This window comes from Notechis scutatus, chromosome 2, assembly GCF_049901735.1.
Source record: "Notechis scutatus isolate UNSWTSFEM ecotype Mainland chromosome 2, rNotScu1.2, whole genome shotgun sequence".
Classification (NCBI taxonomy): Eukaryota; Metazoa; Chordata; class Lepidosauria; order Squamata; family Elapidae; genus Notechis; species Notechis scutatus.
The window spans coordinates 157836470-157951816 of record NC_142010.1 but is presented as its reverse complement, the minus strand read 5'-3'; the positions used below and the strand labels follow the sequence as shown (position 1 = coordinate 157951816).

Below are 115347 nucleotides of genomic sequence, written 5' to 3'. Positions count from 1 at the left end.
ATGCAACAAATCCAAAAGCTTAAAAGTTCAGAGCTTTTTCTAGTATAAAGTTTACTGGGTGAAATTAAGCTACAGTTTTTTGACCTTGAGATATCGCAAAGTTAATTAGTTTTGCAAATTTTATGCATTAGACTTAATATAGTTGATTTACCTATCCTTTAGTTTGATCACATCTAATTTTTAACAGTACGCTACTACACATTGGGCTAGTTTTCACATTTTGTGCCATTTAGGGTGGGGCTATTTGGTGAGGAACATGAGTTGCTACTTTACAATCAGATTTCCAGTATTGTATTTGGAAGAATACATCCTCTATTGATTACATATTCATTATGGAGGAAACAAGGACCTTAAGTATTATGGGAGGAACTATTCACTCCTTAAAAAAGAATAACATGCTACATTCTACATTAGATAGGAAATGAGTTTGGAAACAAAAAGTCATATTCTCAACTGGTGGTAGATGGATACAGCACAACTTGTCTACTAATTTACCCAAAGGTGAGAGATAGAGAAAGAGTTGCTTGTTTATTTTCCAAATTTCTAGGCTGCCCAACTTCCATGAAAATTCCTTTGCATTCATATCCACAGAGCTTTGGCAACAGTTCTCACTGACTAAACATTTCCACATGTCCTCTCCTATGCTCTAGAATGCGCAGTATATTTTGGAACATCAAAAGGTAAGTGTTCTGTCTACGTCCCCTTTAAGAATTCGGCACATTTGGCTAAAATGCATTGGAAGGATGAGTGAGTAAGTCCATGGGGTTCAAGGCTCTGCGGGGGACCTGATACTGATATGGTACAGAATTTGAGGTATCTATCTTTTCTTTGCTTGTTAGAAATGAGGGCATAGTCTTTACCTTTTCTTCTAGACTGGGCAAAATAACCTAGCTTATAAGGAAGAAAGCCATGATATAGCAAACTGTTAGAAAATGCCCTGGATGAATCAGATTATTTGGACCCTTTTCGGTCTGGGTTCAGGCCATGGCACAGCACTAAAACAGTGACTGTGACTGAAACAATGACTGAATGGTCACAGTTGTTGATGACTTTTGTAAGACTTTGGAGGTTTGGTGATGCTACCATTTTGTTCCTCCTGGACTTCTCATCCGTTTTCAATACCTTTGACCACTGTATCATTCTCTGAGGGCTGGGAATGGGAGGCACTGTGTTATAGTGATTCTCCTTTCTCCTCTTCAATATCTTCATAAATGACTTAGAAGAGGGAATAGAAGATGCAAATGATACTAAGCTGGCAGGAATAGCCAATACCCTAGATAAGGGGTCCCCAAACTTGGCAACTTTAAGACTTGTGGACTTCAACTCTCAGAAGTCTCCAGCCAGCATAGATGGGAGTTGAAGTCCACAAGTCTTAAAGTTGCCAACTTGGAGACCTCTGGCCTAGATGATAGGCTCTGTCAAGATGGATCCTGACAGACTTGAACACTGTGCACTATCTAACAAATTGAAATTCAACATAGAGAAAAGTAAAGTCTTACACTTAGGCAAGAAAAACCAAAAGTAGACATATAGACTGGGTGAAACAAGGCTTAAACGGTGACAGGGATCTTGGAGTCTTAGTGGACAACCAATTAAATATGAGGCAATAGTGTGTGGTGGCAGCCAAAAAAGCCAATGCAATCCTAAGTTGCATTAACAGTCAATCAAAATCAAGTGAGGAAGTAATACCACTCTATAAAGTCTTAGTAAAAGCACACCTAGAATACTGCATCCAGTTTTCGTCACCACACTATAAAAAAGATGTTGAGACTCTGGAAAAAGTGCAGAGAAGAGCAACCAGGATTATTAGGGGGCTGGAGGCTAAAACATATGAAGAATGCATGGCCAGTCCAGTGAAGAGAATGATGAGGGGAGACATGATAGCAGTCTTCCAATACTTGAGGGGCTGCCACAGAGAGGAAGGGGTCAACCTGTTTTCCAAGGTACCTGTAGGCCAGACAAGGAATAATGGGTGAAAACTGATCAAGGAGAGATTCAACCTAGAAATAAGGAGAAATTTTCTGACACTGAGGGCAATCAACTAATGCAACAGCTTTGCCTTCAGAAGCTGTGGGAGCTTCATCACTGGAAGCTTTCAAGAAGAGATTGGACTGCCATCTATCAAAAATGGTGTAGGTGAGTCTCCTGCTTGGGAGGGGGTTGGACTAGATGACTTACAAGGTCCCTTCTACCATTGTTAATCTGTTAAATGATACAATCCTCCTCCTTCCTCCATGGCTGGTTCCAGTCAATGTTGGTGGGAGGGGAGAGGATAGATTCTAGGACTCTGCAGTATGGGATGCCCAGGGCTTGAACCTTGCCTCTTTTTTTAACATCTACATAAAAGCACTGATGAAGATCATCCAATGGTATGGGCTTATGGTACCCAATTATATATCTCCACCCTTAATTGGACAGGTGATGCTATGAAGGTTCTGGCTGAGTGCCTGGAGGCCATAAGAGTGTGGATGAGGAGGAATTTGGCTCAACTCAACCACAGGAAAACAGAGTAGCTGTTGGCTTTTGCTTCCCGGGGCACAAATGATATTTCACCTCTGTCTCTGTATGGAGTGGCATTTCCCTGGACTAATTTGGTGCACAATTTGGGGATCCTCCTAGACTCAGCTTGAGGAGCAGGGGGCATCTGAGGCTAGGGAGGCCTTTGCACAAATGCATCTACTGTGCCAATTGCACTCTCCCCTGAACCAGGAGGCCTTGCTTATAGTCACTCATAGCTTGATCACCTCCTGTTTGGATTACTGCAATGCAGTGTACAAGGGTCTGCCCTTGAAGACCACTGGAAGCTACAACTAATTTAGAGTATGGCAGTGAGCTCAGTAATGGAAGGTTTACTCAAAGAAAACCTCTGTTATGCAAGCTACACTGGCTCCCAGTTACTTTCCAGATGCAATTCAAGATGCTATTATTACCTTCAAAGCCCTACAGGGCAGGCTATCTGCAAGCCTGGATCTTCCTAAAGATATATACCTATCCTACCAGGGTGGGCAGACTCTTAGTCCCTTCCCTTAAACGTTGCCATCTTAGGGAATCTAGGAAGCACATGCCTTTTCCCTGGCAGCCCCTGCCTTATAGATTACTCTTCCTTCTGAGTTCTGCAGGCCTCCACCCTCCTAGCCTTCTGAAAAGCACTGAAGACATGGCTTCTCCTCCCAGTGCCAGAATGGTGAGGCAGGTGAGAGGACTTAGTAAAGTTGCTGGAAATATAACTTTGGTTTTTAACGTTTATGGTTTTAATAGATATATGTATTGTGCTGTTGTTGTTTTTTCCATTGGGAGCTGCCCAGAGTGTGATACAAAATGAGAGAGATATAAATATTTTAAATGAATAATTTTAAATAAATTTTAAATAAATAAACAATTATTATCTTTTTCTCACGCATCAAATATTCAACAAGACCCCAGCCCCAGCTCCGTCCAAGAGAGTATGCTATGTACCTCCGCTGCCCTGGCTCTCTCTCTCTCTCTCTCTCGTTTCACAGCCCTTGCTGTTCAGCCACGTGGCAGGCAGTCTAGTTGTTCACACAGCAGCAGATGCTTGTCACTGCCAAGTCCCACATCCCACTGCTGTTTCTACAGTCACTGCAGCCCTGCCGGCTTCCCATTCCTTTATTTATTTAGCTCTTTGCTGCTGTTACAAATCTTTTGGGGAGGATGCTTTATCTTTAATTCAAGCCTCCCACTGCCGGTAGAGCCACAAGGAACTTATTCTAAGCTGCTCCCATCCATCTGTCACCACAGGATTGAAGGAAATGGCATGGAAAAAAGATAAGCGCTAAAAAGGACGGGACTTGAATCTGTTTAGGCAATGCATCTCCAAAATGCGTTCACTCCAAGATCACTAGTGGGACAAAAAGATCTCTCTCTGAATTCTTCATTCTTTCTGTGAATAGTTGCTCTACAGATATTGGAGTCTTATCAAGTCTGCTGCGTCTGGAATCCATCTCCAAAGAAAAGTAAGATCATGTAAGGGTGAAGGTCATCTTTAATAGAGAAGGAGAGGGAAATTAAATGAATACAAATTCCAAGTCTTCAAAATAACAAATGAATTTTGTTCATCAAAATGACATTTTTAAAAAGCTGTGGTAAACATCCAATTAAACAGAGCTGGTGTTTGGCATATTCATGTTCACCCTTTATGTTCCACAAGCCCTTCTACTTGGCAATTTTTTTTCTGAAGAAGGTGTACTTCAACTCCACTAATCAGGTTACCAGAAAAGGTCTATAATATCAAAATAATATGGAACCAAGCCTTGGATGTAATTCCAGCCAAAGAGCAGTACATGGACTTCCAGAATTATTCATAAGCCCAACCACTTGTATGCAATATATCTGGGAGATGTCTAATAAAGGAAGGGTTGATCTCTCAAAACAGTCTCTCTGCCAAAGCATTAATTTGTTTTATACTAAAGAAAATTCAAAGATTAATAAGAAACAAACTCATATTCGCATTAAAAATACGGTTGTAGATAATCCTCTGATCACGGTACCTGAAGGATACACTGAATGCAAGCACACACTTGTTACATTCATGTTTTCACCTTACACTACCAATTATTAAGATTTCTACTAAAATAAATAGGGCCAATTCTTACCAAAAGGATGGATTTCTGTGTTGTTTTATATGAAACTGCAGTTGGAGTTCACCATATTGAACATTTCCTTAAAATAGTTTTAATTCTGCTCTGATTTTCAGTGAAATCAAGGCATCAAATAGCTATTAAAATACTGCAAAAACCTGTCTGTATGTGGGATGGACTCAGCTGAATTGGATTTGGGCATAAATACTAAAATAAATATATAATTAAGCATTCCTAATTTAGGGTAAATCATAAGGTATCTTCCGCTACTGTCTCATTGTCCCTCAAACACCTTAGAATTCAAACTAGAAAGATAACATGTCAGGTTGCTTGAGACAAAAGGTTAAACCACGTAGCTACTCAAAATACTGCAAAGATCAAGTCATAATCATCTTCCCTAATTTGCACTCTTCGGATGTGCTGTGCCTACAATTCCCCAAATTCCCAGACAGCAGGTTTTGCAGGCTCAAGTCACCTGGATGGCACTATGTTGGCCTAAGGTCTCCTGAGGAATCAATCCATTTTTTTCTGAAGACCACAGAAACACGTAATTGGCCACAGACTACCCTGCATTCCCTTGCCAGGTTGACAGCGGCCTCAATTTCATCCCTACACAACTGTTTTCCACTCCATTATTGGGAGCCATCAATCACAGACAAATATAATGCAGACCCCTGCCAGGGCACAATTCCAAGCTGGTCTATGAAATATACAGCCACCTATTCAAATTATCCTAGATATCTCCTCTCCATTCCCCTCCAAATGGACTACAAACAATCCTTGCCTGTCCCCTCCCCACACCTTGCTATGAGATGATCCAGTGAATAACTACTCAAGGATTTGCTGCCAAAAAGAGGCAGAGTAGGCCATTTTACCTCTCTGAGCAATAGACTGCTACCAGAATAGTCTCTCTCTCCCTCTCTCCAACACACACATCTTAGTGATTGTCGGTGATAAGCTTGGTTGAGGCATAAGTAAGCAGATCCCAGAATTGGATCCATGAAGCATAAATTCAAATCCCATTACTATCAGTGACTTTCTCCTTGACTATATACAATATCTATGCTTCACAGAGATGCCTGCTCTTCCTGTTACCCTACAGGATTTTAATTCACTGGGAGGATGGCAATGGCAAATCCAGGAAAAAAGATTCAACACTTTGAGAGTGATATAAATGTGCTAATGAACTGTTATCAGGTGTGGCTACTGTATCAGAAGAGCTAGTCTTTATTAGTATAACATAAGTCATAGGCAAAGTATAGACTGATAAGTAGAGAAATAAAATTAAGATATAGACAGCCTTGTCCTCAAAGACACAACCTTATAAATTGCATGTTTTTCCATCCTAATGTCCTCCAGAAGTGTTGAATTTCAAGTTGTCAGGACATATGCTAGTTTAAGCAATATTGCTTTTCATAAAGACAGAATTGCTTGCAAGACCCTAGTTTATTTTTGTCCCCCTCACAACCACAGAAACTAGAACTGAATTCTGGGCAAATAAGCAGGAGACAATGGATAGAAATAGCCACAGGTAACCCAAGTGTTCTTCCAGAAAGGATCTTAGGGTATACTTGTCAGATTGCAGTGCCCTTCCCTGGAATACCTAATAATATTGCTGCCCAAACAGTATTTGTGTTGTTGCTCATGTCATTGCTGTCTTTCCGCTAAAAAAGAACAAGCTTTCTACACACATCAGAAGAAAGCGTCAAATAAAGTAGAACAAAATGAAAGCTCAGCTTATTCAGCTTTGGTACATGAATACCTGTCAGTGTAGCTGTAGCCCTGCTGCTATATTCAATAGGACATTATACCCATATCTTAATATAGCAATGCTCTTTTTTTGAATGGTATGTCACAAGCATAGTTCTGCCCATCATCTGGGATATCAGGTACCAAACACAAAGCTGAACTGTATGTCTTTTGCTATCAGCCGTTACGATTATCATCCTAGATCAAGTCTTTGGGTTATCAGACTAGGACTATTCTGGCAGTGGTATTTGACAGACAACATCAGCCCTATTATCTGAGACCATTTTCGTTAATAAATTATTGCCATTGGTTATCTTTATATTTCATTTTCACTCCAACAGCCTAAGATTGTGCATCCTGTTTTTCCTTGGCCCATTTTAATGTCCCCACAACCCTGTGAGGCAGATCAGTGGTTGGGTTCACCCCAACTTGCTTCATGAATCAATTAGATCCATTACCTATATTTATGCAGTATGCTAGTTTGAATACAATATGGTGGGTTTTGATCTTGGTTAGGTTTCTTTAACTCTTTGGCATGCATCACACCTATGGAAGATGCTGAAAAGAAATGAATGATTAAAAAAGGAGAAAGAAATTCAAGTATAAACATTTATAACCTATGCCATGATATCTAACAAGGACTTGTGCCTGGTTTCTGCTGCCAGCCTGCCATAGCCAAGACTTGGCAAAGGTTCAGCAATAAAGAACCCATCGTTTAAAGGAGCCCTTTCTAACCAGTTCCCCCAGGTGTGCTGGATTACAAAGCCCATCCTCCATAGCCAACAGAAATTACAATCAATGCCAGTAGTGGAGAGAAAAAGGCTCAGTGCTCCACTTCACCCACCTGATCTTGCCATTTGGAAGAAGTCTTGCCTTAGCTGGCAAATAGAAAGAAACTGCAGATGGGCAGCTTGCATTTTCCTCCCTCTGGTACTCCGTAATATCCAGCGGCTGCTTATTAAAGAGGAAATGGGACTTATTTAGCTCTGCCTAGCTGGAGCGGCAACTCTATGTCACCTGCGCAAGAGACAAGCAAATAAGGGGGGGGGGGCAGATGCCACTGGGAAAGGAAGGGAAGGGGAAGGACATAACATTTGAATCCAGTGATGGGATCTATACCTGGAAATCTAACTTACCAAAACCTTTTTCTAAATGCCTTCTCCCTCCTAAAACTGTTTTCTGAAATGTCATTCTGATGTCAAGGGAAGGGAAAGGAAGTGCACTTTAGTATCAAGACTCTACAAACCAACCTTCTTGCTCCCCACAACTGGTTGGCTCTTTTAAACAGAGCCGTTGTTTCCAGAGCCCATGAATTCTGACATTCAGTCATGCCAGGCAGGCGGGGCTCTTGAACCCAGTATCACCAAATGCTGGAGGTAGGATGACGCTCCCCCTCAATTCTTCCTAGGCTAGGCATCTAATCATTCAAACACCTTGGCCTCCAAATAAAAGGTCAGTCAGAACTCCCACACACAACTGTGTGGGGTGCATCTGGAGCCTGAAAATGCCTTTCCAAGTCCCCCCCATATCTTCTTTTCCTTTGGGGTGAAATAAAGGCAAGACCATCTGTGCAGCCCCCCTTCTTCCCCACCCAAGCTCATTTCTCTGCCAAACCTCTGATGCCAAGGTCTGCTTCATTGTCCCTGGACCTGCCAGCTTCAAGCTGCACTCTCAGACACCACTGGAGCCGTATCTCCGCCCCATTCCCTGAACACAGTTTTGCTGCAGCAGGAGGGGCCTTGGTCCTTTTATTTATTTAATCTTTTTTTCAGTGTGGTGAAAGCCCGCGTGAAAGCAAATTTGGCAAGGCCTGGAGTCAGTATAGTCAGACCAACATGTCTTTGCCAATTCTCTTCAATCCTGGGCCGTAATTCTCTGTAGCCCCCACCCTGCTTCCACACTGTTTCAGCCCTTGACCCTTTCTCTTGTCTCTATCACTCACAACACAAAATAAGCCTCATTAAGGAGGAAGCCATTTTAGTGAAGGCTGGCCACATATGAAGCAGGAGAGAGCCGGAGCCAAAGTGGGGCTCTTGCCATAGCAAAATTTCTGGCAAACATTTAGGGGTGTGGGAAGAGATGGCTCTGGCACTGCAGTTCCAGCAGAACTGCTTAGTACACAGAACATGGCTGCTGCTCCTCACCACATGACAGAGCAAGACAGCAGTGGCCATACTTCCAGGTATAGGGGATTTTAAATCCAAAATATGGCAACCTGGCCAGCCAGAGAAAGTGAAGGCTGTCCCTGATGAGCCATGGAAAATTTCCTATGTGGAACCAGCAGGGAGAGGGAAGAAACCCTCCCCCCCCACCCACACACATCTTTTGCATGCAGGTAATGGAGGAACTGGCTGAGAGTATTACAGAGGGACAGAAGGCAATAGTATTGAACCAATTTCAACCATTTGTGATCAACAAACAGACAAAATGCCGAGTTGTGATATTTTTAGGTTCAGTAGCTATGGAGCATCCTTGCATCATTTCCACAAAACAGAAAAATGCATCTCTTTGTTAAAGTGATCTGGCTTTGAAGGAGGTATATTTCCTTGAGCTACACAAAGCAGCCAACTGAGGTGATAAAGGCCACAAGACAACTGTATTCACCCCCTGAGAAACTCAAGGAATGATTGAGTGTTTGCTAGGCCCATGACAACCCATCATTTGAAGGCAGCAGATCAATAGTGAACTAGTTACAACCTGTTCACCATGAATCTCCAGACTATCCAATACCTATGGTTTTACCCTAAATTAGGTTATGCAGAGTTATTTAGAACCTAAGGATAGGCGTCTTTTATCAAGGATAATTTAATAATTTTGCCGTTGTGTCAAACTCATATGTTCAGCAGCAACATTCAGAAGAGCTCTGGAAACTCAGAAGGCTGTACATAACTCTGGGCAGAATTTAAAGTATTTGTTTCTGCACTAGAAGGGAAAATTGCAGTCTGGGTGGCTTTACCTGAAAGGTGGAGTCATTGGGAAAGAAGTGAATTTCCTCTGTAATAGGGAATATAGTCTACAAAGAAATGAGGATTGAGATTGGATAATCTTCATGAGACACAGTTGAGGAGGAGAAAGGGAAAGAACTGGGTATGCTTGGACAAGCCATTCTCAACATCCTTTTGGATGAGAACAGTTTTTCAGTCTTCAGCTCCTGCAGGTCATCTGGTGCAAAAGAGAGGAGAATTTGAACTTTTAATAATTTTACAGCCTGGTTCTAACTCTGAATTCAGAAGTAAAACTGCACTGAAATAAATGACATATTTCATTCCTTATTTATAAGTAGTTTAAAGAGTTGAGTAAAGAAGCTTCTAATCTGCTATACACACCAGCAATTTGTTTGTTTGTTGATGCTTGTTGCATCAAGGCCTCACTAGAAAATACCTCCAACTTTCATCCAAAGTGAGATCAGCTCTGTAACAGTCAAGAAATGAGTGAAACAGTGTTGATGAGTCACTATTACTTATAAAGATGGTTCAACTTGTCCAAGGCATCTTATTCCCAAGTACTACAGTTGGATATGGAATACATGTTTTTTAGTTGGAAACTCATTAGAGAAGAATAATATATTAACTAGTAGCAGTGATCTTGGGAGATACATGTTGAGGCTTCAGGGTTCTCAGGATTTTGTGGTTTCCCTGGCAATTACTTTCTCAAATGATCACATAATGTGATTTTGTTTATTGCTTTGATCAAGAAATTGGTTGGTTGGTATTGAAATGCCCATGCTGTCATAGACCTGAGGACGCAAATTGCCATTCCTTCCCCATTTTTTGCTTCTATCAAGGGTAATAGTCCAACAATGATAAAATGTCTGCTGGAATTGAGGCTTTAAGATTGCTATGTGTGAATCTTGCCTTTTTCTTATTTTACCATTTATTAATAATGTTCCCCTATGTTTTTCCCCCTATGCATCCTTATCTTTTCTATCTTAGATTCAACTTAAGGTTAGGGTTCCCCTTTAAATGTGAGAGACTACAATTTACAAAATTTTCTCTTCAAACTCTCTTCCAATGCCCATATTAGTAGATGAGAACAGAAAGTGTAATTTAAATTTCTTGAAAGTACCTACTGTAGTTAAGGAAGCTGCTTCTGCTTCCGTGTGGTGACTTCCACTATAGTTTCTTTTCTAATTATGTTTTCCTGCCCCAACCTCTCAATTTCATGCTTGCTCTGTTTTTTTCTTGACTATTGTACTATTAAACCAAATTCTAGTAAAGCAGCACTTCTCTGCTTCACATTTTCTATCTTTCTTTTTCTTCTTTCACACACTCTCTATGTCCATGTGTGTGTGATTTATCATAAATCTACTTCATTAATTCAACCTCTTAATATCAGAGATTGGGGATAATTTTTAACCCAGTTGTTAAATCTTACCACTTTGGCCTTTATAAAATCTATAAAATTGTACATTCTGTCTCTTTTCATACAATTGAAAATTTGTGTGCTGATTCATGATTTCCCACGTGCTCCTGCAGATTTCTGCTGCTTCATGTTCATTTTTTTCTCTTTCATTTTTTCCCCCCTTGATTTTTCAACCATTCCCACATGCCGTAATTAGGATTACCATCATATTTTTTCTTGCGTTCTGTGTTGCCTCATCCTTGTATTCTGCTTGAAAATCCTGGAGCATCGGGGAACTACCAGAGGACTGGGAAAAAACTAATGTGGTTCCCATCTTTTTAAAAAAAAAGGGGGGGGGACAAACCGAGGAAACTATAGACCAATCAACCTAACATCAACACCCAGGAAGATACCGGAAAAGATAATTAAAAACAGATCTGCCAACATCTAGAAACGAGTAAAGTAATAACTAGCAGTCAGCATGAGTTTGTTAAAAACAGATCATGCCAAACCAATCTTATTTCATTCTTCAACATAGTGACTAAATTAATAGACCAGTGAAATACTGTGGATATAATATACTTAGACTTCAGCAAGGCATTCGACAAAGTAGACCACAACCCACTTCTTGGTAAGCTAAAACAAAGTGGGATAGATAGCATCACCACCAGATGGATTCACAACTGGCCGACAAACTGTACGCAATGAGTAGTCCTTAATGGCTCTACATGGAGGGAAGTAAACAGTGGGATGCCACAAGGTTCCATCTTAGGCCCAGTACTCTTCAATATCTTCATTAATGACTTAGATGAGGGAATAGAAGGGGAACTTATCAAATATGCAGATGATACTAAGCTGGCAGGAATAGCCAACACCCCAGAAGATAAGCTCAAGATCCAGATGGATCTTGACAGACTTGAACACTGGGCCCTATCTAATGAAATGAAATTCAACATAGAGAAAAGTAAAGTCCTACATTTAGGCAAGAAAAACCAAAAGTTCACATATAGACTGGGTGAAACAAGGCTTAATAGCAGTAACAGTGAGAGGGTCTTGGAGTTTTAGTGGACAACCAGCTAAACATGAACCAGCAGTGTGCAGCAGCAGCTGCAAAAGCCAATGCAATCCTAAATTGCATTAACAGAGGGATACAATCAAGATCAAGTGAGGTACTAATACCACTCTATAAAGTCTTAGTAAGACTACACCTAGAATACTGCATCCAGTTTTCATCACCACACTATAAAAAAAGATGTTGAGACGCTAGAAAAAGTGCAGAGAAGAGCAACCAGGATGATTAGGGGACTGGAGGCTAAAACATATGAAGAACGCATGGCTAGTCTAGTGAAGAGAATGATGAGGGGAGACATGATAGCAGTGTTCCAATATTGAGGGGCTGCCAGCGACGAAGGCGTCAACCTGTTTTCCAAGGCACCTGAAGGCTAGACAAGGAGTAATGGGTGGAAACTGATCAAGAAGAGATTCAATCTAGAAATAAGGATAATTTTTCTGACAGTGAGAACAATTAACCAATGGAACAGCTTGCCTTCAGAAGTTGTGGGAGCACCATCACTGGAGCCTTTCAAGAAGAGACTGGACTGCCATTTGTCAGAAATGGTGTAGGGTCTCCTGTTTGGGCAGGGGTTGGACTAGATGACCTACAAGGTCCCTTCCAACCCTGTTAATCTGCTATTCATCTATTAGCTATTGAATGTATTTAATTCTCTTTTCTTGTTCTAAGCCTCCTCCCTTTCTTTTTGTTCTGCTGATATTTATGTCAATCATATATCTAGGATTCCATTTCTGACTATATACATTCTCTTTTAGTGTCTTTGTATCTCTATTGACTTTGAATCATATCTAGAGATTTTATTTTCCCACTTAATATATGTGAAACATGCTTTCTATTCCTGTTTATCTCTCCTTGTGTCTTTTTTGTAATTAGGTTGTAGGCAGAACTTATGTCTTATCTTTGTCATATATGTGCTGTATCTTTGTAATAATGTCTAGAAATAAATATGAGGCAGAGTTGGTGAGCTACAGATCCTCCAGTTAAACAATGCCAATTGTTAGGACCCCAGGAGGTTGCCTCTCTATCACAACTCCTCTCCCCTGACAGAGTGTCCCCAAAGATCCTTATGGTTTCCACCCTAGCAACTTTTAAGAAATCCCTGAAAAATTAACTGTTCCCCAGTCCTTGGGCTAGAGAAAGTACTTATAGGACTTTGTTTTCCACATATACAGATAATATTTTTTTTCTGTTAATATTGTATGCTGCCCAGAATATATGGAGATGAGCAAACTTCCTCATCTAATAAATACAGCAAATATTATTTATAAAATCAGGATAGCAGAAGTATAGCAATGACAGAGGACTCCAAAAATGCAAAGAAAAGTGCTCTTGAAGATCTGTGATTGAAAAGGCTTCACATGCCATACAGTGAATTATTGTATAAACCACTATTCTTGCTAAGAATGTACATAAAAATAAAAGTTCAGAGCAAAAAAAGCTCTATTTTTATTTTCTGAGGCTATTTGGGAATTTAGAATCTAGAAATTTTCACTCCTGATATTTATTTAATGACCATCTTTTGACACTTGGTTGGCAAGGGGGAACAGAAGTTAAGCTGGACACGTTGTGTTCAAACCTGCTTCTTCCATTAAAGAGTCTAGGTCTCTCACACTTTCTTAAAAACTCAAGAACAATGATATATTCCAACTTTCTAGCTTCATAAATGTTATTGCTGTTTCTATTATCAAACTGGACTTTAAAATATCCTTTCTAAAGATCCAAATGATTTTAATTTACTCTCAACCTTGTAAGGAAATAATTTTAATGTTAACTACCACTGGCACCTCTCCAAAAGGTTTTGGCCGAGTCTTAGCATACCTGGGGCAATTCTGTTAAATGGACACTTCAATTATAAAACCAACAATAAAATGAACGTAAGTTCGCTGTGTTAATAAGACACCCACAGTCCGTGTGATCATGGAGCGGTTAGTTCCCTTCATATAATTTTCTTTCCAGCTTGAGGTTTACCATACAATCTCCCAGTTTGTGAAAAGCCATATGTAAATCATCTCAGTAATAAGAGTGAGGTAGAGAAGCTGGAAGTATGGACCTATCCTAGATGTTTTTTTTTTCTTGTTGCACAATCTGCAGCAACACAAGGCAAAATTGTACAGAAATAGCTTTTACTTCTTTTTTCTCCTGTTACAACTGAAGATAACATTAAACAGTTTCAAACTACTTCTCCATTGGGGAATGGAAACAATGGTGTTGTGAAAGCCTGTGAACTACAGCAACTGCGTAGAAGGGTACAGTTCCAATTACTCCTGACATGTCAGAAGCAACATGTGAGTCCATTCCCCTGTATTTCTTCAAGTGATACTGACTTCCTTCCATTAAATGAAAATGCCTCTAGCATGCTTGCACACTTCATGGTTCACACTGGAACACTCTGCTGTCCCACTGAAAGCAATCCTTTTTTTTTTTTAAACAAATTTTATTAATTTTAAAGACAAACAAAGCATCATTAGACATTAAAGACATTAAACCTCTTTCCATTATAAATTTTTACAAGGCAGATAAAACATTGTTTTAAATATTTTTTAACAGATTTCTTATTATTTCTCTTTGCTCTTATTCAATTACATTTCTTCTATTTTTATCCATTTTATACTCATCATATTCATATTTCCCTCTGCCTTGTTTACAATTATTCTTCTCGCTTTCTCCCAAGGTTTTATTAAATCTCAATCAAACATACACACACAAAACACAAAAACATAAAACTTCTTTTTAAAAAGTAGCTTGGCCCCGGATTACCTCTCTTTGTATGGACTTCAATTAAATTCATGTTCAACTTATATGCCATTACCTATCTTATTTACCCTTCTATATCTTCATTATAACTTCTCCCCGCTTTCCACTCTTCTTAATTCTATTTTATTTATTTCATCTTAATTTAGATCATTATATTTGTATCTTTTGTCCATTCTTTTCCAATTATCCATTTATCTCATTCATATTAGAAAAAAAAGATTTCTCCTGAAATCACTAATCGAAGTATGATGCCTTTCCATCGCTCCCCTAAATTAACATTTAAGGTAACACCTAGTTCCCTATCTAATTCTGCTTAGTACGTTCTACTTACTAAAATAGTAAATCCATAAAGTAATTAAATATATAATTAAACATTAAATCTCATAACATTCCAATTATCTATTTCAAAAACAAATACCATAATAATAAGTTACAAACATCCACACAATAGTCAATTAAACTCTATACTTAAACTAAATATTTTAAACATTCCTTTTAAACCTTTAATGTTTTAATCTTTACTTAAGTCTTATAAAATTCTATTTTTCTATTTCTAATACAAATACTACAATACTATCTTATGTACCTTGCAGAAACATTTTAAAACAAAGTTATGCATTACCCATTATCCCTAAAAAAAGATTTCTTTTTCACATCTTGTTTCATACCTTTGTGGCTTTTTTCCCCCTTCTTCCTTCCTATCTTATCCCATCTAGTCTTTTTACCCCCTTAGCCTCCCCTCTCTGTTGTATTTCTCTTTTCTTTTGCTTTCTAACATTGTATTGATTTTGCATCTTATTTTTCTCTTTCTTGGATGTTTTTTAAGTCTTATGTCCTTTTTCCTTCCTCTCTTTCTCCTTCCTTTCTTAATCAACTTTGTAGACTCGTTAAAGATGGCTTCTTCTTCTTCTTCTTCTTCTTCTTCTTCTTCTTCTTCTTCTTCTTCTTCTTCTTCCTCCTCCATTAATTGTTGTGTTTGTTGATAAGTGGCAAGCGCCATTTCTAAAAAGCGAAAAATTTCTCTCCCACCGTCTTTACCTTCTTTTTTTATTTTACCATATTCCTCTCTCAGTTCATCAACAGATAAAGCCATTATAAACCTTTTCTTCTTCTTTTTTCTTTTCTTCTTCTTCTTAAAACAACCAAGATAATTCAAAGCTTGAAACAATTCCCCAAAATGCCAAAGTCATCAAACAATCCAAACAGAGCACAAAGTTCTTCACACTTTTTCTTCCTGGGGTAATATCAATTGGCAAGGGAAAAAAAAACCCAATCTGTATTTTAAAGTCTTATTGCAATTAACTTCCAATCTCAAAATCTTCCAGGCATCTCCTCCAATAAAATCTTAATAAAAATTTTCCTTTTGTCCTCTCCCTTCCCACTTATAACAGAAAGCTTTAAATTTTTACCTTCTGTAAAATAGCAGGATTTTCAATATTGATTTGTTAAATCCATGTGGAAGGAGAGTAAGCTTTCTCTTTAAGCACTTTCACTCACCGCTTGTAAATCTCTTTTGGAAACAAAATATCTTTCAAAAAATCAGGATTTTCAGGATATTACTTGTATCTTATAGTCCCAGTTCAGCCAAAAAACTTTCGCTTCAGAACTTTCTCCTTCTTCCTCCAGCACAATCTTATCCAGCTGTCAGCTTCTTTGTGGCGGCCATTGCTGACCGCCGCTCCACCGCCTTGAGAAAAGAGGGTTAAGCTGGGTGGGGAAGGGGTCTGCGAAAACCCCAACCCCCTGTCCAGATCCCTCCTATCTTTGGCTGTCTCTACGGGGCAACCTTAGCCTCCAGACCCGTCCGGATCGGAGGCACCAAGACGGCTAGCACAACAGGGATCGCGCAGGATCGTGAATCCCTGCCGCTGCCGAAACCGACAAACCGGAAGTTCCTGAAAGCAATACAAATCCTTGAGCTTCACCCAGATACTAGAATAGGCACATCAAAATTGCAAAATATTGTTTTCAAAGTGCATCTAATTTAATCATTTCCTTTATTTGGCCCTTGGTCTAAAAGCTGATATTTCCAAAATAGTTGGAAATATTTCAAAAGTTTAAGTTGATTTTCTCCAATCTAGGCACCCTACAGATGTGTGGATTTCAATGCTTAGAATTCTAAACAATGCCCATGCTGAGTGGGGGATTCTGGGGATAGAAGTTTGTACATCTGGGAATGCCTTGGGAACAATCTGATTCAGTGATACACATTTTCTAAGCAAGTACGCCTACTGAGGGACTTCTCCATGTTTTGCTTAGTTTTTTTTTCATTCAGAAGAATCATTTTCAATAATCATTAATTTGCATTTTTTGAATGATTTTTAAAATCATCTAGATTGCTATTCAGTGTTTGTTTCACTAGGGTTCAGGTCCTTCACAAAGGGTTCCAGGACAAGTCCTAAAACTTGCACTGCCATTGAAAGAAAAATAAAACAAGAACAAATGAGAGCATATTATCATTTAGTGAAGTTAGCATATAAAAGAACAGCAATAAAGAAGGACACTGTATGATTTATCGCCAGGACAAAGCAGACTCGAAGACTGGAGTTGAATTCAGCTCTTTATTAGCAACCAGTAACTTCAACTGAAGTCGAGCTACGGCAGCCCTTTTTATAGCGGCTGCTCGCAGCTCGCAACCAATGGCATTTATTTAAACTTCCCGCCGCTTAGGCGGCCAATCCGAAACTGTCGTTATTAACCAATCGTTAAGCTATGTGGACTAACCAATAGAAATGCGGTATTAGAAGTATGTATGTGAATACACTACACCCCTCCCCTCTTGGTTTGCTCCAACGTTACATGACGTAGTCGCGCAAGTAGGCGGGGCTTTTGTGAGTTCTTGTTGACCTGCGCAGTTCAGTCTCTGTGTTGGTCTCCACCGGTTCGGACAGGCCTGCTGTCCTTTCCGCTCTTCTCTTTGGAACCTCCTGGAAGGGTGCCTCAGCCATGCCGCTCCCGCCGTGCCTTGTTGGGTTGACTGGACTGTCTCCGTTGTTCCTCTGCATTGTGTGCTGGCAGGTAGAGTCGACTTGGCTGCTTCTTTCCTGGTTCTCCTTCAGCTCTCTTTTTTCGAAATCGTCTAATTGTAAGTAATTTTTATTTTTTCCTGGGTTTTCGGCTTCTGGTTGGTGGTTTGTAACTGGAGGGTTTTCATTTCCTTTATTATTTAAAGGTTCCCCCCCACTCTAGTTTTTTTATTACTTTCTGGTGGTGTTTGTGGAAGTGTTTGTTCCATATTTCGGGAAGTGTCGGTGTTGCGTTCGATGTGTCGTGACCGTAATTGATCAATGTGTCTTTTCCACGATCTGCCGTCAGTTGTTACTAGTCGGTATGATCGGGGACCTGTGATTTGTGTGATTGTTGCCGGTAACCACAACGGTTCTCCGGTAAGATTTTTTGCATATACCAGGTCGCCTGGCAAAAAGGAACGGTACTTACTGGAAGAGTCTGGTGGTTTTTCGGGGTTGTAAGTGGGGTGTACTCTGTCCAAATAGGAGCGCAACTTTCTTCCCATTAACAGTTCAGCTGGGCTCTTGTTTGTTGCTGTTCATGGCATTATATGTTGGATGGTGAGCATAGTGTTGATTTTTTCTTGCATGTCATTTCCTTCAAGTTTTTCTAATGCTTCTTTTGTGTAATGAACCATGAGTTCTGCCCTTCCGTTCACTGCTGGATGAGCTGGCGCTGTCAGAGCATGTTTTATTCCTTGTTCTGTGAAGAATTGTTCAAAAGCCAAAGCTGTAAACTGTGGCCCATTGTCCAATACTACTACATCTGGTAGACCGTGGGTGGCGAAGAGTTTCTTTAGTTGTTTGGTGACGGCTTCCGTTGTTGTTGAACTCATGATGCTGACTTCTAACCAGTTGGAGTAGGCATCCACAGTGATTAGATAAGTATATCCCTTTGTGGGTCCGGCAAAGTCTATGTGGATCCTTGACCAGAGGCCTCTGGGTGTCTCCCAGTCAAGGACCGGTGCCAAAGGGGGAGTGGGTCTGGATGACTGGCATTTGTTACATGTTTTGACCCAGGTTTCAATGTCTTTATCTATTCCTGGCCACCAGATGTAGCTTCTGGCCAGGGACTTCATCTTTACCATCCCTGGGTGTCCTTCATGTAACATGTTTAGCACGTCTTCTTGTAATTTTTTTTGGAACAACCACCCGATCTCCCCACAATATGCATCCTTTCTCAATTGACAATTCAGTTTGCCGGTTTTTAAAAGGTTTAAAAGTCTCGGTTTTTTCGTTTTCCGGCCAGCCCCGTCCTACCCAGTTCAGTATTTGGGCCATCAGTGCATCTTTTGCTGTTTCTCTTGCGATATCCGATGCGGTGATGGGCCAATTCGGAACCGTTTCAATTTGCACGGTATGCGTGGTGGGAGCTGGGTTGTCGTCGTGACCTGGTAGTGGTGAATGGCTTAATGCGTCTGCGTGGCGTATGCCTTTTCCTGGTCGATAAATGAGCTTGTAATTGTAGGCTGCGAGAAATTCCGACCATCTTGTCATTCTTGGAGACAGGATGTTGGGGGGTGGCCCTGTCTCCGGCCAGGATTCCTAGCAGTGGTTTGTGGTCGGTAATTAAGGAAAATGTCCTACCGTATAGGTATTCGTGGAAGCGTTTTACCCCCGGGATGGCGGCCAAGGCTTCCCTGTCCAGTTGGCTGTAGTTCCTTTCGGTCTTGGACGTTTTGAAATAAAAGGCGATCGGTGCTTCTATGCCATCTGGTAGTGTGTGGCTAAGTATTGCGCCTATACCGAAAGGTGAAGCATCGCAGGTGACAGTCAGGGGAAGTGTGTCACTGTATTGGATCAATACAGATTTAGATGTGATTAAGTCTTTGATTCTTTGGAATGCAGTTTCTTCTTGGTGGCTCCATTTCCAGATAGCTTTTTTATCGAGGAGTCTATGCAGTGGTTCCGCTATTGTTGCCTTCTGCGGCAGAAAGACATGATAAAAATTAATGAGTCTCAAAAATGCCTGCAAATCCGTTTTGTTTTTGGGTCTGGGAGCTTCTTTTATTGCTCGTATTTTTTTTGGTGGGGGGGTGGGGTGGATTCCTGCTTCATCAATAAGGTATCCTAGGAACTCGACCTGATTTGTGACAAGTTGGCATTTTTCTTTTTTAACTTTTAGTCCTACTTCTCTAAATTTTAACAAGACTGCCCTTAATCGGTCTTTTAGTTGTTTTTTATTTTCGGCTGATATTAGTACATCATCGAAGTAGGGAACCACCCCTTTTAATCCTTGGAGGAGGCGTTCCATCAGGCTCTGGAAAACGCCAGGGGCCACGCTGACACCGAATTGTAATCTGTTGCATTTAAAGGCTCCTCTATGTGTTACGATAGTTTGTGCCTCTGCCGTCTCAGAATCAACTGGTAACTGTTGATATGCCTGTGCAAGATCGAGCTTCGCAAAGATCCTTCCTCTCCCTAATGAGTGCAGCAGGTGTTGGACTACTGGGACGGGATATGCGCTCTGTTGCAATGCATGGTTCAGAGTGGCCTTATAGTCACCACAGATGCGCACAGACCCGTCTGGTTTTATGGGGGTCACAATCGGGGTTTCCCATCTCGCATGGTCGGTTGGCTCTAACACCCCTTGTGCGATGAGCTTGTTCAGTTGCTCATCAATTTTTGGCCTTAATGCAAATGGTACGCGTCTGGCTTTAAGCCTGATAGGGGCTACGTTCGGGTTTAGGCTAAATGATATAGGGGTCCCACGGTACTTGCCTAAAGTCCCGTCGAATACGTCATGGAACTCCTCCATCGGGTCTTTTTCCCAGTCCGTCATGGCGACGCTGTTGATTCCTGTCACTTCGATTCCTAGAGGTTCGAACCATTCTAAACCAAGCAGGCTGGGGTGATCTCGGTCAACAATGGTCAATGGAAGAATTTCGGTGTTTTTTTAAAACTTTACCTTGAAATGTCCCAATCCTGCCACTGGTATCTTGTTACCCTGGTAGTCTTTGATGATCAGGCATTGCTCTTCGAATTCTTTTTGTTGTATGTCTGGTATTTTTTATCGTGTTCCATGATACCATTGATAAGTACGAACCGGAGTCTACTTCCATCTCACATGGCTCCCCTTCTATCAGGACGTTGATTCAAACCTTCTTAGTGTTTGTTGTTCTCGCCGTCCCAATAGTGATTGTCTGATGTGTCTCTTCCTTCCCGTTGAGTCATTGACTCCTATGTTCCCGGCTCCAGTGACTTCCGGTTGGCTTCTCCTTAGTTCTGGGGGGGGGGGGGTACTGCCTCGTCTTTTTGGACTATAGCTCTTTTTGTTTCGGCAGACCCTTACAATGTGCCCCCGTTTTTCACAATGCCTGCAGATGGCATCCAAAAAACAACACTCAGAACGCGGGTGATTTCCCCCACATCCCGCACACTGAAATTCAGGTTTTATCCCTCGTCTCTCTCTCCTGTTCCTTTCTGCATGGAGTTTGTTTATCTCCTCGTCTTCTTCTTCAGAGTTGGTTGATGATTCAATATCTTCATGGTGAGAGGTTGTGGTAGTATGTTTCTGGGCTCCCTCTGTTTTCTTTTCTCTATTCTGGCTCGGGCTGTTGGTTGTATTCATTTGCTTCATTTTTGCCGCAGACTTCTTTGCTGCTTCGGTTGCAGTTGCTTCAGCGATGGCCTCATTTGCGGTGATGTTGGGTCGGTTTGGCAGTTTGCTCTGTAGGGTAGCGTCTCTCAATCCAAGGACTATGCGATCCCTCATGGCTTCATCCATGTTGAGGAACTCGCATGCCCCCCCCAATGCCCCTCAGCACTGCTACGAAGTCTCCAATACTTTCGCCTTCTTGTTGGTCGCGCTTGTAGAATTCATGTCTTCTAATGAGATTGGACATGACTGGTGCGTAATGGTTTCTCAGCATTCGATTCAGGTCTGGCCATGCCATCTGTTTAACATCAAATGGCCTTTGCCATTTTAAAAATTGTCGGGCTGCAATGCGTCAGGAATACAGCTCTCTTTCTCTGGACAGCGATTCCTTGCAGTTCGTTGCTTTCTAAAAACATCAGGAACCTGTCAATATATGATTCCCAGTCTTCTTCGGCTGGGTTGAATGGTGCGGGTGGCGAATTGTTGCCAGCCATCTCGTTGGTCTTTCAGCTGTCGTTGCCACGTGCTTACGGTCTTTGTTCCTCCGATCCCACCTTCGTCGCCAGTGTTCTATCACCAGGACAAAGCAGACTCAAAGACCGGAGTTGAATTCAGCTCTTTATTAGCAACCAGTAACTTCAACTGAAGTCGAGCCGCAGCAGCCATTTTTATAGCGGCTGCTCGCGGCTCGCAACCAATGGCATTTATTTAAACTTCCTGCCGCTTAGGCGGCCAATCCGAAACTGTCATTAGTAACCAATCGTTAAGCTATGTGGACTAACCAATAGAAATGCGGTATTAGAAGTATGTACATGAATACACTACACTGTATACATATGACAGGTAAGCAATACCTTTAGGACTTTAGTTCACATAATACATTATTCATGGTTTCTTCCTTTCATTTTAATAATGGCATCCATAAGATCAATGCTGTAAATTATCAGTCTTTTCCTCAAACCAGTAAAGCTATCTTCTCTGTAAAAGGTTACTGTATTAGCATTTTTAAAAGCTAAAAATATGACAACCAAGAAGGTCCTTGACTATCTACTTTAAACTTGTTTTACATGTAAAATACAGAAGAAGGCATAATATTCAAATAACACAATCCATATCACTTAGGGTTCCCGTGGGAGCTTCTGTCCTCCAGACATTGTTGAGTTCCAACTCCATATGTGACTAGCCAGTGCTGGTCCAGTGATATGAGAAGGCCACAGATTCCCCATCTTCAATTTGTCATATTTAATATTTGAATTATGATCAGAAATTATTAGTCACATGGTTTCTCAACCTAATCTTGTTTTTATTGGCATTCTGGAAAAGTTGCCATTCAATGGGATCCACTATCAAGGGCTCATGGCATTAACCCCATGCTAGCTTTATATACATATGAATTGAAATGGCCAATCTCTCTTTTTAAGAAGGCAGCTGCTCTTGACAATGAGTGATCCAGGAATGCTTTATCCTTGTTGTTCAGTGCATTTAGCATTGACCCATGAAACAGTTGACTCCCAACAATCCATTTCGGCATTTGCCTCCCGCTTCAATGGTATCAAAATCCCCCAAAGAACCAGGAAAAGTGAGAGTTTCATACTCCACACATGCATTTCCTCCAAGCTCCAGCACAGAAATAGTATAAGAGCAGGACAAAAATTATACTCTTTTAAAGCACTAGGGACTGAAAGGAATGGAATCAAAATATCTGGGAATTTCAAAAATAAGTACAGTTGGTTTTCATGCTCTTTGGGAAGTGTAAAGTATAAAGCCATCTAAACACTTATACATTTTTCCAAGGTTCCAGTCTTGTTAAAATTGCTAATCTGGTTGTGTTTCAGCATCGAAGTCCTCAGAGTTCTAAAACTAGACTACAACTGATCTGCGGGTTACTCATCTCTGCCTAATATAAGGAAGCCAGTCTCTATCCCAGAAGCTATTTGAGAAGCCACATTAAAAACTGCTTTCTATAATCAACCAAGAGAGCTTGGGTGGCTTACTGGCCATCAATTCTAATACCTCATCAGAAAGATATATCTCTATATTATCTCTATATTATAATATATATCTATATTATATATATAATATATCTCTATATTATCTAAATATTTACTATCAAGGAAAAAATATTGGAGCCTTAAATTAAAAGTGTCAGATCACCATGTAGAAGGAAAATTTCCTTGATACCCATAATTGAAGGATTGAAAATAAAATGCCAATATTATACATAAACTATGGCACCACTATCCTTTGAAATACAGCCTATAGCTCAAACCATCTAGTATCAAAAAGAATGTTGGCAAAATTGTAAGAAGTAGCAACTAAAATTATTAGTGGGCTCAATCTATTTCTTTTTAGCTTAAAAAACACAGTTCTACACAATGGTAGAAAGTTGTAGCAAAAATGGAAAGAAAAGAAAACTCACTTAGTATGGGACACTTACTTGAGACATCACTTTAAAAGAGTTGAATAAAACCAGAAATTGGCGCATCCAGCAAGACACTTAAAATATTCATTTCTCAGGGCTAAGATGGGCTTTGCTTCAAGCAGAAAAATAATCTCGAAAATATCATTTTTGGTTAAATTTTCGCTAAATTTGGTTTATATTGGCAGAAAAAAAAGAAAAAGTATTTACATCACATGAAATTCAGTATAGGCTCTTCATAGGAACATACTAACTCCTTACTACCACATATTTCTTGCTCGTTTAAATAAATATAAGATTGAATCTAATTCTTTTAATCATTCAGCACACTGCCTGAACCAGCAGAATGATTCAGATAATTCAAACTGCTCTTACCAACTTATTTCTGTAACTCCCAAGTCCCCACTTTTACCTAAATCCACTTCTTCAACTCTCTGATCATTTTGATGAAACATCAAAAAATCCCAACACTTGAAAGACCCCCCAAAGGGGCCTGGCAGAAAACGGTTAAGGAACCCAATTCAGAGTATCTTGAACCCTTCTGAAATTCTGCCACATTTTTAAATACTGGGTAAAATTAGACTTTTTCTTAAGCTGGTCTAAATTTATTATTTCCAGAAGTGGTATTCAGCAGGTTCTGACCGTGGTATTCAGCAGGTTCTGACTAGAGAACCGGTAGCGGAAATTTTGAGTAGTTCAGAGAACCAGCAAATACCACCTCTGACTGGAGATTTTACAGTATCCTTCCCCTGTCATGCCCACCAAGCCACGCCTACCAAGCCACGCCACGCCACGCCACGCAGCTATGCCCACAGAACCAGTCGTAAAAATTTTTGAATCCCACCACTGCTCTAAGCCATTCTAAGAAGCCTCCGCTAGATCCATATAAAAAACCATCAGATTTACTTTACTGAAAGAACCCCAAATTGGTAGCAAGGTTTCTGTTGATTATTTAGATTTTCTAAGCATCTAGAGCAAATCTGGTCACATAACAGGACAAATAACTCAAACTGAGAAGATGGAGAACCATAAAAATCACCAAAGAAATTGGGAAAAATGCACATTCTGACAGAACATGTCACACTAAATGAAATGACAAAACTCAGCACACAAAAAGTGTTCTGCTTGCTGAGATGAGAGGTTATTTTACTCAACATCCTGTCTTCCATATATCATTGGCTCATAAGAAGCTCTGAGAATGTTTAAAGCAGAGTTGGAAGAAAAATAAATTGCTGAACTATTATTGTGATAAATGGCCACCAATACATTTCACATTTGGCCTTTGCACCAAATAAAGTGTGCATGTGCACATATACATAAACACACACTCACACACTTATTGTAAACTTTCATGCTACACGTTATTCCACTGAATATGCCTAGAAATAAGCTTCCAATTTCCCTTACTTCCCCAAAAACCCAAAACAGCCATCCAGGAGTAAAAGAACTTCTCATATTAGGGAACTATAAAGGAAGAGATGGATCGATGGGATTTTGTTATATTTATTTTGTCATCACAGGATATGTTTATTACAATGAATCTTGGAGAGCAGCATGTTTACCTCTAGGAGGTCAGCAAGTGCTCCAGGACAGGGGTCTTCAACCTTGGCAACTTTAAGACTTGTGGACTTCAACTCCCAGAATTCCTCAACCAGCAAAACTGGCGGAGGAATTCTGGAAGTTGAAGTCCACAAGTCTTAAAGTTGCCAAGGTTGAAGACCCCTGCTCCAGGAGATAGGTAACAAGGCTTTTCCAAAGAAAACATCCTTCTAGGCACATGAACATCTGCATAGTCCAGCAGGCCACTCCCTGTCCCAGAATAGCATTGTAGCAGTAATACCCCTTTCAATGTATGCCCCTGAAGGGGCAAGCTTAGCCAGTTGCTAACCTAGACAAATGACTTCCTTAACTTTTTAACAAATATTTAAGTGAAATAGATATGCCTTTCTTCATGACTGACCAACACGGTAGGTCCCTGTCCTATTGTTTCTTTTTATTTTTCTTATATGTATCCATTTAATGTATTCATAACTGTGTTATACTTATACCTGTTATCTTATAATCACTTGACAAAATAAATAAATATCTAGAGAGCAGTAAAAGGATATTATGTATACAGTAGAAAGTGTAAGTGCTTTAAATACATCTAATGAATGTAAACAGGAAAACAAAAATACAAGAGAAAGCATAAAGATTTATTTATGTAAAAGTTGAATGATATTTTTGATAGAAAAATAGCAACTATTTAATTGTTTATAATTTATTTAGAAGACTGTGTAGCTTACTTAGTTTATTGGATTTAGAAACCTCACCACCAATTCCATAAGACTCTGGGTGACATATAGTTTTAAAGGCTAATACTTAAAGCAGTAAAATTGAGTGACTTGCCTTAAAAGCCCAGAATTGCCCTGGCTTTTTGGTGAATATAGTATCTTTGACTGTCAACAATCAGCTGTCTATCTGGTTTAAGAAGCATCTGCAAGAATTCTCCTAGCTGGAAAGAATAATGAGAAAGCACTTCTACTTAGAATAGAATAGAATTCTTTATTGGCCAAGTGTGATTGGACACACAAATAATTTGTCTTGGTGCAAATACTCTCAGTGTACATAAAAGAAAAGATACATTCATCAAGAGTCAAGAAACATAACGTACAACACTTAATAATAGTCAAAGGGTACAATAAGCAATCAAATCATACTAGGAAACAGTCAGTATAAATCATAATGATACAAGCGACAAAGTTACAGTCATACAGTCACAAGTGGGAGGGGATGGGTGATAAGGAGTGATGAGAAGATTAATAGTAACAGTAATGCAGACTTTGTAAATTCTTTGGACAGTGTTGAGGGAATTATTTGTTTAGCAGAGTGATGGCATTCGGGGAAAAACTTCTGAGAACGATCTTTTTTGAGGTTCCCAGGAAATATCTCCATGCAGGAATTTTTATGGTCTCTTCATCCTGTGGCTGTCTCTTTTCAAAGGTGACAGGGTTCCGGGCATCTGGTCTCTGTCCCTCCATGGATATCATGGGTTATCCAAATTCAATATAAGATTTAATATATCCAGGTTACATCAAAAAGGATTTCTTATACCAACTCCCCCCCCCCTTCTGAAGAATGGCAGATACATGGATCTTGACAGTAGGCTTCCTCTTTGCAACAACGTAGCTGCTTAAGTTTAACTGTGAACCAAGGTTTATTGTTACTATATATTTGCAGGTTCCTTGTTGGTACACATAGGTCTTTACAGAAGCTGACATATGATGTTGCAGTATCTGTGATCTCGCCTAGGTCTGCAGAGGTATCTTCAAAAACATTCCAATCAGTGCAATCAAGGCAAGCCTGAAGCTTCAGCTTTGCCTCATCAGTCCCTCACTGATTTAATTGTTGGTTTCATGTTTTTAAGTCTTTGTCTGTAGGCAGGTACAAGGTGAATCATGCAGTGATCCGAGTATCCCACAGCTGCTCATGATAAAGACCTATAAGCATCTTTTACTGTTGTGTAGCAGTGATCTGAAGTATTTTTTGCCTCTGGTGGGACAATTGAACTTTGTAGTGCATGTATCACTTCCTAAAATTTTGAGGCTCATCTAATGCAAATTGGTTTCAAAGTAAAAGGCCACTACAAACTATGAAACAAAAAAAAATCATTGGATAGCAACCACTTTTAATAGGCATCCATGCCTCACAAGACTGCTCTCTTTCACTACCAAGAATATCCGATGCCCTGGCAGGGAAGTCTTTCCCAAATTTGCCATGGTCAAGTTCAGTTACATTCTTTCATGCCTTCAGGTGTTTGGTTAGTCTACCTGAAGGGGGAGGAGTTCCATTGTCTTGGCTATGATGTCACAGGAACAATACTTCACTCCAGGGGTGGGATTCTACTGGTTCTGTCCTGTTCTATAGAACCCCTTGTTAACTTTCTAAGCAGTTCTGAGAACTGGTAGTTAGAAGCAATCTCCTTTTTTCCCACCCTTATTACATTCTTGCCAGTAGCCTAGACTTCCTGTCTCCAGAGCTTTGAGGCTTGGCTTTCTTAAAAGGGAAGGGTTGTTTTAAGATTTTTACACTGCTATTGGGAGGAAATTTGAAGAAATAATTGAATAATGAAGCAAAGCTTTTAGTGACAGGGAACCAAGATGAGTGACATTCAGCAAGGCTTCTTGGCTAGCTAGATTGACATTCAAACGTGAGTTTACATACCCTTTCTGAGTTTTGGTCTAAAACTGGTTTTTAGTGAAGGTTGATTCTGTGCTTGGTGATGGTTAATCCTGTGTTTATTCATGGGATAATTTTCCCTATTCAGCTTCAACAAGCAACAGCTACTGTTGTGCTTTAATTATTTGTATTGTGTTTGAATTTTTTCCTGCCTCATGGTTTTTTTTTCTATCTGGGGAGGGGGTCTTCCTCACTGCTTTAGGACTATCTGGCACTGTCCTTTTGGGGTGTACTTCCAAGAGGCAGGATGCAAGCTTGGCACTGATTTTTTTTACTGCCTTTCTGGGGGGCATGTTACCTTTCCTTAAATCTGGATGATTTCCTCATCTTGTGAGATGAGTGAGACCAGCTGGTATCTTTAAATGGTGCAAATCAATCTAAGGATTGCTTCTCCTGGGTGTGCTCTTTTTGGAGAGCTTAAATGACCTCTCTGCTAAAGGGTTTCACTTTATGAGCAAGAGTTGGCTGCTTGATAGTTATCACTGCATTTTAACTATTTTCATTCCTCAAGGTGCTCTGGAACCCTGCCTGATTTGTAACTCTGGCTTGCAGGCATTTTTAATCTAATCATTGGTATTTAGGGCAGTTTTTTGCAAGCAAAGAAGCTTTTTGTATTTTTGTACAGATAATCTTTGACTTACAACAGTTCATTTAGTGACCATTCAAAGTTACAATGGCACTGAAAAAAGTGACTTATGACCATTTTTCACATTTATGACCGTTGCAGCATCCCCACCGTCATGAGAGGCCAGGCAAGGAGAAGCGCACCTTGACATGAGTGATGTTGAGTTGGCCATGCCCACCCAGTCATATGACCAAGCCACACCCACCAACTAAGCCACACCCACTGAACAGGTTGTTTAAAAAACTGAATCCCACGCCTGTTTCACTCCCAAAGCCTTGTGGAAGGTTTGAAAGTTGCTTTTACAATGTGCTGAGATAATTACTGTTTTGTTTCTGTTGCAGACTATTCTAGGGGAACAAACAAACAAGTTCCACAGTTTTAATGTGGAAGTAGTTTGTGAGACCTTACTGTTGATTTGTGGAAACTTTTGCTGATATAAGAGGTTGGAGAGCCATTGAGAGGTTATTGGAGTTTTCATGTGGGGCAATCTGGATATCATGCTTATTGGTTCCAAATTTCTGTACCATATAGTCCTTTCAGTCTGTTGGGTATAAGGCCCTGAAAAGAACTGATAATGCAGTTCTAAATCTTCCTCTCCATTCAGATTCCATGTTAGCAATTTGAGAGAGCTGAGAGTCACTGTATCAGCCGTTATTCAATATGAATAGTTAGAGCTAAGCAGGAGAACACTGGCTATAGCAGATAGACATTAAGAGAGAACTTCTAGAACATGAAAAAGGCAACAACATAATTGATTGGTTCATTGAAACGGGAAGAAAAACTTTTTGCTGTGACTGTTTTTTATACAATGGAGGAAAAAAAGAAGTGAGAAGAATGAAAAAAATGTAAAACCAGCTCCTTAATAACAGAATAACATAGTTAGGAGTCCTTGGACATCTTTTAGTCCAATTTCCTGCTCATACAGGATATCCCTCTGTAAATGTTAATACTTTGTACATTCATAATGAAAAGTTCCCAATTATGCATTGATTATAGAAATCAAAAAGCAATTAAAATACTGAGATGTAAAAGATTCCAGTGGCACTGTGGTACCTTACAGGTACAAAACTCAGAAACCACAGTTCAAGAATTATGTCATCAGTTAGTAATATTGGTTCAAGCACCTCTGAAATAACACTTTGCAAATGATTAAAATGCATCAGCATTTTGGAGGCCACATTTAATTTAAATACTATTAAAACTGATTGCTGTCAAATTTTATAAAGATTTTATGACATAAAATTTATCATAAAACAATTTATGACATAATACAAAATGTCATAAAACATTTCGTGTGCTGATGTTTGATTCTGCTATAGAGTTCAGCATGGGCTAATTTCAAGGCAGATACATCTCGGAATGTATCCCAGTTCTTCCAGTAAAGGCAGCACATTAGAACCTCTGTCATTGTTGAAGGCATTGAGGAATCCAATAAGGAAATATCTCTGAAAGGATGACCCAGGGGGCTAATGGGCGTAGAGCTTTTTTGGTCATTAACATTTTATTGAGTTATAAAGTATTATAAAATACAAAGTAAATAGAAAAGCAGTGGGGGGGAGGGGAAAGAGAAGTGAGGAAAGATAAGAAAGAAAAAGAAGCATTGACTTCCGACTCTCTCTGTTACAGTAAAATTAGGCATTAACATCAAATCACAGCTTTTTCATAATAATATGAACAAGCCATTTTTATAAAGACCTATCAGTCTAACTGGTAAAACCCAAAGTCAGAGTTTCATTCTTCTCCACATCAAGCATGAAATTCAGAAGTAGTCTCCATGTGGAAACAAAAGTACTTATAGTCTTTTCTTTAATCAAAGTGGTCAGTTTTGCCATTTCAGCCAGCTGCATCAACTTCTGCAACCATTCATCCATAGTATGAATCGAAGTGTCCTTCCATTTTTGTATGGGCTGTTCTAGCTTTTTTAAAATGTGAAATTACCTCCAAATGCAAGATAGAATTAATTTTGTTTTGGGACACATCAAGTAACTATTCTGTTCCCTTTCATTCCATACCATCAAATTTCCATAATTAAATATGCCTTTATCTGTTCCTTCGGTCTGTTAATTTGTTGCTGAAAATGCTTGAACAAGGTAAATCACTTCAGCCCCAAAATCTACCTTGCTATGGCTTCCTATACTGTTATTCCAATTCTCTAGGGCCTTGTGCAGCACAAAAGAAATCTCAGAACATTCACGTGCAACCAAGATAGAAGAGAAACATTATTTGGCCAAGATGAATAACCAGATCTCCAATAATGGAACACAGCTCTGGTGCTGTCAAGGGCAATAGACTTTGGGGGTAAATTTAAAATAGTCACAACAAGGCTGAATTAGGAAACTCCATAGAGCTGCCACATCTCATATCACTGATATGGTGGTTCAGCTCAAAAAATCCCAAGGTGTTCACCCTATATACCCCAGTCAAAACTCTAACGAGAGACTGCTTTATTCTGACAGCAATGTCTCCATCTTTTCAAGACTTTGCACAAGCAAATCAGATTACCACAGATGAATGTTGTATGATATTACAGACAGCCCTTAACATACAACTGTAATGAAATTGCCCCTTACAATTGTAAAATGGGTCAGTCATAGGACTCACTTAAATTGATTAACGATTTTGCAACAGTCATTAAGTGAATGTGGCAGCCATTAAGTAAACATGGTAGTTGTTATGTGAACCAATGGTTCATTATGGGTGCAGCTTTGTCCCAAACCAGAAGACAGCAGAACCATCATAAAACCCAAAATAATATTTTCAGTGAGAGGGACAGCACATAAATTTAATAAATAAATAACATATGGTCATATGACCATGGGATGTTGCATGAAAATGAAGCCATATTGCAGAGTGCTTGAAATTTGGTCATGTGACTGCAGCAGAGTAACTGGTTGTAAGTTGAGGACTACCTGTTGTCAAGATCATCTAAACAGGAAAAGAGATGCCCATAAAGTAATTAGGTTTAGCATCTACTATTACTAACCTGCATGCTCACAAAACTGATCAATATTCAACAACAGCTATAATAATATTCAGAGGATAGTGAATTAAAATTTTAATAAAAATTACGTAGAACTTTAGAACAGCAAATTTGTTTCTGCTCAAGTATCAGAACAGAGAGCTTGCATTTTGGCTATAGTAAGTATCAGCATCTTCTCTACTTTATTAATCTGCTGTCTAAATCTGCAAAACAATAACCCACTCAAAATGCTAATAACATTTTCATTCTGCTTGCCTTTTCCCCTTTGCTTGAATGATCCTAAAGGTTCTGGACCCATGACAAATACTCCCCCAAAAAACAATTAAAACAGGCAATCAGGTTGAAATATAATCACAACACATAGCACCGTCACATTAACATAATAACTTAGCTGCTGCCACCAGAAAAGCCAGCTCAAACGCAACCCTTTTATTCTGGAAAATGTTCAGGATCAGACCTTCTGAACCTTTCAAAGGAAGAATATAATCTTGCCAATGCAAACTCCTTCTTTCTGATCACAGGCCCAGCCCTAGACGTGTTATTGTTTCAAATATTTGTTGCTTCATGGCTCCTTGAATGAAGGATGCAACTTTACAACTGTGGGGTGCAAGAGAACAGATTTCAGTTGTTTTAGATTGCTCCTCAAAAGATAGAGAATGGAGAAAAGGGTTCATAAAAATCAATTCCACTGAAGAGACTCAATTTCAACATGCATTAACGGCCACCTGCTGTACCTATCCCAGCACACATATGCTTTGCACAACTTTCTCAGCAAGACAGTTAATGGGAAGAATGTAATGGGTAAATCTAAGAATTCTTTGTGTGAGAAGTGACACCACAAACTATGGATCTGCTAATATTCTATTTATGAAAAAGAATGCCCTTCTGCATTACATCACTGCTGTTTCGAATGTTAAAAGACAGCATTGATTCACAACTTTACAGTCTATCACTTGGCGGCACAAAAATAATAATAATGTGTGTGAGCCAGATTCTATACTGGAGCGAAAAGGGAACCTGAAATCAGCCTCATCCCACAGTCCGACATATGGAAAATACTCCAGCCCTCCTCTCTCCTCCTGCCTTCTTTTCCCAATGTTATTTTTAGAAAACCTTTCATGAGCAAGACAGAGGAGTAAGGGAACAATATCAAAATATAACAAGAAATAGCCAAAGGAAGCAAGACTGTACAAGATTTTTAAATTATCCCTTATCCAGTACCTCAATGGAAAGATGGAAGTCTGATTCTACTATGCTTCTAGATGGAGGAGCCCGTAATATCTAAGAAGCGGCTCAATGGGCAGATGGGAGCTCAAAAGACACACTTTGAGGAACATCCTATGTAGCAGAAAATTGAGACAGGAGTCCCTGCATTCTTTACAAAGTGCAGCATTGCTGAGGACTAGGGAAGTGTGTTAAGCATCCTTGACCCCAGGGCCAGGAAGCCGATGATGGGCAACTCACTTGTCATAGAATAAGCCACTGGTGCATCTAAGGAAATCTGTGAACTGGTTTTGGACAGGTACAACTGCCTGCTGCCAATTTGTTTTGAGAACTGAGATTATTTTTCTTCCCTGATGGGCTACCTTGTAGTTCATTTCATAATGGAGTCAAGCAGGCCTTTCTATTCTTTTGACAAATTGGAAACTTTGTTCAATCTGTATGTGGCCTGGATCCCCTTATCTATGAACTCTTTCTTCATCCTGCCACCAACTTCCTGATGAGAAGGCCTTTTAAAGGGAAAGATGCTTGACAGCTTTGCAGCTCCTCTTCATAAGATTTTTTTTTTTTTTGGTTTGACAGATGAACAAAGCATGGAATAAGGATCTGCTGAAGAACAAGAATAACTTTACAGTATTTCCCTTTTGTAGGAGGTATGAAGGAATTTTTGTTTCTCCAAGGTCTACAACTACTGAGGAAAGGTCAGCATTGTGATTCTTTATTTTGTACTATCTCTGCCTCAAGATTATAAGCAATACAAACAATCACAAATCACCTTCGAACTATTTTTAAGATTGGGAAATGGAAATAGCGGTGTTCTACAAGTGACTCTTAAAATTAGTTACTTGTACATTTAACACCAGTTGAGAGAGAGAACAAGGTTCCTCCCTTAACCTTAAATACTGTTCCCTTAACTTGGAATAATATTTCTCAAAAAAAAAAAATCATACAAAACCCAAACATAAATGTGTCCTGAAAGCTGTGTAATCGTATGCTCAAATACTGGAGATGTATCAAATACTCAAAATGCAGGGATGAGAAGGGATTTTTTCAGTGATCAATTTTTCATAACATCGAGTTTAAGAATGGATGACTATCTAGTCTTATAGAAACAGGACGCCTGTCAGCTTTTCTCCCATAAATCTAGTTTTGACTCTTCTCTAAATTTTAAGTATTGTAGTTTGTTTAAGTGATCAAAAGTTTACAAAAACTTTTTTTTTTATTTCTTCATATAAGAATAATCTTTGGCACACATTTCACATGTCATAATTCTATACATGCAAATTTGGCATGGGAATTAAAACCGAATTTGGATTCTTAGATCCAAATTTGACCACTTTTCAAAAATTTGTCAAAAAGACAAAGGTCTAACTTTTGTGGCTGTAAATACACTACCTGTTGAAAGCAATGATGTACACTGAGTAAAGCCAACGGTTTTTACATCTCTCTCCAATCTTCCTAACATGTATAATTAGGAATTATCCCCTTAACTCTCTTTGTCATCCAACTACATTATTTTTTTCCAAAGACAATACATCCAATCTCTACCTCCAAAGTAACAAAACACACACACACACACACACACATACACACTAAGGATGCAAACTGCAAATGTCAGGTTAAAATCAAGAATATAAGTCAGACTTATGCCCACACTTCATCATAGTTTGATTTGCTGATTTTATTGAGGAAGGTCTTGACTTTACAGTGAATATTCTAGATGAATTATTAGGGATGTCTCCACTATGGCTAAGGCAAACATAGAGATTGCAAATTGATGGTTGCAGGTTTTATTTCCTTCATTTGGTTATTTTCTAGATTGTACAGGATTTCATTTATATGCATAAAATGGAGTTATATTGTAATGTTCTATGTGAACAGTACATCCTTAAGAGGACTCTTGAAACAATATTTCCCTAAAAGTATTATCTTTGTTGTTTATTGTCCTAGCTTGGGGGGGGGGGGAATAGAGAAAAAGACATTTTTCTTTTAACTAAATAACAAAATAATTTTCATTAGCTGGTCTCTGTGTGTGTGAGATGAACACACACACACAAACACACACACATATATGACATACAAATTTGTAGCATAGCTCAGCTGCTATAAATTTATTCGAGTAGGCTCAATTACAATTCATAAAATTCAGGTTTTGGAAAAAAAATGAAGATAGGTATTATCCATCCAGTTAAATATCTTCATATGGCGAGTAGGTCACCACTTCTTTAAACCTCCCCTGTAGAAGTTAAAAGATTCAAAACATTTGAGTTGCCAGAATTGTGATCAATGCAGTTTTTGTAAGGTCAGTTTTGAATCTAATTGCTGGACACCTTGCTTGAGTTTAAAATAAATGTTCTTCGTACTGTTTTTAAAAAGTACATTTAAATTTCATTTTTGTTAATAAGGCTGCAAGTGTTTTCAGAATTTAATTTTATAATCAATTTATAATTAAATTATAATTAGTTAGCATGCTGGCAACTAAAACACCTCTGCTCAAATGTTAGCTTACTACGTGAGAATCAGAACGTTGAGCTCAGTAAAAGCACCAGGATAGAAAAGTGCCAGAACTGACCCATAGTACTTTGTTTAGCACAGGCCCATGATTACAAGTCCACCCTTCATTTTTGAAAGACTAGCTGAAAATCATGCAATTTCATTTCTTCTTCCTTCCATACATTTCAGCATTTCAGGTTGATATTTACACTACTCACTCACTTGCTTTTCGCTTGCAACAGAGAACAGAAACAACCATTTAACCATGAAGTAAAAGTATGGCACTCAAGAAGAAATGGGCCCATCTCTATTATTATGAGCTTCAGTTGAAATATGGCAGTTGGCCTAATATGTTATAAGACCTCGTTATCCAAATACTTTTTGAACAATACTTGCTGATTATGTTTAAAAGATTGGGTTTGCTGAAATCATTATTCTTTCTTTCATTATCCACCCATCACCCACACACACCCCAATCTCTGGCTGAGCATTAGACCAACAGATCCTATTTAGTGAATCCAAAAATATTTTAAAAGAATAGCATTCATTAGTTTTTTATTTAAATTCAGGGTTTTTTTTTAAATCACTTGACTAGTAATAGATGTTTCCATTCTCCAAAAGTAAGACTTTTAAAAATAAACCAAATAATATGTTTATTACTAGATCTCCATACCCGTAGTTTTTGTTCTTACGTTCGCCCAAAACATAATTTTTGCCCTAATGAAAAATCTCATGGTCAATGGCGGTCATACCCTATCTATATTCATGCAAATGTTTCCAAGATTTTTCATATCAATAAACTTTCTGGGGCTTTTTTCAGAATAATTGTTCATTTCCTTGCCATACAAATTACTAACTGGATAATTTTGTAAGCATTAAAAACTTCAGTATTCACATTCCAGCAAGCTTGATGTCTCCCCTGTGCTCTAAACTGCAACTGTGATGAAATATGGCTAAGGTATCTAATTTATAATGACTTTTCAATATTTCAACCCATGACTTGTGCTAGCATCAATATTTGCTATTAGTAGACTCTCTCTTGCCTAAAATGAGCAAATTGCTTTTCTAAGTTACAACCCTTAAAAGTCTTACAAGTTCTTCCATGTCTGCTATGAAATGTAATAAGCTCTTTCGAATTGCTCCTTTATTTTCTCATAGCTGGCAGAAGAAAATTTCTTGGTGGATTGTGCCCTTCAGTGTTGGGTTTTCTAGGCTTTTGTGTATTCTTAATGCTATGATTCTTTCTCTCTCTTTTTTTTTTATAAAACTTTTGTTTCCAAAGTAGTAGAGAGAATAATTCTAAACCAAAATACTTGGTAAGAAAGAGTTATGCATGCAAGTCAGAGAAGATAAAAGAGACGTTTGGAAACAGAATACAGTATACTACAGCTAGAATAAATCTAGAATGCTATCAGTAAAAAACAGTCTTCCACATAAAACCAGAATTTCCACTATGAGATGAACAAATTAGTTACTTTGTAAAAATCTGTTTGCAGTTCTTCAAATATTCAAATTAAAAAAGGAGAAATGGTAATGAAAACATGACAAGTAAACTATACAAATATATAACCCTAAGGTTAAGATATTTTATTAATATACTCTTGCATATACACAAACACACACACTCTCACTTTATTCACATTTTTAAAATAGGGACTATTTCTTATTTAAAATCATGCATTTTCTCTCCTATAAAGTGGAACTAATACTTTTTGCTGCCATGAATCAATTCCAAAATTCATAATGTTGGTTTACTTTAAAAAACAAAAACAAATGGAAAATCAACTACCTTCTCTTACCAGAGCCAATATTTCTTTTTTTCACCCCAAAGCGGATTCTACCACCACCAGTAGCAGCAGCAGCAGCAGCAGCAGCAGTAGCAGCAGCAGCACACTCTTACGGTTAAAAAACAAAGACTGGGTTTGCTAGAAGCTCTTTCTGTCTAGAAGCTGCTACGCAAAAAGTCGCTGGTATTCTCCAAACTGCTGGTTGCTAAAATATTGCCAAGAGATGTGGGAGGGGGTGAGGTTTTCTACTGTGTTAAATATCCAGGTCTCTGCAAGTCTTTTGCAGAGTCTTATGCACAGCAAGTAAAAGTGCTTTCAAAAAATTCACTTCTGAACATGAATAGCAAACAAGCATGCTAGATTGTTTCACAGGAACCAAGCTGACTTTGAGCTAATTGTTTTCACGATTATTTCCATTTTAGAACAACTATTTTCTTTCCTTGAATTCTCCCCACCATCTTAGCACCTTGAGCCCAGTCTTCTGTTGCCTCTACCTATGTCTGCTCCCTAGCTCTCACTCTCTCTCTCCCAGGAAAAGAAAAAGCTCTGTGACTTAATATTTCTCTGTGTTAACAAAATCAAATACACAAATATAAAATCAATCACACTGAAAAATGAATCCCCATGTAAAAAATATTAAACAGTCAGGTGACAAAAACACAACCCAATTCTGCAGCTACAGTACTTTATTTTAAAACCATTCAAAAGTATGCTAATAAAGCAACGTTTGCTAGCAAGTTACTCAAAATGGCATGCAACTTCTATCAGAGGAAATAATGTTTAATAATTATTATTTGTACCATGACAAATTAGTAGACTTGGTAGGCATCTGCCTTACCAAGCAATTTATTCTTGAGTATTGTCAATGTCTTTCTCTTCTCTATAGACACATATTCCATAGGCCCAAAATAAGTAGTGGTAACGAGACAAGGACAATGGTCATGGAAAGGAGCCATGGTGAACACTGGGCCCAGAAAACAGTCCTGCTGATCCGCCAGCACAAAAGAACTAAATAGAGCTACACGCAATCCGTTAGCCTGGACGGACTGCCACACAACATGCAGAAACTACCTAGTATGGCAGCTATAGAAGTAAAACTGCAGTCGAGTTTCAGCATTAGACATTCTGGCTCAAAAAAGTGGGAGGCAACGTACTATATTATTAAAGTGGGCCTACGTAACACTGAGTGTGGAAGCATAGAGAGCAACACGATCAGAAATCTTGAAAAGGTTGAAAATTGACATGCTTGAATCAGGAATTCAGGTTCACTGCATTGCACATATCTGCATTTAGATCAAAAAGTGGGCCTAGATAAGAACCATCAGGTTAGGCACTCGTGGAAGTAGATCTGTTAAAGAGTTTTAAAACTAGCCTTGTTTTAGTTTAGGAATTTAATTGTACTAATGGTCAACCACTTTTAGGATTCTTCTGTGGGTGTACCTCCCATTGGCAAAAGAATTCCCATCAGCAATGGTGAGGAAGGGGGTAGGGTAACTGGGTGGTGCAAACTATTCACTCCATAGGGTTTGGGTGAACTACACCCAGTACAGTCTTCCTAACTACTGAAGCATGAGCTTTGATGGGTAATAGTGAGTTTGCATGTAATTTTTTAAATGTAACCTCCACGAATCCTCTACTTTGTGAGATATAACCTACACATTTTTTTTTTAATGTGAAAGTGTCCCAGGGCTAGGAGTGCTTAGTAACCTTCTTTTGACTCTGGTCCATTTGAAACCATTAATACATAAGACCACATCCATCAATTCTTCTGTTCTTTGGTCTCTATTATGTAGTCACTAATTGTTCTGGTTATCTTTCTGTAAAGGATAAAAAGAAAATGACAACCTTACCTTATTTCTTAAACCCAATCTATTTCCAACTTATCTACACCATTTTTGGAGTCTGTTTCATACTTTTGAATTGGATTGTGCACAAAAAACTATTTTTTTGCCAAAGGGGAGTGGACTCAAAAATAAACTTTTGTGATTTACAGAGGTGGGGGGCTTCCTTCTTGACCTGGAACTGGCAACAGTTTGCATGTCTGTTAGGAAGGCAAAGCTTTTCCTTCTTTAGAACCAGCCCCTAACTGCATACATATATAAGCAGAAGATGAATTCAGATGTTCCAGTTTTTAAATGTAAAAAATTGGCTTTAAAGAAACTGTTTACTCAGACTTTTCCCCCCCAGCATTCACCATGAGATCTACACTGACTTAGAAATAAGTCCATTAAACCTGATGAATCTTAATTATGACTTTGTGTAAAACAAGACTGAGTAACTGCAGTGCTTTGCATGCTTCCTCAGGACCAGAGCAGCTGCTGTTGCAGCTGGCAAAACCTTCTAGCCCCTTCTTGAAGAGAGATTCTGAACTCTGCCAGGCCTCTGAACAATCTGCATCTCTAACCCCTTTTCTTCTGGTCTTTTCTTGTAAAGAAGCATGCAGCTAATCTATAGAAATAAACATTCATTTGCAGGTTTCAATTCAAAGTACTGTCTTTTTCCCAGGCCATTCTGGCTGTCTTACTTACCAGCAGGTTGAAATGAAAAGTGTACACTAAGATGTTGCTAGTTAGACATCAGGCAATGATTATTCCTGGACTTCAAGTAAGTCTTGCATGTGCGTGAACTGCAGAACACTGCACTAACAGTAACAAATTAAAACAACAGCACCAAAGAGCTCATAAACCTCAAAAGTAGGTCCAACTAAGTCTGTGGAATAGCTGCAGGTAGTCTCATTTTTAATGAAACCCAAAAACTGAAGGCCACAACACGACTAGAAGCAGGATGGGGCTATTCAAATCTTCTCCCCGTCATTGTTTTTTCTGCTCAAAATCATCCCCAATTACTTTCTATCAGCACAAGAAGAGCATATAACTTCCATGAGAAGGTGAGCATTTTTGGATGTGAAAAGTCTATTTTCCAGTTAAAACGATAAAAAAACTATGTGAGCCTTTTATTACTCTGCAGGTAGTGTATACAAAATTAAGTGACTATCAACATACCAATGAATAATGGGTGAGGGGTCAGTCTGTTACCCCATGTTGCATGAGTTTAATTCCATAAACCCATAAGCCCCAGCAGTAAACAAAAGTAATTAGACTATCAGAACACCAACTTGCTTATCCCTATCATATCTTATTCAACACAATCATCCATAGATAACCTATCACTCTTTTCTTCCAAAGAGATAGCACTATACTATCCAAACTCTTTAAAGCTCCCAGAATGATGTGCATGCAAATTCTCATCACAACAGTGTTTACTTAAGTTCACAATACAGGCCATAATTAAAACTGAGCATATTATACTATCCCCTGTCCCACTAATTTTAGATGAGAAAAAACCAAAAGTTAATATTCCATCTAGAATCAGTCTGAAAATTCCATCTAACCCCCAATGAATAAATAAATGGTGGCTTCCTCTTTTGGTATTGACTTAGTGTTATTCTTTTTTCTTTAAAAAAAACAAAAACATCCAACTATGCTCAGGTTTAAAAGGTTGCAGGACAAATCAAATTTCACACAGATGGTTTATTCCACAAACGTAAATCAAATTCTATAGCAAGTCTGCTGTCATTTCACATTTACTGACATTCATCATCAAAATGAGTAAATGTCTTCTATTTTTGCACCAACTGCTGTAGAACAAGTCCTTCTGCAATTCACACATTATATTTGAACTGCATTTTGTTGGTAGTATTTTTACTAGCAAATACTGTTTAATTACCAACAATCATTAATTGATCTGAATGTTGATATTAATAATGGAAATGATGCTATACTAGGTGAATGCAAAAGTTCTGTTTTCAGTCAGTACCCAAGTCTACAACCATGGGATATGATTAACAATAATAAAATAATTTGCCCATTCAACTGCTCTAACTTACAAGGGCATTTCATACAGCAATGAGATTCACTTTACTGTTATTTTGCAGGCTTCACTGAGTGCTCAGGTAGCCGAAAAGCAGCAAGTCTGTTTTCCTACTCAAATTGTAAAGATTTTTACAATCTTGTTCCACTGGTAAGTTCAGGTGCTGCATTTACTCACTCATTCAAACAAGCACCATTTCTCTCCCAGGATATTTAGTTTCCTCCTGTATAATCTTTTAATCCACTACCAAAAATGCTAACTATGCATAGTGGAAAAGGCTATGGCTTCCTCACTGCCACATGCTTTCCATTTTTAAGGTGAAGGTGAGCTCATCCTGCCTGTGTCATTTTTTCACAGAACGGAAAGCCACCATTTAGAGCATGGCCCCCATTGTTCTTCATCCCATGAAAGTGACTTCCTGGACAGTACAAGCCAGAGAGAACATTTTCTCTGAAATAAGATGAGAAAGGCAAACAAATCTATTTTGAAATCTGAATTTCAACACAATGAGTCCCAATACAAAAGCTGACCAATGTTCTTGCCTTCTCTGTTTGTAGGCCTGAGCTCCTGGGCAAAAGCTGCTCTCTCCAGCTTGCCTGGCCCATAGACTTCATGGAGTGGGGCAGCAAAGGAGAAAGAGACCTTTAGCAGAAGATAGGCTGGTGTTTTTCATTTGGGGGAATGTTTTGACTGCTTTTAATTGACCTAGAATACCACAAAATACCCAGGAGCATTTCCTAGAAGCATTCTGTCGACGTCCATGAAATATCCCTCCACCCACACTTTTGCAGGCGCAACCTCTCTCCCCACGAGCCGGCCTGTAGCAGCCTGACTCAGTCAGAATCCGGGAGAAGCGCAATTGACTTTTCCGCTTTCAAAGAGGGAATAAGGAAGACTTTAATTCAGCTGTGCTCGCGGCCCTCTTTTTTCCCCAGGAAGCAGAGCCAGTATGGAGCCACCTCTTTCCCCAGCTTGCGTCTTTGGATGGAATAGAATCGTTATGGGAAAAGAAGCTACAAAAAGATCCCCACAAGGCGGCTTTAAGACGCACCTTTCTCAAGCTCCCCTCAAAACCAGCCACAACCAAACCAGCTCTCAGGTTGTCTTCTGCAGATTAAAAGGAACCAGCCGCCGTCTGGAGAACCAAGAAAAGCCTCTTCGTAATGAGAAGTGTGGCACTCGGTTCTCCAGCACCAGCGTTGGCGCTTTCGGCTTTCCATTCATCGCTTGGAGCGCAAGAAATTCTCCCAGCCTGTAGTGCGTCTCATTAGGGAACCCCTTCCTTTTTTCGAGATGCCTCGAGCCTTGGCGGATCTCGTTAAATACAAAACACACACACACACACATTTTCGCCTTAAAAGCTCCAAGGTGCAGCGCGCAAACAAACGCCCGTCTGTTTTCTCTCCCCGCCCACTCCGCTTCCATTTTATTTAAAGACCTCTTTACTTTTCATTCGGCGCAGAGAGTCGCGCAAATGATAAGAAGTCAAACCTTCGATTCGCCAAAGGAGACAGTTCCGGCATTGACTATCGCCCCGTTCCTGAGGCTGCCTCATTTTCTGGCAGAGCCGGACCAAGATCGCAAGATCTTCTGGCCGCTGCTGTGCCCACTTCCAAAGCGGCGCCTGTTCAAGAAAGTTAATGGTCGCCTCTGCCTCACTTAAATCTATTGTTAGTGGCTCAGAAATCCTACAGCGTTGCAGGGGAGACATTCTGGTCAAGGGGGCCCTTCGTACCTTTTCTTACAGACACACCCTCCCCGGGGAGGCCCCAGTCCGTCCCTTGGGCCGGCTGGAGAGGAACTGTAAGCTCCTTCAGGCAGGGACTTTGGTTTTTCAATTGCTGTGTGGTGTTGCATATACAATAAATACTAACGGGAGGTTCGATGCCTTCCCCCCTCTCCCCCGCACAGCCTAAATCCCGGGCAGCCTCTACTCTGAGTAAGGAAACTTCTAGGAACACTGAGGGACGGATTCGTTTCGCAAAGTTGGGGTTCAGCTGCCGCGGAACACTGAACCAAAGCGAAATGTGGGGGGGGGGGGAGATAACAGAAAGCGCATTCTCAAAGTCAGATTGAGGAAGAAGTCGGAAAAGGAAACGGGGAAGGGCAAAGCAGACAGGACCCCTAAGGAGTGCTTAAACGGATCCGGTCTCTGGCGGGCGAGAGGCATGTGGGGTGGCGAAACCTTTACGCTTAGCCCGCTGGTGTGCTTGGCGCCGGTCGGAATCGTGGCTGTGCGAAGCGGGGGCTCTCCGGGATCCAACCTATTCCCTTTTCCCGCTCGATGGCAGAGCAGCGCCCAACCCGGCCGCGCGACTCTCGCACCTTTCCACGACTACCTCCTCCTCCTCTCTGTCACCACCACAAATAAGACATTAATTAAAGCCCACGCCCTCATCTTAGAGGCTACCCCGAATGAGCTTCTCGTTTTGCTTATTACTTTTCAAAGTCGAAACCGCGCTGGAGTAGGAGGCGGCGGCGGCAGCTCTGGCGGGCCGAGCACAAAGGCGTGATTGTCCGTTGCTGCTTTGGAGGGAAAGTATTAATAAGAGAGGAAATTATTGATTTCCACGGCACGTACCGTGACGGTGAAGAGATTTTGGGCTATCGTCAGAATCCCATATATACACACACGTACATATGTATTTTTCCCCTCGGGGTTAAAAAATAAAAATAATAAAAGCGAAAAGCAAAGCACCGCCGGGGGTGGAGGACAGCGAAATCCTCTCTCCGCAAACCCTTCAGCTTCTTGCTGCGGCAGCAATGGAGCAGGAGGAGGCGGATGAGACAGCGGCGAAAGAGGCACCACGTGGAGCTCCGCAAAGGCCCGACGCCGAAGAGGGCGGCAGAATCCGTGGAGGTGCAAGCGGGAGCAACTTGGGCAAAGCGCGACCCCCAAAGACCCCAGAACTTCGCCCGGCGCTGAAGGGGCAGGCGGGAAGGCAGGCACCGCGGCACCGAGCTGGCCGTGTCTAGGCTTGCCGAGCTTCCCTCCCCGCTTGGATCGTGTTTTACTGGAGCGGCTGCTTGATTTGGAAGGAGATTGGCCTCCCAAGACTGGAGAAATGCCACCTTCTGTGCCGCCGGATTTGCAACACTTCCAAACTGGAGCAGTGCACTTTAGCGGAGGGGAGGGGGCAGAGCGAGGGAGGAGGGGGGAGAGCGAGAGAGGCAAGCAGGAGGTGGGGGGAGAGATGTGGAAACCGAGCCTTGTTGGGAGTTTGGGGGCTCCCTAGTTTCCTATCCTTTGGGGCCTGCGCTACGCTATTTCATTCGCATTCGCTTCTACCCTCGACCCTCTTTTCCTCCCGGCCGATCCATAATATCAGGGGTCGGTTTCGGAGTGCCCAACGCTGGCCTGTGGTGGCGTGGCGGGCTGAGAAGGGCGGGCATGAACCGTGCTCCGCGCTCTGATGGAGTTTGCTAATCCTGTTCGTGCCGCCTTCGAAATTCGGTGGAAGCGGCGCCTGCCTTGTGCAGACGAGGGGGTGGGCTGGAATACGGGTCTTGGGAAGTGGCTGCAGATGGAGTGTTCGTAGACCGGAGGCGTCCATTGGATAGGGTCTATTAAAAGGGGGGGGGGTGGGGGGAGAGAAAGAACCGGGGAAAATCGAATTGAAAGGGGGAAGGCGCAATAGAAAGCGGGAAAGGGCGCCGAAGATCCGGCTGCCGCTTCCCTGAATATCAGCGGGAGGACCGTGAGGATCTGCAGGAGTCGGAGAAAAGGAGGTTTCCCCACCCCCACTCCGGTTTTGCCTTGTGCACTCCTGAAACAATAAAAGACAGGCACCCAAACTTCACTTGCGGTTTGCGTTTCTCCCCCTTCCCCCTTTGGGGTGATGTGAGCAGGAGGGTGGGATTTCATAATTAGGTCGCCTGTCAGAAAGTTTGAGCCAAACCAAACCAGGCGCAAGAGAGACGAGTCAGCCCCTTCCTCCGGCGCCATCCGCCTCCTCCGTAAAGCTAGGCCGGCCCCGCTTTGACTCGCCGCTGACACTGCCGCCTGATCCCCCATTTGGCACCTTCGCGAAGAAATGGACGGGAGGTGGCTGGAGCGGGAATACTTCTGCGACCCCGGATAATCTGGCTTATTTTTGGTTTAATGAGGCACCCCGTTTTTTCTCTGAGCCTGCCCCTATCTGGGGGCGGGGGCTTCTCCGCGCAGATTCCGTACGAGCCCCCTCCCAGCGAACAATGGAGAGAAACTCCCTTCGCAGCGCAAGAGAGGCCGGGAAAAGGGGGCGCGCGCTGGACCCCGGGGAGACGAAGCCTCTCCTCCGCTCCTCCTTTGCTCTTCAGCCATTTCAAACGAAATTCGGTGGGCTCTTCCTCGCATCCCAGTGTCACTGCACATGGCCCTAAGGCAAGCGCGGAGCAAAAAACTGGGGCCAAGGAGAATTTCCAGCGGGTGGTGGCGAGGCTAATAGCAACCCTTGCGCCTTGCTTAGCTCCTCTGGATGGCGGAGCAAAGCGCTGCTCTGCTCGCTCTGTCCCATCAGAGGGACAGGCAACTGTGGTGGAGGGCTGAGGCGCAAGGATTACAGGCAGAGAACGGAAGAATCCCCACTGATGGCGGGTGGCATAGCATTTTGCAATGGGGCCGACAGGCGGAACGAGGAGATGCCTAACGCATCCGTCGGTGCCCGCCACTACCGACGTTCTCCCTCACTCCAAAAAGGCGCACCGCCGCTAGCTGAAGCGAGCGTGAAGTCATCACGTGGACACTATGCTAATCGAGGCAGGTGACTCATAGGTGGTGGTGGTGGAAATGTGCTCGGCTTCGCTCGCCGCAACAGCCCTCCCTCTCCGTCTCGTGAGAATGCGCGCTTAGAAAGGTCTTTTGCGCCTCCGGATTGCAGAGGCAGGGAAAGGCGATTCGAGCAGGAGAGCCTCAATCTTCCGCGCGCTTCCTGGGAAGTAAGCCACGTTGAATTTAGTGGGACTTATTTTCCCAGTAAAGATCCTGGGGATCGGCTCTTGCCTTCCATAGAGAAAACATTAAGGCGTGGATGTGTCAGGAGAGAAGGGGAGGGCTTCTCCAACTGAGTAACTTTCACGGTTTATGGAAAGAGAAAGCAAAGAAAGAAAAAAGTACCTCGCATTTGGGAAGGTCTCGAAATCTTCGTGGTGAAAGAGACCAGGAAGGTTTATTTTAGGCTTGCAAATACACACACAGAGAGAGAGACGCAAACATAATTTCCCTTTCATTGTTCTGGCCTTGCTTAACTTTGCGAAATAGAACAGTGGAATTTAGAAGGCACTCGTAACTTGCTGATGTACTAAGTAGTGAACAGACTGAATTCTGCCGACTGTTGACAGGATCCCTATTTCCTTCTCGTTTTCATGCTCCAGCCCTTATGAAGGAAGACGGACATTTTTGCCGAGTAAAGACAAAAGTATTATTCATGACCTTTTCCCAGGGGAAAAGTGTCCTCAAGTCAAAGGCACGATTTTACGGCCAGCCACTTCATTTTCTCTCTCCTTGATTTGAATTTCTAAGCACATGGTCGTTTGCCCATGCTAGTTCCTGAAATGCAGACTTCAAGCACCTACCATCAGTAGTACTATCAATACTAACCCTAGTTAGTCTTACTGTCGCCATCAGTATCACAATTTAGGTCTTTCAGATTTTCCTCAAAGGTAGGCTGAAGATGGCGCCTGCTTCAAGCCAAGGCAAACGAACGGGGGAGAGAGATCAGTGCCTCGAACAAGCAGAATCTGCGTGGATGGATGAGCCTCTTTTCTTCCCCCGCGACCACGACTCCTCTTGAGCCCCGAAACTTGGATGGAGCGGTTTGCAGGCTCTGAAGCGCTCTAGTCTGGATTAAAGGCAAAGATCTCGCAAATCTTGCCTGTCGCCTTGCCAGTCTCCTCACCTTCCCTCGGGCAAGGAGAAGGCAAGGCTTTACTTCGGGCTGTTTTACCTATTTAAGATAATGCTACACCGATATTCTTACAAAAACTGGCAGGCAGAAAACTTCAAGAGACCAACCAAATAGTCAAAGCTAACTTTATGCAACTCCTTTCCCGCCGCGTCTTCGCGAGATCGGGAGCAGCGCAGGATGGGGAGGGGCGGAGGGAAACTCAGCCTGTTGATTTCGGATCTCCCGCCGACTTTTCTACTGATCGGGCCGGGGCGGCCCAGGAAAGCAGCAAAGGGGCTTCTCGCACCTTCTTAAGAATTAATACATTGTGGGGACAATCCAAGCATAGTTCAGCAAATTTAAGCTTGAATACTCCGGAGTAAAGCCCCGAGGCTCCCGAGGATTTAGTCCCGCCTAGAGGCTGCAGCTTTCAGATTGCAAGTGCAGTTAATGTCAGAGGAGATGTCTAAGCAGCTCTACTTCTCCCATCGAAATCAATGACGCTATAAAGAGGTTCCGCTTGGCCCGTTCCTGCCCTCGGTGTAATTCTATTCACCAGTGATCGGGCCAACCGAGGATTTTAATTCCCATTTCAAAAACGGTTGGTGATTGAGGCCATTCCCAAAAGCCAGTGACTTGCGGGAGATGCTCTACTACGGAACCTCGCCTGGATTTTGCCCGGTTGTGTTTTTAACCAGGCAAGATCACATTGCAGTCCTTGTGTGTTTCAGTATATTAGCTCTAAATAATTTCCGTTAGGACAAAGCAGAAATTTTGCACAAGCAACGTTTGAAGTGAAAATCCCAAACCCAGCCTTTGAAAAATCCAGGGCGATCTAGCCACCAACACTCTTCCTTCCTATTTAAAATAGGATTGTCTATTTCACAATAGGATTGTGAAAAGACACCGGATCGATTAATTCCACACTTGTTAAAATAACTTAATTGTTAAACTTATGCGAAATGGATACAAAGATACCTTTGCTGATTCCTCAAACTCCAAACAAATCTAATTCCATAAATAAATAAATAAATAAATAAATAAATGCTATCAGTTGTCCCTCCCATCTCTTTTTAAATTGATTTTTTAATGTCTTTAAATATTTCACGTTCGCGTGAGAAGAGTTTATATGTTATTGGGTCTTCGGTGGGACGAGACTTTTGTGATCCCTTTTCAGGAAGAAAATACACCAAAGAAATCGGACTGCCCCTTGTTAACAGAATGAATCTCTGAGCCCCGCGTTTAGGAATTCCAAACCACCGGAAGTCACCAATTCAAGAGAAAATACTTATCTTTTCCCACCCCTCTCAAAGCAAAAGCAATGTTCACAAAACTATGATAACTAGAATTAAATGAAAATTAAGCAATGTTTTAGCAGAGCCTTTGCTTTTCGACCCAAATATGTGTACTGTATGCCTTTTTTCAAATGGTGCATCCCGTTCCTTAGACGCTACCATTTCTTTTAAAACGAAATCCTCCTTTGTCTATTTTTTCCAATGAACTTTAAACACTTAAACGAAAGGAGGAAGTGGGGTGGCTGGCTGGATGCTTACAGGGAGATGAAGCGGCATTGCCTTGCTCCACTTATTTTCAAGTAAACCTCCGCTGGTTCCCGCTGGCAAAACAACTTTATTTATTGTGAAGGTGTTCCGATTCCCCTCAACGAGGCGAAAGGGCATTTGGGTTTTAGCTGCTCCGAATGGGTTGAACTGGGGTCTCTCGGTTCTAAGAAGAAAACCCCGAAACTTCCACAGGCAGATGAGGCGCGGGAGGGTTGGGTGAGAAAGAGAGAGGCGGCAAAGGAGCTTCCTTAACTTATTTTCAAGAAGCGAGTAGAAGGAAAGGCTGAGGGCAGGTAACGTCTCCGGAGAACTGACAATTAGGAAAGGAAAAGAAAGGAGGAGGGGGCGGGCGCTACTTGGAAAGAAAGTTAGGAGAGGCTCTTTCTCTGCCTGGTTTCTGCACACCCGATGGACTTGGAAACCTTTCCGGCCTCTCTGCCTACCGAGAAAGAAAATTCAGCCCAGCTAAGATCCAGCTAAGCCTCTCCGGCGGCAAGGCCACCCGTTAACCACTGTTGGACGGCGCTGCGGAAGCTGAGACTTCAAAGGCGCAGGACGCGGGAAACGCGAGTCAACACCCCTCACTTGAGCCGGGAACCTTCGGCGCGGGCCGTCAGCCAGAGGCTAGGATGATTCCCGGGAGCTGCGGGCCAAGCTGGACAGTCCTCCGGGGCCACGTGCCCAGCAGCAATTCCAGGGCTGCTTTCGCCCTCTCGCTTGGGGCCTCAGGAGCAATCCTTCCACCCTGGCCAGATCTAGCAGGCGTCCCCGAAGCCAGAATGCTGGGCAACCCACCTGCCGCGACCCGTAAACAGAGGCAGTTGCTTTGAATCACTTTCTCCGAAGGGCCTCTGCCCTGGGAGGGAAAGCGTCTCTCTCCCCTTGGCCAGTTGGGCTTCTTCAATCAGGAAAGAAAGGGCCATCATTCGGGCAGCCTTGACCATGGGGAGGAGGGCTTGCTGGGCGCTAGAAGCGATAGGGGAAGGGGGTTGCACGGAGAGTGGAACCAACCAGCCTTGGGGGAGAGGGCATAGCGAGCCACGCTGAACCAAAATCCTCATTGCCCCAAAGGCTGCAATGCAAAGGAGACCTGGAAGATATCTGAATCGTTGTTTTATCAATTGAGAGAGGGGACCGAAAGGAAGTCAGGCAGTCATTCAATATAAAGTCCTGAGCTGTCAAGAACCTGTATCAGTCACAGTTTTCCTGCAATACCTTTCCTCCAATTAGGACATTTAATCTCACGAGATCCTTCAGGATAGGTTGCATTTAAGTATTCCTGGACTGAAACTATCCCTTTTTTCATAAATAGAAGGACCATCTGTTTTGGGCTGCTAAAGTTTGGAGGATCCCTAAAGAAAAGTGGTGGTTCAAATATATTCTTCTTCCTGCCATCTAGTGGTCATCAGGATTTTTGGTGTTCAGATCAAGTAGCTCTATGCATAACTAGACCAATTAAAGGCCAACAAGTTGCATTTGTACAATAGTTTAAGCTTGTTTGGGGCTAAGCAGCATTTGTGTGTGTGTGTGTTCTGCAAATACAGGTTACTGAGTTTTTTAATGGTTCAATGTGTAGCTTGTGTAAATGAGTTAACTTAGTTTCAATGTTAAACATTTTTTTTGGGAGGGGGAGGGAGGAATTAAAATTCAGGTGTAAATCTAGGCTAGAGGAGACCCTGAATGCCATTTGTGTCATGGTATGACTGAAAATGCGTAATTCATATAATTTGCACACTGATAACATAGCACACATGGTGCAGATTTTAGCAGATGCCTATGCCTTCAGTTTTTAACTGTAATATAACTAGGCTAGAGGAAAAATGTCTAACAGGTTTCAGGAAGCCAATTAGATTTATGGAAGACATAGCCCAATATTCTTAGGCCAGACAATGGCAATCACTGTTGCAGAAGACTTCAGAGACCTTAGCATTTAAGAAGTGGGGCACTCGTACAAATGGGAAGTTCCTGCACGAAAATAAGTCCTACTGGCCACCATTATAGGTAGTCCTCACCTTACAATGGTTCATTTAGTGACCATTCAAAGTTACAATGGGACTGAAAGAAGTGACTTATGGCCAGTTTCCACAGTTACAACCATTGCAGCAACCTCATGATTATGTGATCGAAATTCAGGTGCTTGGCAGCTGCTTCATACTAATGACTCTTCCAGTGTCCTGGCTTCATGTGGTCCCCTTTTGCAACCTTCTGACAAGCAAAGTCAATGGGGAAACCAGATTCACTTAACAACCATGTTACTAACTTATCAACTGCAGTGATTCACTTAACAACTGTGTCAAGAAAGGTCGTCAAAGGGGGGGGGAAACTCACTTAGGAAATGTCTCCCTTAACAACAGAATTTTGGGGCTCAATTGTGGTCGTAAGTTGAGGACTACCTGTACTAGTAAACACAGTAGTTCTTGACTACTGACTATATACATAGGCACAGACAATGGATTTGGTTCCTCATTGGGAACCTGAATCCAGGTTAGTGGCTGAGAATAAATGGTAGTCTGTATCCCTAGTCCAAAAGTTAGTATGAATTGTGGCTGAACCAGAGTGCCTATTTCTTTAATCTGGCCTTTCTCCATCTCTACCTGTATTAAATGAGATATTGAATTAGATCTATAAGTAACAAATTGAGAAGTAGATTTAGTGGTTTTCCTCATAATTCAGTTCTGAGGTACATAAGCAAGCTATGCTTGATGGTTGGAAATGACACTGTGTTTTATTTCATTGCTTATTCTTCAGTTCCACTGGTCAGTTTCTAGTCTGACTGATCAGGTCTTAGAGCTGGGGAGAGCCCAGTTTGGGGATGGGGGAACTGGGCTCCCCCTCTGCCCCAAACAGAATAACCCTACAAAATTTTATCCGAGACCTCCGAAGGTCTCAGGAAGTACAAGGGCAATCTCTCCTCCTAATTGTCACATGTCTGACTGAAAGAGCAGTTAAAGAGGTGAAGAAATTCTGGTCAGTTCAAGTTCAACTTACAGAGAGAAGAACAACACTAAATAAATAGTTCTTCCTGTTGCACTAGATTGGTTTTTGGGCGGACAATCTATAGGTGCTAAAATAAGGACATTAAAAAAAGAAAACAGCTAACTTTTACCTAGAACCTGAAGTAATATTTTTAGAAATTCTTTCATCACACACTGTATACCTGATTGCCAGATAACAATATACATAAAATCCATGTAAAAAGCATAACTTGGCTTTCACTGGAGGGGCGGGATGTCCCATGACATAGTCTGAAATTATTTGCACCGTGTGAGCCCAGAGATTTTCTTAGCCAAGGAGCCAGCATTGTCCAAAGACAATTTCTGTGATCATGTGGCCAGCATGGCTATATGCTGAGGCGCATGGAACACTGTTACCTTCCTACTTTTCTACTTGCATTTTGTATGCTTTCAAATTGCTAGGTGGGCAGGAGCTGGGGCAAGAATGGGAGCACAGCGGTCAAGTCTCGAACCCGGGCTATTAGCTTTCCAGCCGACAAGCTCAGTGTCTTTAACTAATGAGCCATTGCAACCCACCCCCCACATACGCATCTATATATTAATAAACTAATTCAGGTTCAGTCTTGATTCTCATCAAAGCTACAGAGCTCCTTTAGTAGAAGCAGCCACTGCAGAGTTGTATGTGTGGGTAGTTGCGTAGCCTACTGGAGTTATGACTTCAACAAATCATTATGCATGGAATTGGGCTGGTGCTGGTCACATACCTAGAAGAACTGATGGCAGGTGGACCATAGAATAGTCATAGAATGGATCCCACTTGAGAAATAGCATCAAAGAAAGAGACCTAAAACAAGATGGATCTATGACATCAGCAAGTATTGTGGACCCCATTGGCAAAAGAAAGCTCAGGACCGCATTGGTTGGAAACATGCAAAAGGCGCCTTCATCCTGCAGTTGGATAGACAATGGCTAAGATGATGATGAGTCATTACTTCTTCCCACCTGAAGAGAGTTTTTTGCTCTGACAAGTGGTTCATGTCTCCTGCCATGCTAAGTTTTCCAACTGGTGGTAGCTAACTAATAAGCCAGCCTCTGGTGCTTCTGAGAGGACTGCAAAGGCGGGGAAGACCCCAGTTTTCTCTCATAGTTTATGCATCTTGCAGGCTATTATTCGTTCAAATACATAGCTGTCATTGTTAACAACTGTCAATATATGTACTTACATTTAAAGATACCCCCATTCTGTCTTTTTTAATTTATATAATTTTGAGACATTATCTTGAAGCAGCCAATTCCAGAAAAGATGTCCTGTTGTTCAGGAGATGGCGTGAATTCTGCAATTAGAAATGGTGAGGCATTTTCTCCTGCCATAATGACCACAATTACAAGAGTTTTACTATCAATAGTCATCCTTTATCAGATAAGGTATATATTAAGTGTAACTCCCAAAGGCTTTCCTCACAGAGATCCTTCACCTTCCAGGGGTTTTTATCAGTACAAGTTAATCTGAATTTATCTGCAGTGACCTTTGGAGCTTTAACACTTATGCTATTTCAATGGACTTTCTTCTGGATTTATTATATGACATTATATGACATTTTCAGTTAGGACTGAAAATTTGAAACTATCCACAGATCCAATGATTCTAATCTCACATTAGCATTACTATAATGAATTATTATATTGGGAGAGTGTTTGTGCATGCATGTGTGTCTTATAGAACACGTCAACAAGGCAAGGTATTAAGAAATTCAAAACAGTGTTGCAATGCCTGGAATCTGTGTGGGACTGTGCTCTTGTGCATCCTGTAGTCATTCTTTAATTTCATGTTGACATTACTAAACCAGCACTCTCCTGCATACATTTTGTAATTAAAAATTGCAATCAGGTAGCAAGGCATTTAGCCAAATCAAACTTCACAAATATCTTTTGTTTTCCCAGAAAGAAAAATGTGAGCAGACATTTTTTGAGCAGACATCTTTTTATGACTGTCTTCTGAAATAATGCACAACAGATAGAAAATATGTGATAAATCCTGAGTATTCACTGTATCTCTTTCTTCGTTTTCTTCTGTGATAACTTTTTCCAGCATGAATGGCTAGGGAAGTCAGCCAGCTTCCTTCCAGTCTGGGCAACCATGTTGGCAAAGGTAAATCTTTGTTGCTCTTGTTAGGACCTATCCAATGAAAACCCTGCAGGATATTATTGTATGCCCAAGAGGTACTGTACATAGAGAATTTGACATGTTTGATTTGCCCTTTGTCAAAAAGGAAAGCAACATGATTGGCAGTTGTTGATGCTAGTTGAATGGCAAGACTAGATGAGTGTAATATGCACTACACTCCAAACTGTCCATGAAGACAGTTCAGTCCACACTAATATTAATAGCTTGGCTAACTTTCAGGAAGTAGCAGAATTTCTGGAACTAGCTCTGATTTGATCCGGCAGGAAGAAATACTGAGTTTTTGTACTGTGGATCTGTGATCCACCTTCAAATTTGGAAGACCTACCCTTTTGATTTTTATTGCCATGAAGTCAAAACATAGTTTTTGGGAAGCCAGTCTTCTTACCCCACTGTTTACAATATTGAAAAGCCAGCAACACAACCATTCATCATACGATTTAGCCTCTAGACCACCTGAAGTTCTCTGCATTCTTTCTTAGGTCTCGGCACCATTTTTCTATTATGGAAACCAGAACTGGACCCAGTATTCCAAGTGTGGCCTCACTAGTACAGTATAAAGCAGTACCATCAATTCTTGTGATCTTGATGCTACCCCTCTGTTGATGCAGCCTAAGACTGCATTGACTGTTTTGGCAGATGCAGTACACTAGTGCCTCATACTTAAGTGGTTGTCTTCTAAGACACCTAGATCCATCTGATGTCTACTGCCTATATTATACCTGTACATGTGGTTTGTCCTGCCTAAGTGCAGGACCTGACTTTTCTCAGCACTGAATTGTATTTTGTTGGATTGGGGCTCAGTGTTCAAATCTGTCAAGGCCTTTCTGAATCTTGAGTCTATTTTCCAAAGAGTTAACAAATCCCCCCAGCTTGGTGTCATCTGTAAAGCTGAACAGTTCTCTTTCTATCTGCTCGTCTAGGTCATTTGCAAAGATGTTGAAGAGTGCTGGTCCCAGACAGAACTTTGAGGTATTCCACTGCATGCTTCCCTCCACATAGATATAGTTTCATTGAGGACCACAAGCTAAGTGCACTTGGTCAGCCAACTGCAAATCCATCTGGTGGTGGTACTGCCTATCCCACATTGTTCTATCTTTCTAAGAAGTAGGCTGTGGTCTGTTTTGTCAAGTGCTGTCCTGGAATCTAAGTATACTATATCCACAGCATTTCCTTGATCTACTAATTTAGTCTTTTTGTTGAAGAAAGTAATAAGCTTTGTCTGATAATGACCTACTGGCTTCTAATAGGAGTAGCATTTAGACTTATATACCACTTCACAGTGCTTTACAGCCCTTTCTAAGTGGTTTATAAAGTCAGCATATTGTTCCCAACCATCTGGGTCCTCATTTTACCCACCTTGGAAGGATGGAAGGCTGAGTCAGCCTTGAGCCTGTGGCATTTGAACTACTAAATTGAAGGCAGCTGGCAGGCAGCAGAAGTAGCCCACAGTACTGCACTCTAACCACTGTGCCATCGTGGCTCATAATTACCTTGTTCAATTCTAGTGTTCACAAATCTGCTTACATTTACAATTTGATTACATTTCCAGGATTTTCCCAGGTATTGATGTCAAGCTGATTGATCTTGAACCTAGTTTCCTGGTTCCATTTTCCCCCCTTTTTTGAAAGTTGGAACCATGCCAACTCTTTCCCAGTCTTGTAGCACTTCCTCAATGCTCAAGAAGCTCTGAAATGCTTTCAGTGGTTCCAGGATTACATCTGCCACCTCCTTCAGTACACTGGGATGTAATCCATCAGATCCTGGTAATTTCAATTAATTTAAAGTAGATAGGTGTCCTTTTACCAATTTCTTACCTATTTTATATGTCGCCATAGTTGTTTTTGATTCCGTGATTCAGAAACAGGGTGATGGAAAACTCTGAAGGTTTTCTTTTGTTTTTACTACAGTACATGCAGAAAAGAAAATAAGGTAAGTGTGAAATTCATTTGACTCATTACAGTTTGTCTGTTGGAATAACTGCTCTGTATAGATGGTGCTCTTTCCTGTGTGCTTCATCTTAGCTTGGAGGAGGAGAATACTCATGTACGAATGTTGTTTGTTGATTTTAGTTCAGTGTTCAACACAATCATTCCTCAGCATTTGGTGAACGAACTGGGCCTATTAGGTTTTAATATTCTTTATGTAATTGGATACTGGATTTCCTTATTGATAAGCCCCAGTTTGTGCGAGTTGGAAGAAAAGTTTTCAACTTCATCTCCCTGAATACAGGTTCCCCACAGGGCTGTGTCTTGAGTCTATTACTGTTCACCTTGATGACCCACAACTGCTGTGCCAAATCTGCTACAAATCATATTGTGAAGTTTGCAGATGACAGACACAGTAGTGATGGGTCTTATCTGGGACAACTATGAAGATGCTTATAGGGAAGAGGTGAAGGCTCGGTGGTCTGGTGCAATAAAAGTAACCTGGTTCTAAATGTTAATAAAACAAAGGAGATCACTGTAGATTTTAGAAAGAGCTGGCATCAGAGGTGTGGAATTCAGCAGGTTCTGACCAGTTCTGGAGAACCGGTAGCGAAAATTTTGAGTAGTTCAGAGAACTGGCAAATCCCACCTCTGACTGGAGATTTTACAGTATCCTTCCCCTGCCACGCCCATCAAGCCACCCCCACAGAACCGGTAGTAAAAAAATTTGAATACTCCACCAAAATCGATGCAGCTGTAGAGATGGTCAACAGTATTAAGTATCTGGGGGTGCAGATAAGTAATCTGAATTGGTTGTCGTTAGTGAAGCGTGCAAACCAGCATCTGCATTTCCTGCATTGAATGAGGAGAGCGCATTTTTCTCCTTCTGTCCTGGCCACTTTTTACAGAGGCACGATTGAGAGCATTTTAACACACTACATCAATATTTGGTTTGCTGGCAGCAGTGCCTCAGAGAAAGTCCATACAGAGAGTGGTAAGGACAGCTGAGAAGATTATAGTAAGCTCGCTTCCTGTTATTTGGGATTCTGCTTATAAGCGCTATGTGCTTAGGGCTCAAAGCATTGTTAAAGACTGTACACACCCACTTTATGGTCTGTTTCTGTTGCTCCCCTCTGGAAGGACGTTTTGAAGTATTTCTAGCAGGACTACCAGATTTTGTAACAGCTTTGTTCTCTATGCCATCCACCTGGCAAACTCACAAGATTCATTTTTCTGGCCATGTATATATATACATCCGAATTAGACTGTGTTGTTTCCCTGTATATTCCCTGTATGTGGCTATATGCATAATTTTGTTATTTATTTATTTATTTATTTTGTGATGTTTATGTAGTGTATTTTGGAGGTGGCTACCCTTTGAGAGTTGTATGCAACGAAATTTCATTTTAATGTATGCCGATTTGTGTACATTCAAAGTGACAATAAAGTTATTGTTCTATATATTCTATTCTAAATTTGTAACAGGGCATGACCTAGTTACTTACAAAATGGTTAGACACTTGTTATAAAACATTTCTCCTATCTTATTTGGTTGCAATCCTGGAATGATACCCAGTTTCTGAGTACTTATTTGTTCAGTTGAAAGTCCTAAGTGTGTATTTTAATGTCTAAATAATAAACATTCCACCCCTAAAATTCCAATATGAGTAGGGCCTAGAAATAATCATTGGTGTCTAGGTGTGGTTTTTTTTACCATCATGGGAGGTTTATGATTTCACCACCACAAGGACTAGAAATTATTAAAAGTTTGAAAGGTTAATTTTATTCCTTTAGCATGAATCTTATGATTCACAATTCCAGGGAACTCAGAAAATGATGAAATGTAGTGTCTTAATCACAAAAATATTAGAATATAATGGGTTACTTGAAACTAGTTTTCAATGTCAAGGAGAACAAGGCACAAAGATCTGTAATTCCAGCCGTGGCTTTTGGCTTTTTTGCCTTCATATGTTTCTGTTCTATAATGCAAGTATTATGTATCTACTATAACTAAAACCAAAATGACAAGTGGGCGGGGGAGGGAAGAACCCATCAGTTTCAGCTGCAAAGGGTTAATTTAATTCAGTCAGAATTAACTATAGAGTTAACTATGGAATCTCACATCTGCAGCAGAAAATAGATCCGTTTGCAGAAATGTGGCCTCTCTCCCCACCCTTTCAAATTATCTGTGGTCATGGAAATGTCTAACACTCTCCTCCCAGCTGCCTAACCATGAAATTCATATTAAACTTTGGGTTTGTATACATGCATGTCCCTCATTTGTGGATTGCAAAAATCAAGTGATGGATTGTTTGTGCATGCAAATCTTCACGGAAATAACACAACAGAGACCATTTTCATGGTATTTCAAACATTATCCCTGGAATCAACTGGTGGTCATCATCATCATCTAATTAAGAGAAATATAATTATGCATATTTTGCTCCATTTAATCTACTTTTGCAAACACACTGAAACTTCATGCTTCAGATGATGCACAGCCTGATTGTTTCTGGTATCTGAAATTTCATTACATATTCCCTTTGCAGTTTCCACCCCCACTCTGCAACTATGAAGGCTAGAAACATACTTTTTTTAAAATGCCAACGTTCTTATAAAATGACTTTTGAAGTCATAGGATGCACCTAGGCCTGCTGAAGGTTTGGGGCTTTAAAATCCGTCCTCTGTCATTTTAGACTTTTTCATAGCAAACAAATCATGGTTATGTCAATTTCCTTCATTATAAGTGCATTATAATTAACGCACTTAGTCATGAGATCTCTTATAGCTTCTGCCTTAGGATAAAAGAAACTCCAGAATGGCAAAGAAGAGAAAGGATTCCAGCAGTTCATGCAGCTTCTTAAGGAAATGTTGAAAATCAAATTCCTATTGGAGGGAAGCTTGCCCCGTCGCCTCTTCCAAGGATTCCTTTGAATTACAGGGTAAGAGGGGGCATGTAAGAACACACTGCACAGAGGCTCTGCTTCTGGCTGCAAGAGAGAGTGGCTTCTCTCTGCCTCGTGGCATCCAATAAGCTCTTAAAGAAAAAGTCCTGGGCTGATTTCCAGAGCTTCCATGTTACTCTGCTGGGGCAACCAATTGTTTTCCACTAACCACACACCTTGGGGCAGCTGTAAGTGGGTGCTTTGCTCCTTTCTTCCTGGAGGGAAGGCCATGGAATCTGAACCTTTTCTGCTGAGCAAAAATAAATAAATAGCCCCATCCCTTGGAAATGTGGGTGTTGAAACAAGCAGCTGAGGCTGGGTCATTCTTGCGGAAGCATTTGCAGGAGTGAATCCTTGCTATGACTGGGTAGTTTGGAGTCCAGTAAAAGGAAAAGGGGAATGATGTAGCAGAGGATAATGTTTGTGGTTAGGAGCACCAGGAGGAAATAACCACACTAAAATTAAAAGGCTATAGTTAAGTATTTCCAAGAAAGAATAAATGGAGGAAAGTCATCAAACCAGATAGTACTTCCTTATTACCGTAATTAAGGTCAGTGGTGGTTTGTGCTTAGTTTACTGCAAAGCCTGTAGTAAAGAATTATTGATCCTGACCTGCTCAAGATTGACTCAGCCTTCCATCCATTTGAGGTCAGTAAAATGAGGACCCAGATTGTTGGGAGCAATATGCTGACTCTGTATGTTGTGAACGAAAGAAATGTAATTAATAAAGATTCATTTGCCTAGCAGGATCGTAATCCTGCACGTCGTATTGGCCCATATAATGGCAAGTTATGATTGGTTCATTCCGAGCAATCTGACTGGCTGTTGGCGGGCCGCGCCAAGATTCAAACGCTATAACACTATCCATTGGTTATCCGGATAGCAGCTTACGCTATAAAAGAGTGACTGCTAGCCGGGGGTTTTTGTCTCTGTTATGCTCGTGAATAAAGAGCTGAAGTTCATGGTTTACAGTCTGGTCTCCGTTCATTAAACCCATGCCTCAAACTTAACACTGGCGACGAAGGTGGGATACGGAGACAATAGAGCTGAATAAACCCTACAGAGCACCAACCGAAGCACGTGGCTGAGAGCGCATCTACATCGGCAGGATGTCAGGTGGCGCTATACCACCCGCTCCTTTTGACCCGGAAAAGGAAGACTGGGAGTCGTATATGGATCGGTTCCAAATGTTTCTAGAAACCAACAATTTGAAAGACGCAACAGCCGGAAAGAAGCGGGCGGTGTTCTTGACCCATTGTGGACCAGCCGTTTTTAGAATGGTGAAGGCGCTCGCGAAACCGGCTGAAGTGACAGCAATGGATTGGGACAACCTCGAGCCTATCCTACGGGCTCACTATGCCCCCGCCATAGCAACGTTGGTTCGGAGACACGAATTTTATCAACGGGATCAGCGGAAAGGTAAAAGTATTGCAGACTTCATCGCTGACCTAAGAAACCTGGGAGGCCTCTGTGGGTTTTCAGACCTAGAAGAAGCTATGCGAGACCGCATAGTTCTGGGATTAGATGACCACGCAGTACAGAGCAAGATCATGGCAAAGGGGGACATCGATCTTGCAGATGCCATTGCTGACGCTACTGCAGCAGAGGCAACCAAGAAGTCGGCCGCTCGAATGCGCTGCACCAAGGCACCGCTCCGTCAGTTCGCCCGTGAAGCCTCGCCTCAACTAGAAAGACACTCAGCGACAGCGCACCATGAGGACCTCGAGTCCCAATCCGAGAGTGATGAAGAAGAGGTTAACAGACTTCGGGCCGAACGAGATCAACAAACTCTAAAACTTCAGCGCCCATGTGCGGGTTGTGGGGGAAACCACCCGCAATCCGGTTGCAAATTCCTCGACGCAATCTGCTGTTCCTGTGGGAAGAGAGGCCACATCGCACGGGTCTGCAGAAGTAAGAGGGAATTCAACACAAACAGAAAGGAGAACAACCTCCGCCAAACCACAGGGAACCTCCCTGCAAATCGGGATCGTTTGAATAATCAATGGAACAACCATGCCTACAGCAGCAAAACATCTGCTCTTCCAGCAAGACGAGAAGAGGCACACCAGACTATTATTATCGGCCACGCTTCGTCATTAGACAAACAAAAGATCCGAGTGGAAGTGGCCATCGAGAACAAACCTTGCCAGATGGAAGTCGACTCCGGATCGTCCCTCTCAATGGTTTCCTGGAAGACCCTTAAACAGCTGATCCCTACCATCCGTCGGCAAGACCTCAGGACACAGAAAATCATCCTCAGAGATTATCAGGGGAACTCGATCCCAGTCGTCGGAGTGAGTCAAGTCCATGTATCTTTTAAAGATCGTGCCGTGTCTCTCCCATTAACTGTCGTCGATGGTGACCGGCCCAGCTTACTAGGCCTACAATGGTTCGCCCCACTCGGGATCAAGGTGGCCGGCATTCACCAGGCCGGAAGCGACGATTGGGAAGAGAGCATCGTCCAGGAATTCCACGACGTGTTTTCGGACAACTTAGGCAAGTACAAGGGGACCCCTATATCATTTAGCCTCAATCCAGAAGTAGCCCCTATCCGCCTTAAGCCTCATCGGGTGCCGTTCACCCTTAAACCCAAGATTGACGAGCAACTTGATAAATTAATAGCCCAAGGGGTGTTGGAGCCTATTGACCACGCCCGTTGGGAAACCCCAATCGTAACCCCCATCAAACCGGATGGGTCGATCAGAATTGTGGAGACTACCGCGCCACTCTGAACCACGCACTCCAACAGAGCGCTTATCCAGTGCCGGTGGTTCAACATCTTCTCCACTCCCTGGGCGGCGGGAAGATCTTCGCAAAGTTAGACTTAGCACAAGCGTATCAACAACTACCCGTTGATGCGGAAACCGCAGAGGCACAGACTATCGTTACACACCGAGGTGCCTTCAAATGCAACAGACTCCAGTTCGGAGTGAGTGTAGCCCCAGGGATATTTCAGAGTCTAATGGAGAGACTTTTACAGGGAATAAAAGGGGTTGTACCATATTTCGATGACGTGTTAATTGCTGCCCCAAATAGAGTAGAGCTTGAAAGGCGTCTCAGATTGGTTTTACATAAATTTAAGGACGCCGGCCTCAAGGTTAAAAAAAATAAATGTCAACTATGCACTGAAAGGGTAGAGTTTCTCGGATACCTCCTCGATAAACACGGTATTCACCCTACCGAAAACAAACTCAGGGCAATCAAGAACGCCCCAAGACCTAAAAATAAGACTGATCTCCAGGCTTTCCTGGGACTTATTAACTTTTACAACATCTTCTTGTCCCAGAAGGTGACCGTAGCTGAGCCCCTACATAGACTTCTCGACAAGAGAGCCACCTGGGTCTGGGGACATCGAGAAGAACGCTCTTTTCAAAAAGTGAAAGATTTATTAACATCCGATACTGTTCTAATGCAGTACAATGAGACTTTGCCACTAAATATTACGTGTGACGCATCACCATTTGGGGTTGGAGCCATTTTGAGTCACGTGTTACCAAACGGGCATGAAGCTCCCATTGCGTACTTTTCGTGGACATTAGCGAAGGCTGAACGAAACTATAGCCAACTTGACAAAGAGGCTCTTGCTATTGTATCGGCCGTGAAGCGATTCCACGAATATGTTTACGGGCGGTCCTTTACTCTAATTACAGACCACAAGCCTTTACTTGGCATTTTAGCAGGTGATAAACCAACCCCATACATATTATCGCCTAGAATGACTCGCTGGTCAGAATTCCTAGCAGCCTACATCTACGTACTGCAGCATCGCCCGGGGAAAGCCATTCCCCACGCTGACGCTTTGAGCCGTTCCCCACTTCCGGAAACCGTCAGCGACCCAGCTCCAACCCTCACCACGCTGCAAATTGAAACCCTCAATTCGCCGCCACTAACGGCAAGAGATATCGCTGCCGGCACAAAACGAGACTCTATCCTCGCAAAAGTTCTCAGTTGGGTCGAACGCGGGTGGCCGGTCGAAGAAACCCCCGCCATTTTCACGCCGTTCAAACACTGGCAAACGGAACTATTCTCCCAGAAGGGCTGCATCCTATGGGGAGATAGAGTCGTCGTGCCAGAGAAACTACAGCGACTTGTGTTGAAAACCCTACATGAAGGACATCCGGGCATCGTCCGCATGAAGGCTCTCGCTCGAAGCTACGCGTGGTGGCCAGGCATCGATAAACAAATTGAAGCCTGGGTTACCACATGTACAAACTGCCAAGAAGTCAGCAACTACTGACTCGGTCATTAAAAAACTAGATAGATTATTTGCAACACACAGTTTCCCGGACGTTCTAGTTTCGACAACGGACCCCAGTTTACGGCCCTCACCTTCAAACAATACTTGGCGGACCGGGGCATCCGCCACGCCTTAACTTCACCGGCTCACCCTGCGGCAAACGGTAGGGCTGAACGGATGGTCCAATTCCTTAAAAAGACACTCCAAAAAATGGATCCGGGGAACATCGACGCTAGATTGAACAAAATACTCTTACTACAACACATTACCCCCCACAGTGTCACCAACAAGACCCCAGCCGAACTTTTAATGGGGCGGAAGCTTCGCTCCTACCTCGACCGACTACACCCGTCTTACTCGCCAGAGAAACCCTGTGGATCCAGCGGAACGTATCGCCAATTCAAGGTAGGCGACTTGGTCTACGCAAAAAACCTTTCCGGCGAACCGCTGTGGGTCCCAGCCACCGTAGTCTACCTCACTGGCCCTAGATCTTACCGCCTTAAGACGACAGACGGCAAGATATGGAAACGCCACATAGACCAACTCCGATCTCGTTTACAATCAAATATTCGCGACCCTCCGGACTTCCAAACTCAGGGGGGAGGGAATACCGAGGGGGACGAAGACCGCATAGACGACGACGTAATCGGGGACAGACGGCCACTAAACCGAGTGCTCGCGCCACCTGAAGAAGGTCCGGGATCGGAGGCATCCTCCCCGCAGAGGAACACCATAGCGGAAACATGCCCGCCCGATCCAGGAATGGACTTAAGGGACTCTGATAGTGTCACGGAATCAACCCCGGGTGAAGACGAGCCTTGCGTTCCACCGGAACCGAACTTTAAACAGCGAAAATGGAACAGTGAAAATCGAATAGACAGGTAAAACGACCTGCATACCTGCGTGATTACGTCACCACAGCCGTCAAACGAAACCCAGGGGGAAGGGGTATTGTGAACGAAAGAAATGTAATTAATAAAGATTCATTTGCCTAGCAGGATCGTAATCCTGCACGTCCTATTGGCCCATATAATGGCAAGTTATGATTGGTTCATTCCGAGCAATCTGACTGGCTGTTGGCGGGCCGTGCCAAGATTCAAACGCTATAACACTATCCATTGGTTATCCGGATAGCAGCTTACTCTATAAAAGAGTGACTGCTAGCCGGGGTTTTTTGTCTCTGTTATGCTCGTGAATAAAGAGCTGAAGTTCACGGTTTACAGTCTGGTCTCCGTTCATTAAACCCATGCCTCAAACTTAACACTGTAAATCACTTAAAGAGGGCTAAAAAACATTGTGAAGCGCTATATAAGTCTAAGCACTTTTGCTATTGTCAGCCCTGGAGGAATAGCCTCCTGGGGTGATGATGTAATATTAATTGCTTATTGCTCCACAAGGCCTTGGTGAGTAGTTTAGATCCAGAAATCTAACCTCTTACTTCAAATCATATTTGTAACCTATCCATTCATGAGCCTGCAGTTTTATTCCCATTATGTCAATACAATCTCAACATACCTTCAAGGACTGTTCTTCACCAGCCACCCCACACCAGTTGAGTGTCTGAGACTGTCAGCCATCTGCCTTGGGCCCTTTTGGCTCTTTGGGGATTGGTCACTGAAAGGAAAGCCAAGCTAAGGATCAGGTATTGCTTCAGGGCAGATCAGGATAATGGACCTGCTAGCAAATACTGTATCTAGTAGAAACCTGCAATAATATTATGGGCAGGTGAGGTAAACCCATTTATTTAGAAAGCTGCATCAAAACAAAAGTTTGTAAAAGATTACCAACTTTCCAATCAGTTAATTAAAATGTATGTCACTAAATCCATTTAAGTTGAAGTTGGACTTGGATATTACATCTCGTAAGAAAACACTGAAAGCGAGTCCTGATTAATGAAGATGGACTAGAATTAATAGTTTAGACTGGCATTATAGTTACAATAACTACAAGATTTGTTTTTAATGAGGTCCAGCATTTTGAATGTTATTTGAGTTAATGCAAATATTGAAAAAAAGTTAATGAGTATATGTGCACATCTCCTCCAAATCTTTTGGCTTCTTGATTTTTCAAGGTTGATTTCTATCCTAAATTGTATTCTACTGAACTCAATTGTATTCTACTGAGGAGAGAAAATAGGCATCTGGGGCACAGTCTGGGGCTTAGAAGTTGATGGAAGGCTAAATATTGTCACAGCCACTGGACCTAGAAGGCAAGTGTCTTGAATGCAAATACATTTGTTTTTTTGTTCGCTTGTTTGTTAAATGTAATTGATGCCTATCTCATTGTGAGGCTATTCGAGGCATCTTACAATAATGAAAAGGAAGAAAAGGAAGAGAATGCAAACAGAACAAAAGTAACTAGAGCAATAAAATAAACTATGACAAAAGAACACAAGAATAATACATCAATATGATAATCAAAAAGATGGGTTGGTGGAGAGGAGAGAGCAAAGGGGAGTGGTGGAATCTGCCAGTCTAGCAGCTACCTCCAGTGTAGAATTCCCCCATTTGGTCCTCAGGGCTCTCAGCAGAGCCAGGTCTTCAGGGTCTTACAAAAGGAGGGGGGGCAGATCTTACCTTAGATAGTAAGATTTTCAAAAGGGCAGGTGCTGCAGCGATAGTCGAGGGGGTCATAACCAACACCTTGAATTGCACTGGGATGCAGACTGGTAGCCAGTGAAGTTTGTGGAACAGAGGTGTAATATGGGCTATCCTAGGGGCCCCAAAGACTGCTTTCATTGCCTCCCTTTGCACCAGCTGAAGTTTCCAAACGGACTTCAAGGGTAGCCTCATGTAGAGTGCATTGCAGTAGTCCATGTGAGAAATGATTAGGGCTGAGTAACTGAGTGCAGGGAGTCAAGATTCGAAACGAAAAATCAAAGCTGTGCAAAAACTCTCCTAGTCAAACTCACCACCTGTTCTTTGAGAAGGAGACACGAGTCTAGGCAAATCAATGCAATCCTAGGCTGCATTAATAGGGGGATAGAATCAAGATCACGTGAAGTTATAATACTGCTTTACAAAGCCTCAGTAAGACTGCATCCAGTTCTGGTCACCACAATATAAAAAAGATGTCGAGACTCTGGAAAGAATGCAGAGAAGAGCAACAAAAATGATTACGTGGCTGGAGGCTAAAACATACAAAGACCCGTTACAGGAATTAGATATGTCTAGTCTAATGAAAAGAAGGACTAGGAAGAAGGATGACTTGATAGTAGTGTTTCAATATTTGAGGGGCTGCCATAAAAAAGAAAGGGTCAACTTATTTTCCAAAGCACCAAAAGACAAGACAAGAAACAATGGATGAAAACTAACCACAAAGAGAAACAACCTAGAACTTAAGGAGAGAATTCTGAACAGTGAGAGCAACCATTGGAATAGCTTGTCTTCAGAAGTTGTGGGTGCTCCATCACTGGAGGCTTTCAAAAAGAAACTGGACAACTATTTGTCTGAAATGGTATAGGGTCTGCTGCTTAAACGGGGGGTTGGACTAGAATCGTGATGGCGAACCTACGGCACGTGTACCACAGGTGACACGCAGAGCCATTTGTGCGGACATGCAAGCCCCAGCCAAACTTACCTGCACTGCGCATGCGCACGCCTCCCAACTGATTTTTGGCCCGTTTGAGGCTGTTTTCGCCCTCCTGGAGGCTCGAGGGAAGCCTCTGCAGCCTCAGGAGGCCGAAAAATGGGCTTTCCAGAAATACTGGAAGTGCCCATTTTCAGCCTCCTCTGGAGTCCCGGGGAGGCCACTTTCGCCCTCCCAGGGGCTCAAGGGAAGCCTCTGCAGCCTTTGGAGGCCGAAAAATGGGCCCATTTCGTCACTTCTGGTATTTCAGGAAATATCAGAAATGTCAGCCTTCAAGAATCCTTCTTCTGCTTGTTTTTCTGGCTAGCATAGAAATGGGAGGAGGGAAGATTAATTGGGCTATGTGGGGAGGGGGAAGAATGCTGGAGGCTTGAGAGGGTGAACTGTAAAACTTGGGAAAACTTTCTTGACTATGCTTACTTGCTTATGGCACAGCTGTAGCTTCTTATCTATCCAGGCCAAAGTCAACTGCCATGGCGAGCCAGATGTCTCCTGAAGATGCCCCACGTGACATTATACAGATCTCAGATTGGATGGCCAGTTTGAACTATTGGGGGTGGGAACATTGGCATAACTTTCTACATAGATCTTGTATTCCTCTGATGCTACCATATCAATTTTCAATAAAAGTCCTTTTCTCTAAAGGTTTTCTTTCTTGCATTTTGAATGGAGCCTCACCTGATAGGAAGTGATGAAACGGGCCTGTTTTTCGGCCTCCCAAGGCTGCAGAGCCTCTGGGAGGGCGAAAATGGCCACAAATGGGACAAAAATGAGCTGGGAGGCACGCGCATGCACAGTGCAGGTAACGGGGGTTGTTGCACACGCATGGGCAGGGGGGACGCATTGCATTGTGGGTACCGGCATGCACGCATGCATGCTATTGCGTGTGTGCGTGCTTTTGGCACACCACAACAAAAAGGTTCACCATCACTGGACTAGAAGATCTCAAGGTCCCTTCCAACTCTATTGTTCTATGTTCTAACCCCTAAGTTATAAACTGGATCTGAACAGGGTAATGCAACCCCATCCAGAATTAAGGATGACAAAAACTGGGTTCCTTAGGCTCCATGCTATCAAAGCCAAGGTTTTGCCAAGGTCCTCCATTGAGATTCCTACAGCCTCCAGGTTTCACAAGAAGGCAGAGACAGCATCATTTGGACAGACATCTGACATAAGGACATCTGGTCAGGTCAATTTACAGAAGACGAGGGAGGGCAACAATTAAGACATAGTTCTTCACATCTTCACAAGCTTTCTCAGGTATGATTTCCATACATCTGAGGTTGTACTTAAGTGTAGCACTATGAAAAGTGATATTTTATTCTCAGGAAGAAAAGCAAAAACAACTATGCTATGTATCAAGTAAATAATGTTTGCAAAATAGTGTACAAGGTTTTGAGCTGTCTATCTTGCCTGATGGAACACAAAAGGTTGGATATTATTTGTAAATCTTTAGCTAAATAAAGGATTTCCTTAATATGATTTGTATTTAACATAAAAATAGGCTTTGCAGTGTGCGTGTGTGTGTGTTTGAAAGATCTGTGTGTGTGAAAGGAAACAGTTCACTAAAGAGAGAAGACAGCAAGGAAGTAACAGGCAGCAGAGAAAGCAGAGCTGCCTAACTCATTCTTTGCATTGGTCTTCACACAAAAAGAAACTATAGTCTAACCAACTAAAAACATAACTAGCAGGCAGACTAGAAATAAAAGTTAAAATAAACAAAAAAAATGGTAAGAGAACACCTGTCTGATCTTGATGAATACAAATCATCAGGACCTGATGGTTTACATCCCAGAGTTTTAAAGGAGCTGGCAGAGGTCATCTCAGAACCACTGCACCACCTCTCTCAAAAATCTAAGAGCACCAATCTCAGAGCACTAATCCTGGAGCACCAGGGAACTACCAAAGGACTGGAAAAGAGCTGATGTGGTTCCCTCTTCAAAAAAGGGGAAAAAAACAGACCCAGGAAACTATAGACCAATCAGCTTAACATCAATACCTGGGAAGATACTGGAAAAGTTAATAGAAAAACAGATCTGTCAACATCTAGAAACAAGTAAAGTCAGCATGGGTTTGTTAAAAACAGATCATGCCAAACCAATCTTATTTCATTCTTCAGCATAATGACTAAATTAGTAGACCAGCAAAACACTGTGGACATAATATACTGAAACTTCAGCAAGGCATTCCACAAAGTAGATCACAACCTACTTCTTGGAAGCTAGAAAAAAGTGGGATAGATAGCATCACCATCAAATGGATTCACAACTGGCTGACAAACCATATTCAACAAGTAGTTCTTAATGGGTCTAAGTCTACATGGAGGAAAGTAAGCAGTGGGAGTGCCACAAGGTTCTATCTTAGGCTTGGTACTCTTCAATAACTTTATAAACAACTTAGATGAGGGAATAGAAGAGGAACTTACCAAATTTGTGGATGATACTAAGATGGCAGGAATAGCCAACACCTTAGATTAGGGGTGTCAAATTTGCATTGTCTTGGTGGCGTCACGTGATGTATTGGGACCAGGGCAGGGGCGGGGCCAGCACATGACACATCTGGCCCACGGGCTGCAAGTTTGATGCCCCTGTCCTAGATGATAGGCTCAAGATCCAGATGGTCCTGTCTAACAAAATGAAATTCAATGTAGAGAAAAGTAAAGTCTTACACTAAAGACAAGAAAAACCAAAAGTACACATATAGACTGGGTGAAATCAGGCTCAATAGCAGTAACTGTGAGAGGGATCTTGGAGTCTTAGTGGACAACCAGCTAAATATGAGCCAGCAGTATGCAGCAGCAGCCAAAAAAGCCAGTGCAATCCTAAGTTGCATTAACAGAGGGATCAAGTGAGGTACTAATACCACTCTATAAATCCTTAGTAAGACCACACCTAGAATACTGCATCCAGTTTTGGTCACCACACTATAAAAAAGATGTTGAGACTCTAGAAAAAGTGCAGAGAAGAGCAGCCAGGATGATTAGGGGACTGGAGGCTAAAACATATGAAGAACACATGGCTAATCTAGTGAAGAGAAGGACCAGGGGAGATATGATAGCAGTGTTCCAATATTTGAGGGGCCACAGAGAGGAAGGGGTTCAGCTATTTTCCAAGGCACCTAAAGGCCAGACAAGGAATAATGGATGGAAACTGATCAAGAAGAGATTCAACCTAGAAATAAGGAGAAATTTTCCCTTGATCCCTCTGTTAATACAATTTAGGATTGCATTAGCTTTTTTGGCAGCGGCTGCACACTGCTGGCTCATATTTAGCTGGTTGTCCACTAAGACTCCAAGATCCCTGTCACAGTTACTGCTATTAAGCCTGATTTCTTTGAGATCTTCAATGCTATGTCTAGTTATTTTTCTTATAATTTACTCTTCTGGGCCCAAGGAAGAGCCCTTCTTTAATTGTGCAGTGTTGGCACTCTTTCAAGATCCTCTTTTAATCAGCCTAGTAAAAATCAAGGTAGGTAATTTGTGACAAACAATATATTTAAATTAAATTCTAATTATCCAAATAATCTTACTGTACTGAAGGTATTGCCAGCTCCACAAAATGTAAAGATGCCAGAAAGACTCCATTTATCCCAGAATTTCATAATAGGCTTGCCATACAAAGTTGTTTCTACTAGCAAAGATGATTTGCCAGACTGATCCAAGATGACCTCTTTATATTCACTTCTATTCACTTTTTAAATCTTGCTTTTTACCTAATAATTTCCTTTCAAAGTCAGAGCAATGAAAACGAAAAGACAAATCTTACCTTTGGACTCATAATAGCACTTAGACTTATACAGTACTCTACAGCCCATCCTAACCAGTTTACAGGGTCAGTTTATTATCCCCAACAATGTGGGTCCTCATTTTACTCACTTCGGAAGGATAGAAGGCTGAGTCAAACTTGAGCCTGGTGAGATTTGAACTGCCAAATTGCAGGCAGCCAGCAGGCAGCAGAAGTAGGCTGCAGTACAGCACTCTAACCACTGCGCCACTGTGGCTCATAATTCTAGATGTCAAGGAGTAGAAGAAACAGAAGCAACATACCTGAAGACCAGAACAGAAAATCAAACATAAATGGACATAGCCAGTCAGGTTGGGCCAAGGTTCCTGTTCCTTTAGATGAACCTCAAACATGCTTACTTCTGCAGTCCTGGGCTACAAGAAGTTGGAATCTTCCTGGCAGAGAAGGAGAAGTAGTTGTCTCATAAATTGTTCTTTCTCTGAACACCAGCTTGGTGTCCCCCTTGTCTGGTCTTGTTCCTGAGAGAATGAAGGTACAACTTCCTAATGTCCCTAAGCTTCTTTGATTTTTGGCAGAAGTCAGGATATGCTGCACCTTTCACAGGACAACTTAGCTGGCTAAAGATAACGGGAGTTGTAGTAAAACATAACTGGGGAATGTTGAGCAAAGAAACACTCCCAGTATTATGAGATCTCAAGTTATATCAGCATCTGTTACTGCCTATTTCTACATCAGAAAGACTACCGACCTCTTTCATGGGAGTGGGAGGGAGCAGGAAAGGGTCTCCAAAGGGCTCATTTGTAAGCTTCCACAGAAGACAAAGGATTTGCCTTCTACATAAGGTCATCCTCATTTTAGTTATGCTCATCTACAAAATTTTCTCAACGGGACTGATGCGAAACAGGTGAGGGGAGAGGGACATAAGCCTAAATAACAGCCTGAAAGACACTACTGAGGGTGCCCTTTCTTGTCTACCTCTCCTTATTTTGCGTCCTACGCCCAACTGACTCTGCAGCAATCGTGCACTAGAAGTGGCCCCATGGATAAAGCCTTCAGAACATCGGTAACTACTTAACTTCTGTTTTGAATTCTGGAGAGTTCAGAGCAGCAGCCAAAAAGTGGAATATACATGTTGATATAAATAAACTCTGAGCATGGACATTCAGCTCCAAAGCAGTACTGAGAATTTGGGGTTGGGTTAATGCCAGATTTCTGGGTTCTATTATATCTACAGGAATCTGGAAAATACTAAAGTCTTAGGTTATTAACTAAAGTAAACTCTCTTCCTACATTGAGAAGATACATAACGCAGGAGCTCTGGCTTTGATCTAATCTTCAGCCCACAAGGTCTTTTCTGTCTGAAGCATCCTAGCCCAGGAGTCCTGTATCCTAGCTTTCTGCCTGCTAGTAGGTTTTCTTCCCACTGGAAAAAAAGGGGGGAAACTGGCAGGACTTCTGTATTTATGATTCCAGGAAGACTTGAACCCCAAAATATTTAGATTGCTCCAATAATTTCTTGGCTCATCAGCACCTGCCAAGAGTCCTTTGATTTCCTTTGAGCTGTATTCTTTTCCTGCTTTTTTTCAAATTTCTCCTTTAAGGAAAAAGCTTGCTCCAACTATTTTATTATTATTTTTTCCTTTATATCCGTTTATGGTATAAAATACAAAAATACAAAAGCAAATAATAGGAAAAATAGGAAAAGGGAAGAGAAAAGTATAGAAAAGAAGGGAAAAAGAAAGAAAAGGCATTCGGTTCCCTTTGGTGCAATAGAATAAGATAGTAACATCAAATTTCAACTTTTGACTTTTAGATAATAGTATAAACTAGCTATTTCTACAACAACAATCTATCTAATCAGTAAAACCCAAAATCATTTTTCCCATCTCAAGCACAAAGTCCAGAAGTGATTTCCAAGTAGAAACAAAAGTAATTGTGTGTGTTTTTCTTTTATCAAAGCAGTCAATTTAGCCATTTCTGCTAACTCCGTCAGCTTTTGCAACCATTCATCCATTGTAGGGATTGAAGTGTTCTTCCATTGTTGCGCTTAAAGTAATCTTGCTGCTGTCATCATATATAACATCAAAGTTCCAATTTTTCCCCCAAGTCTTTTTCCATTAAACCCAAAAGAAAAGTTTCTGGTTTCATCTTTATATTCACCTTAAAAATCATCTATATTAGAATATGAATCCTCCAATATTTTTTTGCTTTACATGTCCACCACAAATGATAAAAAAATGTTTACATTTCCAACATTCATTTGAAATACCTTTATACATTCTTGATAACTTATTTCTAAATACCAATGATATATTAAAACAAAATTTTAAATTGTAATTTAATATAAATTTTAAACCTTTCATCCACATATTCTCCCATTGTTCAAACTCTACATTACATCCAAAGTTCCTTGCCCACTGAATCATACAATGCTTTACATATTCACTTTTCAAATTCAAATTTAATAACATTTTACTGACCTTAGCAATGATACGTTCATCACTACCACACAGTAGGATTTCCAATTCATCTGTCAAACCCATAGCTCTTTTTGTCTAATTTAAATCTTTAAGCTGTAAATATATTAATGAGTGGCAGATATGTCCTTCTGATTTTAGCTCTTCCTTACATTTGAGGACAGGATCACCAAAATTAAAAGATACTATTTTACCATAAGTCCACCAGTTTGGAAAAAAGCTTCCTGGGGAGACACCAAAAGAGGCATCTTCATAGAAAACCTTGTTTTATAGTTATTCCAAAGTCTTAGAATGGCATCTCTAACAAAATGATTGCTGAAATCAACATCTACTTTACCCTTGTAATAGTAAATAACCGTGTCATCCAAATCTTAATTCATGATCTTCTAAATCTGTTCCAACATTCTACTGAATGTCATACAAGAAAATAGTTTTTGCACTTCCTGATGGATAATTTGATGATGAGTCCCGCATAATTAATTGTGGACAATCCAGATGTAGCACCCAGCATCCCCCTAAAAACTGCTTTCAATATAAGTATTGCTGAGGAATTTGGAGGAAAAGAATGAAGTCAACAAATTTGCAGTTTTCATAAGACAAATAAAATATCTTATGAAAGGAACATGCAAATTCTAGAGGTCTCTAGAATACTTAATTATTAAGTCTCCATCTTGAATCTGATTTTAAGTTTAAAACTTTGTGCCAGAAACACTGAATTTAATTTAATTTTTGGACTTTCTTCTCTCCCCCGTCCATCACATTCATTTTGTAATATGTCATGGAATGTTCTGGAAAACTCCAAAACTTCTACCCCTTTTTGTACCATTTCTGATATGCCCTTGTAATAGTAAATAACCGTGTCACCCAAATCTTAATTCATGATCTTCTAAATCTGTTCCAACATTCTACTGAATGTCATACAAGAAAATAGTTTTTGCACTTCCTGATGGATAATTTGATGATGACTCCCGCATAATTAATTGTGGACAATCCAGATGTAGCACCCAGTTTATCATTTATAGTCCTGAGAAGAATATTATTCTGCTATATATTTTGGCTTTTTTTCTTACAGGCATAGCAACCATTGTTTCTTATGCTGATTAGAAAAAAGGTTGTAAATTTTTCTTCTTTTAGGACACAGCTCACTAGGTGCATCACTAGACAGGTGTGGTTGGGAGGTCTTAATTGCAAGTAAAATGAGAGTATCTGCTATCTCACTACTTATGCCAGTAAATTGTGGGAGAAGTTCTAGAATAACAAGCAAGACCAGGGAAAAGACTAACTGAGCTTGTCACTGAGGAGCTCCAATTAGCTTCTAAAGGAAGAGCCTCGCTATTTTTAAACCATTAGCCAATAACAACCCTTAGTTTGTCTCCACCCCAAAGGATTAAGGAATTTCTCTCTTTAATTTATGACAGTTGTAACATGAGAATGACATCATGCCAACAATCTTCTGCAGAATCAACAGATGTCTGAACAGAGGGGTCCCCAGAATGTCTGCTCGGCAAGCTCTTGCCCTGGGACCGCTGACATTCAAGGCCCTCAGGGATGCACCGGGATGGAAGAAAAACTCCCAAACCATACATGAGGATCAATCGAAAGAAGAACATTGGCCATTGTTTCATTACATGTTCCCAGCTGGTCTATTTTTCCTACTTTTTAAAAAAAAAAACAGTAACCTGGGACGGGTAATCTTCAGCAGAAACTTTAGAATAAAGTTTTAGAAAAACCTGACAACATGATACTTCTTTCTGCAACTGAAGTCCGTAGAACAAATAAAGAAAACCATGACCAGGTACATACAACTCATCATCGTTCATCATTCAGCTTTTGAAAGCATCCAAAGAGGGGGTGTGCTCAGTATGAGGAAATGCAAGGAACAGCTTGGGGAGCTGGTGTGAAAACGAAACAAAAATAATAAGTCCCAGAGTAGAAACTCAGCACTAAGTACAAAACCAGAGTTGGCTTTGGACTCCTTGGGCCTCCAGGAAGGCAGGCTCTTTTGCTTAGTAGTATGGAAACAGCCAGCAACACATGCTGCTCCTCTTTCTTTCATTGCGACTGTGCCCACCCCGCCCCCCCTTGCTCCCATTCACTCCCACTGTTTATATTGCCTTATAGCAATCTTTGCCCTTTCAGAAGATGACTTTCCCCCTCAGGGCACTAGCCAGCTCCTGCTCTTGTGTGCCCCGCTCTGTAGTCTCCCTCCATCTCCCACACAGCTTCAGTGAATGCTGTGGAGAGGAGGCTGGGCCTTGTAATTTATTAACAAGCTGGCAGTTGGCAGGGAATTAATCTCAAATGGGACCCGTTCCTCGATAATGAGGCAAAAAGGTGCTGTGATGATCACACACCACCAAGGTTAGGAGCCATGTTATTATCGACCAGGCATAAAGGCCAGAGAAGTGGGTGGGGGGATGCAGGAGGGGGAAAGAAAGCTGCTTGGCAAATGGGGGGGGGGGGAGATGAATCACTTTCCCTTTCAGGCTCTTGAAAGGACCTATAAATAAATCTCAGAGAGACCAAAATAGCTTCCTTTTCTCAAGAACCTTTTGTTCAATGGGGTTAAGGAAGGGAAATGACTTCATCCTCTGTCGGAAGATGTAGGCCTATAAATACAGGGCAGAGAGAAGAGCGACAATTTCCCATTGCTTGATTTTGAGTTAGAAAAGAAGTCTTTTGCCTGGAGACTGCACAGCTCTCAAAAGTTCTCCCACCTAGAAAACCCCATCTAAGGGGACTGATGGAGCTGCTGCATCTATTATAGCTGAGATAAAATGAACTGTGTACGCTCTGAGGCTCTCCTGACTAAAAGTAGCTTAAAGAAATTGTGGTGACCTCAGCTGATGGCAGCATCCAGATAACTTTCTCATCTTGAAAAATTAAGCATGATCAGCCCTGGTTAATACTTGGATGAGGACTCCAGGGGATTCCCAAGGCTGAAGGTTAGAATGCATATTTGGAAAAGCATCTTGGAAGAAGGCACTTCCATGAGGTTGCCAAGATATGGATTTGTCCTTGAAGTCACCAGGACTGAAACTCAACTCAAAAGAGATTTCACCTTTAGTTAGGGCAGGGTTCTTGCCTAACTAAGTGCCATCAGTTCTCACAACACACTCATTGTTTCTTCTTTTGTCTTCTCACTTGAGCTTTGGATTGCTGGAAAGAGGAAAATTTAGGAGAAAAGGGAGCAAGACAGAAAGTTTAAAGAACATCTTTCCACTTTTTGACAGCTTTTTAAAAAGGTACCAGGAGATCTGGATGGATCAGGAATCCCCTTAGGATGGTATGCAAACAGAGATTTCCAAGCTACCTCATTTGTATGGCCAGCCAGGCTACAAAGTGTAGCCACTTGGCAACTTTTGGCAGACAAACCAACTCTGCTTCCTCTTTCTTGTTAAAATGCAGGGTGGTGCAAAACACTATGAGATTGTTCAATTTAGTAAAAATGACCTATACAAATCAAAAAGGCATCAGGTGTTTTGGAGATTCTGTTTGCCTTTTAGTGATGAGAACTGATAGACACAGAAAATTGCTTTGCTGACTAGAATGGGACTGGGATGGAAACGCATCAGCCAAATCCAAGGGCCTTGCAGCTGGGGAAAAAGTCAGTCTAGTGGGGAGGGGTGGTGGTAGTGCCTGGCAAACCGTGGTGGCCTCTCTGGGCTGGCAGATGGGATGGCTTCAGGACAAACAACCACTTAGTAACAGCACTAAACTGGGGAGGGGACAGCTGTGATCCCTGGCTGCCATCCTCTGAAAAACACAGCAACTTGTGGTAGGGGAGGAAGTTGCAAAGAGGGGCAAGGGGAATAAGGATTGTGGAGTCACTTTGATTTGGTTTTCCATCTAGAAAAGAGTTTCAGCACAATTCCCTGCCAAAGGAGGGGAGGAGCTGGCCCTAGCAGCAACAGGATGGGATGTGGGAGGGCTGTTTTGAACTGATGTTGGCTTGGCAGTCCCTCCATAAGGGAAGAGGTTGAAAGGGAAGGAAGAAATCACTGCTGTAGTCAGAGCCTTAGAGAGGTAGGTAGGTAAGTAGGATCAGGGAAGGTAGGCATGCTGTCCCACTCACCCATGTAACAGTGGGTTAGTGGGTTTATTTATATTACCCAGCAATTCCCTTCACTAAAAACCCAGAACTGTCGCAATTAAGTCCAACCAAAAGCAGGCCGATGCTAGTCCACAGAGCAATGGCCAGTGAGTCCACAAGGCACTTGAAAGAACCAAACCAGATAAATCCACTAGGCAAAATTAAATTCACAATACAAGAGGGTTCATAAGGCATAATCCAAAGTCAAGGCATGGGGTCAATCCAAGGCAAGACTAGAATTACAATGACCAGGAAACACGCAGCTAGGAAACATATACATTATTCCCAGCATCATCTCCATCTGTCTGTTGTGCTAAATAGCCAGCTTCTGATGCAGCTCATCAAGAGGGACGAGATTGCCTCCTCACAAGTAATTGGGCTGACCTACATTGCTTCTGCCTTTTCTCTGCCCTACCTGTTCTCAGATCAGATGCAGAAGGCAGTTCCTCATCATCATCACTAACCTGCTGCACCTGCATGCTTCCACCCCAAAACTTCAGGGTTGTCCTGCTGCAGCTCTGCTTCAGCCAAATCACACTCAGTTGGCTGCATGGAGCCACTCACCAACTCTTCTCCTGAAGTGCCAGGGCTGGTTCATCCTCATTTGAACTGACATCTGGAGAGGGATCTGGAGAAGTTTTTGGAGCAGGGGTTCAGATTCATGGCCCATGAGGATGCTTAGATCTGGCCCACAGGGCCGCCCTGGAAACAATGAAGGACTCGCCCGTGGTGACTCTGCAAGTGAAAATGGAGCTCAGGGGCACATCACGCAGCTTTGTTTTTTTTTTAAAAAAAGAATAAAGTTTTATTTGGGTTTTCATACATACAAAATACAAGTAAAACATATTTTTTGAAAATAGCATGGTCCCGGGTTGAACTTCTTTATACAGACACAAAACTCAATTTCATGCTCCTTTTTGTGTTCTATTCCATATCTTATACTATTCTACATTTTCTATATAGTTTTTCCCCTCTTTTAATTTTCTCAATTTTATTTTGATTATCTCATCTCAATTCAAATCATTATATTTATACTTTTGTCTGTTCTGTTTCAATTTCATATTATCTTTTCTCATTAAATAAGTTTTCTCCTGTAGTTACTAATTGGAGTATGACACCTTTAATTACATCCATTTAACTCTTATTTAAACTTCAATATATACCTTAAGGTTATGACCTTCAATATAATACATAATACATAACTTCCAATCAAATTCTGCTTGGTACATTCTTATAATACACACTATATTCTTTTTTTTAAAAAAGGATTATAAATATATGTAATTATAAACCCTCATTCCATTCCAATTCAGTTCTATCATTAATAATCATTAAAATCTTAACATCTTTAACATTTCTTTTCAATTAAATATCATACTTCCTTAAAAACACATATAATCTCCATAATTAATTTTTCCCTTATTTCTCTTCACATATGTTTTGTAAATCATTAATTATTCATTTTGTTACATTTATTTATTGACAAGCATTCCACTGAATTACAATAGCTATTTTATCAAACATTTTAATCATACATTGTTGCATATTTTCTAAAATTATTTCTATTTCTAATATAACAATACTATCTTATGTACCTTTGCAGAACCCCTTTTTCCATTAAGTTTTCACCCATTATCTCTAAATAGGCCCTGTTTCTCTATATTTTGCTTCTGTCCTTTATAACTTTCCTTTCTTTCTTCCCTCTCATCTTCTCCTTCCCCTTTTTACCCCCTTGTCTCTCTACTTCTAATTCTCTCTTCTGCATTTCCCTCTTCTGTTGCTTTCTGATTTTATACTTATTTTTCACTCTATATTTTGAGGGGGGGTTGTTTTTCCCAATCTTAAACTTTCCATTCTCTTTCCCCCCTTTCCTTTTTTTTCTCCCACCTAAGATTACTTGTTCATTAAAGATGGCTTCTTCTTTGTCGCAATCTTCTTGTTCTGCAGGCATTTCTTGTTGTTTCTCATAGTTCCAAATTTCCATTTCTAAGAACTGAAATACGAAGCCAAAAGAACCTCTCCCTTCTTGTGCACCTTCTTTGTAGTTTTTAAGTTCCATTTTCAGTTCTTCTAAAAGTGGAGCCATTTTAAACAGTTTTAAACAACCACCCGATTGATTTTAGTCATTCAAATACAATAACCAAAAAACCAGAGATCATCAAGTAATCCAAATAGTCCCAAGCTGTTTCTTCTTATTTCTTTTTCCACTTTCTCTTCCTGGGGTTTTTGTTGTGATGTTTCAGTTAAAATGTATCTTTTGGAAGTCTTGTTGAGATTTTGCTATAAGTTCTTTTTACTTCCAGGCAGTCTCCTCCCTTCCAGATCCTGCCCTTTTATTCTTTTTCTCTCCTGTTTTCAAAAGCTTTTGAATTTCCAGAAATCTTTATTATCCCTTTGACTTTTTATTTTCAGCATTAAATGCCTATTAATGTCAAAGTGGATTTTTTTCCAATTTCTTGCTTAAGTCTCTTAGCTGTCAGTATGGGAAAAGGAGGGGAAAAAAACCAAATCTTTTCCCTTTTCTCTCTCCTTCACAGCTTAAAAATCTTCTTGGGGAACAATGTTATTGGTTTTTTGTTAATAATTTCAATTCCAGGGTGCCTTATTTGTTGCTTTTGCTGTTTGACCCGGTCAACCAAAACTTTCTCTTGTTATCTTCCTCCTGCACATTCTTTTCCAGTCGAGTTCTTCTTTGTGGTGGCCATTTCTGACCACCGCTACAACTGCCTTTGGGAAAGGGAGTAATGGCCAGCTGGGGAGGAGAGATGCGCCTCTCCTCAACCCTGCAGGCAGTCTCCCCCTTCTTCACCACCTCTACGGGGTGGCTTAGCCCCGAAACCAGCCAGCTCGGGGCACTCCAGCGGCGAGCACGGATCGAAACCTCGCAGAGACGAGGCTTCGGTCTGTTGCCGGAGAAGCTCAAACCGGAAGTCCCACGCAGCTTTGTTTTCACTGTTAGAGGAGGCTGTCATGGCTGAGTGATGAGTGATGTTGAGATGGCCCTGCCCCTGGCCACACACACCCTGGCCCTCCCAAGGTCAAACACAACTTTAATAAAAAATCGAGCTTGATACCACTGGTCTGGAGCAATCATCACAGTAGGCTTGGGATGGGTATTTACTAAAGTAGATAACTCTCAACTTTGATTGAGTTTGGTAAAATAGGGATTTAACAAAGGCTAAAGCAGCAACAAGTTGGTAGTGGAGACTACAAATCAATGGCAAGACCCAAGAAAGAATAAGAGGAAAAAATAAGGGAGCAGTATGTATATTGTAATGGGCAGAAAGATAGATCTGCTTCTGATGGTGGAGAAAAATCAATTTTGGATACTTTGAACATGGAGAGTGTGCCCCTCAAAGTGTGCTTTCTTCTTTTTTCTTTTCTGCTTTAAGAAAAAGCTAATTTAGGTGGGTTAAGAACATCATTCTGTCTCCCTCTCTAATCTTCCCTTAGCTGATCTCAGACCTGTGATTAGTCTTAGCCCCTAAGATTTATCCTAAGTCTTAGTTCTGCTGAGAATTTAGGAGTGGGATTTAGAGGGGTCTCTCACAGACAAACACACCAATATATATAATAAATGTATGGCTCAACATCATCAAGTTCTTTCATGAGGAAATGATGGGCATGGTCATTTTTGATGGTTTAACATCAGATTCCTTTGACATCTGAAGTGGAGTGAAGCAGGGCTGTGTCCTCACGCCAACTTTATTTGGGATCTTTTTTGCTGTCATGCTGAAACATGCTTTTGGAACTGCAACAGAGGGTATTTATCTCCGGACCAGATCAGATGGAAAACTCTTTAATCTCTCTAGATTGAGAGCAAAGTCCAAAGTCCAGCTGACATGCTTATGGGATTTCCTCTTCGCTGACGATGCTGCTGTTGCTGCTCACTTGCCAAAGACCTTCAACAACTTATGGATCATTTTTAGCAAAGCCTGCCAAGATTTTGGACTAACAATCAGCCTGAAAAAAACACAAGTCATGGGTCAGGATGTGGATTCAGCTCGGGGAGGGGGATTCTACCAGTTCGCACCTATTCGCTAGAACCAGTTGTTAACATTCTAAGCAGTTTGGAGAACTGGATTTTAGAAGAAATTACTGGCCTAATCCTGTAAGGAAGGCAGGAAGGAAACATTCTGGTGTTGCTTACAGAAACTGCCTCTCCGTTAACCCTTATTACATTCTTGGCAGGACTAGACTTTCTGTCTCTAAAACTTCTCTGAAGTTTTTTTCCCTCCTTTGCTGGTACTTTGCTTGTGTGGAGTGACCATTCAAAGTTACAATGGCACTGAAAAAAGTGACTTATGACCATTTTTCACACTTACGACTGTTGCAGCATCCCCACAGTCATGAGAGGCCAGGCGAGGAGATGCGTGCCTCGATGTGAATGATGTTGAGTTGGCCATGCCCAGCCAATAACATGACCACCAAGCCACGCCCACCAACTAAGCCACGCCCACAGAACCGGTTGTTAAAAAATTTGAATCCCACCCCTGATTCACCTCCCTGTATTACAATCTTTGCATAAGAACTGGAGGTCATCCATGACTTTGTGTACCTAGGCTCAGCTATCTCCGACACTCTCTCTTTAGACACTGAGCTGAATAGACATATTGGTAAAGCAGCCACCACATTTTCCAGACTTACAAAGAGAGTATGGCTTAATAAGAAGCTGATGGAACATACGAAGATTCAGGTTGAACACCTTTCATATGCACTGTTTCCGATATATTCTTGGCATTACCTGGCATGACAAAGTTCCAAACAGCGTGGTCTTGGAACGTGCTGGAATTTCTAGCATGTATATACTATTGAAACAGCAACATCTATGCTGGCTTGGGCTTGTCGGGAGGATGGCTGATGGGCGGATTCCGAAAGACCTCCTGTATGGAGAATTAGTGCAGGGAAAGCGCCCTAGAAGGAGACCACAGCTGTGATATAAGGATATCTGCAAGAAGGATCTAAAGGCTTGGGAATGGACGTTAACAGCTGGGAAACCTTGACCTCTGATCATTCAACTTGGAGGCTAAAGATGCAGCATGGCCTTCTCCAATTTGAAGAGACACTCCTTCGGCAGGCTGAGGCAAAGAGGCAGCCCAGAACCAACGAAATCTGGGGGTTGGACAGGAGACAGACTGTATCTGTCCTCAGTGTGGAAGGGATTGCCACTCTCGGATTGGCCTTTTTAGCCACACTAGATGCTGTTTTAGGACCTCTTTTCAGAGCACGATACCATAGTCTTTTGAGACTGAAGGATGCCAATAATAATGGGCTTTAAAAATATATATATAGTCTTACTACATTTCAAAGAAACAATATATAAACTAACATAAAGGAGAAAGGGGGAATAAAAATAAAAATTTAAAAAGTGGCAAAAAACAAAAAAATACATACAAAAAGTGACCTTTGACTTCTTTTAGTACAGAGACAATTATAAAATACAATAACCTCTCTCTAAATTTAAGTAAATACTATCAATACCTGAAAACCTTTAAAATATTAATTTGAAAAAAACAACATTCAAATATTCAAACACATGGTTTTTTTATTACATGTGAAAAATATAGCAGTATGAAATTATTCAAGAGAGGTCATTTGTAGGCAAAAAAAAAAAAATCCTTTTCCCATCAGTGATAAACACATAATGATAAATAAAATTATTGAAACATTTATGCTTTCTAGCAGAATTCCCAAATCCCCCATGTAGGTGTAAAGTAAACAAACAGCAGCAGAATAGAGAAAGCAAAGGAACAGGCTTGCCCACAAATTAAAATAGTAATTTCTTCAAAGAAAAATAATTCCTTTCAAGCGGCAGGATGGAAAAATAGATACAAAATGCAAATTTTCTCAATGCTTTTTGGAAAAAGCAATGGTTTTGCTAGCCCTCAGGGATAGGGCATAGCCATTTCAGCAAAGGTCTTATTAGAATCCTGGCAAGTCAGAAGAGAAGCATGCAGCAATCACTCAGACTGGTATGTGCAGTTTGGCCAAACAACCAAAGAACCATGGATGCTGCTGTGGTTTGCTCTCCACTTACCAGATTTCTCTTTGTAAGGGGCCCCACAGACACTGATGCTACCATCAGAAATATGCTAAGGATGATCACTAGTGGGGGGGCATGGGGGAGAGAAATAGGGAGGAGGAGGAGGAGATATTCATTCATCATGTCCAATTCTCAACCAGTTCTCCAATGTCCAATTCTCAACCATTCTATAGACCAGTTCTCTCTACATTTTTTGATCTTGTATGGCGTCTTTCAAGTATTTTATTCTCTGGCTGATATTGTCTAGCCACCATGTGTTTTGGCAGCTTCAGTTCATTTTATTGCTGACTATTCTGAGCATAAGTGTCTTTTCCAGTGAACAGATGCACACACACACACACACACACACACACACAATTGCCCTTTATCAAATTACCTTGAAATTTGATACGATCCTGGAAGCTGTACAATAGCTGTTCATAGTTTTGTGTAGTTTCCTTCTACAAAGGAACTTCTCACTGGACTTACTCCAAAAGTCACAGTATTTATAGTTCAATCCTGGCTGGACATATTAAGTTGTTTTGACATAAAAGAGGCTTTGCCCATTCCTCAAATAGCTGCAATACTACAGGACAGTGCATGTGCCTATTATAAAACGTAATTTAATCACAAGACAAATTGGGTTGCCCTCTGCCAGTATTTCAGATTATTTATTGTCATTATCTTTTCTATTTCGTGGTCCTGTGAATCCAAGTAAACTATTTTTGGGGGTAAGGGGAAATTGTGGAGGTATGCTGCCTTGAAACATGATATTTCTAATTTTATGTAATGTTAACATTGTCTTTAAAAAAAATTGGAACCCTGATGACTATCAGGCACCCACAGGTACGATATGGGGAGAGAGGTGTCTCAGATTTATTCATTAATGATCCTAGACCTGGATGTACTCACATGGAGTTGTGGAAAGGGAACTTCACGAAGACAGTAGTGTCACAAAAAACAGGAAAAGCCCAAGGGGAACATCAGGTCAGCCAGAAAACAAACTTACATAGGAAAAGGAATCAAATAAAAGTATTAAAGAATCCCTATAGACAAAAGCCTAAGTAATTAAGAAAACTAGACAGATAGGAAAAGGAAACAAAAGATAATTTAGAAAACCCTTACAAACACAGGACATACCAAATAAGCAAAACAAACAGACAAAAGACACAAAATATAAATTACAAAAGGGACAGACAGGAGATTGCCACAGAACAAATATGAAAAACTATCTTAAAGCTAAAAGAGATTACAGAAAACCAATAATACAATCTGGCCACCCCGTGGAGTTTGCCTTCCGCACCCCGCGGAGTTTGCCCTTCGGCGGGAATAAAGACAAACTCAAACAGGATTTGAAACATTAGGCACAAATACAAACACTCACACAAAATCAACTTACAAAGGGAGAAAAGGGTATAAAAAACCAGGGACTTACCATAAGAAGCTAGCTAGCCCAGGAACGCAGACTTCTCGCTGTTCTCCGCTTTCCTGAAAAATAAAAGGATCCAGCTTTCAAGCAGTTGTCTGTATCCTTGCGCTAGAGCTCTCCCAGCGGGAAAATCGAATCCTCGAAAGAAAGGCATTTTGACACCTTTCAACAATTGGCGACCATGAAGGTTTCCCAGCCAACCCTGCCACCAGACTGGGCCCACGGATCCAAACCCAGCCAGCATGGGCCTTCTTTGTCCAGGGACAACATCCACGGACCCAGCCCGGAAGGTATAGGGTAGTAAAGGGAGTCCTTGGGCTTTTCCGCTCAACAGCTGCTTGAAAGCAGGTGAGTACCGCTTCAAATTTATAATCTTACTAGTGAGGGGAGTGGAAGCGTGAGTGGACCAGGTGTGTGATTGTGGGTTTTCTCTGTGGAAACAGCGGGACCTCACCTCCTCCGTGATTGCCAGCCACACCCCAGCCAGCTGCTAGCTCAAACACAAGCTGTGACTGGCTGGATTTGGGAACGCAAGGGGTGATCACGGAATGTGAGTCGTTCTGAAGGACGTAAGAAAATCCGAGCGGGCTGCAAAAGGAACTGGTGTTAGGAAATAAAAAAGGAGAGGAAAAATATTCCCGGTGCATCCCGCAAGCAAAGCGCTATGCATTTAGAAGGGGCCCGTACCGGCTGCTTGTAAACAAAATTGGAAATAGTTTATCTAAAAAAGCAGAAAAGGTCCTTCCAGATCCCCACCTTTAAGGGAGATCTGAAAACTGACAGCTGAGTGTAGGGAGGGGCCCGTACCGGAGCTGCTAGGGGGCAGACAGTCCTCCGAGATCCCCGTTTTTTAGGGTGGGGTCTTAAAACTGACAGCTGAGTTTCCCTAAAAAAAGGGGGCCCGTACTCCATGTGTAGGGAAACCGGAGTCCTTTCCAGACCTTTTTTGTCTGAAAACTGACGGCTGTAGCCCAGCTAAACCAAAGTAATCCCCACATCAAGCAGGGAATATGGGAAGCTGTAGCTCGAGGGCAATGGAAGAGACCACCTTGGATAAATTACTTGAGGCTTGGGACGAAAGGCAAGTGCCTGTCCTGACTGGAATGCATAAAAAAGAAGCAAAAAGAATTTGCAAAAAGTGGGCTTTATTGCGGGATGACACGGGTAGACAAATTTGGCCTGATAGCAGTACTTTAGATTATAAAACCCTGAAAGCACTTAGAACACGCATTAAACCCAGCCAAATACCCTATTGGTACTGCTGGGCTGAAATGGCTAAGACCAAAGACCTGACTGAGGGAAAAGATCAGGAAAAACCTGAAACCCATTCCCTGGAAGGAAAGACTGAGGCACGGATTATGGCTCCCCTTTTAAGCAAACCAGTGCCAGGCAGAAATAGGGGACAATTAGAATACGTTTTTACCCACACTCCCTTCTCTGCCTCTGATTTGGTCATCTGGAAAAAGGATACCCCAGCTTTCAGGGCTGATCCTCAAACAGTAATTCAAACCCTGAAATCTATCATAGACAGCCATAATCCATCCTGGGGTGATATGACCCAGCTGCTACAAGTCTTTCTAACTAAAGATGAACTATTAAAACGATTTGAAAAAACAGACCAAATAGCTAAACTACCAACTATCCCTGGACAGGCAGCCCCAGCCCGCATCGCATGGCCAGTACATCGCCCTGACTGGGTCTACAATGATACCAATCACTGGGATGAATACACAAGAGCAAAAAATAACTTACTAGAAGCTTTAGAGGAAATAGGTAAAAAGCCTTTAAACTGGTCAGAATTTCAAAAAACAACACAAAGAGAAAAGGAAAACCCTGATGCCTTTTGGGTCTACCTGTCAGAAGCAGCTATTGCATATGCCCATCTAGACCTTAGCTGACTGAGGGACCAAAGGATTTTAGCTTCAGCCTTCGTGGACCAGTCCACTGTGGATATCAAAGAGCATTTCCACCGCTTTGTCTCTAACTGGCCAACCTTAGAAATAGCAGAGTTGCGCAGGATCGCTAACTTTGTCTATGATCAAAGAGACAAACTGAAAGAGGAAGAGAAAGATAGAAAAAGGAGGATAGAAAGACATGAAGACTTAAAAATGTTTGCTGTAATGCACCATGATGGCAGACAAACGCCAGGTAAAACCCCCTATAATTCAAGGAAATGCTGGCATTGTGATAAAGCAGGATGGCTACAAGGCAAATGCCAGCATTGCTGTAGGTCCGGACAGGAAGGGCATTTCACAGCAGGCAATGTAGGCAACACTTTCCCGCAACCGGTATCACCCACCACCTAGAAACATGAAGCCAGGCAATAATCCCGTCCATTACACTGAACAACAAAGCTTTAATCATCATGCACCACCCAGCGCTCCTTTTCCTCAAATAAATCATAACAATGGACCTCAATGGGAGCAAAGAAGGGAAAATGACCTGCCCCTTTCCTGACTAGAACATGAGAATGAAAACACTGAATTCATGGCTACCTTTAACGGGCTGGCTATTCCCCTAAAAAATGGCCCTGAAGGGGAACCCATTGTCACCATTCTTATAGGAGGAAAAAAATACAATTGCTTAGTTGACACTGGAGCCACCTCCTCATTAATTACTGAACCACCATATAAAGCTTCAGTGGCTGAAGGGGCTCGGGATAGCATAATGGGAGTGTGTGTGGGGGGGGGGGGGAATAATCCCTGTAGAATTTACCCACAACGTAACAGTAGAACTAGGACCTTTCACAGTATCCCTACTAGGAAGGGATCTCCTATGTAAAATGGGAGCTACCATAACATGTGGCAAACAGGGGCTGCAATTGGAGATCCCAGGAAAAGGCACACACAAGACAATCATGCTGATAACCAGCAACACAGGGCTTCATGAAGATTTAAAAAGCCTGCCACCCTCCTTATGGGGCTGGGATGCATCAGAAGTGGGACTATTTAAAGAAGCAACACCTGTTACTATCCAAGTGAAACATGGACCACCTCCATGCGTGCCCCAATATAAAATCCCTGCAGAGGCAATTCACCCCATAAAGGAATTAATACAAGCATACCTAAAGCAAGGAGTTCTCATTAAATGTACCTCTCCCTGCAACACCCCCATTTTTCCTGTAAAGAAATCTACAGTAGATAAAGATGGAAACCCCATCTTTAGATTTGTGCACGATTTGCGTCCCATTAATAACCATGTGATACCAAGAGCCCCCATAGTGCCTAACTCATCAACTATAATCACTGAGGTGCCAGCCTCAGCCACCTATTTTTCTGTCATAGATTTGTGCTCTGCTTTTTTTAGCATTCCAGTGGACCCAGCATCCCAATATCTATTTGCCTTTATTTGGCAAGACCAACAATATACCTGGACTCGATTGCCACAAGGCTACACTGAGTCCCCTACCTTATTCTCACAAATATTAAGGGCAGACCTCTCCTCCATTTCCCTACCACAGCAGTCCACTTTGATCCAATATGTTGATGATTTACTGCTGGCATCTCAGACCGAGCTAGCATGTAAAACAGGCACCCTAAACTTACTTGAAGCCCTGGCAGAAAGGGGGCACAAAGCCTCCCCTTCCAAATTACAATATTTAAAACAAGAAATAACATATCTGGGCTACATCATTGTACCAGGAATTAGAAAATTGGCCCCTAACCGGGTAGAGACCATTTTAGCCATGAAACCATCCCAGACAAAATGACAAGTAAGATCCTTACTGGGCTTCTGCCACCCATGGATCCCCTCGTTTGGGGAATTAGCCCGACCATTCATTCAACTAACAGGCAAAAACATGCCTGACCCCATTGAATGGTCCAAACCTTTGGAAAAAACACTTCAGACCATGAAACAAACCCTGGCATCAGCCCCAGCACTCGGGCTACCTGACTATAGGAAACCTTTCACCTTATTCATCCATGAAAAATTAGGTGTTGCTTCTGGCATTCTGACACGCCTTTTGGACACACACATTGACCAGTCGCTTACTATTCTGTAACCCTAGATCCAGTAGCTCAAGGGGCTGTCCCCTGCTTAAGAGCCGTGGCAGCTACAGTCGAACTTGTGAAACGATCTAAGGATTTAGTACTAGGACATCCACTATTGCTGCAAGTCCCCCATGAAGCTTTTGCGATTCTCTTAAAGAGCCAGACACAAGCTTTCACTCAGCAGCATTTGGCTCAATATGAAGCTGAACTTTTTACCTCTGATCACATGACATTTGAGAGATATAATACTTTAAACCCAGCTACCCTGCTCGCCACAGAACAGGAGGAAGGTAATCTCCATGATTGCCTCCATTTAGTGCATGACGTGGAACTACCCCGCTCCGATTTAACAGATACCCCGCTACAAAACCCTGACATTGAACTCTTCACAGATGGTTCCTCCTACATGCACTAGAACAAAAGAGTAACAGGAGCAGCTGTAGTCTCCCTACAAGAAATCATCTGGGCTTCCCCCCTTCCCACAGCGCCCAAGCAGCTGAGCTTATAGCTTTAACTAAAGCTTGCGAAGCTGCAAGGAACCGATCTACTAACATCTATACAGATTCCAAATATGCTTTTGGAGTCTGCCATGCAACAGGAGCTCTATGGAAACAACAGCGTTTTTTAACTTCAGCGGGACAACAGATAGTACATGCACCATTAGTAGCCAAACTATTAGAAGCCATCCAATTACCACAAGCGCTAGCAGTCATCCATTGTAAAGCGCACCAAACAGATGACTCTACAATAACAAAAGGAAACCAATATGCAGATGCAACAGCCAAATGGGTGGCAACCAAACCTCTACCTCACACCATCATGACACCAGCCTTAACAACTAAACCAGAACTACCATACAAACAATTTCTAGATAAAGGGGAATCGGAACAATGGAAAAAAAAATCAGCAGTTTTTGAGCAAGGATTTTGGAGAGTCCCAGATGGCAGACCCATAGCCCCACGACGTCTCCTTAGGTTAATTTGCCAAAGACTACATACAAAGGGACATTGTGGCACACAAGCTATGGTAGATGCCATCAGGAGGGTATGGTATGCACCTGGAGCCTATAGTGAGGCTACAAGAATAGCCACTACATGCCAAACCTGCCAAGCAAATAATACCACCTCCAGAAAAGCAATTCATGAAGGAGGAAGACCCTGGGCACAGAAACCATTTGAAAAGATCCAAATGGATTATATACAGCTACCTAAGGCAAATGGGTATCAATATGCTCTTGTCTCCAAGGACCAACTAACCCACTGTGTAGAGGCCTTCTCATGCCACCATGCCACTGCCCTAGAAACAGCCAGACATCTCCTCAAAGACATTGTGCCTAGGTTCGGGGTCCCCACCATTCTGGACATGGATAGGGGAAAACACTTCATAGCAGAAGTCCTCACACATATATTCCAGGCCCTGGGCATTACCCAAAGCCTCCATGTGCCCTATTCTCCAACATCATCAGGAGCCGTGGAGAGAGAAAACAAAGAGGTGAAGACCCTACTGGTCAAACTCTGTCAGGAGACACACCTCTCCTGGCCACAAGTGCTCCCAATTGCCCTCTTTTATATCAGAACCAGACCAAGACAAGATATAGGTATTTCCCCTTTGAGATCTTTTTGGTCGCCCCCCGATACCCTACAAGGCCTAGATCCTCATTCCCTTTGCTTAGATAGGGGGGATATGGTTCTCTCTTCTTATCTTACAGCCCTGCAAAAGAGACTACAGACCCTCTGGACCCAGAGTGCGCTGACACAGACCTTACCCCTGGAAGAAGCCCTGCATCCATGTGAGCCAGGAGATTGGGTGTGGATCAAGTTCTTCACCAGAACCTCACCTTTACAACCCAGGTGGAAAGGACCCTACCAAGTCTTACTAACTACACACACCGCCATAAAGGTTGCAGAACGAGACTCTTGGATACATTGGACACATTCAAAGCCAGCAGGCACAGACCATAGCCAAACTCCACCACAATCAATCCCACCCATCAAACTCAAGAAAAATCTGGACACAGATCAATGGACGCTTGCAGCATTCTTCAACACCACTGAACCACACAACTGTGAGGAACCAAGTGCAAACGTTGAATTACACAAAACTGAACTCCCAGGTGCTGAGTTATAAAACTCTATTTTATTTTATTTTTAATTTTTCTCTCACCTTCTCCATTTTTTTCTTTTTTCCCCCCTTTTTTCTTTGTATTTTTTTTTAACAAGGAAGAGACTTCAGCCATACCTTTTAGTAATTTTTGAGACTTGACCTATACCTTTTTTTTTACATGTTATTGTTACCTTTTTTTTTACATTGTACAAAAAAAAGGGGGGGAGAAAAGGAATCTAGCAATGGGAAACATGAAATGCAATATATACTATGTATTATTATCTGTAACAATTGTAACACTTGTAACATAAGCAACTGCGTTCCTGGAACCAAAGCTTATCCCAGAGAAAGGAAACGTATGGGAATATTTAGCAAGGGAAATACTCAACACCACTAACTTTTGCTTAGCAGGAGGGAAATCAGTCAAGGACATCTTAACCACATGCCTAATGGGAGTGGCAACTAGACCACATAACATCATTAACTACACCACATTTAAAAACCTTCCTGACTCCTACGAAAGCATTTTTAGCTGGGGCCACTCTACAAAAACCAAAGACCACACCATGTACACCCTACACATTGCTGCAATAACCACCTCTGAGAGATGCTTTAATGTCACTGGGTGCAGCACACCTAGGGTCACAGAATGCACCAGTCTTAGCAACACAGAACTAAAATGCAACTACACAGAGACCATATCATTCTCATATAGTTACCTAAAGCTCCCACCAGGGTGGTTTTTCCTTTGTGGCTTAAAAGCCTACTCATACCTTCTTGCAAATGCCACCAATGGCCCTTGCACCTTGGGAAGGTTAACCATGCTTATGCCATCCTTACAGAGATGGCACAGGAAAGCCTTCCAAACCCTAGACTCAGACTGTGACTCCAAAGTCTCCCTTCTCACCAAAGCAGAATATGTCTCATTGGCAATATCCCTAGTGGGGGTACCTGGATTGGCAGTGCGAAATTCTAGAAATTTGAATAGCCTAGCCTGTACCTAGCAAAAAGCTTGAATTCGACCTCCCATGCCCTGGATGCCCTTAACAGAGAACTGAGGGAGGTCAGAGAAGCCACCCTGGAGAATAGGGCAGCAATAGACTTCATCCTCTTGAAGCATAATTATGGCTGCGAAACATTCCACGGGATGAAACCTCAGGACTCGTAGAGAGGGACATCCACCACCTGAAAGAGCTAGCTCAAAATATTGGTCCTGAGCAATCATTCCTAGACTTTTCATGGCTCTTCTTGTAGATAGCAGATCTCCATTGGCTCAAAATCCTTATAACAACCATAGTCACTATTTGTGTCTTTGGAGCCCTCATGTGTTGCCTCTGTTGATGCATATATCCCTGCCTTAGCTGCCTAAAGGCCTGTATCCCCTCTCCAAAGAGAAAATCAAAGGGGAGACAGGCGGCCATGATGATGATCCAGATTGATCACGAATACCAAGTATACCCAGACACTCAATCAGAGACCGCACTCTAGAGAAAAAAAAAATGAAGGATTGTGGAAAGGGAACTTCACGAAGACAGTAGTGTTACAAAAAACAGGAAAAGCCTAAGGGGAACATCAGGTCAGCCAGAAAACAAACTTACATAGGAAAAGGAATCAAATAAAAGTATTAAAGAATCCCTATAGACAAAAGCCTAAGTAATTAAGAAAACTAGACAGATAGGAAAAGGAAACAAAAGATAATTTAGAAAACCCTTACAAACACAGGACATACCAAATAAGCAAAACAAACAGACAAAAGACACAAAATATAAATTACAAAAGGGACAGACAGGAGATTGCCACAGAACAAATATGAAAAACTATCTTAAAGCTAAAAGAGATTACAGAAAACCAATAATACAATCTGGCCACCCCGTGGAGTTTGCCTTCCGCACCCCGTGGAGTTTGCCCTTCGGCGGGAATAAAGACAAACTCAAACAGGATTTGAAACATTAGGCACAAATACAAACACACACAAAATCAACTTACAAAGGGAGAAAAGGGTATAAAAAATCAGGGACTTACCATAAGAAGCTAGCTAGCCCAGGAATGCAGACTTCTCGCTGTTCTCCGCCTTCCTGAAAAATAAAAAGATCCAGCTTTCAAGCAGTTGTCTGTATCCTTGCGCCGGAGCTCTCCCAGCGGGAAAATCGAATCCTCGAAAGAAAGGCATTTTGACACCTTTCAACAGAGTGTCCTGAAATTCTTATTTCTTGATTTTGCTTTATCCTTCTTTGAAATATATACCAGACCAGATTCATGTTCCATCTTCAAGAAAGTTTGCTTACCTATGATTTATTGTTAAATAACTAAATCTTGAGATTGTGCATCATAATGGATGGCTTTCAATGAAACCCCTTGTGGCGGAGTCTTGTCCCTTTTTACTTTTGACTTTAGACCTGTCAACTGCACTTAAAAGGGATAACATCTACAATATTACCAACTTACCTTTGGTAATTATTACTTTATATGTTTTTTAAAAAAATGGGTCCCTGTTTTCCTGGCCAAATAAGGTTGTCTACAAGTGCAAAATTTTGCATTAAGTTGAAACCAAAGAAATCCTATTATAAGTGATGCTTCACTATGTGTAAATACCACTCAGTCTTTGACTTGGTAGCTTCTTTGCTAAAGTGTTTGAATCGTTGTACAGGTCCTTAGCTGTTGTATTATGATTCTTTTAATTCTGTTTTTGCTTTGATTTATAAGTGGTTTTATTACTGGTTTTGTTTGTTTTTTAAAGACCCAGATACTTCAGTTGATCTATTTCCAAACAGATATAAGTGCTGTGTCCTGGAGATTATTGTTTCAATGTTGCCTTTTAATCCAGACAATATAAAATGTGTTGATACATGAGAGGGAGGCTGTCTAAAGCGATGCCTTCTATGCTGGTGAATATTTGGCTGAAAGTGGTTCTGCCAGTTCCTCTGGGATCATCCTTTCCCTCTGGTTCTTCTTTTGGGTACAAAGGAGACCGAAAGCTGAACTTCTGCAGCTTCCTTTTATAAGCAAGGTGGTGAACCAGGCTTCCAGTCTGTTTAAAAGCATTAAGTAACCTCTTCCAGATAGCATGTCTGTGGAAACTGCCAACAAAACAGCCGTACAGCAAGAACCCAGCTCTTAGGCTTCCAGTATGAGTGTCATCTTGTCCTATTTGATTTAATATTTTAGCCTATTTTATTTGAACAGCTTTTAAAATGACTGTGCAGTTCACCTGCAAACCCAAGAAGAAGTTGATATACCGGCCCTTGGACTGGCTAGTGGTCCCATTTATATCGATAGGCACAGCCATTCTGCAGGAGGGGACAGGATGCATGTTTGTAATTTAAGTTCCAGGGATCATTTCAGGGGCTTTTCAGGTGAGATCCTGCCTTACAAGTGCCCCATGACAGGCAATAACGTAACCTTGAACAACGTTTGCATTTGTCGTTTTCTCATTTAATGTGTCCAATGATTCACCCAGCACAGTGTATGGCTATGGCACTTTGGAGAAAAAAGAATTACTGATTCTATAATAGGACACTTGGTGGCTTTGTACGCAGTTGCTTTGTACACAATGGCTTGTGTTAGCCAGGGCTTGGGATCTGACTGCCAATCACAGACCTTGGATTTGGGCACACAAAAGTTCAGTGGACAGGGATGCACAACAAATTCTTTGCAGTTTTCAGGCAAGAGTGCATTTGGGGAGCAGCCTGATGGAAAGTTCTTCATTAGCACTAGAATGCAATTAAAGCATGGTTACCCTACTGTCTGATGGGAACCTGGCCCTTTTTAAGTTTCTAGAGTGGAAGGCTGGAAGCCTTTTATGAGAGTTAGCTTGGATTTTCTGTCACAGATGCAAAAGACTGGCTAAGTGGGAATTTAAATGCTGTAAGAATTATTGTCTGCATCACAGAATTAGCCATCATAAGCCTGTTCTTTTGGGTCAATACTCAGTTTCTGCTGTTACGCGAAAATAACCTGACAGCAGGCGGTTGTCAGCAATGCTGCAGAGAAGGGAAGTGTCATCCCCTCTTCATTGGAGGCCTCAGCAGCTGCTATTTATCATAAAAATACATGACACATTGACATGCTTAATATCATAGGTACTTTGGTTCTTAAAATATAACTATACTGAAAATCCTGAAAATCCCTCTGCCTGTTTCCCCTTTCCTACCTCTGTATTCCATAGCAGAAAATATGATATAAGCTATTGTACATAGAGAGTATCATTTCTCACATTGTATTACATTTTAAGGTTATTCACTTCTTGAGCAATTTCTGTGCAAATTAATGGAATACTCTCAAGAGTGCTTTGTTAACATAACTGCAAATTTCCCCCTATAAGTTTATAATTAAAACAATTATTTAAAAAAAAAAACAGAGTGGGAGACATATCAAACTTGCCTATGCATTTTTGCAGTAACCCAGTTATTCCAGTGTATCTCTAAGGTATATGGATCTTATGCCTGCAAACCCACAAAGGCCCTAGTGGGGGGCAGACTACTGTAAATGTAAAGGATCAAGCAAATTGCAAATAGTCAGACCCAGCTGCAGCAGAACCAAGAGGCCACCTGTGGGGTAAACATGCCCAAAGTACTGAAATAGTCAGCAGTGAAGATCTGAGATGCAGAATAAGATGTGATTACATTTTGGTGCAAGCATGAGTAGATATTAATTACAGTTCTACATTCAACCATTTCCCCCCTTTATGCTCTGAACATACAATTTTTCAATTTTATTGAGACGGAGGGTGGGGCAAGGAGGAGGGAGAGATTTGCCCAGCCAGCCACATTAAAAAGCTGTCCATCCGCTAGTCTTGAAACTGGTAGAAAGGTTTGCGGGCATAACATTCTCTAGTTGTTTCCATGGGGAAAAATTGGAGGAGAGAACTCTATAAACAAGTATTCTAGAATTTCACAGATATAATTTAGAAATATTTCTACAGGAATCCTCAACATACTAATACAATTGGAACTGAAATTTCCATTGTAGATCATTGTAGTTTAAGTCAAGTCAGACCCAATTTTATAACCATTTTCATAGTAGTTGTTAAGCAAATTGTAGCCAGTAAGTGAATCATGCAGTTTTAAAGCAAATCTGATTTCCACAATGTTTATTTGCTGGAAATCAGGAAGAAAGGCAGCAAATTGTAATCACATGATTGTAGAATACTGCAACTAGTCATAAATGCCAGCCGGTTGCCAAGTGTTCAAATTGTGACCTTGTGATCCTGGGGATGGTGTGATGGTTGTAAGCTCAGCTACAGGTGATAAGAACTTTTTCCAAGGTTATTGAAACTTTGAATCATTGTTAATATACACATGTAGGCTCCTTCCAGAGAGTAAATAGCTCTTGTACAAACAGGAAGTTTAAGGAATGGTTCTTCCAAGCACAAGAACTTTTCAGGAACAAGTCAAGCTGGGATACGGTTATCTTCTCCATGATATTTGTAGCAATACCTACAATCCTGATGGACAACTGGCTACATAACTAAGAGAAACAGTAAATAGCAATAAAGCATCAAACAAAGCAAAGCATGCAATAGCGATAGATTTGGCGAAATGGGAAAACTTACAATTATCATTAATAGGGAGAATAACAATCAAGATGAATATACTACCCAGAATTTTATATTTGTTTCAAACAATTCCACTTAGGCTAGGGAAAGATTACTTTGAAGATTTAAATAAAATTGTGTTGAAATATACATGGCAGGGTAAGAAAGCGAGAATAAAACTAAAACTCTTGCAAGAAGCTAGAATAAGAGGAGGATTTGGTTTGCCTAATTGGGAGTTGTATTATCAAGCTACAAATCTGATGTGGGTTAAGGAATGGATAACATTAAGAAATAGTAGATTGTTGACATTAGAAGGACATGATCTGTTGTTGGGGTGGCATGCCTTCCTATGGTACAAGGGAACTAAAACACAGGGGTAGTTTGGAAGACATTATATACAGGAGGCTCTGTGGTTAAATTGGGAGAAGACTAAAAGACAATGTTATTTGAAAATTCCAGTCTGGCTATCGACTATTGAAGCATTTTCTTATCCTATAATATATAAAAAGGAACAAACAGATATGGTGAAATATTGAATGAAAAGGGTGAACTTAAATCTATGCCAAAACTAGAGGAACAAGGTATAAAGATGAATTGGTTTTCCTATGCGCAAATACGCTCTAGATATGATAAAGATTCTAAAACAGAAGGTTTCTATGATAAATTGACTGATTTAGATAAGATCTTGACAGGTACTGATGAAAAGGTTGCTTAAAAAATTGTATGGATATTTATTAGAAATTAAGCTAGAAGAAGAACAAGTCAAAGAAACAATGATTGCTTGGGGGTGAAATTTTGGATATGGGATTGATTTAGAGAAATGGCAAAAATTGTAGTCTCAAAATTATAAAATGACAATGTCAACAGCATATAAAGAAAATTTGTATAAGATGTTTTACAGGTGGCATCTACCCCAACAAGAATAGCAAGAATGTTCAAGAACAAATCTGAAAAATGTTGGAAATGTCATCAGACACCTGGCTCATATTACCATATATGGTGGACTTGTGCAGATGTTAAAAAATATTGGACTAAAATCCACACATGGTTGGAAAAAATGACAAAAAAAACACATAGACTTGAAACCAGAGATATTTTTATTGGGAATTTTACCCGAAATATACAGTAAGGAATTGAAATATTTGATCATAAATTTTTAACAGCGGCTAGGATTGTATTTGCTAAAAACTGGAAAAATGAGAAAATACCAACGCAGGAGGAAGTTATTAAGAAAATAATGGAATGTGCTGAAATGAGTACAAGAATATAATTTTTTTTATAAGATTTGGAATTTATTTTATCAATGGTTAGACAATAAAACATGGTAATGAAATATGTAGATTTTTAGAATATAAAGAATATATAAAGATGTATTATCTTTATCATAATCATAATGTAATTATATGATAGATTTGGGATGATAATATGAATTGTCATAAAATAAATCAATTAAAATATGGATTATCTTGCAAAACATGAATGAATAATAGTATAGTCAAATGATTGATTAATAATGATATCAATGTATTTAGGAATATTTGATAGATAATATGAGAACATATACAAGTAATTGTAAGTGATGACTATGAAGTGGATGCACAAAACAATTTGTAAACCAACCGACACACTGTATGTACATAAGTGGAAGATGGCTTGATGTTTTTATGTTGTGTTTGTCTATGTTTGTCTAAAAAAATAATAAAACTTTTCCAAAAAAAACAAACAAAGCAAAGCATGCAAAGCTTGAGGTTTAATCTTCAAGTTCAGCCTTTCTCCGCAGCAACACAAGGACGGTGACCGGACAGGTGTAGAGCTTCTTGGTGCAAGTCTGCTGGTCACCTCTGGCAGCCTTTTAGGGTTGAGAGGTACTCTTGGCGCCAATGGTGAAAGTTTGGTGGTCGCTTCTGGCGGCCTTTTAGAGTTGGAATGGTACTCTTGCTTCCATGGTGTCAAAGGGCATCGGGAAGCTGTTGGAAATGGTGTTGTGGAGGCATATGCCCATGTAGAGCGTCTTAGTGGACATCTGGTGGTTGCTGGTGGCCGTTTAGGGTGTCCTAGTGAAAGTGTACTGGTCACTGGCGGCCTTGTAGGATGGAACGGCTTTCTTGTTTTCAATGGTGCTAAAGGGCATCAGAAGGCTGTTGGAATGGATGGTGCTAAGACATCTGCCTGGGTTGGGGCCTGCATCCGATTGACACTGATAATTCCTGAGATTCCCCAACCCAGGTCTGTCTTGAAGGCAAAGGGTGAGTATCTCGGGCCTCTGACTACTTCAGTGTGCACTAAGGCGTCAGGGGCATCAAATCCCAGCAAGAGCAAAATCTTGGCTTCAGGATCTAGGCGGGAAAGAGATGAGCCATATGCTTCAGGTGAGGTATGTTGCTAACTACCTCTGGTGTTGCAATGTGGCTGCGGTCATCTGGTATCCCATTCCATTCTAACACGGGCGGCAGTAGGAACTGGGAACTTCCATCTAATGACTCTATACAGAGTCCAGTAGCTTCCCTCCCTGCCGTGCGTCTTGGTGCGGTGCACGTTGATATCGTGAAGTGCACTTCTTCCTTCTGAACATCAAAGAGGTTGAAGAATGCAGACTTGGCTAGTGAGCGATCGCTCTGAGGATCCAGTATTACATACATCTTCACTGCTTCTTCTGGGAGTCCATCTTGGTAGACTTTGGCTAAGCAGATCTGATGACACGAGCGAGGGGCTGGTGTGCCATTGCACACCGCTATGCAATTGACACTCACCACTGGCTCTGGGTGTGCTTCTGTAGCACGCTGAGGCTCCTTGTTCAAAGGAAGGCTACGAGATGTCTGCAGTGGTGGATTGGTGTCTAGATGCAGCGCAGTCGGGTGTGTGTCACTTTTGCAGATATGACATTGCACTTTGGCTGTGCAGTATTTGGGCAAGTGTTTGGATTCGCAACACTTGTTGCAGAATTGGAGCTCTTTTATCAACTCTTTCCTTTGGGACAGGGATTTTGCTGCAAACCCCTGGCACCTGTTCAGCGAGTGTCGAGTGTAGTGCAAAGGACAAAACTGGCTTCTCTTTGGAGTAGGAGATCTAAATTGGGTTGTATCTGATGAGATCTCTCCTGAACTGTGTATGGATGAGGAGTCGATCTCGATTTTATGGACAACCATGAAGGGTTTTCCCCTTAAAGTGGGCATAGGGCCTGTGGGCGATATATAGTTGCTGTTGTATCTTTTTTCATTGGGAAGACTAACAGCTCTGAGTCCACAGGCCCTGGGGGTGTTGCACACTGTTGCCTGGTGGGATGAATTCTTAGAGAAGGGTAAAGGGTATATAGTTGTGGCAACCCTTGGCCATGAAGACATCAGACAACTGGAGCCACTGTTCAATTAGCACCTGCGGGAGTTTCCGAACGATTTTGATTTGCATGTCGATGTGGTCAAGACAAGCGAGTCCCAGTAACCGGGGATCCCATTGTGCCGCTTTCGGTTGAATAAGTATATTAGAGAGGTCTGCAACCAGGTGAGGCTTGTCGAGAGCATTGATTCTACTGCTGTGGGAGCGCCCTACAGTTCATCAAGTCTTTTCCATGACAACCGTAGGGCAGCATCTAGGTCGTTTAAGTGGGAGGCATAAAGTGCCTTTGTTGCTTTGGCAGACCGCGGCCCGAGCCACATTATCAAGTGTACGAGTACTTCATCGGTTTTCAGGCATGCATCCTGAATGATGCACAGGAAAATTTTCTTCCAGAGGAGATATTCGCCGCCTGGCTCGTCAGAGAATTGGTATACCCCGTTGGTGGCCAAATCTAGCTTTTCTCTCCTGATGGCCAACTCTCTCCAGTAGTCTGCATCATCTGTAAAGGTGGGTTGAGTAAGGGGCATTGATGTAGAGGGTGGGTTCGGGTTGTATGTCAATGACGGGTCATAGTGTTCCTCCCAGTGCTTACAGAGGATGTCGTCCTGCCATTCCAGAGATGATGGTGGAGCTTCACACTGCTGTGTAGGCTGGCCTTGGTTATCTTGTTGTGCCTGTGAGCTTGGGTGGTGTGGATGTTGTGGCTGGAATGGTACTGCCTGTGGATTGAGTGTGGCAGGTGTCTTTGGTTGCATGTCGAGAAGTCATCGTGATCACTGATGGGCTAATTTGCTTGCCTGGCAGGCCATGAGACATTGGAGTAGGGTTGCTGATTCTGGGAAGAGAATCTCGGACCTTAGTACATACAACATCAGTTGGGGAAGGTTTGATGTTGGAGGGAAGTGAATCTCATACTTTAGGTTGTACAATGTCGGTTGCATAACTGACGTTTAGAGTCTGTGGTTGAGATTTATCCCTGTGCTTCCCTGGTTGTGGGAGACTGCTAGGCAACTGAGGCAGTTCCATCTGCTCATTTTGTAGGGAGCATTGGTCATCCACATAGGCCTTGACCCATGTATCTGGGCTCTCTTCTCCCGAGTCTTCAAGGTTGAAGTTGAAGGAGGCGTTGTCAGCCATCTTCCGCCATGCTGCGGCCCATGCCGTCTTTGTTGCGGAATCTCTTTGCCATTCGGCAAACTCCAATTTGGCCTGAACTTTGGCCATTTCTGCCTTCTGCCGTGTCACCTCCTCTGTTGCGCGTAGAGCTGCGTCTGCTACTGCAGCTTCTACTGCAGCTTCTACTTCAGCTTCTGCAGCCTGGTCAGCACAACTTGCTGCTTTGGAGCCTTAGATGCACCACTGCGATGGGAGGAAGCTCTGGAAGGATGGTGAGAGCCAGCAGCAGAGAATTGGCGCGAGACACTGGAACCTGCTTGCAATCTAGCCGGTTTGGGATGGAGGGAGGAGGCTTTCTTTCAATAGCGGGAAGAAGCTGCTAGTGATTGAAGACCTATGTTGGATGTGGCCTTCTCCTTTGGTATTTGTTCCTCCTGTAGCACATTGAAGAGCGCAGCCTGGAGGGAGTTTTTCTCTTCCCGAATGCAGTCTTCGCGTTCTTTGTGTGCCTCCTCAAAGCATTGAATGTCTTCTTGGAGCTCTGGGTCTTCCAGGTTCAACTGTATGTACTTAAGCTTAGTTTCACTGTCTCTCTAACATGCAAGATGCTCCTCTATGTCTTTCTGCATTAGTAGGAGGCTCTTGAGGGGCAACTTGCTTTTGGGGGTATCACAGATCCTTACCAGCTCCATCCATGCATCCACAAGATGGCAATACTGACTGGCCCAATCCTCTTTGAAGTGTGCCACTGCGGGTGAGGTAAGCTTCCTATGCCGTCTGAGGTTGTAGGCTTTCTGAGGTATTGCCATGTCTTCGGAGATTTGGATGTCCAGATGAGGGTTTTGGGAACCAGGCTCCACGTTTATATCTAGGGTGGGTGGAGGGTTTGAGTCCTCTGGTACTTTCAGGGACATCTGTCATGGCTGAAGAAGTTGCCATGCTTCATTTTCTGTATCCTGTATATTTATAAACTGTACAGATGCAGATAGATAACTCAACAAGACTTCCATAACAAAGTACATTTATTGGTTCATCAGGTATCCTCATAACTCACATTTGTGATGAAGTTCTTCTTTAATGACCAATCCTTTGTATATCTGCCTTGTACCATGTTTCTCCAACAATACGACCTCCCCCAATAGGAAGAGCCAGCATGTTTTCTAGGCATAAAATGAAATTAAGCCCCTCCCCCCAAATTTAGGCCTATTTTAAAACATGCAAAATGGGGGGAAGGGCGGGGGGACTTGCCATTAGGAGCGCCCCACGGGCAGCAATTCCTCGCCGCCAGCTGCTCCTAATGAGCGATCATGGCAGAGCGCGGAGAGCTCCCTACTCCTGCCAAGCACCTTTGCGGCAGACCCAAGACCTTCAGCACCCGCCGCTGTTGATTTCCCTTCTGCCCATGCTGCCGCTGCGTTTCAAGCTGCCACTTCCACGTTTGGAGCACCACTGCTGTTTGGAGCACTGCTGCCATTTGGAACTGCCACTTCTGCATTTGGAGCTGCCGCTGCATTTGGAGCTGCCGCTTCCGTGTTTGGAACCCCACCGCTGTTTGGAGCACTGCCGCTGTTTGGAGTTGCCATGTCCGCATTTGGAGCTGCCGCCGTGTTTGGAGCTGCCGCTTTCGCATTTGGAGCACTGCCACTGCTTGGAGCACCACCGCCATTTGGAGCGCCGCCGCCACTCCAAACACGGCGGCAGTTCCAAATGCAGAAGTGGCAGCTCCAAACATGACGGCGGTGCTCCAAATGGTGGCGGCACTCCAAACACGAAGCGGCAACTGCTCCAAACGTGGCGGGCGGAATGGGCAGAAGGGAAAGCAACAGCGGCGGGTGCCAAAGGTCTTGGGTCTGCAGCAAAGGTGTTTGGTGGGAGTAGGGAGCTCTCTGCACTTCGCCATGATCACCCATTAGGAGTGGCTGGTGGCGAGGCTGCCCGCGGGGCGTTCTACATGAGGATGCAAGGGGGGGAATTAAGTCACCCCCAAAAAGACGGCCTAGCCGTTTTTTCAGGGCTCAAAAAAATATAAGACCCGGCCTTATTTTATGAGAAACACGGTAGTAAAAGATGGTTATCTCCTAACCCATCTTGTAGTGATAGAAAGCAGCTCCCATGAGTTAGGGAGTTCAGGCAAAAGTGAGGGAAACTCCCCCAACCCATCAAGGGTCAAATTAGTGACCAATCGGGATTACAGATGTGGCTACGTGACATGAACTACATTTCCCAGGATACCGTTAACTACATTTACCATGATGCATTCCCTTAAGGGGACAGCTCATAATAGCAAGTTATGCCGAATGGGCTGCAGAAGCTGAAGTAAAAGCTGCAGTAGCAGATGCAGAGCTACGCACCACAGAGGAGGTGACACAGCAGAAGACAGAAATAGCGGCTCAACAGGCAGAAATGGTCAAAGCTCAGGCCACAGTGCAGGCCAAATTGGAGTTGGCCGAACGGCGAAGAGACTCAGCAACAAAGACAGCACGGGCCGCAGCATGGCGGAAGATGGCCGACAACTCAACCCTCCAATTCAACCTCAAAGAGTTGGGAGAAGAGAGCCCAGATGCATGGGTCATGAATGAGCAGCACTCGCTTCGAAATGAGCAGGCGTAACCGCCTCAGTTGCCTAACAGTCTCCCACAACCAGGGAAGCACAGGGATGAATCTTAACCACAGACTCTACACATCAGTTACGCAACTGACGTTGTAAGACCTAAAGTATGAGATTCACTTCCCACCAACAGCAAACCTTCCCGAACTGATGTTGTACATACTAAGGTCCGAGATTCTCTTCCGAGCACCAGAAACCCTACCGCAAAGTCTCACGCCCTGCTGGCTAAGCAATGTAGCCCACCAGTGCCTACAACAACTTCTCGATGAGTCGACATGCCATCAACGACAACTGCCGCACTCAATCCACAGGCAGCATCATACCAATCTGGCTCCCAGGCACCACAAGGTAACCGCGCCCAGCCTACACAGCAGAGTGACACTCGATCATCGTCCCCAGTATGAGAGAACGATATCCTCCATAAGTACTGGGAGGAAGACTACAACCCGTTGTTGACTTACAACCCGAACCCACCCTACGAGAATCCAGGGGAGAACCCTCTACGTCACGGGTGGGCAAACTACGGCCCGCGGGCCACATCCGGCCCGTTGGTCTGTCCAATGCGGCCCGCCCCTGAAAAAAATAGCTGCCATTGGTCTGTCCGATCCGGCCCGCCCTGAAAAAAAATCGCTGGGCGTGGCGTATTGCCCTGTGCCGCGTGGCCCCAAAGCTGCAAAACAGTGCGGAGCAATCTAGGGGTAGGAAAGAAAATAAATTTGCAAAGGCCTCGGCTGGTAGTTCGAAATCACCTTCGAGTGCGACCTCTCTGAAGGTGAGTCCCCGCTGATCCCCTTTTTTTTCCAGGGCTTCCAGGCTTAAACTTTGCAAAGGCAAAGCTTGCAGGCTGGAGCGTCTTCCCGCCAAGGAGGCGGAAGGGTTCCACCGGCGGGCAGGGCGGGCTGCTTGGAGCCATCTAAAGCTAGGCCGCTGCTGGTGGAGCCTTGCCCTGCCTTGGTGCCCCGTTTCCCGGCTTGGCGGTCCTGCTCGGGCGGCACTTTAAAAAGCCTGCTCCAGCACCCGAGCAACTTCCCAGCAACTTTCCACTTCGTTTTAACTTGCGGGCGCTCGCCTGGCCCCGACCGCGGGCGGAGGGAAGCCCGCGGGCGGGCGAGCAGGCGGGCTGCTTGGAGGAGCGACCCAGCGGCGCTCCGGGCTTCCCCTTCGCCATGCGGCTTGGGGCAAGGCGCGGCGCCAGCAGTTAAAGCGAAGCCGAGCTGCTGGGAAGTTGCTTGGTTTTCCGGGCTTCCAGGGCTTTGCAAAGGCAAAGTTTGCAGGCTGGAGCGTCTTCCTGCCGAGGCGGGAAGGGTTCCGCCCGGCGGGTGGGGCGGGCTGCTTGGAGTGGGCTGCTGTGCGGCTCGGGCGCGAGGCGCCCTGAGTTAAAACGAAGCCGAAAGTTGCTGGGAAGTTGCTCGGGTTTCAGGGGCTTCAGGGCTTTGCAAAGGCAAAGTTTGCAGGCTGGGCGTCTTCCCACCGAGGAGTGGGAAGGGTTCCGCCGGGCGGGTGGGCGGGCTGCTTAAACTTTGCTCAGGCGGCACTTTAAAAGCCTGCTCCCAGCACCCAAGCAACTTCCCAGCAACTTTTTCGCGGGCACTCGCGCCTCCACCCCAGCCGCACGGCAGCCCGCTCCAAGCAGCCCGCCCGCCGCCGGCGGGCAGACCTCCCGCTCCTCGGCGGGAAGACGCCTCCCGCCTGCAAACTTTGCCTTTGCAAAGCCCTGGAAGCCCGAGCCCGAGCAACTTCCCAGCAACTTTCGGCTTCCTTTTACACGCGTGGTGCTCGCGCCTGGCCCCAAGCCGCGCGGCGGAGGGGAGTCCGGCGGGCGGGCGGGCGGACTGCTTGGAGGTGGCTCGGGCTTCCCCTCCACCAGGCACAAGCGCCTGCGAGTTAAAAGGAAGCTGAAAGTTGCTGGGAAGTTGCTTGGTTTCCGGGCTTCCAGGCTTAAACTTTGCAAAGGCAAAGTTTGCAGGCTGGAAGCGTCTTCCCGCCGAGGAGCATGAAGGGTTCCGTCCGGCGGGCAGGCGGGCTGCTTAAACTTTGCTCGGGCGGCACTTTAAAGCCTGCTCCCAGCACCCGAGCAACTTCCCAGCAACTTTTGGCTTCCTTTTAACTCGCGGGCACTCGCGCCTGGCCCCGAGCCGCGCGGCAGAGGGGAAGCCCAGCGGGCGGGCGGGCTGCTTGGAGGAGGCGACCGGCGGTGCTCCGGCAGCAGCAACAGGCAGTTTCACCTGGGCTCCGCTCAGGTGTCTGGCTGGGGCTGTCAGGAGTTGCTACCGCCGGCACAGCTCCATGTGGCTCCAGTCCCGCGTTGCCTTGGGAAGGAAAAGGCAAAACCAGGAGCCACTGAGCCTGAACCTCCAGTGCCGCTGCTCCGTTGCAAAGCACTGCCGCGGCTCTTTTTGCCTTTCCCTTCCCGAGGCAACGCGGGACTGGAGCTGCGCGAGCCGCGCCGGCGGTAGCAACTCCTGACTCAGGGGCCTCCGAGGGGAGGAAGGGAGGAGAAGGGGGGAAGGGGGCGTTCCCCAAAAATCTTGTGCTGACCCGGCCCGTCTGTCAAATTTTAAAAGTCAATGCGGCCCCCGAGCCAAAAGTTTGCCCACCCCTGCTCTACGTCAATACTTCCCCCCAATTCAGCAAATACTGAAGATTACTGGAGAAACTTGGCTGTACACAGTGGAAAGCTAAATTTGCATGCCAACGGAGTTCATAGATTCTCTGACAAGCCAGGCAGCAAGTATCTAGTATGGAAGAAACTTTTCCTGTGCCCCATTCAGGCAGCACACCTGAACCCCGATGAAATAATCGGACACTTGATAGCATGGCTAGGGCCACAGTCTGCCAAAATACCGAGGGCACTTTATGCATCCCACTTAGACAACCCAGCTGCTGCCCTACGGTTATCATGGAAAAGGCTTGACAAACTGTATGGTGCCCCATGAGTTAGGGCGTTCAGGCAAAAGTGAGAGAAACTCCCCCAACCCATCGAGGGTCAAATTAGTGACCAATCAAGATTACAGATGTGGCCACGTGACATAAACTACATTTCCCAGGATACCTTTAACTACATTTACCATGATGCATTCCCTTAAGGGGACAGCTCAAAATTCCTAAGTAACTATCCAATTCCCATAGAGTGGCTGGGACAGCACACTTCCAATTGGCAAAGGTGAATTTTGGAAAATTTAGTACTTGAGCACGTAGGTGGCACTGCACAATATGGTGGTTTTTAGGGTGCATTGCATGCTTGCTACACAAAGTGGCACAAAAGGAGGTGTTGTTGCTGAGTCTGAAGATGTGAGAGCAAAACGCAGGTTTGCCTGTTAGTGTTGCTTGCTCGGTCTGGAACAGGGGTCGCCAACCTTTTGGACCTCAGGGACCACCAAACTCATAATTTTAGATTCCAGGGACCACTAACTGGTTCTGTGGGTGTGGCCTAATTTGTGGGTGTGGCGTGGTGGTCATGTGACTGGCTGGGCATGGCTTCTATGTAAATATTATAAATATTTATATAAATATTGAATTTTTTATTAAAAAAGAGCAACTTTTACCCAAAATCAGGCAAAGCAGGCAGGCAGATTGAGTTACTCACAGAATCACAGATTCATTCAGAAATCTATCTATCTGCTATTGGCTAGCTCAGTCTGTCACATAAAATTTCTTGCAAGCAAATTCATAAAATTTACTAGCAAGAAAACTCACAAAATTAACTCACAACACACCATGTATGTAAATATAGAATTTTTTTTTAAAAAAAAACAACTTTTATGCAAAATCAGGCAAAGCAGGCAGATTGAGTTGCTCATAGAATCATTCAGTGATCTATCTATCTGCCATCAGCTAGCTCAGTCTCTCAAATTTGCTTGCCATGAGTCTGCACTGAATTTGCTTGCAAGCAAACCTTCAGTCCTAAGGGAGGTTCGGCTTTTCTTAGCTAGAAAGCAAGAAATCCAACCATTTCCTGCTTCCTAGCTAATCTAAATCTCCCAACACAGCAGAACAGATCATGGTCGGAAAAAGGAAAAATAGCAACTTAGCAGACAAGTTTGTCGGGTAAGGAGTGAGTGGGCGGGGAGGATTCCTGTGGGCCATGTGGGCTGAGCAGCGTTGTGTTTCTGCGCAGCCTGGATTAATTGCTTTGGAGGGGTGCTCTGGGGGTGAGATTTCTCTGCAGCCCACCAAAATTTTCTCACGGTCCACCAGTTGGCGACCACTGTTTTAGACCACAAGAAGAGATTACTTTGAGTTCCTTCATCTGCATTTGAAAAGGAGTTTGTAGGTAGTAACTGGGGAGAGACAGGGTAGATGGGTAAAACCTGGTTCCTCCCTTTGTTTTACAAATTGGTTCTTTCTGAGTTAGGAGTTGTAATTTGAGACACAGCACTTCTTTCGCTGAAGAGAAAAAGGGGGTGAATTTGCTTCTTCCTGCCGACACGATGCTAGGTTTGAGGAACAAAGGAATAGCATGCACATTTACCCTTGGCTTCAAAATATCTTTGTCTTTATCTTTACTTTATCTTTATCCAGGAATCAAGATTATTATCTTCCTACTATTCTGCCTGTCCTGTACAAATACTGTACAAATACTGTACAAAGGCAGATAGATAAACTCCACAAAGCATCCACACAAAGTCTTTTTTATTGGTTCATCGGGCATCCCATCAATTCACATTTATGATGAGGTTCTTCTTAATGTCCAATCCTTTGCATATCTGAATTGTGGTGTAGGAAGATAATAAGGTCTCAACCCCATGATGATGATGATTGAAGCAGCTGCATGGTAATGGTTTCAGGCAAGAGTGAGGGAGACTCCCCCAACCCAACAAGGGTCAATTTAGTGACCAATCAGGATTACAGATGTAACCACATGACATGGACTACATTTCCCAGGATACCTTTGTTGAGGTAATTCCCCGTTAGAATGAGCGCATACAGGGAGACGTAATTGAAGTAGTGTTTGAATAATACACACACAGCATACAGATACACTGTACAGTAAATGTAGGGTTTTACTTTCAATAAAGGTTTAAGCAAAGTTCAAAATAGGCAGTCCAAAGTCATTCACAGGTTAAATCAGTCAGTTTTCAATCCAGGGATAATCCAGTAACAAAGTCCAGTGTCAAAAACAGTTCAGTATCAGACTTGCATCAAATCCAGTAATATCAGTCAATTAACAGAAATGGAGGAACGGCAATACTTTCCAACAGAAGGAAATAGAGATTCACTCACTTCACTGAGACTCTTCTGAGACTAACGCTAAACAACCCAGGTTTCTGGCTCCATCTTATGGCCTTTTGAGAAACCACACCTAATTACAGTTTTGCATTTTCTTAAATATACAGTTTTAAAATGTTTATCCTGGTTTATATATTTCTAACCCAAATACCTGTTAGGTGACTTATATTCCTAACAACCTTAACTACATTTACCATGATGCATTCCCTTAAGGGGACAGCTCACAAATCCTAACTAACTATCCCAAATCCCATTAACTCTAAACTGTCTGGACAGCAGAGTAAGGTCTTTATAACTGGCAGATGCCTCGGGTATAGCTTAATCTCTTACAAATATAATTCAGTTGTCATTGCTTTAAAAAAACATTTTGTAGTTAAGTGTAAACTAACTTCTAATGGCAATGTATCAATAGTGTAATTAGTAATATCATCAAAGTAAACAATAAAAATATCTGCTATTTGATAGCAAACTTTGCTAGATAAGAGTTGTTACTAAATCTCACCAGTCTGCTTATCAGTGCTAAAAATAACAATTAATATTGTTTTGTCTGTCAGATTGCACTGGCTTTTGGTAACCTTAAGAGTGTGGCTGTGCTGAAAACCTGTATTATGAAGAAAGTGCCAGTTTAAGCAATTTTGTAATAAAGTCCTAATAAATTTTATTTATGTTCAAATCAGTACCTAAAATGCAGAGAAAAACAACTTTTTAGAGTTACATCCTATTGCTTGATATTTTTTCCTGAAAGTGATATACATACTCATATTTTTGCAAATATATAATTGGAAGAATACATATACCTCCAACCCTCCAGCAAGCAATGCCGAAAATGAACATAGAGAATAAACCTAATGTAAGGCAATCAGCTGCCACCTAATTTTTGAATCTTTCTAAACAAAATTAAGCTAGTAAAAGTGTTAAACTGCCTTGTGCAACTGAGCTGACCCACACCCTCATGATGATTGCAGACATGTGGCACATCCATGCAACAGTATGTTTGTCTGGGCATCTCCAGAGGAACTACTCTGAGCATATGCAAAGCACGTCCTTGTTATGTGTCTGACATGCCCTGAATATCTATTCTAGGCAAGCCCAGACAAATTCTACCAAGGTAAATAAATATCACTGAATAGATGTAGCCCTTGATTTACAACTTAGTGACTGTTCAAAGTTACAACGGCACTGAAAAAGTGACTTATGACCATTTTTCACACAACCATTGCAGCAACCCTGTAGTCACATGATCAAAATTCAGATGCTTGGCAACTGACTCATGTTTGTGATAACTGTTGTGTCCCAGGATGATGTGATTACCTTTTGTGATTTTCTGACAAGCAAGTTAGATTCACATAACCATGCTCCTAACTTAACAACTATGGTGATTCAGTTAACACCTGTGGCAAGAAAGGTTGTAAAATGGGGCAAAAATCACTTAAGAATATTTTGCTTAGCAACAAAAAATTTGGGCTCAATTATGGTCATACATAAGGACTACCTGTAAAAGGGATCTGGGGCAAAGATCTGGGCATGAACTTTTTTCAAACAGCAGTACGGGTGTTTTTGTTTGATGTAAAATGGATCTCTGACGCTCTAAAGTGAAGGGATGGTAAGAGAAAGATGATCCACACTCCTGAACCAAGGAGCAATTTTGAGTAGAAGGCACAGAATGGAATTATGGTGTAGGTTCTGTAACTGGCATATTTCATCCAACTATGAACAGATTTGAGGAACAAGATGTGTAAAAGTGTTATTATGATTTTGCTGAAGTTCTGTATTTTTCTCTTTCATCCAGACTTGTGATGCAAAAAAGCACAAACGTGAGGTGGAGGATTTTCTGGAGGTTCCTCAGGCTGTATAATCATTACTATGGAATCAAAAACATTAAGAGCTTCCTGACTGAATGTTATTTAGGTGAATTCTGTCACACCACCTACCTGTGGCTGCTAATACCACTGTGGTGTATGCCTAAAGCAAAGGTGTCATTTAGCAGATGGGAAAGGGACAAAATTGAATAAATTCAAGTTGTTTTGCTATTCTGCCTCCAAAGACATACAGTGCTGACAAAGGATTGTACGAATAAGGTATAATGTAGCACATGCCAGATCTATGGCTTTAATCCCTACAAAATCTGTAGGGGTTAAAAGAAATGTGGAAAATGAAAACATTGCAATGCATGTATTTATGTTTTCTGAATCAGTCACCTCTGCCAGAAGTAGGGCATTGTTGCGATTTTTAACATCAACATAAGAAATTATATCTATGTCATGGATGTGCAGGAGAAAGGGAATAATGAAGAGGTGATGAGATTCTTCAAGCTGATCCTAGAACAGATCCAAGCTGAACATTTGACTCAGGGATGATAAACCACTATAATACACTCTAAAGATTCTGTTTGTGTTCTGCCCCTTAAGTTAAGCAAACTGCCCAAGGCTTTGGGTTTTCATTTTCAAGGCTGTCTGGAGTCTTACCTCCCCCCGCCCCCCAGGTAATTCAATACAAAGGCCAATTGAGATTTGTATGGATCCACTCCTTGTTGTCAAGTATTATGGACCTGGTGCCATGAGGCACAATGAAAGAATTTCTTAGGTGGTACATTGCTAACACAGGTACAGAGCTTAAATTGAAAAGGGTTTTGGCTTAATACTTGCAGCTAAGATATGGAGAGAATGAGAGAGGCTTGTCATTAATTTTAGGGAGGAAGTCATTAAAATGACTTAGTGCAAATTTCTCACAGACAGGGCAGAGTCTGTCCTTCCTAAGGAGACTCAGATTTGCTATACTGCATTGAGGTATGTTATTCTGAGATCTGTCTGAGTGGCCCAGTACCCTCTTAGGTATTTGGAGAAAGAACAATCAAATTAGCATGACTTCCACTGAATCACAAAAACAAAATTCCACCTCTTTCAAACAACAATTGATATAAATAAGGTCTTATAAGGAGAACCTGGATATTCTACACCCTTGTGAGGGGGTGAAAAGCATGTAGGTAATTATTTTTTGGATGATTTTTCTGTCAGTTGCACTCCCATGGCTTTTGAGTTTAACTAGGTTTTTTGCCTCCCAACAGTTGCCCCATCTGTTATTGTGAAAATAATTTCAGTGACATGCTTAATTTAACAGATGAGGTTCTATACAATCTCAGTAGGGTTAAAGAGTACCTCAAGTGTCAGAGTTACAACATACACAGCAACTGGGAACACAAAGAGGATGCCAAGTTGGTGACTGATGTTTCCTTGAAGCACTTTGTAATTGGGAAAAAGCTCCTGAGCCCCTGGAACTCACAAGATGATCTATTTTTGGTAGTAGAACAAATGCTACCTGGTTGTACTACATGCCAAAAGCAGGAGAATAAACCTTGCACTCTAATGTTGTATCCTTACATGTTGTATCCATCTGTGAACAGAATAAAGGAGGTCCTCAATTAACCTATCAAAGCTTGGGGGACATCTATCTTTTGGGGGGACTTGCTAAAGTTAAAATGTTCCTGCTGAGGAGCATCTAATTCAAAGCTTTATCTACCAAATCAGAGTTTAAGATACATTGATTTTCCATGCACCTTACATACAAGATACCATTTTATGTAGCTGCAGTGAAATGAGGTCCCACTTTGAAACATAATCTAAATGTTGCTTTAGAGAAAGGATACTTCATTGCCAAATCTAGAAAATTGGGCCTTTTGAAATAGAGACAAGTACCCTATTTTCAAAATATATCAAATATATACACCTCAGTGAAAGCAAGAAGCTTGTGGGTACCCTGACTGATGCAAGATAGATTAGGATGAAGACTGATATTTTCCAGTTTTGGAAAAGAAAGTCGGCATCAGCTTAGATGTCCACATTTCAAAGTGAATTCTGCCAAAAACAGAATGATAAATTAAACTTACCATAGGGGAAGTTTAGACAGAGCACCAACAATGCGACCATGACCATAGTGGCACAATCTAAAGAATTGTTCAAATATCTTACTATGAAGTAATGTCTAGTATTAGTAATGACTTACTATGAAGTGTCAACTCATGTTGAGTTTTTTGACATAAAGATAGCAATCATGTCATGAAAAACTGCCAAACATCACTCCACCAAATCCTCATAAAATAATGCAGTCATTGCCTGCTGCATTACAGGACTACCTGAATTGCCTATACAGATAGTCCTTGACTTACAACAGTTCATTAAATAACTGTACACTTGACCAGTAAAGAATTCTATGCTATGCTATGCTATGCTATGCTATGCTATGCTATGCTATGCTATGCTATGTTACAACGGCACTGAAAAAAAGTGGTTTATGACTATTTTTCACATTTATGACTATTAGAGCATCCACATGGTCACACGATTTACATTAGGATGTTTGACAATTGTCTCACAATTATGACAATTGCAGTGTCCCGGGGTATTAGGATCATCTTTTGCGGCCTTCTGACAAGCAAAGTCAATTGGGAAGCCAGAGTCACTTACCAGGTTACTAATTTAATAACTGCAGTCATTCACTTTACAATTGCAGCAAGAAATGTTGTAAAATGGGGCAAAACTCATGTAACACATGTCTCATTTAACAACACAAATTTTGGGCCCAATTGTGGTTGTAGGTTGAGGACTATCTGTAGTCTAGTCCTGGAGAAATATTTTGAATCAAACAATAGAGAACATGGGGGGTTGATGTTGCCTATATTACAGACATCTAAGTATTATTTACATTCCTCAAAATATGTTTTCCTAAGATAAGAAAATGAAATTGATCACTCTGATTTCCAAATACTGGGGAGAAGATACAAGAAGATAGGCTCAAGATCCAGATGGATCTTGACAGACTAGAACACTGGGCCCTATCTAACAAAATGAAATTCAATGTAGAGAAAAGTAAAGTCCTACACTTAGGCAAGAAAAACCAAAAGTACACATATAGACTGGGTGAAACCAGGGTCAATAGCAGTAACTGTGAGAGGGATCTTGGAGTCTTAGTGGACAACCAGCTAAATATGAGCCAGCAGTGTGCAGCAGCAGCCAAAAAAGCTAATGCAATCCTAAGTTGTATTAACAGAGGGATATAATCAAGATCAAGGGAAGTACTAATACCACTCTATAAAGCCTTAGTAAGACCACACCTAGAGTACTGAATCCAGTTTTGGTCACCACATTATAAAAAAGATGTTGAGGCTCTAGAAAAAGTACAGAGAAGAGCAACTTGGATGGTTAGGGGACTGGAGACTAAAACATACGATGAACAGTTGCAGGAACTGGGCTTGGCTAGTCTAGTAAAGAGAAGGACCAGGGGAGACATGATAGCGGTCTTCCAATATTTGAGGGGCTGCCACAGGGAGGAAGGGGTCAAGCTATTTTCTAAAGCGCCTGTAGGCCAGACAAGGAATAATGGATGGAAACTGAACAAGGAGAGATTTAACCTGGAAACAAGGAGAAACTTTCTGACAGTGAGAACAATGAACCAATGGAACAGCTTGCCCTCGGAAGTTGTGGGAGCGCCATCAGTTGAGACTTTCAAGAAGAGATTGGACTGCCATTTGTCAGAAATGGTGTAGGGTCTCCCGCTTGGGTGGGGGGTTGGACTAGATGATCTACAAGGTCCCTTCCAACTCTGATTATCTGTATTATAAAGAGGATTGTTCTATTGCCTTTGTGAGGACTGTATCTTACTTACACAGTATTTTTAAAAAGAGTTCCAAGGTGCCATCTCAACCCTCTTTTGTTAAATACAGCAGGCACTAATCTGGAAGCTATAAACTGAGAACAGCCTCTTTCCAGCTGACTGGCCTCATGTTTGTACCATGAAATAGAAGGGGAAAGAATAGTGGCTCTTGAAGAAAGTACACAAAAATTGGAGGATCTTTAGAAGTGTGTGGAAAGTCTGGAGCAAAATAGAAGGGCATTTAATGCAATGTTAATAATGATCTGATGGGGGCCGTGGCAGAAACAATCCTGAATATGCTAAAAAGAAATCTTAAAGCTTCTCAGTTCTGAATCTTAAAGAAAAGAAATGGGCCATTAAAATGTTGAGTGCTAAAAAGTCCTCCCTCAAAAAGAAGCATCACATCATGGAAGCTTCTTTGGGGCCTTATTAAGTGGTGCAATTCAGCTGCTGAGCAGTCTGTTTCCTGAATATGTCATGGGCCATAACTGAGAAAATAATCTGGTGCCATCAAATGGAATAACCATACACAAAAATGCCTACTTTAGGTCAATGGCCACTAAGCGACTGGATGATGAGATGTACGCCATTCTTTGAAGAGCAGACTTCTCTGGAAATAACAACATTAAACTCTATAATTGTTTGCTGCAAGGGTTCCTAGGACTGACCAGATAAAGTGAGTGTGAAAAAGATAAAGTGACTCTCATTTACTCCCCTTTCAGCTAGAGGAGCTCCCAAGTTAACCACATCTAACAGTTCCCAGGATTACTATCAGCAACATGGACATGACAGTGGAAGAGATCATAAGTGGCATAAATAGATTGCAGAAGAATGCTGAACTGTTGTTGAACAAAATGAAGCACCATAGGGTTATTACAATGTGGGACAATAATAGCTATTTGTTATATAAGAGTATGTTGATTCCTGGTGCTTGTCAGGTGCAAAGGATCAGGATTATACATTAAGTTAGAGTTCAAAAATTTATTGCTCAAGCTTGCACAAGAATCTAGTCAACTAGTTCAGTACTAAATTGGTGCCAAATATGATCAACAGAATTCAAGAAAGGTGCAAGGATCATTTGTAGCAATGTAATGATTCTAAGCTTATAACACACTTAATTCCACTCCCTACTTATGCTAGCTCTTCTCCTACAGGATTAATGTTCAAGACTTGGTGAATAAGGTAGCCCACAACTGTAGCCTTACCAAGAGAAAACTTAAAGGTTTGAGTAAATGTATGAATATTACGGCTGAAATGAATGTTCCAGCATTGGGGTGCCTTCTGCATCTGTTAAAGATCACAAGGAAAAGCTGAAAGGGTTGCAGCAGTTGTAATCCAGATACAACTACTACCAATCCAGACTTACAACTACTTATTTCACAACCCAGACATCTCTGTTTATTGACACCTCTTTCAGACCCCAGATGCTAAATCCTAAAAATATATTCATGTTGAATGAATGCAAAACACAATGGAAAAATGTTTAAGACCATTACTTTGCAATAAAACAGGCACCCCTGCATTCATTAATACCAGATACATATTAAGGCTCCTGTGTAATCATTATAGACTTCCACGATCCCTTCCAACGCTTATTCCGTATTCTTTATGTACTGTTTTACCATTTGATTTTTTAAAAAAATATTGTCCTCAAATACAATTTTAAAATCTCTTCCTAAGATATCTCTTTAAACTGGTTCAGGAGAAAAACACACACAGACCTGCACCTAAGGTGTTGCCTTTATCACTAGCGAAATGAGAGCGCCCTTTGTAAATTAGTACAGTATGTGTTATTCCTACTGGGGACGTCACCACTCAGCCACACAGCCATGCCTTTTAAATCTTCTGCAGCGACTTTGTGGCATTATGTTGGTGTTTCCACTGTTATATTTCCTCCCACTGGCAAAGTGGTGGGCACAAAAGTGGCAAACAACCAATATTCTCATCTCATCCCATCTCATCCCATCCCTCACCTGCCTTTAGTGCTGCTGCTTTTGCTTTTTTGTAATGGGTGCTACAAAAAAGTGAGT

General features: G+C 42.0%; 1 long non-coding RNA gene across 2 annotated transcripts; it reads left to right on the top strand.

Moving 5' to 3' along the window:
- Window positions 1–48432: 48432 nt before the first annotated feature.
- On the top strand, window positions 48433–111034 carry LOC148132358 (uncharacterized). Of its 2 annotated transcripts, XR_015747892.1 has the most exons (6): window positions 48433–52462; window positions 53203–53262; window positions 54219–54267; window positions 55206–55227; window positions 109461–110368; window positions 110492–111034. It is a non-coding gene; the product is annotated as an uncharacterized LOC148132358 (long non-coding RNA). The 2 variants fall into 2 exon arrangements; XR_015747893.1 differs by lacking the exons at window positions 48433–52462; window positions 53203–53262; window positions 54219–54267; window positions 55206–55227 and adding an exon at window positions 102762–102790 and having other exon boundaries at window positions 108637–110368.
- The last annotated feature ends 4313 nt before the right edge of the window (window positions 111035–115347 follow it).